This window comes from Onychostoma macrolepis, chromosome 01 (genome assembly GCF_012432095.1).
Source record: "Onychostoma macrolepis isolate SWU-2019 chromosome 01, ASM1243209v1, whole genome shotgun sequence".
Taxonomy (NCBI): domain Eukaryota; kingdom Metazoa; phylum Chordata; class Actinopteri; order Cypriniformes; family Cyprinidae; genus Onychostoma; species Onychostoma macrolepis.
In genome coordinates this window covers 24,633,708-24,777,886 of record NC_081155.1, presented here as the reverse complement: position 1 = coordinate 24,777,886, position 144,179 = coordinate 24,633,708, and the positions used below count along the sequence as shown (strand labels likewise).

Here is a 144,179-nt window from a genome sequence, read left to right as displayed (position 1 = left end):
GTCGCTCCTTTTTGTCCCAATGCTCTCTGATTTTCTCGCTGCAGCCGTCCTGTTTTCCTACGGAGCTGTCTAAGGTAGCTTTCACCATCACGCTCTTGGTGGGGCAAGCGAGAGAATGGGGAACGGCCATGTGGGATAACGAGCGGAGCTGCTGTTCCTCCTTTAAGAGTTTCTTGGAGGAGCTGCGCAAGGTGTTTGATCGCTCGGTTCAAGGAACGGCAGAGAGAGGGTTCAGTTTCCAGTTACTCGATCGAGTTTCGTACACTCGCGGCGTCCTGTGGCTGGAACGACAAGGCTCTTTGGGATCACTTTCTCCACGGTCTGGCCGAGCAGATCAAGGATGAGATCTATTCCCTTGAATTACCCTCAAGCCTGGATGGGCTCATCGACCTCGCCATCCGAGTGGAGAACCGGATTTCCCTCTGTTCTCGTCATCGGAGGAGCGTGTTTTCCCCTGAGTTCGTCACTAGAGCCGCATCAGGAGCGGCGAGTGACGCACCTCCCCAGCATCTCGCTTTTTCCGAGGAGGAGCCAATGCAGGTCGGGAGAGCACGGTTGACCCTAAGAGAGCGGCGTTATCGCCTGGACAACCAACTATGTCTCTACTGCGGGGAGGGAGGTCACGTGGCAGCGTCGTGCCTGGCAGTGAGGCGGCGCTCACCGGTCAAGGGAGCACGAACGGTGAATGTCACTAGTACTCAACTGCCCTCTGGTGGTCGTTGTGAGTTCCAAGCCTCATTACTGTTCAATGGGGTTGTTCATCAGGTTTTGACTTTGATTGACTCTGGAGCGGAGGGCGATTTCATGGATTCTGGGCTGGCCACACACTTGGGACTTCCATCTGTTGCCCTGGCCGAGCCTATATCAGCTAGAAAACTGTGTGGCACCCTTCTCACCAGGATTACTCATGCCACTAAGTTTGTCACACTCACACTTTCTGGCAATCATGTTGAGGAGATTCGTTTCCTCCTCACCCATTCACCCACCACTCCTGTGGTTTTGGGACACACCTGGCTGGTTAAGCACAATCCCCACATTGACTGGGCTCTTAACTCCGTGTTGGCTTGGAGCCCTTTTTGTTTAGCTCAATGTTTGGGTGCTGCATTTTCCCCTATAATGTCTTGTTCTGGGTTGCAGGAGGAGCCGGTGAACCTGGCGGATGTACCGGAGGCTCACCATGACTTGAGAGCGGTTTTCAGTAAGTCCCGAGCTTTATCTCTGCCTCCGCACCGCCCGTACGACTGTGCGATAGACCTGTTGCCTGGCGCTTCTCCGCCCAAGGGGCGCCTTTACTCTCTGTCCAGGCCTGAGAGGGAGGCCATGGAGAAATATATTCACGATTCTCAGGTAGCAGGCATTATTCGACCCTCTTCCTCTCCGGCTGGGGCTGGGTTCTTCTTCGTGGGGAAGAAGGATGGTTCGCTGCGCCCCTGCATAGACTATCAGGGGTTGAATGACATCACGGTGAATAATCGTTATCCTTTGCCTTTGATGTCATCCGCCTTCGAGCTCTTGCAGGGGGCAACCATCTTTACGAAGTTGGACCTCCGCAACGCTTATCACTTAGTTCGGTTTAGGGCGGGGGACGAATGGAAGACCGCCTTTAACACCCCTACGGGGCACTTTGAGTATTTGGTCATGCCGTTTGGGCTTTCTAACTCCCCGGCGGTCTTCCAGGCATTCGTCAATGACGTGCTCATACATATGGTCGACCGGTTTGTTTTTGTTTACCTCGACGATATCCTGATCTTCTCCCAGAACGAGCGCGATCATGTCCAGCATGTCAGGTGAGTGCTCCAGCGGCTGCTTGAGAATCGTTTATTTGCAAAGGTGGAGAAGTGCGAGTTTCACGCACAGTCGGTTCCGTTCCTGGGATTTATCCTCTCTCCCGAGGGTATCCGTATGGATCCTGCCAAAGTGAAAGCAGTTGCTGATTGGCCCACCCCAGATAGTTGCAGGGTTTGCCAATTTTTACAGGCGGTTCATTCGGAATTTTAGTCAGGTCGCTCTTCCTCTGACAGATCTCACCTCCAGTAGGACGCATTACAGTTGGTCATCGCAGGCTCAGACTGCATTCGAAGGTCTTAAGAGTCGCTTTATTTCGGCTCCAATTTTAACCACACCAGACCCGTCTCGTCAGTTCATTGTGGAGGTGGATGCTTCAGAGGTGGGGGTTGGGGCTATTTTATCCCAAAGATCGCCCTTGGACGAGAGAATACATCACTGCGCCTTCTTTTCTCATCGTTTAACCCCCCCGGAACGGAATTACGACATCGGGAATAGGGAGTTACTTGCTGTCAAGCTGGCCCTGGAGGAGTGGCGTCACTGGTTAGAGGGCACGGGGGTTCCTTTTATCGTTTGGACTGACCACAAGAACCTCGAATACATCCGCACCGCCAAGAGACTAAATTCTCGGCAGGCTCGCTGGGCATTGTTTTTCGGGCGGTTTAGGTTTACCATCTCTTACCGCCCGGGGTCCAAGAATGGTAAACCCGATGCGTTGTCACGGATCTTTGAGACTGAGGCTACTCCCACCCTCCCTGTGCCCATTCTGCCTCCCAAACGGGTGGTGGCAGCGGTCACCTGGGGGGTGGAGTCCAAGGTCCGCACGGCGTTACGCGGCACTGCTATTCCCGCGGGATGCCCAGAGGGTCTGTTGTTTGTGCCCGAGTCAGTCCGAACTAGCGTCCTAGAGTGGGGCCACTCGTCCGAACTAGCTTGCCACCCAGGAGCGACTCGTACCTGCATGTTGATCATGCAGCGGTTTTGGTGGCCGTCCGTGGCGGGATGCCCAATTGTTCGTGTCGGCCTGTCCAGTTTGCTCTGCGGGGAAGGGCTCCAATCGACCCCCAGCAGGGCTACTCCAGCCACTGTCGGTCCTTTCGCGGCCCTGGTCACACATAGCGATGGACTTCGTCACTGGCCTACCCCCGTCTAGTGGCATGACGGTAGTCCTCACTGTGGTGGACAGGTTCTCTAAGGCGGCTCATTTCATTTCCCTCCCCAAATTACCTTCAGCGAGGGAGACAGCGACTGTTGTCTTGGATCACGTTTTCCGTATTCATGGCCTCTCGGTAAACGTGGTTTCTGACAGGGGTCCCCAGTTTGTGTCTAGGTTTTGGACAGAGTTCTGTCGACAGCTGGGGGCGACTGCGAGCTTATCCTCAGGTTATCACCCGCAGACTAACGGGCAGGCCGAACGTGCTAACCAGGACTTGGAGAGGGTTCTACGCTGTGTGGCGTCTGCCGAACCGTCGTCTTGGAGTTCCAGATTAACCATGGTAGAGTACGCACATAACTCCTTTCCGGTCTCGTCTACGGGTTTGTCTCCCTTCCAGTGCTGTTTAGGCTACCAGCCACCGTTATTCCCCTCCCAAGAGTCCGACGCTGTTGTTCCGTCCGCGCATGCGTTTTTTCAGAGATCCTCCGTACTTGGAGGATTGCCAGAGAAGCCCTCACCCGGACTGGCGAGAGGAACAAGGCGTCAGCGGACCGTCACCGTACTAAGCCCCCACTTTACGTGTGCGGTCAGAAGGTCTGGTTGTCTTCTCAGGACCTCCACTTCAGACTCCCCTCACGTAAACTGGGACCCAAATTCGTTGGACCGTTATATTCACCCGGTTTTTCACATATCTAAGATTAAGCCCGTTATTCGCTCCCCCCTTCAGCCCCAGACCTCTGCCCCCCCCGCCTCCTAGACTCATCGAGGGGTCGCCACCTTATACGGTATGGCGGCTAATCGATGTGAGGCGTAGGGGTAGAGGTCACCAATACCTGAAAGACTGGGAGGGTTATGGTCCGGAGGAGAGATGCTGGGTTCCGGCTCGCGACATTCTGGATCGCGCTCTCATCGACCAGTTCCATCGGCGTCATGGTGAGTCCTCCGGGGACGCCAGGAGGCCTCCCTGAGGGGAGGGGTACTGTCACGGGCCAGGGTCCTGGCTCCCTCTGCTATCTGTGTTGTCATGTCCTTTTCGGCAGCTCGTGACAGGTGCAATCAGCGCTGATCTGGCGGTGGGGCTGCGCATGTCACGAGCTGCTTCTATTCCACCTGTTGCTCATTACCCTTTCCTTTATATTTCTCTTCTGACTAGTTCCTGTTGTGAGTAGATTGTTTTGTGTTCTGTGCTTTGGTATTACACTCACGTCTGTCTGTCTGTACCCCAGGACGCATAGAGAGAAGGACTGCCACTCTCTGCCTCACTCCACTCTTTAGTGGTTAGTCCTGTGCGAGCGCTGGGTCTTGGGCAGTGATCCGCTCGTTGGGTCCGCATCTCACTGCCGGCCGTAGCTGGATTACCCCAGAGACTTGCTCGCTGAGTTTTGTTACAGTTTTATTTGTTTTGTTCACTTTTGGTAAATAAACCTTGTGCTTGAATCTATCCTCTGCCTTTGAGTCCTCTGTTCTCCTCGTGCCGTCACAGATATATTATAGAGTGACAGCTGATATTTCTATCATGTTATGTCAGTCTGCTATACTGTTACAAATATCTCATTAATTTACATTACAAACTTTACATTACAAATTATCTAGATTTTATCTTACATTTTGGTAATATACCGTAAATATCAGCATCTACACTTGCATGTTTTTGCTCAGTTTGGGCCTCTGAATAACTGAGCTGTCTTTCACACTCGAGTATGACCTCCATATTTTCCTCCAGACCTCCAGTATCATATTTTATGAGCTATATTAATAATAATAAAAAAAAAAAGTATGCAATTTTTTTTTTTTTTTTTATTATTATCACATATTTGTCTAAAGGTCTGATAAACTTTTCCATTAAAAAATATTTAATAAGTCAGACTTTACAGGGTGAATATGTTTGAGAACTTGTAGGAATGAAGAGAAAATTGAGAGCGGGCTATACATATGTTTCTGCAAAGCTTTAGCTTGCCTTTTAAAAATAGGCAGTCAAACCTTCTCCACAAAAAAACTACTTGAGTTCAGTGAAAGAACAAATGTACTATCTATTCTATCACAGAACATTCTGTAAAGCAGGAAAACAATTCGTCTAGCACCTTTGAATAAATTGGTTTGAATTAAAAACTGGGTCAGAGACTCATCGCTTGTGCTAAAACTCGAAAACTTTAAACAGGTAACAGGAAGGCTTTGGTAAATAAATGCATGCTGTGCTGCTGTGACAGTCTCCAAAGACCGTCCCTCAAGTTCTTAGTCGTATAGCGATTTGAAGGAACAAAAACACACGAAAAGTTCTTCCACGGTCTCTTAGGAAGCTGAGCACCATTGATGTTGTTCCATTCTTGACCTCACAGCTTCCAGATCCGGCGCAGGAGCACTCGCAGGGACCCAGACAAAACGGAACTATCACAGGGATAAATTAGCAATGTCCCATGCGGCGCGGGACAAAAAGAGTGGCATTTTTACAGAGAACCTTTGTTCTGCAGAAAGTCAAGAGAAGCCATGTGGATCCACTCTCCTTCATTTCCCCCATCAGAATACAAGTGCATGCTGCGAACAAGGGATGCGGAGGAGGGGAGGGAGATTAGAGACTCTCCACGCTGATTCTCTCTTCTCCCAGCAGGAGCAGCTATCGAATCACAGGCCACGGACAGAATGGTTTTTAATGAGCCATCAGACATATTAAGACTGATAAAAAAAAGAGCCATATCCTCTAATTTCCCTTCATTAATTAGACGGAAGGCAGACTCATCAAAGGCAGCCAGGGAGCCTCCTCATGGTGGGAACTGTGAAATGGGGGAAGAGAGGAAATTTGGTTCCAGGGCGCTTTAAAATTCCCCCTGGGACATCTTCTGTTCCCCCCGCATGAGGAGAAAGAAGGAGAGACGGGAGGAGGAAGAGAGAAACAGGACAAAGCTGTGGACGGCAGACAGGTTGCTTGAGAAAGAAGGCCAAAATGCTTGGGGCTGGATGTTGTAGCATTCAGTTATATCTCCAGGAATTATTCTTAAAAATAGTATTTCCTCTGAGGTTATGTAATGCACCAAATAAAGAGGCCAATATTCTTATAAAAACGGTTCTGAATTCTGTGTACAAAGCCTAAAGGTGTTTTTTTTTTTTTTTTTTTTTATTGTATTATTATTATTATTATTTATTTTTGACATTGCTGTATGTTAGAATATAGAATAGTAGCAGATGCACTTTTTTTTTTGAAGCAGGTGACACACTTTCTAACAGGCATGCCAGGTTTTCATGCTCTCATAAGACTGAAGAAATAGGACATTGTTGTTTTGTGTTGTATACTGTGGCAAGTGTGTACTAAATGTGAGTGTCTCTTTTTGTAGAAGCAGGACATCAGGAGACTGAGGCCCTTCTTTGAGTGTGAACAGCTTCTGGCGTGTCTTGAAAGAAAACACGGGTTATGACAAAAGGGTGTCCATGATAGAAGAAAAAAAAATAAATAAATAAAAGGTCCTTTAAATATTTAGCATGTGCCACACTCTGTATTTATGTAGGTTTCATATAGTTTTGAAAAATTTCTATGCTAATTCCAAGAAATGTTTAAATTTAATGACATATTTTACTTATACATTGAATAAGCATGAGTCTGTGCATCTTATTGTTTATTTAAATTATTATTATTTTTTAAAAATGTTTTTCTTTTTTTTTTTCTAGATAAAAAGTGTTAACACTTTAGTATAGGGACCAATTCTCACTATTAGCTATTAGCATGTTTATTAACATAATGGTTGTTTATAAGTAATAATATTAGTAATATTATTAATTAGTAATAGTAATAATATAAAGCACATATTCTGCATGGCCATATTCTACATCCGTAATCTTACCCAATACCTAAACTTAACAACTACTGTACTAACTATTACAAAGCAGCAAATTAGGAGTTTATTGAGGCAAAAATTATAGTTAATGACTGGTTAATAGTGAGAACTGGACCTTAAAATAAAGTGTGACCTAAAAAAGTATATATCATGAATTCATTCATAAATATGTTTTTGAGGTCTCACACCACATGACATTTTGCAACCTGAACTAATTTTACCTTGTCATTAAAAGTTCAAATGATGTGATATTGTAAGAGATTTATTGACCTTGACACATGGTATGTATGTATACACCTACACCTTTTTCGATTATTATGAAAAATGGTTTATTATAGAAAATTGTGTATATGGACCAAAATAAATGTTGTTGATGATTATGTGCTTGGTTATGCCATGTTTTTATTTATTTATTTTTATAATAATAAAAAAAGATTATGCCTACTATATCAGTTTTCTTTTCAATAATTTTATTATTTTAATGAGCCAATTTTTTCATTATAAGGGCATGTGAAGATTTATTTATTTATTTATTAGTTATAAATAAATAGATAGACAGACAGACATACAGACAGACAGACAGACAGACAAACGACGAGAAAAGAAAAGAAAAGAAAAGATGATGGTTGGGATTGAGGAATAGCAAATGACTAACCTCAAATAACCCCTAAGTTACAGCTAATGGAGTTATTTATTGGAGGAGGGATGTTGGGATGTAGATGATGATACACTTATGACACTGGAATAAATGTTTTTGGCACATTTCTGACAAAACTGCGGATATGAAAGTCAGTTAAAACTGAAAATACCACAAGTAGACTGTTAAGGCTATGACTCAAGGCGATCAAAGATTTGACAAGAAAACATTCACTTAGAATGAGGCAAAATAAAAATCTGCTATAGTGCAACTATGCCTCAGGTCAGATGTCTTTACTGTTAGGAGACAATAGAGTCTGTCCTCCTCAATATCTTCCTCTTCGAAAAAAAAAAAAGGAAAAAAGAAGCCATTTCTTGCTCAGTACAGAACCATTTTCCCTTCAAACCCCACTCCAGCTGTGTGAATATATCTGTTCTCCTGAACTTTTGTGGAAATGGAACTGAACCGACACACACCAGCAGGCTTCTATTGCATCTGCATGAATTAGAGCTTTCATTTGTCAGGCAGGAAAAACACACGCAGAAGAGAGCGGGGAGACAGGCCTTGTTGACTTGCTGAAATATGTTGCCAACCTTTCCTCATGAATTCTAAATCAGCATGAATTAATTCATGTCCAAAGCAAACTACAAATAGAAATTCCTAAGCAGGAGTAAGAGCTCTCTCAGCCCCTGTACAGGAGGTATTTTTCAATGTTGATTCACCTCTGCAGGCCATGTAGGAGCATGGCTTTCACATTATGAAGTAAATATTGTTGTACTACTATATTTATGCCAACGGAAAGAGTATGACTGGGTCTGTACATATTTAGCATCAGGGGTCTAATCTAGGTTCACCTTTCCTCTGTCTATTTTAATCACAATCAGTTGGACATAAATGGCATACATTAAAATATATTACAAACCATCTGGGGGCTTGATTGTAACATATGCTAAAGCTGGCCTTTAGGTGCACATGAGGTTTACCTGAACAATTCTGGGACAAAGAGCACTTATAGACTAAAGATGAAAATCACAAAAAAAAAAAAAAAAAAAAAAGCTTTTCACTTCACAACGTTAAGATTATTATTATTTTTTAATTAATGTATTGTTTAGAATTTACTCCTAAACACTCCATATTCCATTAGAAGGATTCTGTGAGAGATAGAGACAATGATTCAGACCTCCATATTCTGATAGAAAATGAATCCATGACTTTCCTATTACCCCTCAAGTATCTGCCTTTTCTTTTAAGCACAATTTGTGAAATATTCTCTGAACTATTCTGAAGTTCAGTGGTATGATTTGTCACCCAGTTTCCCTTATATTTATTACATCACATTAAGTGTTACTGTATAATAAAGCTATCGCATATAATTATGCTCATGTGTGCTCCTCCAGGTATTATTAAGTCTAACATTATCTGCATTAGTCCCACCTATTACAGAAACCCTGCACAGCACTGAGTCATATGCAAATGGATACTGTTTTTATTCCCATTAAAGTTTTAGTTTTGTTTTGATGTGATGCTTGGGTCTCTTTGGGTATAATAATCATGGAGGAAGTGACAAACAACATTCCGCAATTAAAATTCAAAGAGATCTGCAGAAAGACGAAAAGAAACACTGGTACAAGCTGTGGCAAAAAGAGGATAAGAAAAAAGACAGCATTGGGGAAGCTACTTCGGAAATGTATAAGATAATTATAATTTAGTAATAGTCAAGTAGACTAGTTAAATATCAGCCAAGCCACTGTCTTTGTAATGATCGTTTGTAATAATTTTTTATAACAGTCAATCTTGTTAAGCCTATTTACACCACCTCTGCCAACTATTGTTTAATTGAGCCAGAAAAAAATTAAATGAATGTATGTATGTATGAACAGTATCTCACAGAAGTGAGTACACCCCTCACATTTTTGTAAATATTTTATTATATTTTTTCATGTGACGACACTGAAGAAATGACACTTTGCTACAATGTAAAGTAGTGAGTGTACAGCTTGTATAACAGTGTAAATTTGCTGTCCCCTCAAAATAACTTAACACACAGCCATTAATGTCTAAACCACTGGCCACAAAAGTGAGTACACCCCTAAGTGAAAATGGATGGTTTATTTTTAATTGTGTTCCAGATTGTGTCGAAGGATTAGATGTTTGTTCGGAGCATTTGACTCCAGATTGTTTTGCAAATGAGTCACAGTGTAATAAATTGAAAGTTTAAGTAGGCTAGGATCTGATAACATCTGCATCACAAACCATAAATATACTATTTCAATAATGCTTTATTCTGTAAATGATTGAGGATTGTGTGTGTGTGTGTGGTTATGGGGACAATATGTCCCCACAGAGATGGCAATGTACAAAATCCTTGTCCTTGTGGCTCCTATGAGGAAAACAGCTTATAAATCATACAGAATTATCTTTTCTGAAAATCTAAAAAGGCAGAAAGTTTTGTATGAGGGGTAGGTTTAGGGTAAAGGGATAGAAAATACAATGTATACAGTATTTATAAATCATTAAGTCTATGGAATGTCCCCATAAAACATAGAAACGAGTGTATGTGTGTATAAAAGTTTTATTAATATTATAAATGAAACTCAAAGAACATATTAAAATAATAAATCCAAGTCATGACCCCTTTAATTGCATTTGAAAGATAATACAATATATGTGATTAAATGTGTTCCTAAATCCTGACATGCAGTCGTACTGTACATGTTACACTATAAATATATACACTGAGAAGCTGTTATTACAACGTGATCTCACAGAATTCTGTGTAACCTCCGAATCTGTGGTGGCATCACGGAATCGCCGAAAATTCCGTGATGGGCTCACAGAAAAAATTCTGTGATGGGCTCACAGAAGTGATACCAATGTAAGTCAGTGACAGGCATCAGCCGTGCTCCACGCACGGAAACCCTTAGCATCAATATGCCGACGCGATACTGGGACATTTATCGTCATTATTGTTCAGAACTGGGTAGGTTTAGGGTAGGGGTGGGGTCAGGTACTCCAGTGAAAGTATAACTGCATCGGAGTCACTCTTTTTACGTTGAACCAGTGAATCCGTGCATGGACCACGGCTGATGCCTTCTGTGAGCCCATCACGGAATTTTCGGCGATTCCGTGATGCCACCATAGATTCGGAGGTTAATTAAGTCCGTGAACATTACACGGAATTCTGTGAGATCAGGTTGGTTATTATTACTGCATCTTACACTATATACATTTAGTGACATAAAATAGTATAATCATTTGCATAATTTGTACAGCTCAATCAGGGTGACAATATCAGACTTGAACAAGTGCATTTTTACTAAAAACATAAACAGCACAGTTTATTTATTAGCTCAGTATCATTTGGTCATACTACAAAAATGTCTTGTTACTGGAAAAGCTACACTTCTATGAAAATATTGTTGCTGAATACAGTGTAGGAACATAAATCCAGCAAGAAAATTCAGTAATCAAAGCATACAACTATTAAAACAGAACAAGGGACGTGGTTATGGTTGTGAGTGTTTTTAGTGTGAAGAACTCACTGATTAATTTCAGTCTGCAAGTCACATGGACATAAAGTGCCTTTTTTAAAAGTTGTTTGTTCATAATGGATTTTTTGAATTAGTCCTTTTGGTGAAATACTTTTTTTATTGCTTTTAGTAGGGAAATGCTTTAATGACACAGTGAGTGCCTGAACTATTCAGTACCACATCTTTTTTAATTTTTTACTTTTTTTTTTCCCCCTGGTGAGAAATTTAAGTGTAATTGCTTGTGGCACTGAAATCCTGTCAAAATCTTGAAATCATGTTGCTTTGATAGAGCACAGTGAGAGAGCTTTAGAGGACTTTGGGCTAATTGAAGTGACTAATTGTTGCAATGACCTGGCAGCCCTTTCATGTTTTATATGGGTGCATAGCCACAAGACTGTCAAACCAGACTAAGAGACAGTGATGGCTGAGAGAGAGCACAAGAAGTAGACAAAGAGAGTGGCAGGAAGTTAATGATTAGCAGGGAAAAGTGGTTGTTGGTAGGTATTTTATGTTCCTGGGATGTAGAACTCCAACTTTCAAAAACTCAAAGGACTATGTTAGTGTACAGAATGTCAGAGAGAGAGAGAGAGAGAGAGAAATGTTGGGGATACTCTAGTAAAAACTTAATAAGTAAGAAATGAATATTAAGCAACTTACATTTTGGAATAAAATAGATCCAATTGCTTTATCTGTTTTTGCTCTGTTCCAAATAAATCTAAGGGTGTATTCACACCTGTCTTGTTTGGTTCGATTGAATCGAACTCAAGTTTGTTTCCCCTCTTGGTGGGGATCTTTTGGGCAGGTGTGAATACAGCAATCGCACTCAGGTGCGGACCAAACAAAACATACCAAAACTCAGGTACGGTTGAATGGACGAACCAAAGAATAGATGACCTTAGCACACGTGTGGTTTTGTTTACAATTTCTGGTTCGCTTGCAAAAAGGGCAGTGTAAAAGAGAACCACACCAAACAAAAAAACAACAACAACAAAAACAAACAAACAAACAACAACAACAACATTGTATTCGGTCTAGACCAAAGCAAGTGAACTAGCGGACTTTCCTGGTGTAAATGTACCCTCAATCAGAACCGTTGTAATACAGAGCAACAGACATTTTTTGAACAACTTGGTTGAGTGAATCATTCAATGACTCACTCACTTGAGTTTTGAACAAACCTTTTGAATGAATGATTCACCACTTGTTTCATTACTGATTGAATCAATGATTTACTTGAATGCATGATTCAATGACTCCTTCATAAGATGGTCACCTGCTGCCATCTATTGGCATAATTATATAACTGTGGAAGAGTCACAGAAAAAAAGAAAAAAAAAATTGCACCTCTGTAATAAACAGACTGACAGTGTGTCTATAATGTTGTTTTGTGGACAGGCAAACTGCCATGTACAGTACAGCAGTCACATAATTGGTTTGGTTTTTGTCAGTGGAAATATGAATTGGTTTTCAATAGGTTTCTAGACAACCTCGACTGGGAACCAGCACCACTTTGGTGCAAAAGAAGTATGGGAGAGCTAATTTTGGTTTAAATGTATTTAAACTTATAACTGTATAAAACTCTACCCACGTCTTTAAATGCTTATACTGTCCTGCCCCGCACCCGCAGTAGTTAACCGAATACCCGACCCCTTATCCAACAGCAACACTAATTTAATTCCGAACCCGACCCGACCCGACCCGTTTGACGTAAAAACCGCGACCCGAACCGCACCTGCATTAAATCTACATAAGGCAGACAAAACACCTTTATTTTATTTTTAATGTAACAAGCAATTAACAAGTCATTCTGAGTTAATGCGTTAATGCGTTTAAAAATTTATAATAACATTTAACACACACACCCCAACAGGTTAACAGAGAGAGAGAAATCAACATTCAACATGTAAACAATATAAAACTATTGCGTACATGTGAACAATCTTCATCAACTGATGAATGTCATCAACTGTTGATGGTTTCAGCTGACTCCTCCGCTCCTGACTTTGCTGTGACAACTCCCCATTTTTGCTCCTGGTTATATTTAATTGAAACCCTTATTAAATTTTAATTCCTCCATGTGGTACAATGCAAACATGTCTTTTTGTGCGAAGCGACCAGATAAATGATGTCCATAAAACGTTTCAGGTTTAACTTTTCTAATCTTAGATCAGTATTTTTGTTTGACAACCAGATTTATCCTGAAGTGGTGTGTGTTGATGGTAAATGCACAATTATTGTAATACAAGAATGATTTCCTCATCTCGACTGAAACTGCATATACTTCTTATAAAAGCACTGTGATATAGACATTAAATTAAATTATATTTAATGATTACTTTTTCCACTAAATGGAAATTAGTAGGTAAACAAAGAATATACCTTTTTTAATCCATTAACCTACAACAACCTTGTAACAAACTTATAAAATAACACACTGTAATAAATATGGTCTCTCGCTGAGTGCACTGATTTGATTTGATGAAGGTAAAAAAAATGGTTTCCGTATTTATTATCTCTATCCTTTTATCCCTTAAAGCTAGGGTAGGTAAACATTTTTTGTTATACTGGTTGATAGTGTCTTCACAGCCTGATAGCAAGCAATATATAAAGTGATGTAAATATAAATATATAAAAATATATTTATAATTACTGTAAATTATTATTATTTATACAACAATTATTTCTGGTCCTCGAATGTGACTGGCTGAGAGGAGTGCGTAACACTATATTTTATATAACTTTAATTCTGTATGTCAGAGTGCTGCCTTTGTTTTGGCTGAATTGCCTAGCTGTTGTTGTTGTTTATTAAATGTTATTATTCAATAAATAATATGCAATATGGTGCTATAATGTTATATATCAGCATGCTGTGATTACCTGAGGCCCAATCACTACTAGATGGCTAAGTTTCAGCACCATAAAATGTTAATTCAATCACTGCATTTGTTACGAATGTCCTATGTGCCTGTCAGACAATGTATTTGAATATCTCCGCATAGCCAATAGTGTTACAATAGTGTTTTTGCAGTTTTACATTTTCAAGAAGTACTGGATGCTTAAACACATTTGTCAGACATAAATGTTGAATAAATGTTGACAACTTATAAAGATCTTTCCACTGTTGTGAACACTATTCATCAGAGGATTCAAATAAAACCTCCAGTTCATTGTTTAAAGATCTAAGCAAATCAAACTAATATTTAACAAACCCATTTAAATTCCTTTAAAGACATGAATAAATATACACATCAGAAGTTATGTTATCGCCAGCAGCCTATTTGCACAGTTATTTGCAGTCACAGAGTCCGGTGGGGAGTAATCGCTACCCACTGTGTTATAGCAAACATCTCCCCACGTTCCTGTTCACACAGATTTTCATCCATATGTGCAAATCAATGGCTTCCTGTCTGTCTGTAAAGAGCAATCCTTGTGCTACTCTGAAACATGACATGAATACTTGCTGTCATACATGATTTGCTCTCATGGAGTTACAGACATGTACGTGACTTAGTAAGTGCATTTATTTTCTAGTGAGTCTGCTTGCAGCATCGCACCACATGTGGCCTGTTAGGTCAGGCAAGGCGACGTGCTCCACAGAGAGAGGATCAGATCCTGCAGGCTCGGGAAGCATCAAAGTCTCGGCTGGTCGACCCTAGAGTTTCCCTCTGAGCCCCTGAGCCAGAGATAAGACAGACTTCATAACAACAGCAAATCATGAGTCTTGGATAGAGGATAGAGGATGGTGAAAGTACTAAAAATATGCTGGTTTATGAAAATTCAAAGACTTAAGAGCATGAACTGGAGAAGGGGGCAAATGGTTTGATCTATGATGCACTGAGATTCATTTTCTGATTATGGATTATGAGAAGGGATGAAATTCTCATTGATTATGGGGAAATGTAAATTATTGATTATTGATGAAAACTAAAGCCCTAAATTTTAATTATTATTATTATTAATAATAATAATAATAATTATTATTATTATTGTATCAATTTCTAGGTGATAAGAAAGTATGCATTACATTCAGACATATACTGATTTGGGCTGAGAAGTTGCCATTCATGTTTTGTTTTTTTATTGTTTTTTATTTATTTATTTATTTTAGAGGTTTTATAGAGGTTTTCATCAGTCTGCTGGGAAATAAAGTGGTGATGATCATGCTGCTACACCGATTTGCCAAATGTGAATAAAGAACAAGAATAAAATATTTTCCAATAATGAATTCAGTGTTGTCCATACAACCAGTCACTGCAGCATCATTTCTAGCTTCCATTTTGTTGAACATACTAGTTTTTTTCTCTGTTATTGTGCCAGCATCAATTCCAGAATTATTCATATACATACACACACACACACACATTCTTATCACCTAGAAATTGTAATAATAATAATAATAATAATAATAATAATAATAATAAAAGATGTAATGTTAGGGCTTAGGGTAATGTAATATATGTATAGTGTCCTAGCCTGTGTTCGGTATGTTGCGTGATTATGAAAGCTATCATATTAGCCCTCCTCCTCCCCAGAACCACCTGTAGAGATCTGCTAGGGGGGTTCTACATTTCTTGCAGCAGCCTTCCTTTGTTATTTTTAACTAAGCTGAACAAATTGTTGCATTTGCTCAGCAGCAGCAGTAGCGTAGCAGCATAGCAGATTTCATCTGTCAAAATCAAGCTTACGTGATTCATGCCCATGCAAACAAATGCCACTCAGAGAGTTGTCATGGCTGATCATTCATATTTAAAATATATTTAAAAAGTTATATCTATTAAGGCATAACTAGAAACAAAGTGGAGTAGTAGTAGTCAGAGGACCAGCTCTGTAAGACTGTCTTGAACTGACACCACCCTTGGTGTTTAGGTCGAGGCTTGCGACTGATTCTGTGATCTCCTGAAGTTTAATGTCCCCAGTTGCCCTGTTTTCTTTCTTCATCTGCAGAAAAGATGAAAAGCCAGAGGATGGAGGCTTGCTAATTGATACATCCTACCTGGATACATCGATCATCTACCCCTTGTAAAAAGAAAATAAAGATAAAGAAAGATAAAAAGTTGAGAAAAAAAATATTGAGACACTCCCCATTATCACACTGCCCTTACAGAGCCTATCCACAGCACGTTACATAAGAGCTCAGAATGTCAGAATGTGATGCTTTGTGCCAATGGCTAAACAGAAGCAATGCTGATCTGACCACCATGTCATGCCAGGAATAGCCAGAGGTTTGAGTCTATATTATAATTTATGTAATGCCAAGTCAGCCTTACTCAAGAGAAGAGCTGAGTTTTTTTGCAGCAGTTCTATAGAAGAAGCAGTTTGGGTTCATCAAAGAAACTTTCAGTGAGCAGTTCTTTTTTGTTAACAACTCTTTATTACATTTTCTCCTGGGAACAGTAGTATAAAACAAAAAGCAACTGTGCAAATTTAGAACCCATCCCACCCCCTGGTAGACTTAAAAATAAATAAATAAATAATATTAATAGATAAATAAATAATAATAAAATCATTTTTACAACGATTTTAGAAAAGATGACACAACATTAAAAGCTGAATGCCATAAATGTACAGTTTTCACATTAGATCCATGTATACGAGAAGTTGAGAGTTCCATCGAGATGATGTCCAACAGATACACAGTCCAGGTTAATCTGTCCATCGTGTGAGGAGGATTCCAACGGTTGACTAGCAAATTTTTTTGCTGCTGTGAGAGCAGCTAACAGTAAACATCTTTGTTGGACGGACAAGGTGAAGTCCCAAAAGTCATTCATGAAAAAAAAATGGCGCAGAGTTCAGTGAGCAGTTCTTAAAAGAACAGTTTTGTGTGTGTGTGTGTGTGTGTGTGTGTGTGTGTGTGTGTGTGTGTGTGTGAAGAACATATAATCTAAAGAACATGTCCAGTGTAAAGAACCTTTTGTGTAATGAAAAGGTTCCATGAATGTTAAGCGTTCTTGATTGAACAGTTGATGCCCAATAATGAACCTTTGAATAATGAATCCAATCAGTACAAACCAGACTAAAACCTAGGCAGACCAAAGCATTCTCTGATCTTTCTGAAGAACGAACGTCTCACATTTCAGATCAAAATAACCAACTTTAAAAGACACGTAAATTTGAGATGTCTCTTTGAATCCCTTTTGCGACTCCTCAGCTTAAACTCATTCTGCCTACTGTGCAACTCACATTTCTGGTTGCGGAAAAGATTGAAGGCCAAAAATAACTCGAGGACATGTTCTTGCAGTGGCTGGCGCATTTTAACAGCCTCAGCAAAAATATTGCATGTGTTTCTGTGTCCTCATGATTGCTAGTCCACTCAACAACAATATAAAACTGTAAATTCCTCTGTCAACTGTCACTAATCAAATAATGAGCCCTTAAGCAACCCTGTCACTGGATATTACAATGCTAAAGAGCTGCCCGATATCCGTTCTCAAAAATCATCCATACTTCTATACATTCCACTTCTCAAGCTCTTCGGGCCATAGATATGGGTGTTTTGTAACGGCTTTAGAAGTGGAATGATTTGCAGATGAATGCAGTAGAGTCTGAATACTGTATACTTCTCTAAAGGTCAGCAGGATTGTGAGAGAATGGGAGCGGCGTCACTTTGAGAGTCACATCATGCTGTCTGTTCTCTGGGTAGAGCTTGTCCTTCCAAGCTGATTTAGGAACGGCTTCCCCTGAGTAAATCTTACCTTCATGGTGAGAGGAGAACAAGTACAACAGATTTTGGACCAGCGTGAATGGGAAACTTCAACTGACTCTTTTCATGTGTAGTCAGAGCACCAACTTGATTTTTTATGACTCTGAAAATAAATAGCCATCACAATGAGACGACACCTGGGATCAAGAACACTAAAGTCTATACAAGCCACTGAATATGCAGCTTTTCTGTCTGCTTGCATGTTTGCATGCATAAAACTTATTATGAATGAGATGCGTGTGCTGGTTTTATATAATAAAAAAAAAAACAAATTGGCTGACTGGTCTTTTTGCAATGCTGTGTAAGTGTTCATGTAAAAATGGAGCTAGAGCTGTAAAATGTAGACATTAAAATGCAGACATTTGTGGCCCACAAACTCATCCCCATGTGCAGAGATTTGTTAAGATACATTTCCTCTGGGAATTCTCAGAGTGTAAAACAGAAAGCCCATTGGTGTTCATTAAGCCTGACAGAGAATAGCTCTGTTTGACACTCCCTGCTGGATTATTAAATTGTAAGTGTAACACTTGAATAAGGAAGAATAGGGTGACTCCAGTTGAATTTAGCTCACTTTTGGGGGATTATTTATTTATTTTTTAATTAATAATTTGGCAACACTTTAGAACAGGGAACACTTATTAACTATCAACTACGACTTCTCCCTCAATAAATTCCTAATTTGCTGTATATTAACAGTAAGGTAGTTGTTAAGTTTAGGTATTGGGTAGGATTAGGGATGTAGAATAAGGTCAAGTAGAATAAGGCATTAATATGTGCTTAATTACTACTAATAAATGGCTAATATTCTAGTAATATGCATGCTAATAAGCAACTAATTAAGAGACCATAAAATAAAGTGTTACCAATAATTCTTTCGGCACCATTTGCCAAGGATCAGTCTCAGGCCTGGTTGTACAGCATTAGTCCAACATGTTTTTAGCATTAGCATGGTATAATGTGCATTATCCAGCAGAGGGGATCTGAATTCAGATCAAGGAGGTCAAAGTGAACTACAGTGTTATACAAAATACAGTAAAATATTAATATTGTGAAATTTATTATTATTATTACATTTATTATTATTATTATTATTATCAGGGTTGAAATCAGCTGTGCGGCTTCATATTTTTTTTACCATGATACACTACCATTCAATCTTCAGTGTCACGATCCTTCAGAAATTATAAAAAATAAATAAATAATATTAGCCATATTAAATTGACTAAAAGTGAAGGTAAAGACAAAATATTATTACATATTATTTATGTAAAAAATAAAAAATACAAAAATAAAATAAATAAAAAATAACTAAAGGATCATTATTTCCACAAAAACTGTTTTCAACACTGATAATGCATAAAGTCAGAGTGACTATCCTGATATCAATCTATCAATCAATCAAATAAATAAATAAGTAAATGAATAATTGAATAAATTATTAAATAAATACATAAATATGTACAGGGTATTTGACCACTGTTTATGATAAAAAAAAATAAAAAAATGTTTACAGTGACAATAATTTCTTATGTCAGGAGTGTAAAATCAATATGCTAAATCAGTTCGTGGTTGTTGGTATTTGAAACAGAATAAAGAGACATACATATTCAGTCGGGTCTGCTCTGGTTTATATGTGATCACAGAGCTTTGATAAACCACATCCATTAGGGCTGGTAGTCCAAAATTACGTACATTTGGAGAAATTAGATTTTTAGATGTCCTCACTTGAATATGGAGAACTGTGCTTGTTGTCCACTATTCCTCCAGCAGAAACTGCATGTACTGTAATACAAGTGAAAAGTGCTGAAGCAATATGCTGCACTACAGTGTTGCAATAACTCATTTCTTCACTGTCATGCCTTGTTGGCAGCCTCTGCTGTCCCAACAATGTGCATAATTCATCAATACTCAGTCCAAAGAGGCACGGACAGCAATTACACCAAGGCACGTGTATGGTCATGTGTATGGAACTTAATTACATCTGCAAAGCACGGAGATCCCTGTCAGTCTATCGTTGTTGGAGCTGAATGTGGTGTGAGTTGCTGTACCAGTGACATCCACTCTTGTGGAGCCTTAAAAATGTCATTCGCATCCTCAGATATGACTCTGATGCGTCACCATGGCAAAGCCTTTGTTCCAGAACGCAAAATTTCATCAGCACCTTGCAAAGCCAAGGACTTGTCACACTGGCATAACAAAATTGATCAGAGTACTGAAAATGACATGTTGCTTTATGAATGTAATACATGTTTTTAAATAATTTTCTCTCACTCATTTCTTTTTATTATTTTTAAAACTTTTTTAGAGAAAAAAAAGTCCAATCAATTAAAAAAAAAAGTTTTCTACATACATAAATGGGTAAATTAATCCAAATTAATAATATAATAATAATGTTCCACAAAATGTGTATTATTTTTAAAATATTATTTCTCTGCTGTGAAACTGCATCAAATTGCACTTCCTGTCATTCTAACACTGCAAATATTCTAACACGTTCAACTATTTTATTTATTTATTTGTTTGTTTTTGCTCAGCAGTTTTGTTCTATGAATGTTTTGTCTGTTTTACACTAAAACATCTATACATTACTGAATCAAGATACTTCTTAAATCTTTTTTCTCAGAAAATAGATTTAAGAAGTATCTTAAAGAAGTATCTTAAAGATTTAAGAAGTACCTCCCCCACCCCCCGCTAAACAACAATCAGTCAAACTTTAAAACAGATGCTGCTACTGTGGTGGCACTGTATAGTAGTATGCTCAAGGTTGCAGCTGGCCAACATGAAGCTTCTTGTCTGTGAATCACTCTGGTAAACAGACTAAGTTCTTGTTTGAAGATGCTGTTTACACAAGCTGATAAGTCAGATTTATGAGGATAGAAGGTAAAGATGGTGGACCAAAACCGCACAGTAATGTCAAGGGGCACATAAGACAGTTTCACTTCATAAAGCAGATTGTTTTTGTAATTACATTGAAGTGTGAATGCTACACCAAACAAATATGGTTGTTAGTTTATGTAAATCGAGGAGTGCTGGCTGAAGGCTGCATGCAAGCTGCAAGAATTAATTTTCAAACTACAGGGTGGCACATGATCAACAGCAATCAAAATCCAATTAGATTTCACTGCAGTACATACGGTTTAGTTAACCATGGCAGTATTGAAAAATTACAGATTTTTATGTGGGGTAGAATTGGTATAGAATCTAGAATTTAGTTTGTGTCCACAACAGCAGAACCATGGCGCTAATAACACCAGGTAATGGGTTTGATTGGTTTAACCTGGAAGTTACCACCATATTGATGTATATGCATTGGACAACGATTATTTTGTGAACTAATATAATCCCAAATATTGTTTTTCTTCTCACCAATGGAAAGATGTTCGACTGCTGTGGTTTGCTCTCCCTCAGCCACCTGCATATTACATGTTTTAGGAATAGAGTACATTTTGTTGACCACTCATCAAAGAAAAAAACAAAACACGAACATGTCCACTTAACATGACCTTACCTAACGATTGCAATCATACAACGTCATAGTTCTGACATATTTTGTTGAATTAAAATTAGTTGTCTCAATTTAGCAGACTTTAAGTATACCAGTGTAGTATACCAAAAGTACAATTGCAGGGCATTTTTATTAAGTACAATACATATGTAAATGTGTTTGTAGTACACTTAGCATGAAATAAATGCATTTATTTTTTTACTATGGGTCTCATATAAAATCTATTAAAAAATAAAAGCATACCATTTACCATTTCATTTGACCTCCTAACATCAGGATTTTATTAATCAAGGTTTAGCACCACCTTTCCCTGAAAATTGCTTGAAGGTGAAGAAAAATAAAAATCACTAATTTCTTTGTTTTGTATGAGCCTATCATGTACCCTGACCATGAAACTATCACGATCTGTGTGGAGAGGAACAAGGAGACGAGGAGTACACAACACAATCTTTAATGAAGTCCATAAACAGGGTACATCCAACACTGGGAAACACACAAACTGAGCAAGTAGACCCGACAAACATAAACTGAATGGACTGGGGCTTAAGAACACATGACAATCAGGGGAAAACGAGACACACCTGGAATCAAATCAACACAATCAACAGGAGACAGAAACTGGGTCACGGAGCACATGGGGAGCAAAAACACAACACAGACAGGTCCATAATCCTGACATTACACCCCCTCCCGGAAGGTGCGTCCTTGCACCGTAGATACAACACGGGAAGAGACGGGTGGGAACTTGGGAGGCAGCTCAGGAGGAGGACGGACATCCGGGAAGGGGTTGGCAGACAGAGTCCAAGGTGGTCGCCGGCGACCAAGGCGGAGGCGGGGATCCAGAGGGCTGCGGTGGAGCCGGAGTGACAGAGGACTGAGGAGGAGCCAAAGGGATGGAGGAGCCTGACGGGGCCGGAGCCGGAGGGACGGAGAGACGAGGCGCAGGATGGTAAACATCAGATCGAGGCAGAGCTGCAGGGACGAGGGAGCCCAGCAGAGCCAGTGGACCGATGGGCCACGGCGGAGAGGAGGGAGCTGGGAGCCATGGTGGAGCCGACGGGTCGAGGCGGATTCCGGATGGCAGTCCCACAGGCTCGCACTGCATAGATGGTGGGCTGAGGGCGAGCAGAGGAGCTGGCAGACGACAGCGGAGGAGGAGGCAGGAGCGGGTGGGCATTTGTGAGCCTCCATCAGCTGTGGGCTCGGGCATGCGCTCCAGTGTCCACTCCACAAAGGCGGAGAAATTCGCTCGAGGACCATCTTCAGACGACAGCACTCTGCACGAGATGTTTAAACTGGTGTCATAGAACGCACAGAGCGCATCGACCGGGTAGCTGGTTAGAGCAGCGAGGACCAGGAACAGTCTAGTATGGCCCTCGAGCGATCTCTCCCCCTGCTCCTGCAGGAGGAGGAGGTATTCCGGACGGGAGAGGGGATCCATGGAGCACACAACGGAAACAAAAACACTTGGAGAAAACGGGAAACAAAAATGGAGGGTAGACACACGGAGGTAACTGTTTCGGTTGGGTCTTCTGTCACGATCTGTGCGGGGAAGAACGAGGAGACGAGGAGTACATGAAACAATCTTTAATGAAGTCCATAAACAGGGTACATCCAACATTGGGGAACACACAAACTGAGCAAGTAGACCAGACAAACACAAACTGAATGGACTGGGGCTTAAGATCACATGACAATCAGGGGAAAACGAGACACACCTGGAATCAAATCAACACAATCAATGGGAGACAGAAACTGGGTCACAGAGCACATGGGGAGCAAAAACACAACACAGACAGGTCCATAATCCTGACAGAAACGTGTCTGCTAACAATTCTGAGGTTCCCAATTAAAAATGTAATGTCAAGTGTTTGTTCAACAGTACATGTCTAAAAAGCATAGCTCTGGCAAGCATATCTATAGTATCAAAATAAACACAATACCACCAACACTTTGTATTTGTGTGGGTAATTACATTGTAGGGACTGAATATCTCCAAGAAGACAGTAAACCTACATTGTGGAAATCAGCTGATAGAAAGTTAATGGAAAGTGATCAATATAACAGAAAGACAGTTGTTTATATGTGTGCAAACATATATTCTGTTACTGACAATCACACATGACAAAGGAAGTAAACTAGGTCAGAAAGTGATGGAACACAACATAAGCACTATTAAACTAAGACTGAATTCCTATTGGCATGACAATTGGAGCCGTTTCATATTAACCATTCAAAAATTGTGCTATGGATATTCACATTTAAAGGCTTTAAAAAGTTGCTATGACAACATGATTAGTTTAGCCCCTCTAAGGTTCATGCAACAATGAGCAGCATTGCAGCTCATCACACATTTATTTGCTTCTGTGGTATAGAACATGGAATATATTACTAATGTAGTTTACAGCTTTGCACAAATGTGTAAAGAAAAGAAAGAAAGAAAGAAAGAAAGAAAGAACTATAATAGCCAACGTATTTTTCCATATTTCTCATTAAAATAGATGATCCACATTTAATTATTTACAGACTTTTATAATAGATATTATTTGATATGTAGAAACACAGTTTTAAATGTTAATTTTAAATTGTATTAATTTTAGATCTTCAGTCTAATTATGTTTTCTTTTATTTGTGAGTATGTGCTGCTCATGCATTTCTGAATAATATATTTGGTTTTGAGCACAGTTCAAATCACATCAGAAATCTTCTCTACTAGTTAAAGAGACACATGAAACCAGAAGAGGTGACTGTGTTCTACATACAGCTGTGAGCCTGAGCAACACTGTGGAAAGGAAAGACCACTCCAGAAACAGGACCCATTTACAGTGTAGAATAAAGGCCATCATTTAAACAATGATTGTCGGGCAAAGTCTAGTCTACTTTCAACCCCACTGAAACAATATGAGGACACTTCACTCTGACTAAGAGGTAAAATACAGTTTTAAAGTTGAAAAGTGGTACAATGGATACTTTGCGCTAGGGAAATCATTTTTGGACATCTCAGAGCACTTAAAGTTACATTTAGACCATGTCACTGAGACAACAAATAGCATCGCTGTCTTCTCCTATCCTTCAGAAGACGAGGAGCAGAGGAGCTGGTATTTGACCTGAAATAGATTTTAATTTGTGATTTATGCAACTGCTGCAAGTCTCATAGTATGGACTGTCAGGAAATAGATGATATTAGCCTAGGGGCGTTCGATAACTAATTTAACCCTGGGCGCTAATGCTGAGTCTGACAGATCAATCAAGAAGGTGTTAGATTCTCTGATGCTTATGATTCTCTCTAGCACTGTCAACCTGCTCTATTAAATGGAACTGACCATATTAGCAGACTCAATCAAACATCAAAAGTCACAGAATGTAATTTTAGCTGAATATCATGAATTTCCTGCTAAAAAGGGACTGGTCTTAGTTGATCTATCTCTGGGTTGTCTAATCCTGCTCCTTGAGGACCACTCCCCTTGTCCAAATACCCACAATTGCGGTCTTTGCACTTGACCACTTGACTACTTAAATCCCGAATTCCGGAAATGTTGGGACGTTTTTTCTTTTTTTAAATATGAATAAAATGAATTTAAAAGACTAAATTTAAAACTAAAATAATTTAAAATCACATGAGACAATGTTTTATTCACAACATTTATTCAGAACATAGATAACATAACAAATGTTTAAACTGAGAAATTTTACAATATTATGCACAAAATAAGCTAATTTCAAATTTGATCCCTGCTACAGGTCTCAAAATAGTTGGGACGGGGGCATGTTTACCATGGTGTAGCATCTCCTCTTCTTTTCAAAACAGTTTGAAGACGTCTGGGCATCGAGGTTATGAGTTTCTGGAGTTTTGGTGTTGGAATTTGGTCCTATTCTTGCCTGATATAGGTTTCCAGCTGCTGAAGAGTTTGTGGTCGTCTTTGACGTATTGTTCGTTTAATAATGTGCCAAATGTCCTCTATAGGTGAAAGATCTGGACTGCAGGCAGGCCAATTCAGCACCCGGACTCTTCTACTACGAAGCCATGCTGTTGTAATAGCTGCAGTATGTGGTTTTGCATTGTCCTGCTGAAATACACAAGGCCTTTCCTGAAATAGACGTCATCTGGAGGGGAGCATATGTTGCTCTAAAACCTTTATAAACCTTTCAGCATTCATAGTGCCTTCCAAAATATGCAAGCTACCCATACTGTATGCACTTATGCACCCCCATACCATCTGAGATAATGCTGATAACATGCTGGAAGGTCTTCCTCCTCTTTAGCCCAGAGGACACGGTGTTTGTGATTTCCAACAAGAATGTTAAATTTGGACTCGACTGACCACTTTTCCACTTTGAAACTGTCCATGGCGCTTCTGGACCATGTTCATATGGCTTCTTTTTTGCATGATAGAGCTTTAGTTGACATCTACAGATGGCATGGCGGATTGTGTTTACCGACAGTGGTTTCTGGAAGTATTCCTAATGTCAATGACAGAATCATGCTGATCAGTGATGCAGTGTCGTCTGTGGGCCCGAAGAACATGGGCATCCAACGAAGGTCTTCGGCCTTGTCCCTTACGCACAGAGATTTCTCCAGTTTCTCTGAATCTTTTGATGATGTTATGCACCATAGATTATGAGATTTGCAAAGCCTTTGCAGTTTGACGTTGAGGAACTTTGTTTTTAAAGTATTCCACAATCTTTTTATGCACTCTTTCACAGATTGGAGAACCTCTGCCCATCTTTACTTCTGAGAGACTCTGCCTCTCAAAGACATCCCTTTCATAGCTAATCATGTTACTGACCTGATGTCAATTAACTTAATTAGTTGCTAGATGTTCTCTGAGCTGAATCTTTTCAAAATGTCTTGCTTTTCATTCCCCATGCCATTTTTTGAGACCTGTAGCAGGCATCAAATTTGAAATGAGCTCATTTAGTGGATAAAAGTGTAAAATTTATCTGTTTAAACATTTGTTATGTTCTCTATGTTCTATTATGAATAAAATATTGGATCATGTGATTTGAAAGTCTTTTAGTTTTCATTTTATTCAAATTTAAAAAAACGTCCCAACATTTCCGGAATTCGGGATGTATTATATTAATATTTCATTTACATTGGAAAGGTTTCCGTGACCTCTCGCAAGATCTCAGCAAAGGTCTCATGATTTATTCCAAAACATGATGCATGATGGGAAACATTAAGCCTCGAATAGCGCTCCAGAGCGGACACTGCGCTTTGGCATTTTTAAGACCTGGGATGGTCTTGCGCACTTACTTCCTGTCACGCGCACATGCTCTCAAGTGGCCAAGACCGCAAGTGTGGGTATCTGGACAAGGCAACTATTTAGCTCCAGTCATAATCAAAAACACCTGTACCAGCCAATCAAGGTCTTCAAGATTACTATAATCTCTTCCTTCCAGGCAAGTGTGTTTTGTGCAGGTTGAAGTAAAACACTGCAGGACATTTGCCAGCAAACTAGATCAGTCTCTGAGATCAGCTAAACCAGCAAACCAACTTTTTTTCAAGCCAAACTTTTTTCCAAATTCATGTTACACAAGATCGCATATGTAAGATAGTGACTCAAGGCAGTATTATATAAGATACTACTTGGGCAATGTGATTTTACAATAAAAGTAATTTTTAGAATGAAACTGTGGAAGTCATGCATTGGCTCATGCTAACACAGTCTACCGCTGCTTGCTTCCTGGAAATTATGTAATCTGATTAGTTTTATCAGAGACATAAAAGGCTTTAGTTAGAAATACAAGTGTTAGTCAAGCAAGAGTGTAGACTGAGTGATTTAAAGAGAGAGAGAGAGAGAGTAACTTGCTGTAACTTCTGTAAGGAAAGATCACTGGATGTGCACTTTGGGAATCATGGCGGAAGTAAGTCATGCGGAGACTTTTCATGTACTGCTTTATGAATGCTATGAATTCAGAGTTATGGATTATGAATTATACATAATTACATATAATGACATGAATGCTCTTTTGAAATACTGTTTTGCACGGTAGGCATATTTTGATGGAGGACTATTAAGTTGTCCTCGCAGACTGCATGCACATGCAGCATGCCAAGGGGAATTTGTTTCACAAACAAATGACTCTTATGAATTGGTATTTTTAGTAAATTAACATCAGAGGAACAAGTCTGTAGCTATGCTAAACTTTTCAAAAACGCAATGGAAAAACTTTTGTATTGTATGTAATTTAGTACATACCCACATACACCCTCTGTTAATAGCTGAAACTCAAACATTATTTGGAAATCTAGTCATGTCTTAGTGATCTCAGGCATTGATGTTTTGTCATTTATTTCTAATATTTTCAAAATCATGGACATTTGTAATTTGTTGGTGACTTTTTGTTGCTATTTTTTTATTTTTTATTTTTTTGTTAAACTTGATACATTAAAACTTGGGATTTATATATTTTACCCAAGTAAGCAGATATTGATATAAGTTGTTCTCACTGGGTAAAATTAGACATGTTCTCCAAAATTTGTTGATAACTTTAATAGATAATAAATTAATTTACACAGTTAGTTAATGGGACCCAATGTCTTGGTGCCCTGACCCAACATCAGGCACCTAGCAAAATTTGTTGAATTTAGGCTTATACACTGTCCCATTTTATCCAATCTTTGGCTGTGTTCAGACTGTAATCTGATTTTTGCTCATATGTGACTCAGAGCTGTTTTTTTTTTTTTCTTCTTTTCATAAATGTGAACAGCATATTGTGACCTCAGTCTGAACAGTCATATCAGAATTTTATGCAGCCAACATGCACTGTTAAAAGATTTTACATCCACGTTATCATTATTATTATTATTATTATTATTATTATTATTATGTGTCCTGTGGATTTCAGATTCAGTACACAGGCTGCTGCTGCTAGGGCTGCTGCTTGTCACCGCAAGTCACTCCTGCTGTGTGTGCTATAGAAGGCCTAAAGCACTGTAGCTAGATCAACACTCTGTCCGAGAGAAATACCTACTTCTTTTCCAACATGTTTGTTTCTCAGTGAACACGTCTCTTTATATCTTACCATATTGGCAAAAAAATATGTTTCAATATTGGGAGAGTCAGTGTGGAGGAAGCAATGATTGCTGCCCATCAGATGGTCTATATTTCTGTAATTAAATTGTTGTCAATACTTCATATTTCACAAGAGGCACACGGACAACAACTGACCTTGCTCTTGTTCATGCAACAGCTAGCAACTCATTGCTTTTCTTATCTCAAGTGCAACAAGGTGTTTCAGTGTATACAGAAAATAACTCTCTTGTACAGTTGAACAAATCCATTACTTGTTGGAAACAAACAAATTACATAAAATTGCCATAATGAGATACAAGGATGTTTTTTCTGTCTAGAAAAGGGGAGGCTGTTTTCAGTCCTGCTGCGCAGCATGCTGCAATCTGTAAGCGCTGATTCACAAATCGATTGCAGGGCGCGGATAGCTTTTTGATTAAGAACCTCGATATATTTCTGTCTCTCTCTGTCTCACTGTCTCTCTATCTATTTCTCCTTCTTTCTCCCCATGCTTTTCTTTTTCCTTCAATTTTCTCTTTCTTTCCTATGCTCTTTCTCTTTCTTTCCTCAAACCCACTTTCAATCTACCTTGTCTCTAATCTTTCCCTCCCCCTCCTGTAAGAGGAAGTTGTCCTCGGCAGAAAAGGAGTATTGCTCTTGTGAGCACTGCTGTCTGGAGAAACACATGGGTTTGAGACGTAGGGAATGCACTGAACACGGTATTACAGATGGGATGCAGGTGGCGTATTGATCGGGCCCAAAAACTCATCAAGTCATTCCAAGAAACTGTCCTATGGATTCGGCATCCTGGACATCAGTCTACAGCACATCCCTCCCTCCTCTGACGGATGAGTCCATCCCATCCTTTTGGAGGCCGAAGATGCAGTCCAACATTCCCTGATGTGTCCTAATCAGATGCTTATTTTTTTTGCTTCTGACAGACTGACCCTGAATTGACCCTTCGCAAGACCCACTTCAACAACTTTTGCCATCAAACATTTTCTTAAACAAGCTTTAGCTCTTTTCTAATGTAAGTCTGTGAGGGATCTGGGTGTTTCTGTCTGTGTTAAAATTACAATTTCATGGAAAATATACAAAACTCTTAAATGTGGCAAATCTTTAGAAGTGCATGCTGTGAATGAAACAGCCCTCATTTCCAAATAAACATGTAGAACAGCATGCAGGATACTACATTAATAATTTAACACCATTTCATTTACTTATTGATTCAGGACATTGTAACGTCGATAGTGACTAAGTGACTAAAAGTATCACAGTAAATGTGTTGTGAACAGTTCTGTTGTTAATGCTATTACTTGTAATTACTTTAAAATGTGGCATTTGCCTCTTTTCTGAATTGTCACCACAGATGTTCTGTAAAGCAGGTAGCAACAGTAAGCAAGGGAGGTGGAGCTTACCGAAGGGTCAGTTCTCTTTAGATGGAAGACTGATTCATTGGAGAGTGTCCGTGATGAGAAACACAACACGTACTATAGTAATAAGAGTAAATTATGCACAATTACAAACAACAGTAGCACTTTATTTTAAGGTGTCCTTGTTACAAGTTGCATGTACTTACTATTATAATAACAACAAATTATGCATAATTACATGCAAACCTAAGCCAAACACTAATCCTAAGTCTAACCCTATAGTAAGTACATGTAGTCAATTAATATTACTCAGGACTTAAATGTATAATTACACTGTAACAAGTACATCTTAAAATAAAGTGCAACCCAAACAACTAACACAAAACTATCTGAAGAGTTCCGATGCAAAAACCTCTAAGTGCCGTCTGAAATTTTCATCTAAAATGAGCATTTTTATCAGGCTCCTATGTTTAGGTTCAGTAATTTTACTCTAATGGCAGTGCATAGGTCCTTTTCTATGCAATAAAAGTGAAATAACTGAACATAAATATAGGAGCCTGATAAAAATGCTCATTTTAGAAGAAAATTTCAGACGGCACTTAGAGGCTTTTGCATCTGAACTCTGATCTCTTAATCAAAATCTTATAGTAAGTATGTGTTATTAATTAACATTATTCAGTACTTAATTGTATAATTGTAATGTTACAAGGACACCGTAAAATAAAGTGTAACATCAACTCTTTTATTGTAATAGACAAGAAAATATAGATTTTAACTTATTAATACTCTTTTTGTCAGATTTAAACTAATCACAGGTATTTCCCATAAAGTCTATGAAGAGAGACCACTACAAATAACAAAATGTTCTTTTCAAGCTAAAATATATTTTTTAGAGAATTGTGTAACATGCTACAGACTCTATATTTATATTAAAATAACTATTATTTTCCCATTATTCTACTGAGATTTCCTTTGGATAAAAAATTGTTTTCTTTTGAATTTCTATGATTCAATTTTGGGCAAAGGTAATTGTTTAAAAAGACTTACACATAATCATTGTGCATTCACTGCCACAGTGTTCCTAGTCTACAGTTCTGAATCACATATAGTGTGTGTGTAATGTGTACACACACACACACTGCCCCAGCAAGCAAGCTTGTCAGACTTAGTTCTATCCCCTCCACACTGTGAGATGGATGGGAAACACAGAGTGTGAGTCAGAGTGCTGTGTGTTGCACCACATACCTTCCCCCCAACTTTCTGTCCTTCAAAGAGCAGATTAGAAGATCCATACTGTGCACATTTGGAATTATTCCTGAACCCCAGACCTCAGTGTGTAAATCCAAACCCTGGCACTTGTACGGGTCAATCAGACACTCTCTGAGCATGTGTGAACTGACATTGTCACATATTCCTGTCTGTTATGATGTTTAGTCCATGGGGTTTCAGTAGCAGCTGCCCCATTGTGCTGATCCAAGATCAGTTTTCTAAGCCCTTTAATAACCTTGCAGTCTGGAATCCCCAAGAAAGGAGGAGGAGGAGGAGGAGGAGGAGGAGGAGGAGGAGGATGGTCCTGGTTAAGATGAAAGGGCAGCTTGTACCTGGAGCAACAAAAGGCTATGACCAGTCATGTTCATACAAGGATAAACATATCATGTGAGATGGAAGCCTCACAGACATTTTAATTTCCACTGTGGCAGAATTAATTTACTGTATTCTATCTGGTTTGGCTAGCTAACATGGCAGAAGACCGGTGCATTTTAAAGACCATCTGGGTTCTGATGAGTGAGCATTATACTGTATTTGTGGGATTCTGGGTCAACCAAGTGCAACGATGACAACAGAATTGCATTTAAGTCGGCTTTGACTTGCTTTAGTGCTTTGTATGGATTAAAGCATTTTGTCCAGACTTGCATGCATGTAGGTTTGGCATTTACATACTATATATTGTCTCAATGTATGTTTATATTAAGTCTTAATGACACTAAACTTTTATCCTAATTTGATATAAAATGATCTACAGTATAACACAAATTAGAGAGAGAGAGAGAGAGAGAGAGGGGAAGAGAGAGGGAGAGAGAGGGAGAGATTGATTGAGATGCTTTACCTTGAATTATCTGAAACCGTTTTTCCAGCTGGTGTGTCACAGCCTTGAGAAAACCTATCACCTTCCGAACAACTTTATACTTGACCTGCCACATTTTTTTCTAGCTCCTCCTTCACTGCCTGGTACATCTTGCACTCATCTGCCTTGTTGATTTCATCACTTTCTGTGAAGCTTCCCATTTGGACTTGTCTTTAGTCCATGCTCTGCGTACATTAGACGATCCATCTCATCGCCCTGTTTGTTTCTAATCCGTGTATGCTGTTAATGTTGCATTAGAAGCTGGAGGCCTCCCTGCACAGTCTGCACTTTCAATCTTTTTTGATACTATAGAGTACTGTTTATTGATCTGGTACTGATGATGTATCCATGATGTATTCATAGATGCTTTGCATTTCCTCCTTTACTGGCCTTGACACTGTATACATCATCTCATCTTCTTTTCAGCTTGAATGCGGCTTCTAGATATTAAACTTCAGGTGCAATGCTATGCACATTTCTTACTGCAAAGCACAATTTCTTTTTGTTAATATTGACTGCTTTCGGTTACTCTCTTGTTCTACTCACTGGGATGAGTGACAGGGCGTATGAATTGTTCTTTAGCTCAAACAGTAGAGGTCATAGGTTTGACTCCCAGGAAATGTATAAAGTGATAAAATGTATAGGCCAACCTTGGAGGTAATAGATAAAAGCATCTGTCAAGTAATCTTGAGCTTATATCCACTAAAGCTGTCCTATTGTGCTTTTTACACTTTCAACCTCCTTTAGGGCATAATGTTGCTGTTTTTAGCATGAAGGTCTGCAAAGTTACAAAGCACAAAGTCCACTCCAAAAGGGAGTTTTTCTTTATATCAGTAAGCACTGTTTCTGAATTCATTCACTGTAGAGTTGAGTTAATAGTGAGATATTGCCAAGTCCACTGTTTCACAGACCTAATGTAATATGCAATTTCTTCCCAAACTGTTTACATTCATAGACATTACTAACTCAGTCGCTAACTCAGTTAGCTGGATTTGATTGTTGCTGATTTCGCTTGATCTTGGATGTTTTGGTTCTTCGAAGCTCATCCCGGAGTTACTGTCATAGCAACAGGTCCGTAAGCTTAAATCTGCTTGGGAGCAGGTTTATTTCATGTAAACAGGATTAGATCGCATCTTTTTAAGCAGAATTGATACTTAAAATATGTCCCAGCCACCGCTACTTTATTATAAGAGTACCCTACTGGTCCAGGGACAATAATTTCAAATAATAATAATTTCAAAACTAATTTGAAAATAATATAACAATTTTGTGTAGTCTATAATACTATAGACACAGCCAGTTTTACTCATTGAAAGATTTATTAGTGATTAAATAATTACTTTATAATTGTATTGGAGTCTTACACACATCACAATAATCACAGTCGTGCATTAATTTGAGTGGTAACAGATATTATGGGAGTGGCTTGATGGAGCGCAGGAGATGCAGATAACTGGATCTCTAAGAAACTTTAATTAATGCTGTCACATAAGAAATCTGCTTCAAAGATAAAATTAAATGAATTGCTAATTACAACACTGAAATAAAAATGTAAAGCCTGTACAAATACTAGAAATCATGAGTATAAATAACTGGCAATCATGTAAAAAAATTATAACAGTGCACATCTCATTTATCTATTATAACATTTATGTAGTTGTGTTCGCTTGGGTGTTTCCTTATAAAAGTCCTGAAATTTGTCAAGTTTTTTTGTCAGCTGTCTTTTTTAATGATGTGATGCCATTACGTTGCTGTCTAGCCTCCAGCCAATCGCTGCATTGCTGATCGTGGTTTTGAGTATCGATACATCTGCCCTTTTCGGGAACACGAGAACGCACAGTAATCTTAGACAACTTAATCCAGATATTTTAATCTAATACGCAAATTCGTTTGAAGAACCAAATTAGCCAGAGATCAGTTATCAGGATTAGAAGATCTGGAATCTTTCAAATGGTCTCAGATGTAATAAGCGACGTACAAACAACGGGCCCCTGCTCTTTCTACCAATATCTGGTGCTCTTGGCCATATATTATCATTTCCAGTTCTTTTCAAAACCACTGTTCTTGTGCATTCAAAGCAAATTCAACAGCACTATTTTTGTTACCAAATCATCAGCTTTTTTTTTTTTTCTCATCATAAACATTATGTGCCAAAGCTCTTCCAGAGAAGAGCATTTTGAAATTTATTATGACTGAATTATATTTCCCTTATACTTAATAACATATTAATAACATTTAACAACAGCACTTAACATATTCAGTAAAAAAAAAGAAAAAAGAAATATGCTTCTGATTGAAAATCCTGGGTCAGAACCATTACATGTTATAAACTTTGTCAAACTGTATATACTAACTTAAACCAGTGTTTAAGCAGAGGTTGATATAAATGTAAAGCTTTAGTATTTAAAAGTTAATGTATGATTTTGTATTTGCATTGCTTTGGTTGCTGCTGTCTAAAGCTATGAATCGAATTATGTAAATTATATTTATTAAGGCTAGGGAGGGGATACAGTGATGATTTACCTCACCTTTATAAAAAAACATGATAACATATTTTGTATTTATTTTTATTTTTTGGTTAACACTGTGAAATAAAATGACACAATTCTATCACTTTTCACCTCTGCTGACCCGAGACTTTAAGACATCAGCTGTGTTAAACAGCTGCAACATAACTTTGCCATGAAAAACTGGTTGAAAACCTATTTTTATGTTCACATGTATTAATACCTGTGAGCGTATGTGTGACTACCAATTGCAGATAAATGTGTTTTTTTGCCTAGAAGAACGTTTACCTGAATAATCTTGCTTTTAAGATGGTGTGTTTATGCTTTCCCAGTGAGTGCATGTGTGTCTGAGTGTCTTCGTGAGGTATGTGAAGCCAGAATCACCACATCTGTAAGCAGGTCAGTCTTCTGAAGCTCCCCTTGAGGAAACCAGAAAGAGTTCCATACCACCACTAATGATCCAGCACCATTTTCCAAGAAAGTGGAACATACTCTCCTGACCTTAAAAATGAAAAGCAAATACAAAATCTCAGTTATACAAGTGACACACAATACATTTTTCTTAAATATCAATATAATATCAATATTAATGCTACCACATAAAAAAAGTAACTGCAAGATAATAATTTGTTGGTTATGAAAAAGTAGATGAGTTCAATACTCTGTTCATCTCATTTGCCAATGAAATTTAATATTGTTGTTGCATATTTGCCTGAAGGCACAAAATTATGCACCCAGGTCAAATGAGAATTGCAAATATTTATGCTTCACTGTGGAATGTTTTATTTATTTTCATCTAAAATGCCTGATTGAATTGTGTCAACAAATTCACATGAGAGTCAATGAAGTCAAAATTGTTAAACATGCAAACTCTGATACTTAGTCAAATAAGCATGGAGTTACACTTTTTAAGATTTTTTTCTGAATGCATAGCTCATTCATTGACCATCTTGCGAAATCATCTTATTAAACGATTATGGAATGGATAGGATACTTAGAAAAGAAAAGTGTAACACAGGAGTGCAATATTCATTCACCATTAGAAGGAAAGAGGCACTCATGAACACGGACAATATCATCAGCCTATACATTATTAACGGCTTAGGTCAAACCACATCATCCTTATCCATCAACACATTCCGTTTTGACATTGATCTTTTTGCCCCCTTTACCTTCCGTATCTGTTGCTGCTGAAGGACAGTAGCACTCCGGTGCTTATTTTAGCTGCTCTCTGAATATGGAGATCCTTTGGAATTGAACCACTCAATCTGTCCATCAGCCCTTGTGAGACTGGCAGATGTCACAGAGGATTCATATCAAAGATTTTGCATGGACGTGCGATGTGGAGTGCTTCTTTCTGATGTGGGATGATATAGACCCTGTGGTCAGTGTCTGGGCAAGGATGTTCTGTGAAGGAAAGGTTGCATCCTCTGTGTGTCATTTTTCACCTTGCAATGCTCTTTTTAACTCCTTATATCCATGTGAGTGACTGATGCAGAGTAAAGTTAGTATTGCTAACTAAAACTGTTATTAAGGAGAAAACTAGCAGTGGGAAATTTTCTGTATATATTTATTTTATTTTAAATGCAGCTGAGTTGTTATGAATATGGGAAATAAAACGATGAACCCATACTTGTGACTTTATGATGTTATAATAATTATAATACTGTTTCCAATAAAATAACTGGTGCTAAATATATGTATTTCCAACAACCCTCATGTAGAGAGTTGGAATCTTACATGGGGTGAATAGCGAAGAGGACAAAGGCATATGACAATGTGAACCTTAATAAGGTTGTGGCGTTTCATCAAATTACATTCTGCTCAGTCTCATTTTACATGGATGGAATTTTCTTGAAAATTAAACTTGAAAATCATCTTATCAAGACTCATCACTGACTTGTCACATGGTTTCTACAATTTACATCTAGAAAAATTGATAAAGAAAATTGTTGAGGAATTAATTCTCAGAGAAAAAAAAAAACTGATGTAAGGTCAAAGGGACTTAATAAATGATCATTTATTCATGCATACATCAATATTTAACGGCCATATTAATATTTATTGAGACTAAGAATCCATATTTATCATATAAAGTACATGTATTATAGTTATATGAGTAATTTCTTTTATACAGATTATCTCACACATGGTCCCTTTTGAACATTCTGTTGACACTAAGTAATGTTGCAACTACATGTCAACAAACTCTCATAAGAGTATTAGTAGACTGTCTGCTTCATATCTACTAACTCCTTATTGTGTTGGTCTCCCAACAGATATTCTACTGACTATAAGTAACTTTGCAAGAACGTGTCAACTTAATCAAACCCTAACCCTACCAGTCAAGTAATACACTACTAACAATCTAATGAGAGTTAGTGGAAATGTAGGTGCAACATTACTCATAGTCAATAGAATGTGTTAAAGGGACCATCAAAATAAAGTGAAACCAAATCTTCATCTACACAGATGATGTTAGTACAGTATGCGGAAATTATATATCGCCTTATAGGTAACATAAATGGCAATATCACTCTTGATATAGGGGCAATATTATATATTGCAGTTCCAGCCATTCATAAAATAATTTCCATTCAGATTTATTCAAAACTAGACAAGGATATTTTGTATTTAAACTCTCACCCCAAAATTGAACCTTTCACGGTTGGATGCACACTAACAGTGCACTTTTTCACTATGCCACAGCCAAATGTAATATTTAATATCAAATCAATACAAGCAGTGCTATATGTCAAGTACATAACATCAATTATTAAAGAACAGTCGGCTAAGTCTTACTCTTACTCTCATTTCTTTTGACAGGCGCACTTCAGGTGTAAAAGCTGATATGCTATTCCATACCGCCCATAGCACTTGGCCAGCTCTCAGCAGCCATTGATGCGGTTGTCATGTCCGATACATCACAGGCTTTCCGCTAGAGACGTAGCAATTGTTACGTGGCTGCGGGATGCGGCCAGATTAAATGTGTAACTATGTTTGGGGTCAGCAGACAGTAGACAGATCCCTGCTATTAGACTGGGATGAGGGAGACAGTGAGGCAAAATGAACTGCATTGACTCGGGACGTGAGAAAATTTGAGAAATGAGAGATGTGGAAAAGTTTCTGTTGCTGGGTTACTCAAACATAATAGCGATGGAAGAATGGGATGGAAGGTGGAAGAATGAGCAGGAGACTCAGCACTGACTTGGGAACTAGTGAAAAAGTCTTATCATTGCTAAAATAACTTTTAACATCATATTTATCTCATAAATAAATAAATAAATAATACAGTAATATGTATTCCCTGTAAAGTTTGTACTGGTTGTTGTAATGGCACAATCCCTTTGAAAAGTCTTTTTCAGTCTCAGCCAGAGGCTGGAAATATTTATTTCCTCAGGCTTTCGGTGGGGAGACAAAACCATAAAGTAGCTGGTATATGATTATGTTTTAAAAAGTACTGTTCTGTAACAGATATAAAGAATAGGGAGTAAACAGTGCCAGGGATCTACTCACATTACACTCGCGTGGGCCCTCGGCTGCCATATGAATCCATTTGCTGCCCTGAGGCAACAAGCTTCATCTGTGCCGGGAGTTTGAACGCCTGGAGAAATGAGCGCCCATGGTCTTTGATCTAAGTCTCTCGCGCGTGATTGTATCTTTGCAATCCGAAGCACTTAGGCACGCTCGGTAATTTCCACTACAGCCACAGCACCACAGTGCATCAGCCACTGTTAGTAATTGTACCTTCCAAGCTGCAGAAATTACATAACATATGCCCTTTTAATCTAAACATCCAATTACAGCTGCGATCAGTAATAATAATATCATAGATTAAAACAAACTAGTTAATAAATGACAGAAGCTTTCCAATAGAGAGAGCTCTCCAGAAAATGACAGTGTTCCTTGTCATCCTAAAAATTTTATGCTGAACTCATAATATGAAATCTTTTCTCAGTAAATCTAAAGTTCACTGTCTGTATGTTTGCCGGAAAAAGAATTTGCAGCAATATTTCTGTATGTAAAAGTGATTTACAAGTGTGTGTATATATATATATACACATCACCTTTATTTTTTATAGCACTTTATACAATAGAGATTCACAGTATTAAACAGGAAAGTAACAGAATCAATGATGCAAACTTCAAACATGAGGCAAATCCAAAATTTAGTTATAAAGCAACGGTTGCAAGACAAGTCTGTATGTATTCAGCTCCAGTCAGTTCAAGTTTAGTTCTCATCCAATATTGAGCGCGTGCATTTTCTGGGATCGAACCCATGATCGCGTAATTACATATCGTCGTATAACGCAATGCTCTACCAACCGAGCTACGCGAAACCCGAGCTATAACGCAGATAAAAGAGTACAAAACATTAATATGAAAATGTCCTGTTGCCGATAGGGGCGCAATTGTAGTATACGCTCTGATGGGTCGTATTTCAGGGATTTGGACAAATGACCTATACGGGCGTATTGGTTGGAGGACAGGTTGCTTTATTTTAAGGTCTCTTAACTAGTTGCTTATTAGCATGCATATTACTAGAATATTAGCCATTTATTAGTAGTAATTAAGCAAATATTAATGCCTTATTCTACATGACCTTTGTAACTGGGCTGACGAGACGTGAGATGTGCGGATCCATGTGCAAGCTTTTATTTAGAGGCATGGTCATAAATACAGGCAGGGTCGAAACAATGGCAAACAGGTATGGCAGCGACAAGACAAAGAATAATCCTAGGACAAGCGTGGGTCGACGATCGGCGAACAGTATCCAATGGGGAAAGGCAGAGAGATAATCCAGGTACACGAGCTAGAATCCAAGAGAGGTGCAAACAGTGTCCAAACGGCAAGGCAAGGGTTAATCCAAGGAACACGGTCTAGAATCAAACACGGGAAAACAGGCAAGACTAATACAACTAAGTGGGCTTCGTAGAGTAGCTATCGCTAAGAGAGGGATTAAGTGCATACAATACTTGGCAGTGAGGGAGGGAAAGTTCATGGTTTAAGTAGGGTGTGTGATCAGTGCAATCAGCTGTGTGTGCAATCAGTGCAATGGATGATGGGAAATTGAGTCCAGTGTGATGTGCGCTGTGAGAGTCAGTGTGGTGAGCGAGTGTCCTCTGGTGGTGAGTGAACGGAAGTTCATAGACCGGATTCGTGACAAACTTATTCTACATCCCTAAACCTACCCACTACCTAAATTGAACAACTACCTGTCACGGTGTGTCGTCGAGGCCAGGGAAACGCGGAGACGAGGAACTCAGTAATGAAGACTTTATTAGCAACCACATAGACTTACACATGACAATAAACGAGATATGACAATCTAAGACGGAACACTGAGGTCAGGGAACACAGAATTTAAGAATACTTAGGAGACTAGGAAATTAACTACACAGGGCTGGGGACTAATTAACAAAACAAGGACAGGAACACCAAATATGGTCACAAGAGGAGGGGAAACACAAGACGCGGAGACACAGTCTGACACTACCTTACTAACTATTAATAAGCAGCAAATTAGTAATTTATTGAGGGAAAAGTCATAGTTGATAGTTAAGTGTTCCCTATTCTAAAGTGTTACCAGAGCTGTCAGCCAAGACATGGGAAACAAAGTAACTGGCGTTAATTATTTGAAAAAAGAAACTCAGATATTTCCTTCTAAATGAAAAAAGTAATGTGTTACTTTACTAGTTACTTAAAAAAAGTAATCTGATCACATGACTCACGTTACTTGTAAATGCATCACCCCCAACACTGTTACTGACACGTTAAGTCTTTTGACCCTAAATAAGCAAGCCAAAGCCCAATTCCATTGGGTTACAGAAATGTCGAAGAAACAAAACAAAACAAAACAAAACAAAACAAAACAAAAAAACACTGAAAGAAACCAGTCGTTTCAAGAGTACTGCTTTATAGTACTGGGACATTTCACTGTTCGTGAGCATGTGAGTGGTGCAAAGTGGAAACAGACTTTGTCTGAAGCAGGGAGCATGTTTTACGTTGCAGAGTTAAGAAACAGTCATTTGAAATTGCCAGTATGAATGATGGGCAGCTCACACCGAAGTCACTTTCAAATTAAGCAGCTTTCCATTGGTCAACACAGCAAATTTGCATGACAAATATGAACCTGATGTGAAATATTTTTGGAATTCCTGATCACATGCATTCCTATTGAAAGTGTGTTATCACACATTTAGAGTTTTCACTCTGAGAGAATTTGTAGACAATGTTGAAAGCAAGACCATACATTTTCTCACTTATTGAACACTCAGAGCAGAGAAAACCTGGAGAGGAACTTGAGGAAAACCTGGAGTGGTGATGAGAAGGGAAATCATACACTGTTCCACACTGTTTTTTTTCAGTGTTGCTTGCCAATATTCAATTTGAGAAGTTTGGCTTCTTTTGGAACTATCTCTGTTGGTCCAGGAGATAGTCTACAATCTAATTGGACAATTTTTGTTTGAAAAGTAAACTATTTGATATGAAATGATCAAATGGAGAATCAAAACCATGTTGCCGTGTTGATATTCAGTACAACAACACTCATAGTTATGTGATATTGCTTAAATAAATTGCTAAATATCTGTAACCCAAAACAACCACAAACACACAGCTATTATAAACGTACTGAAGCTGGTTAAAGGGTGATAGAGTGAATGCGGCAATCTATTGGTTGTAGGCATTGTAAATTTCATTCAGTGCAGTCCAATGGCAACGAGAGAGAGAGAGAGAGAGAGAGAGAGAGAGAGAGAGGGAGAGTCTCTCTCCCTTTAATCTCTTTTTTTTTTTCAGTCAGTGCTGACTCTTTCTATGGAGACAATCAGATTCTCTACAATTTACTGTTCCTCCGCAGTGATTTCAATGAATTACCTTAATCTATGTGGGTCATTTACATCAGATATGTTGCCGCGTCTCTGCTGAACAGTCCACGGTGTGCCACCTCTCTTTCGGACGGCAGCATCACGTTGGATTTTAACAGGGGCAGAACGGAGTTAGATTTTTTTCCCTTGTGTGGCACATACATTTTGACCGTACCTCAGGAAGTCGCGGCGGCAGGACAGAAGCCGTACAATGCAGATACCGCAAAGGTAAGCCACAAGAGCAGCCCTGGAAGTGAAAGTATCTCTTATATTGTGCTTATACAGAGTTGAACTGTTTGCCAGACGCCGCGTTCACGCTTATTTCCCGCTGGTTCCCAGGATTTTCCCCCTCCTCTCTCTCTCTCTTTCTCGCTCTCTGAAAGCTTCATCCATCCGGACGAAAGCAACGATTTTGCTTTGAGTGTTTAATTCGCGCCGGCTACTCGCGCTGATTTGCATGAAAAAGGCTGACCGTACAAACTGTTTCAGTAGTTTTTGGGCAAAACAGTTTGCGTAGACATTTTTTTCCTCATCGAAATTATTATTATGCTCAATAAAACCCTTATTCTACTCTCCATCATTAGTGTCAGAATCTACATTTAAAGATGATGCGCAAGTACACGGCATGAAAGAGTCTTTCATATGAGTCATAGCCTAGTAAATTTATGTACGCACTTAGACACTAAGGTTTTTTAGCAGGGGGTTCACGTGGCAGAAGTGTTTCGGTATATCTATACTTACCTGTGGCTAACCAAACCTCCGTACACTGAGCTATGTTGATTGATGTATGATTGTTTTCCCCATCGTACGTTTATAGCGGTTCACATCCACATGCGTGTTAATCACTCACTCGGTTTAAGTATGTGTTGGCGATAAATCTTTCGATATTTCGTTTCTCGAGAGCCATAATGTTGGGCCAGGGGATTGAAAGAAATGCGAGGTTATTATTTAAAACGTATTGCATTTGTGATAAAATACAATATCAGTCTGCGATGGGACACTTAGAAGGCGCGCTCAGACTGAAGACTGAAGAAGATATATGGCGTGTTTTGTTACTTAACTTTTGCCTGGCTTTGCTGTGGCTACAGACGAACCACATTCTCCTCAAAAGATGCGGTGAGTCCAGACTTTCATCACAGGGACCACTGTTTCAACCCAAGCTGTCCCGCTTATACAGCGGTGAACCACAAGGTGGTACTGTGGACATCTCCTGCATACGTGCGTGTTTTTGGGATGGAGTGAGGAGGGGAAATTGGGCCGCCTCTCGAACATTCGCACTGCACAGCATTTTAACCTTCACTTTGTGAGAATGCGCGGCAACTGTATGACATTAGTGTCGGTTTAAGTGGCGAAATATGGTTCATAATTGACGTAAATTGAAAAGTGCCGACAAGTTAAGTCTATCTATAATGTAAATCTCTAAAGACAGTCATTAGCTGTACTTTCAAAGTAGGAACTGAATTAGAAAAAAAACTGACTGATAAAGGATGTTTTTTGTTGTTGTTGTTGTTGTTTTTAATTTTTTTTTTAGGTAGGCTAAGTGTGTAATAGGCTACATACAGGCCTACATACTTCATCCACGATGTTGGCATTGTTCTTTGACCAATAGGCTATATTCTTTGACCTGTAACTTTTCAACAATAAAATGCAAGTAATTTAATTGTGTGCTGTAACTTAAGTTGACTACAGTACTGGGGCAACTTACTTGGTATCTGTAGTAGGCCTACACACACACACACACACACACACACACATACATATATATATATATATATATATATATATATATATATATAAAGAATAATAATAAAAAAAAAGAGGCATGATGCTATCACAAGCAAAATTAATTATGGTCTTGATCGTCCAGTTCAGTATTCATTTCACTTCCATTCTCTCACTAGCTCATAGGATCAGTGGTTGGCTGTTAGTGTCACCTTTGAATAAATTTTCACTCTCTCTCTTTGCTTTATGGGGTTCCTGTCCACACTCAGTCAACTGACTGAAAGATAGAAGGAGAGAATACAGCTTGAGAAAACAAATTCCAGCTGACTTGCCAGCCCAGACGCCATGTTGAATAAGTCATAGCAGGTGCTTTTGCCGAGGAATCGCACCACGTTTATCTGAAGTTCACCCAAAGGTCACAGCGATTTCTATGCTTTATTCCATGGTCTTTTGTCTATCGCTTGGACCGAATCGATGCTGTCTCCTTTGCGTCACGAGTCACTCTTTGAACAGTACATTTGTTAAAGCCTCCTTCAAGCAGATCATTTATTATAATTAAAATTCAGAGACAGACCCGGCACCTTCATTGAGATTCGCGTGAGTTATCTTCGGTGATCACACAGGCAGTGCATGCTATTTTCTAACCTTTTATTCTCTTTGGTCTCATTTCTCTCCTTTTTATTTGTCATACTCACTCATGTATCAAGGGTGCGTTTAAGTGAAGTGTGCGGTACATTTAGAATGGAAATTCCACCCAATCACCTTTATCTAAATATAACTGACAGAAACACACATTCTCTCTTCCTAAAATATTTTACGCATTAGTACTAGAAAACAGCATGTTTTATTTATTTATTTTATTTTATAAGAATTATTTACTTACCTCAGACAATCAATGGGAAAGTCAGTGGGGTCCAATGTTGTTTTGTCTCATTGTGTGGACAAAAACAATTTTTTTCTAAAAAGTGTTCATAAAGATTTTGGACAATATGAGGGTGAATAAATTACAAAATTGTCCATTTTGGGTGAAGTATCTTTTTGGGCTGGTAGCCAGTATGGCTACTTTGTTCTTTGTTCTTCTTTGTTGTAATATGGTATTTTGGCAGAAAGTGCCTTCATATACTGAGCCTCTTAAATGTAAGCATTGCTTGAGGATGTAGCAATACTGGCGTAAAGTTATTGAATAAATCCCTCTTGGCTGGTCTAGCTGGACAGCAGACGAGAGTGCAGGCAAACTGGATGCTACATAGCTTTTTGTCTGCGTTGGAAATTAAATTGCCGGCCAGACATGCAGGCCCATCTGCTTCGGAGGACAAATATGTACGTGAAAGATTTTCTGAAATGCCCATCTCGATGTCATGATATATAATGATAAACGGCAAAGAGAGAACTAATGAAAGCTTAGGACTTAAAAATCAGTAGGCCTTCCCTCTTAGATCAACAAAGGCCTCTTGATGGATAATGCTGTCTTAATTGCTAATTGTTTACTAATAGTATACCACAGTTTTTTTATTTTTTTTCAACTGCTTACACACTAAATCTTTACTTGTCACACAATTTCTGAAACCTGACACTCAAACGCCTGAACCACACACCAAATCTGCAAAACCATATACTAATTCTCAGCCTCTGACTCAGTTTTCAATTTCATAAAACACTTTTTGCAAAACACAACACACAATTCTCTATGTAACGCACACAAATCTTACAAGAACTAATATTATGTCAAAGGTGTTTGCAAATGTATGCTTTTGAGATATGTTTGTAATATTTTGAATGCAGTACTTCATTTTGCAAGAGATGCGAGGCATTTTTCATTTTGTGTTTTTGGATTTGTGTGTAAAGTTTTTTTTTTTTAAAGAAGCAAAGTTTTGAAAATGTGTAAGCAGTTAAAAAAAAAAAATGTAAAATGTGGTTTATTTTAAGAGAACAAGTTTTCTCAATTTTTTGTATCTCTTTGTAATGAAGCCATTGCTGTGTGCACACAGCACATGTCTTGATATCTGAGCTAAATGATGGTTTTAATTTAAAAAAAGAGTGGACTTAAAACCCCAGGGTGTTACGGGATGGGTCTTTCTGAGACCACCAATAAAGATCTTTTAAAGCATGTCATGTGCACTGGGACTCTAGACTTATTAAAGTCGTACTCCTTCATTAGATGCTGCCTTGGAGGAATATCACCTTTCAAATGCTCTAAACTCCCACTAAATATTTATCAGAATAATATTTTACAGTCATGTACTGTATCTGGGGATGTTCTCTGCATTGCATTTGCATTGTACTAGAGATAATGCTTCCGAGTTGTTTGTTTTCTTGTGCTTCCTAGTTTTCTCTTGCGACTGGCAGTGCTTAAAACATCCTGCCGTTGTTCTGTTATGAAGTGGGAAAGTGAAGATAACCCTAATCCTTTTGTAATTTAGCATTGCTCAACACCAATTTCAGTTAATGTGACTGTCTCAATGAGTCTATTATATCATCACAGCTTTGTTCACACAATTAACTTTCCTTGGGTTATACTATCTACCATCTGATCTCTGGTGAAATTGCTTTGTGATATGAGGAAATGAAAAAGTTATATCAATCAATCTTAGATTCTTGAAGAATTATTTAGACAGGCTTTGAAAATGACAGCGTAGATAACGCTGGGTGTGACATCTGTTAAACTCACCGTATTTTGAAGATGTTGGCGGAATGATGCCCTTTTATGACTATTTAAATAAGAGGTACTGATTCAAGAACGGTCTCATAGGAAACTTCACTTCACTTTCACTGACAGAGCTATTAATGGAGGGATCAGAGCGAACCAAACAGTTCATCACTTGCATATTTACTCAAGGACTCAAGTCATTAAAGTTTCCCTCCAGAGGTTCCAGCGAGCCTAGTTCAGTAATTTGAGGCAAATGTGCATGAGCAATCCATGTGATGATCTTCAACTGTATATGAAGTTAAACAAATCAGAGCTACGGTTTGCGTTGTATGATGGTGTAGAAGTTCAAGAGTATCAAAAACACCAAGTGATGAGGATCTTCTCGATTTCTTGTTTTCCCACCCACTCTCTTCCTCCTCTTTCTTGTATGTGGATGAAATGCATGGAGCATTCGTTATTCAAATTCACACGCTGGGTAGCATTTCTTGTGCATAATCTGCTCTCAGCTTTGTGCGCTTCTTCTGTTTGTTCATTCAGGTGGAAAGATTATCATTCTTTCAGACAATAAATGTGATGCAGACATACCATTTTACAATTCACATATATTTAAATCAGAGGCAAATTTGTATTCACGTCTACTCTAATGTCTCTAAGGAAATTTCTTTTGAATGCATTTGATTTATTCCAGAGGATCTTCCTGGAAAGATTCCTGGAAACACAGTGACCTTTAGCATTTCCAAATCTCAAGGAGTCTCAAACCAATGTCTTTCATGACATTCATTCTTTCATAATTACACAAAAGGTTTCCTATTGCTATGTTCCCAAATGTGTACTCGAACAACAGACCGGAGTCAAAGAATAATGGATAAATGTTTGGATTTGTGTAGATGACGGACCATGGTGAATTTTACGCTCTGATCGTGCTCATTGATTTCACATCTCATGCTTTTACTGATGATGACTATGAAGAGTAATCATGTAGCTCAAATTGTTAGCAATACAAAACTTATGGAAGGTCATGGGTTTGAATCTCAGGGAATGCATGAACTGATAAAGTGCATACATTGAATGTAATGTAAATTGCTTTGGATAACAGTGTCTGCCAAATACATGACTGTTAGAATTTCACATTGACAACTAAAAGCTTCCATTTTAGGACCAAGTCATCAGAACACTTCAAAGTCATAGATTGGTCATTTCTACACTAAGTGATGAGAAAGAGAATAGATAATGTATATATATCAAACTCAATTGTTGTTCTAAAACATAACTGCTTCAATCAAAGTGCCTGTTTTGGTCATAGATAGACAGTTTCCAATCAAATAGATCAATATGTTCTAAACGGCCTTATTTAGTGCAGCTAACCTCATAAATGGATATACTATACAATATGTTGTGTTTACGCTACAATGCTTCGCACGCAGTTATTTGAGCCTATCAATTTACCATACCGCTTACTGTATAAATTATGGCCCAGTCAATGGAAACATAGAGTCATATTTCAAAATAGCTATTGTTTGAATCTAGAGTATAATGATGTCTAAGTGTTAGCATTTATTTGCTATTTACTTCTATTATTGTAAATATTTCTCTTGCAGTGCAAGTTTACCTTGGTGCCTCCAATGCTTAACACAAAGCATGAAAAATAATGATGGAAATGGAATTCCTCTGTTTTTGTTTATGACAATGAATGGGAATTTATGGGCTGTTCTTTCTTTCCCACAGGCAAACCAATAAAGGAGGTATTGAAAGGAGGGAGTAATTACACCAGAGGACAGCTCAGGGGGAAGAACCACATTTTGTTTCTCATCAAAAGGATAGCAGTTAAAGAACGACAAAAATACAACTGAGATCTAGAATCGCCCTCATGGCATGGGGGAATGACATGATCATTGATCTGATTGGTGGGCGCGCTGTCAATCATCTGTCCATTGCAGCCTGAGGACGGGGTTTGACCTTGGCTGTGGAAGGAGTGGAGGACTGTGAATTCAACCAACTCTGCTAACCTCAGCTGGACCATGTCACGGTTCAGAGGAACCCCATGGATACCACTCACCATGGTTCATCCGCTGGCTACTCTACGCCTTTTTACCTGGATTGTGCTTGCAGCTGCTTGGCTAGCCATTACATGGGCCCAGCAGCACCCTATTGTCACGACAAACTACGGCAAGCTAAGAGGCTTGAAAACGGCTCTGCCCAATGAGATCCTAGGGCCTGTGGAACAGTATCTGGGGATTCCCTATGCCCTCCCGCCCACAGGGGAGAGAAGGTTTCAGCCCCCTGAGCCCCCCATGTCGTGGCCAGGGATTCGAAATGCCACACAGTTTGCTCCTGTTTGTCCTCAATTTCTGGAAGATCGGTTTTTACTCAATGATATGTTACCCGTATGGTTCACCGCCAACTTGGATACCGTTGTAACCTACGTACAAGATCAAAGTGAAGACTGCCTGTACTTAAACATTTATGTTCCCACGGAGGATGGTATGTAATTTCCTTCTTAAAAAAAAAAGAAAAATAATTTGATATATTGATATATTGTTAATGTTTCTTCTTGACAAGTTTCACTATTTGTTTGCTGATTTGGTTCTTCTCAGTTGTTTTTAGCAGCTTAGTTTGTTTAATTGGCATCATCACAACTTGATCTACGAAGATTTTCCAAGTTCAGCTAATTGTTGCTGACATCCCAAAACTAGATTTCCCTTTTTTTATTTATTTTTTTGGTCACACTTTATTTTAAGGTCAAGTTCTCACTATTAACTAATGGCTTTTGCCTCAATGAACTCCTAATTGCTTCTTATTAATAGTTAGTAAGATTATTAAGTTTAGGTATTGTGTAGGATTAAGGATGTATAAAATGGTCATGCCAAATATGTGCTAATATACTAATAAACAGCCAATATGCTAGTAATATGCATGCTAATTATCATCTAGTTATTAGCAGAGGCGGACAAAGTACACAACTCCATTACTTGAGTGAAAGTACAGATACTGCTGGTCAAATATTACTCCATTACAAGTAAAAGTTGTAAAGACAGATTTTTACTTAAGTAAAAGTACAGAAGTGCTTGCTTTTAAAAGTACTTAAGTACCAAAAGTAAATTTCCTTGTTTATGTCAATGCACTGTTTTATTATTGTTGTACATAATACTTGCAATACCTCTGAAGCAACTTACAATACATTACACCTACTGAACCTACTGAAATCCAAGCAACACAACTGTAGCTGTATAACTTTACAACACTGCTTTAACAAAAAAGCAAAACAGCAAGACTTATTTGACATTAAAACAAAAATTTCAAAAATGCTGTCTAATCGCTCTTGTGGTACTTTGATGTCACACACACAGAACGGTCTGTGCAGTGCTGCTTCAAGTCCAACGCCTATTTTGTTTTATTTGGAGACACACAACAGTTCTTCTGTGGCTTTATAGGTAATATTTTCACGTACACAATTTAGCAAAATCAGACAATAGTGTGTCTAATATACACCACATTATTAACTTTTTATTATTGAATTGTTGTAAATAAATATCACATTCGCAACTGGTCAGTGTTCACAAAAATGCTGGGAAATCACTTCATGTAGCCCTACAAGAGTGATTACTGATAAACTGTCTGAAAAAAGAAAGTCACATTTTGGAGAAGAAAAAAAATCACCCACTGACTTTCAAAGCTGCTACATAGTAATGACTTTCTACTTTGAGGACCTTGATAGAAAAAGTAAATATTTGTCTTTCAAATGTAGTGAAGTTACTCAAGCAAAGTACAGATACTCAAAAAGTGTACTTAAGTACAATACTCAAGTAAATGTACTTAGTTACTGTCCGCCTCTGGTTATTAGTGAGATTTGGTCCCTATACTAAAGTGCCAAGATATCCCATTATATTTAGTTTGCTGGTAAAGCTCATGACTATCGAATCAAAGTAGTCATTTTCTGTGTGATTATGATCATCTCAAAAAAGTCCAAAAGCTTAGCTGGGTAGTCTACAATATATGTAACCCTGGACCACAAAACCAGTCTTAAGTTGCTGGGGTATATTTGTAGCAATAGCCAATAATACATTGCATGGGTCAAAATTATCCATTTTTATTTTATGCCAAAAATCATTAGGATATTAAGTAAAGATCATGTTCCATGAAGATATTTTGCAAATTTCTTATCATACACTGTAAAAAGTGATGTTGACTTAACTTAAAAAAAAAATTAGGAAACCTGTTAGCTTAAAGTTTTTAAGTAAATGATAATTAAAAAAAAAAAAAAAAAAAAAAAAAATATATATATATATATATATATATATATATATATATATATTATTTACTTAATAATTTTAAGGCAAGGGGTTTCTTCAGTTTTTTTAAGTTAAGTCAACTTATCACTTTTTACAGTGTAAATATATCAAAACTTATTTTTTTATTAGTAATATTCATTGCTAAGAACTTAATTTGGACAAATTTAAAGGCGATTTTCTCAATAGTTAGATTTTTTTGCACACTCAGATTCCAGATTTTCAAATAGTTGTATCTCGGCCAAATATTGTCCTATCATAACAAACTATGGTCAATTGAAAGCTTAATTATTCAGCTTTCAGATGATGCATATATCTCAATTTCAGAAAATTGACACTTAAGACTGGTTTTATGGTCCAGGGTCCAAATGAAGCTCTTAGCAATGCATATTACTAATCAAAAATTAAGTTTTGATATATTTGCGGTAAGAAATTTACAAAATATCTTCATGGAACATGATCTTTACTTAATATCCTAATATATATATATATATATATATATATATATATTTATAATTTTGACCCTGCATGTCCTGGCTACTGTAAATCTTACAGTATATTATATATCTTACTTTTTTATTTGAAAGTAGCTGTTATTTAATAGTAACAATTCACAGATAGCACTCAGCTGTTTGAGATTATTTGTCCTATAGTCTTGAATTGCATAATAGTGTGCTAAATTTAGCTTGGACACTGGACTGAAAGATTAAGGAAGAGAGATTAACTTGTAAATGAAAATCTCTTCTCTCAAAGAGTGGAGCAGCCATGTCTACATCTTCAAATTATCATTGTCTTATTATTGTGACATCATCATGATGAAACATTTTAAATTATTTAGCCATTTGAGGAGAATTTGTATCTTCACGTTATAATTCTTGCTGCTCAGTATATAGTGCTTTGTTATAATAGTATTTATATTGCGATCTGAAACCTAAAATCAATAATAGTTTTTTTATTTGGAATTTGAAATAATAATTTTTTTTTTTTTTTGGAGTAACTCCATGTTGCTGACCTGAAATCAAAGTTACTGTATTACTCTGAGTCTATGACTGTTGCTGCACCAGTGTGCAGTAAATTTCTAACAGAATGTGTCAGCATATTGTGACAGCCCGCAGTTTTGCTTAAAAAAGTCCCTTTTGTGATGTTGATGTTGAAATTGAATCCTCTTTTGTGCCGTACTGAAGTCAGTCATCCCCTGTTAGCTTTCAAGCGCTAACCGCCCATCATGCTTCGGCTCTCCAAATTGCCCTTTTCAAAATCCTGTGTAATATGGGACCATCCTGGCATTTTTGACTCAAAGAGGGACTTGCTCTGCAGTTGTGGCACTGCTGAAGCAGGATGACAGATATAAAAAAGCCCTTTAGTGCAAAGACCATAGACCATATCAAAAGAAAAAGCATAGCGTTCAAGGCTAGAATTGAAAACCGGGATCACCACTTCCTGATCTGTAGAAAACAGGTTAGAGACACATAAATTCTCTTTGTGTTTTAGTTGCCTGCTTCTTTTGTTAGCTAGACGCACAAAAGAGACTGCAGTCTGTTAGTGACGGAGTCAGCTTTATCTCTCAGTGCAGTTACGAGTGAAGGCTGTGGAGGTGGCATCCTGTTTTGTTGTGAATTAATCACAATGAATGCTTTAGCCTGAAGGGACGGTCTGGGTGAAGAGACAATGCAGGCTCCCTTCCACTCTTTAATTGGGAATGCTAACCAATTTAATTTCTATTGGACTATTCAAAAAACCCATTCAGAGAAACAGAAAGATGTTGAAAAGAGGCAGTCACAACAAATCAGTGCTTGTTACCCTCATTGTCTATCTCAGTGGGTGGACTTCTTTAACCTAACATCTGAAATCCAGTCTTGTTTTAAGATAATTGAGATCTACTCATAGAGTGCAAATGGGGAACTGACACCTATGAGCATGTACTGTAATTAATACTCACTGTTCTTCCTTAGCCTGTAAGCCTATATATGCATATTAGTGGCCAAGACTAGTTGTTACACTTTTATTTTTAGTTAATACTTATTTTATTTTATTTTGTTATTTTATTTTTATTACTGTGTATATGCACAAACCCTTTTGTGACAAAATTCCTCTCTTAGGTGAGGTTTATTTCAACATCTATCTATCTATCTATCTATCTATCTATCTATCTATCTATCTATCTATCTATCTATCTATCTATCTATCTATCTATCTATCTATCTATCTATCTATCTATCTATCTATTTCAAACTGGCCTTTTTGCCTGTTTGGTGGCATAACAATCTGATAAAAAATCTTTTGTCTGTTCTTCTTTGATGACAGCCTTCTCCAGCTGATATCGACTTTATAAGCATGTGCAATACTCGCAATAATTCATTATCTGGCATCATTTGAGAATGTTCCAAATAACTTTAATGGAAGCAACAAAATCTGACCAAGCAGTTCACATATTGTCAAATGTGCTGATTTGATAAGTGACCTAGAAAAGGGAACTGTCATATAAATATTTCTTATTTAAAGTCATAACATTTATTTCTCTTTTGAAATCATAAAACTTTTTCACCTTGAAGTTGTATTTTGAATCCCAGACTTTCAATGTCATCTCAAACTTCTTCACGCCACTAAATATATCTCAGAATACATCTCAGAAGCTGCCGATCTCCTGGGATTGTCAGACACAACAGTCTCTAGAGTTTGGAGGAAAAAAAAAAAAAATCAGATGAGCAGCAGTTGCTGGTGAAATTGCTTTGTTAATGAGAGGGTTTGACAGAGAATGTCTAGAATGGTTCACGCTATCAGGAAGGTGGCAATAACTAAAATAACAATGTATGACAAAAGTGCTATCCACCTTGAACCTTTAAGTGGCTGGCCAGAGGATCAGGCAAACAGCAGATTCCTCCGTCAGCTAAGAACAGGAGGCTGAGGCTATGCTCGCCAAATTGGACATTAGACGATTGGAAAACATCGCTCTGTCTGATGAATCAAGATTTCAGATGCGATACAGATGGTAGGGTAAGAATTAGGTGTTAACCACATTAATTCATGGATCCATCCTGCATTTTTTTTTTTTTTTGGTTCAGGCTGCTGCTGCTGGTAAAATGTCTTGAATATTTTCTTGCCACATATTAGTCTTTTTGAGCATCATTTAAATTCCACATCCAACCTGCTGTGGTCCTGCATCCTTGCTGACCGTGTGCATCTCCTTATGGACCCACACAGTCTACCCATTTTCTAATAGTTCATTCCAGCATGATAACATGCCATGTCACAAAGGCTGGTGATGTCATTGAGTTTAGTAGAATGGTCTCCTGGGAATGGCATGAATGTGCAGCCGATGCTAATGTGTGATATCCTCATGTCAGTATGGACTAGACTCTCCAAGGAATGTTACCGGTTGTTAAATCCATTCCATCAAGAATTCAAGCCAGTTAAATTAGTTGTTAGAATTTAAAGGATTAGTTCACTTCCAGAATAAAAAAAATAAAATAAATAATTCTAATAATTTACTCATGTCATCCAAGATTTTAATGTCTTTCTTTCTTCAGTCGAAAATAATTTAAGGTTTTGAGGAAAACATTCCAGAATTTTTCTCCATATAATGGACTTCAATGGGAGCCAGCAGGTTGAAGGTACAGTTTCAATGCAGCTTCAAAGGGCTCACAATCCCAACCGAGGAATAAGGGTCTTATCTAGCAAAACGATCTGTCATTTTCTAATATATATATACTTTTTAACCACAAATGCTCGTCTTGCACTAGCTCGACTTCACGCATTATGTAGTCGCATTGGAAAGGTCACAAATGACGTATGCGGAAGTACTGACCCAGTGTTTACAAAGCAACAAAGCAAACGTGCAAAGAAAGTCAAATGCCCTTTACAAAAAAAGTTGAAGGAGAAAATGAGATGGAGTTTTTCACTCTACCCTACCTTTTTGAACCGGAGTATACAGATGAAGAACTAACTGCAAGTTCATTCGTTTCTTATATAATGCGGAAAGTCATGTTTCACAGATCTAGTGCAAGCATTTTTGGTTAAAAAGTATATAAAACAATGTTTTTTTAATAAAACACTTTATTTTAGTGTCTTTTTACTAGTTGCTTTTTAGCATGCATATTACTAGAATATTAGCCATTTATTAGTAGTAATTAGGCACACATTAATGCCTTATTCTACATAACTAATCCTACCCAATACCTAAACTGGTCCCACTTTATATTAGGTGGCCTTAACTACTATGTACTTACATAACATTTATGTGTTACCAAAAAAATGACAGATCATTTCACTAAAGACCCTTATTCCTCAGCTGGGATCATGAAGCTGCATTGAAACTGCAATTTGGACCTTCAACCCATTGGCTCCCATTGAAGTCCAGTATATGCAAAAAAAATCATGAAATCCTCAAAAAAAAAAAAAAAAAAAAAACTTGATTTCTTTTTTACTGAAGAAAGAAAGACAAGAACATCTTGAATGACACGGGGGTGAGTAAATTATCAGGACATTTTTATTCTGAAAGTGAACTAATCCTTTAAAACATAAATAAAATAACATATGGTAATATGGTTCTTGTAAGGTGAATCTTTGAGGTACCTCATACAGTCACGTATGACCATCTCTCATTTTGCGTCCCACTGTGGCTTTTAATTTGTTGCTGTCAATCACCTATGAATAATTGGCTATTTCTTGTGGTTAATGTGTTTTGTGTGAAACCTTTATTTGAGCTGTGGGGATAGTATCGACCGCTGGGTAATGAGATGTCCTTTGAAGCTCAGCCCAAAAAAAGTGTTCAAAGCTAGTGTAACTTAGTTCCTCATATTCTTCAGGTTGAATTATTAATGAATATAATGTAATGAGCTTCTGAACTAAGGGATTAATAAATGTGCTTCGTACATGCTAAAAATACTGATTCAACCTGTGCTGAGGAGAAAAAGAAAAAGTGCATTCATTTTTTAATAGTCAAACCTGGGCACACATGAGTGGAGGGTATCCCTGTGAATTTTTTTGTGGTATGCATATCACAACCATATTAGTGTCAAGGTTTCAACACTCATCCTGATTATTTTTCTTTAAAAAATGTTCTAGAATGAAAGTGCAAATCAGGTTTCCAGTTATGAAATAGGACAAGTCTTATTTTGTGTGGAATCTTGCATTTGGTTAATAGCACATCAAAATCATCGAGATGAACATTTAGCTGTTAAAATTGCTTTTGCGACCTCTGAATGAAATTCTCCTCAGTCTTGACATTAATTAAATAATTTTATGTAAGCACATCAAGCTAATCTGTCTAAGCCAATGCAACCATAACATCACTTATGCAGTCATTTGTGTAAGCTAATGCTGAAAGACTCTAGGACAGTGAATAAACATTTTTTAGAATAATTCAGTATTTTAAGCTAAATAAGCTTGCAGCTAGTAACTAGTAGGGTCAACTTCGGGTAATTTTCTGTATACTTATAGTTATTAATTTACGTATAAAAAATAGCAGGTACTGTACAGCGGCAATGAAACTGTAAAACACATTTTTGCATACGTATTTGCCTATCTGTCAAAACTATTATATCAAACACTATTTAGAGTTTTTTTTTTTTTTCAAACCACAGACAGCTATGGTGCATACATAAATAACAATATAGAACATGACACCAATTCAAATATTATTCAGTTAGATATGAATCATTGGCAAATTAAACTGTTTATTCATTTTGTGTGTAGGAATGTTATGTTGTGGGTTTGAGTTTAGTATACCTATAGGTTGACATGCAATGCAGTGTAAAAACTGGAATAACACAGCAGTGTGTAGGGCAGTATATCTCCTTCCTCTGACAGGAAGTCAGATGAGTGGAAAGACAGGGGTAAGTGTCTGTGGAACCGGTCAACCGTAGAAAGCAAATGTCATAGAACTTCACTGCTAGACACATATACCTATGCCCAATTACATAGTGTACACACAAAATGTACATGTGACCACATGGTTTGGTGTACCCCCTTTTTTAATGTTCCAGAGCAGTGGCAGCATGAGTGCATTTGGAATATCTGCTTTGCCCTTTTTAAATGAATGTCCAGTCTAACAGATTGTGTGTGAGCTTTGTGGGCATATTGCTGGTTATGTACTAAGAGTAATTGCACACAAATCCAAATGTGCAAATATATTGGACTTATATTTAAAGAAGACTTTTGCATGCAGTAATACAAAATGTTATCCTTGTTTGCTGATGTAGCTGAATACAAGGAGCACTTTTTTAGAATACATGTCAAAATATTTATTGGAATGCCTGTTGGATATTCATGAATCCATTTCAGAAAGATATGAATTCACAAATAACAAACTGAAATGAAGACAGGTGCAATTTAATACACTTTTCTGGATTTTGGCCTTTCTATGGAGACATGTCTTAGATTACATGCATGGAAAGCACTGTTGTATTACTCATGTAAAACAATTCTGGTTAGACTATATATAAACTTGGATATATTTTGCATGCTATCAAAATTTGACATGTCTTCATACAGACAAACTTTAATAATTCAGGGAGTGTGAGTGGACATTTCTGTGGACCTTTAATAATGCATTATAACTTAATCAGTTTAATTATTAGCAAATCTTTAATTATTTATCTGTTGATTCACATCATTAATAAGCATGGTCCATTGTCAATTTCTTTTCCACCAGGTCAATACTGCCATAGCTCACCTTTAGATTAATTACTGAGTCACCAGGGCAGTACTACAGGTCTAACATCTTTGGGTTTGATTTATTAAAAATCTACCATTCTCATCCTTTTATGACGAGATTCCAAACAAATGAAAGTGATTTGTCTTATCCAAGGCACAATCCTGGGCCGTAACTACTATATATATTGAGGTGGACATGTCTCACCCAATATTTAGATTTAGAGTTTGATAATTGTAAGTTTTCTCACGATTGATTATTGAACTTTAACATCTCCTGGCATTTTGTATATTTTATATCCTTGGCACAATCCCTAATTACTAGAAATTGCCAGCAATTATTAGCTAAAAGAGAAAGCAAACAAAGGAACAGCTTCCCTTATAACAAGTCAATTAAATTGCCTGAGGACCTGAGGTTAACGAAAATGTCCTAGTTAGCAATGTCATGCTTGGTTTGATTTCTCAGTGTGTTAAAATAAGAATCAATTTCAAGATTAATACTTTAGGCCTTGATACCTAGCCAGAAGTCTTTACTTTATAATATTTATCTTGATAACACTTTAGAATAGGGAACACTTATTAACTTATTAACTTATTAACTACGACTTTTCCCTCAACAAATTCCTAATTTGCTGCTTATTAATAGTTAGTAAGGTAGTTGTTAAGTTTATGTATTGGGTAGGATTAGGGATGTAGAATAAGGCATTAATATGTGCTTAATTACTACTAATAAATGGCTAATATTCTATTAATATGCATGCTAATTAGCAACTAGTTAAGAGACCTTAAAATAAAGTGTTACCTTTATCTTTAGTAAATCATTAATTTTTTTTATATGATGCTGACTAAACAGATCAGTACTTTGTTACAAAATGATCTGAAAATGCATTGAAGCATAAATGTAGACTAAATCAACTAATGATCTTAAGTATTATACAAATAATATTTGTTAATGCTAATGACAGTTATGAAGTATTATCAGATTGTTATTTTCAAATGTTCACTTCTTATGTAATTCAGTAAAATGGGAGAAAATAATACGTTAAATGTGAAATTGTGAAGTAGATTTGCAAGGCAAACATCTAAAATGTTCAGCATAACAGATTTAACGCCATCAAATTCACCAACTATTTTTATTTGAAAAACAAGAAGAAAATGACAATATTAATATTAGGTAACTGGATGTTAAACATTTATGAAAAAGTAGTATGAGAAAGAGTGTAAATTAATGTCACATTTTTTGGAATTACATATTCAGTATTTTTCTTCCAATGTTGGCTCAAGTTTAAAGGTTGTTCCTTAAACCTCCCTGAGCAAACAAGAAGAAAAAGTGACAATAAAAGGCCAACATCAGGCCAAATTCACCTCAGAGCAGAAGTGTTTACTCTACTGATCAGTGGTTTACTCACGGACCGATCTTAGTCACACAACAGCAATATTAAACAGCACAATGTATCCAGTAAGAAACGTTTGAATTTGATGTGGAATACTCTAAAATGAACCACAAATGTATGATTTTAACTAGTTTAAAGCAAGATGAAACAGTGCTGACATTCTCAACATTTACAATACTAATACAAGCATGTTGTTACTTTTTAGCATGGTAGTAAAGATATATTTTTGTCAATTATATATATATATATATATATATATATATATATATATATATATATATATATTTGTCACTCATTTTATAAATGTTACTGTTGTTAATGTGAATTTACATTTACTTATGTAAATTATGTATGTCTACTTATATTAACTCATTCCTAACCCCCATCTATAGAACTTGGCACAGGTCCCACTGCTCTCATATGTTAGTCTGGAGCCATGCAACATACACTTTTGTGGCTGGAAATACATACTGTAAAGCTGCACCACTGCAGAGCTTTGTATAATACAAGCCTCTTTAGGAGGGTTGTACAAAAGAAGTCATTACTCAGAAAGAACCATGTAAAAGGATCTGTGCAGTTTGCCAACATTCATAACACTGATGCATTAGTGAAGGGAAAGATTTAGAGTCCAGGACAGAGCTGTTTAGCTAGAAGTCAAACATATCTGTGTGATGCAAACCTAACAATACACCACACAGAGCACAGCATACATAAAATGAAGTATGGTGGTGGAAGTATCACGCCATAGGGCAACTTTTCATCAGCAGGGACAGAACATCTTATTACAAGAAAGAAAAATGGATGACACAATGCAGAGAAATAATGCAAGAAAATATAATTTGACTTGATATAAACGGAATCTTTTAGAAAATCAGTAACTCTAATTCCATGTTAGGCTACATAACCTAAAAATATCTAAATGTCGGAATTGACATATGCTAATATTACATCTCTCTCGTTTTGTCAACAATATTGTATTACCTTCCAGCTTAATACATTTTGAGTGTACCTTAATACATTCTTACCGTATTTGTAAGAAGAATTTGGTAAAGGTACATACACGGTGGAACACTATCTCTGCAGAAAAACAACTCTCTTTTTCTTTTTTTAAGACTCAACATTTACTGTTGGGTCATCATTCATAGAGGAAAGGGGAAAGGAGAGAGAAATGCAGGCTAGCACGGTTGCTAATCATTGGACGTCCAATCATGCCAGTCATTTATTATATTAAAAAGTCTAGCCTTTAGGCTGAGACTACTGCACTGTATTATTAATATCATATATTGTGATAAACCCAAACTAATAAAACAAAAGAAGACAATAGAAGTGTATAAGTATTCAGGATCTATTCGTGATCACCTCTTGGCAAAGTTATTACATGTCTTTTTTCTACAGTCCAACCTCATAATCCCTGTTGTGTGGTGCTTATGACCCAGCAGGGTGGGTGTGTTGTTCACACTCTAGTGATTAACATGCTACTTGCTTTTGTTTATACAGCTTGACATCCCACAATTCTCTGTTAACTGAAGAAATATTGGAACCTGCATGAACTCTCAGTGTGAGCCAATGTTAACACACAGTGCTGCATATGTAATGAGCCAAGGTCATTTACAGAAACACCAGAATCCTGATGCTCATTTTGTATTTGCTTAAAGCAAGTTTGATTTATTTTTTAGGCACTTTATTCTCCCCCTCATTTGCACACCAAAATGCAACACTACTGAAGATTATGATTCATATTATTATGTGTATTTTATAATAGTAAAAGTAATTATCTACAAAATGTATTTATTCATTTAGAAATATATTTCCCAGCTGTAATGACTAATCCCCTTTGTGTTACAAAAGTTGTTTTCAGCAGACATGCTTCAAACTTGAAATAAATCATTTTGGAAATGATTTTCATTTAATATGTACGCTGCTGTTTTAAAATCTGTTCCCCCATTTATCCTCTTTACTTTTCCCCTGTTGTTGACAGTAGGAGCCAACACAGTCAAAGGCGATGATTTCACCAATAATGAGGGTGGCGAAAATAAAGGTATTTTTTCCATCTTTTTTCAATTTTTTAACAACAACAACAACAACAAAAAAATTCCAGCCTGAAACCTGCATGAAAGCGAAATCAATTTTTTTCCTGTAATGAATTCTTTAGATTTATTTAATTTTGTTCTTGCCTTTTTTGGCCATCGAAGTGCACCATCATAAAGCACATCTTTTTGACACCTCTTTCCTCTTTGGAGATCCCTAGCACAGAGCTGAAGGACTGTGTGAAAAGGCTAAAGTTTGCCTCTGCAGAAAATACAAGAACATCCATAAAATAACACTTGTTTCCACATAAACATTACCTTCTCCCAGTGCTGCAAAGTGAAAGATGGTCGACGAAAGTCTGCATGCTTTTTTCCTCTCCTCCTCAAAGAAAAGATTAAACAGTCATGTTTCCCTCTTTTTTCTCAGTTTTGCCATTATTTTTCCTTCATTGCCCGGTGAAGCATGAGCACTAACCTGTGTTGTTTTGACAGTGGAAATCTGTTCATTTGTAACTCCTGTCAGATGCTGTGTTGAAGAAACTCTTCTCGCTGTAATATTAATGGCTTGCTCTTTTGCATTCCATTATACTTGGACAAATAATATTTTGTTAGGCACAACGTATTATAAGGTGCCAAGAAAGGGTAATCTTGGATGTATGTCATATACGCAGTCATCAAATTGTAAAAAATAAATAAATAAATACATAAAAAATACAGGACAATAATGTTATGTAATGGAATGTCTTTAAACTGGAATCAAGAAAACATCATACCTTCTGTTGTCTTCTTTTTAAAGAAAGTCAAATGTTGCACTTGTACCATTTTGCTTGAAAAAAATCACAAACTTGAGCTTGTGTTGTGCAGCTCATATTGTGTTCTAATTGGCCAGTTGCCATTATTTAGTTGATAAATTACCATACGTAGATAACTGTAATATTTAATTTCCATTAAAAGTTGAATATAAAAAACAACAACAACGGTCACACTTTGTTTTAAGGTCCAATTCTCACAATTAACAAACCATTAACTACAACTTTTGCCTCAATGAAGTCCTAATTTTCTGCTTACTGATAGTTAGTAAGGTAGTTGTTTAGTTTATGTATTGGGTAGGATTAGGGTAGAATATAGTCATGCAGAATATGTGCTTTATAAGCTATAATAAATAGGCAATGTGTTAATAATAGCCATGCTGATAAGCAACTAAAGAGTTACCAAAACAACATTATCCATCTAAAGGGGATGTATGGTGATTAGTGATTTTACAGAGGGGATGCTTTTAGTCTTTTTTATTTTTTATTTTTACAATTTTCTTCAACAAGGGGGATTCCATCCCCCCGCATACCCCCTCCATTCGAGCACTGCGTAGGCTATACGTCTCAAAGAAACACAGAGGCAGGTCAGTTAAGCATATGATAATTGAATTGATCTGTATTGGGCACAGGATGTAGTGGTGTCTCTTGACACGTCTGATAAATTGCTGTAGTGGATCTGACTGTGGTTTGTGGCTGCCGAGGAGTCAGCTGTCATGATCTCTGAGTGATGTGTGCGATCATTGATTGCTGCTATCCAGACATGTTGTACTTTCTGATTGCCCTCTGATACCTGTATCTGTATGGAATAGAGCAAACACGTGTTTGTAGCCAGCTGGGAAAATACTACAAGAAACATTTTTTCAGATCTTATTTTTGCTCTTTTACAAGGATCAGCTTGAGCAATAATCTGTATACTATTGCTCACAAAGTTTGTTGAAATAGCTGGCATTCCTCTTGCGAGGAATGGTAAAATTGTCAACATCAACAGTTAATTTAAAAAAAAAAAAAAGTAGTTCCCACACAACAATCAAATTCTGTCATCATTTACTCACCCCTATGCCATTGTAAACATTTCTTTCATCTACAGAATATAAAATAAGATATTTTGAGGAATATTGACTTTGATCGTACGGACAAAAAACAGAGAAAAAAAGTCATACCAATCCCAATAACTGCTTTCTAAATGTAGTTTAGGTCAGACTGCAGTTTGGGGACCAATTCTCTCTTTTAACTGTTAACTATGACTTTTGCCTCAATAAACTGCCAATGTGCTGCCTATTAATAGTTAGTAAGGTAGTTGTTAAGTTTAGGTATTGGGCAGGATTAAGGGATCTAAAATATGGTCATGCAGAATAAGGCGTTAATATGTGCTTTATAAGTACTAATAAACAGACAACATGCTAGTAATATGCATGCTAATAAGCAACTAAATAGTGAGAATTTATTTATAATTTTCTCATGCGCCATATAGCTTAGCGATGTTGTAATGTTCACCATGAGCAATTGACAAAGTCTTTATTTAGCCTGGACGCATGTTTTCTACTTGCCAATTATTTGTGTATGGTGGTTCGTGTATAATTGAAAAGATTGCTTAAGGCACAAGGTATAATCTAAAAAATGCATACATTTCGGGGAATCATGTTTCTCATCAGTGAACTGGTAATTAAAGGAAAATATTTAATAATAAAAATATCAGCTATATAATGAATAGTCTTGGATTTTGGACTGAGTTGTCCAGATGGCATATTGACATGTACAAATGCCTATTTAATCTCTGCATTTTGAAATCAGGCTGCCTTAAAAAGAAACAGTGTTGATACCTATAGTACCTCCACCAAACACTTCTTGTTCTGAAGAGACAAAGATGGTGTTTTCAGAAGGGCAGGATCGATGCTCTCTGTCTGTGCGAACATCTGCAGTGGAGATGAATTACTCTTCCTGGCTCCCTTGAGGTTGTACCTATGCCATAAGACTCCCCTGCAAAATCACCCTACAGCAATGCACCAGCCTCCGCAATTTCCTGCCACCTTTAAAAACTCACCCAGAAAGACTCTTTAAATGCATAGAAATGAAAGAGAAAGCTGTTCTTTCCATCTGAAGTCCCTTTAAAAGGATGACACTCTTTAGACTCAGCCTGTACAGAAAGAAAGAGCTTTAGTTTGGAAATGAACGAGTGAAAGAATATCACTTGTCAACCATGCCTTAATTGGTTAACATGGGCTCTGAATGAAGGGCCCACGGCATTACTTTAACAGCTTTATTAAAGGTTGATGTTGAAAGCTTACATTTGAGACCCAGTAGCAGTACATGAATATCAAATATGGTGCATGTCCAGAAGCCACGGTTGACTTCAGCTTGATGTGAGGCCAATAATCGGCATACAATTGCCTTTAATGATATATTACAGTTATGTTTTCGCTGGCGTGCCTGCCCTGTATTGCTGTGCATTACAATACTGTGTTACAGCTGAACAGACTGACTGAACAGCTCAGCATTGTACAGACTGCATGGTCATTAACAGCCATCCTTCCCTACTAACACTTCTGGGAATAGATTATTCAAAAATGAAAATTCAATCATTATTTTCTTATCTTTCAAAACCTGTATGACTTAGTTTCTTCTGTGGAACACAAAGATATTTTATTTATTTATATTTTAAAAAATGTAAAATGTTATGGCAAAAGTAGAATTTTTTTTTTATATGTGTGTGTGTGTAGCATTGTGTATATATACATGTATATTAATTAATTTATACTTATTTATATGTAAGTTTGGGGTCAGTTTAGTATTCAGTTCAAAGTTTCTTTTGGTAACACTATACTTAAAGCCTTTATGTATAATCATTATAACAGTAGTTTTAATGCATTAATTATGCCTTGTAATATACCTTATAAGGCATTGTACAGTCTCATGAATAATTGAAGTGTTCATTTGCAAAAACAGATTTTCAAAAATCATGTTTTTCATTGTGCATTCCAATTAATCTCAGTCAAACTGCTGTTGGGTTTTTTGATTAGGTTAAAAAATGACTAAAAAGTTAGCTAATTAACACAATAAAAACATGATAACACACAAAAAAAAAAAAATAAAATAAAAAGAAAGAAATTATATGGTTTTGCAAATAAACTCTTCAATTGTAACCACAGTTAGTACATTATAACACTTATCAATTGATTGTTACATTATGCATTTTAAATTTGACTTTGGTTATAATCATTTATGACAAGATATAATTACAACACACATTATGAAGAAAAAAATATATAATGTATTATGCCCTTCAATAACCCTTTATAATGCATTATACATAAAGGCTTTATGTAAAATGTTACATTTTTTTTTCATGTAACACTGCAGAGTGGATTAATGGCTGCTAAAAATTCATCTTCACATCACAGGAGTAAATTACATTTTAAAATATATTCTAATAGACAATTACAATGTATTATTTGGAATTGTAATAATTTTGACAATACTACACATTTTACTGTATTTTTGATCATATAAATGCAGCTTTGGTGAGCATAAGAGACTTCTTAAAAAGCCAGTACATTCTGCTAAATATCTCCTTCTGTGTTCCATAGTAGTCACACAGGTTCAGCATGACACAAGGATGAGAAAATGCTGACAGAATTTAAATTTTTGGGTGAACTATTTCTTTAATAAGAACTGTTGAGTCTAATGAAGAATTCAGCTCTTTCTCTCTCGTTCTTGCTCTGTATAAAGATGAGTAATGTGTGCAGTGCTGTGCAGCACATGAGGGAATATATTATCCTCCTCGGCCTGTCCTGGCAATGATGAATGTCCAGGGTGTGTGCACTGCGGAGTCACCCCCACTCACTCTCTCCTTTCGTTCCTTCCTCCCTTCCCTTTTCTCTCTATCTCTCTGACACTCTTGCTCTCTATATCTTTTCCTTTTATTTTATTTCTGTCTTTCATGTTCTCGCATCCTCTTTACCTGTGTCTTCTTGTCACTGCACAGTTCCACAGATTAAACAAGAAGGGGAACTTGTATAACATCTAAGCGGTGAAACTCTTGGCACTGACAGGATGGGGTCAAAGTGGACGCCTAAAGGGCCGTTCACACTGGAAACATTCTTGCATCTGCCTGGGTTGTTCTTCTATGTAAACATGCTCTAGAAGGATTATGAGTAACTGAATGAGTAACTAACACAACTACTACCAGGAATGGATAAGGAAATAAAGTGGATAAGATGCATAGAATGTAAGTGATTAATTTGGTTGTTGCTATGGCAGAGTTAAGTCATCAAATGGACTAAAGATAAACTGTTGGTTCCATGAACTAATAAGGTGAAGCTCATTTACTCATTTAACAAGCAAATTAAAGATTATTTGTTCTTATTTACTGATAATAATAGCTATGCAACCACTTTGGATTACTTGTATTACTGGACGTCTTTATTAACTTTTTGAAACTTGAAAGTTTTGGTTGCGTGGACTGTCAATGCATGGAGTCTCATGAGAGAATATGAAAAATGTCTTCATTTGGGTTTATAAGGGTTTGGAACACATAAAGGATGAGTAAATGATGGCTGAATTTTCATTTTAGGGTTAAGTAAACCTTTAACCATAAAGTTTGTTTGCAACAAGGAAAAGCGAATAACTCCATAATATCTGTAAATTTTCATATAGTCCTATAACATACAACTTTTTATAAACAAACTCATACAAATGTGCAAGTTTAAAGTAGTGTTGCGCAAACTGTAGAGTATTGCAGTAGTAACTCAAAGTGGTTAAATCCCCATGGAGTGCATAACTGATGAAATGTACCGTGAATTACTTTTCTTTTGACAAAAGCTGAACAATTCCATTCAGCTTTTAAAAATGAGATGTTTGGTTCCATTCCTCTGTGACAGCAGTAGCTGTTTTTGCATGCAAGAACTCATTCTGGGTGAACAGCCCCCAACTCATCAATCCCAAGGGCCAACATGTTTGCCAAGTTCGCAGGTTTCCAATGCCAGTTGAGTTTCAACACACCTGGGATGCAAAATGTGCATATATGTGCTGCCTTCTCTGCTAACAGCCCCTCCAATGTGTCTCCTTGATCTATGGGTTTCACTGTGAAGAGCCTTAAGATGTGTATCGGCATCTACTTTAAACAAGTTCATGGCAGCACTCCATTCTCGTAATGTGTTTCTGGTTAGTTCTCCTTCCAATGGCTGTGGCGATGAAGGATTTAAATTGTTTTCTTGGAAGGAACCCACAAAATTAGTACCTAAACTGCTTCTACTGGGTCAAGTTTGTCAGATAAGATTCTCTATAATAGATCTCTCCAATTACGTGGGTGGAAAGTTTTGCCAGCGTTGGTAGTAATGGGTCAGGATAGGTAATCCTAGACCTGTATAAAAGGGTAAAACATCAACACAATGCTTGTGTAACATCGCCACTAAACAAGAAGCCCTTGCGCAGCTATTAGTCTGCCTGGTTGAGAGGCAGAGTATTAGACAGGAGGTTCTGGCCTTGCTGATGGTCCAGCGCAATAAAGGCGCTGCAACGCTGAAAGTTGTACACCAGCAAAGAGCTGCAAAATAGATGCACTCGCATTAGTGCGCTGCCTGGCGCCCACTCAGAACCCGACCGAGATTAATCACCTGTCACGACGGGTTGTTTTCCAGCTCTCCCTCTCTTTCTCTTTCTCTCTCACTCTGTTTCCCTCTCTCTCCTTCTCTCTGTTTTCCTTTGCGGGGGAGAACGATACACAGACTTGCCTTTAATTCTGCTCGCCTGCCCACAGGCACTGTAGGATTGTGCCAGCGCTGCAGCAGACCACGCTGGGTGTGTGTGTATGTGTCTGCATGTTTGTGCACCACCTCTATGCAGTTAATGAAGCCATATGCAACAGAAACCAATAATCAAAGTACAGTGAGGTGGCTTTGGCTGAATACCAATTACTCTGGGTTTTACGCCGTACCCCTGTTGGACTCCACTCCAGTCTGAGAAGCCAACAAGGGCGTTTCTAATGCAGATGTACCACTCCCACAAAGAGGAGGCTGTTTGCAGTGAGTGTGTTAACGGAGGTGGATGCAAACAGACACACACACACCGAATGTCATAACCCCTTTTTGAAGCCATTAGCTCTCATTCAATCAGCTGTTTTGAGCAGGCTGAGGAAGCTGTTTGATGAAATATTAGTATACACATTACCCTAATAAGAGTAACAGTGCAAACCACAGAGCATTAAAACACACTTAATTAAAGATGCACACTGAAAAAAAACAACAAAAAAACGTGTCATGACTGTAACCAGTTGAGTTGAGTCTTTGAATCAATTTTAAGTATTTGTTACATAGGTGTTTTTGTGAACTTTCAGAAAAGTTAACTGTCTTCAAGGAACAGTTCACCCACAAATGAAAATTCTGATTTCATTTAATCACCCATATGCCATTCCAAATCTGTATGACTTGCTTTCTTCTGTGGAATGTATATATAAACACTCACCAAACTACTTTATTAAGTACACCTTGCCTGTATCGGTTTGCATTCAGAACTGCCTTAATTCTTTGTGGCATAGATTCAACAAGGTGCTGGAAGCATTCCTTAGAGATTTTAGTCCATATTGACATGAAAGCATCACACAGGTGCTGCAGATTTGTTGGCTGCACATCCATGATGCGAATCTCCCATTACACCACATCCCAAAAGTGCTCTGTTGGAGATCTGGTGACTGTGGAGGCTATTCGAGTTTAGTGAACTCATTGTCATGTTCAAGAAACCAGTTTGAGATGATCTGAGCTGCGTTATCCTGCTGGAAGTGGTCAGAAAGAGATGGACATGGTCAGCAACAATACTTAGGTAGGTCGTGGCATTTAAACATTGCTCAACAGGTACTAAGTGGCCCAAAGTGTGCCAAGAAAATATCCCCTACACCATTACACCAGCAGCTGCCTGAACCATTGATACAAGGCAGAATGTATCCATGCTTTCATGTTGTTTACACCAAATTCTGACCCTGCCATCTGTAAATCACAGAAGAAATCGGGACCCATCGGACCAAGCAACCTTTTTCCCATCTTCTATTGTCAATTTTGGCGATGCTGTGCAAATTGTAGCCTCAGTTTCCTGTTCTTAGCTGACAGGAGTGGCACTCGCTGTGGTCTTTTGCTGGTTTGATGTGTTGTGCTTTCAGAGATCTTGCCCTGCATATCTTGGTTGTAACGAGTGGTTATTTGAGTTACTGTTGCCTTTCTATCAGCTCTAACTTGTCTGGCCATTCTCCTTTGACATCTGGCATCAACAAGGCATTTTCGACCACAGAACTGCCGCTCACTGGATATTTTCTCTTTTTCTAACCATTCTCTGTAAACCCTAGAGATGGCTGTGCATGAAAATCCCAGCAGATCAGCAGTTTGTGAAATACTCAGACCAGCCCATCTGTTACCAACAACTATGCCATGTTCAAAGTTTTTTTTAAACCACCTTTCTTCCCCATTCCGATGCTTTGTTTGAACTTCAGCAGATTGTCTTGACAATGTCTACGTATGTACCTAAATGTAGGGTGACCATATGTCCTCTTTTTCCCGGACATGTCCTCTTTTTGGACCTAAAAAAATGCATCTGGCTGTGATTTCTAATTTGCCCAAAATGGCCGGGATTTGGCTTTTTCTTTCTACCAAATGTTGGTTTGCTCCCGCAAATATTCTAATGTTGAATATAATTTTTGAGCTGTTTTTGCATGGAATTGAGCTGATTTTAAACTGTTGCAGAACTGTTTAAACTGGTTAAAGGTGTGAAATATTGCATAAATTAAATCTGACGGAAATGCTTGTATTGAAACATTTTGCATTCTACCTATGACAAAACTGTGGTAGATGTTGCTTTGTGAATGATGGCCAATGGAAGCCTTTTAGCTGTGTTTATGATCAATCTGCACTGAATTGCTGTCATGTGATTGGCTGAACAGATATATGCGTTAACAAGCATAGGTGAACCTAGTAAAGTGGCCGTTAAGTGTAAATATAGGCTAGTGTTTTACAGCTTCCCTGAAGATGCATTCGTTGATATTATTGTTCATCGTCTGCAGTAAAAGCACTCGTCTAGAAAGTTTCAATGTGTGTTTTTATTGTGACTAAACAAAAGGACACATCTGTATCTACATTTGTTGTTATGTTCAAGACCATTAGATATCTGATGTGAAAAATCTATAGTCTGGTAAGCCTGCCTGCAATTTGTGAAATGTTATCAAAGACTTCCTCATCCTAGGGCTTCATGTCTCCTGTTTTATAATCAGCCTCCTACACATGTACTAATCAGGGGCTTTAATCAGAACAAGAGAGACCCACAAATAACCAACTGATCTGCAGCAATTATGGACTTCCCTGTGCATGAGCCACATCTTGAGGTGAATCTCGCTGAGGTAGGATTAGTTTCAATGAAAATGCACCTTAGTAATGGTATAAAAAGCAATTTAATTTGGGATATTTGTCTGATCTTCTCATTTGGGATTTTACTATTGGATTTGCTTGTCAAAGTGTAAAGCCTAATGTGTTCTACTGATGTTCATTTACTGAGAAAAACCGCCAGTGCTTTTGTCAGGCCACTAATAGTTGGTGAGAAAGGGTTGTTTAATCATCCTACAAATATAAAAGTGTTTACAGTATGTTCGAATTATGTTTTTTTTTTTTTTCTTCCTGCAGACATCCATGATGAGAATGGGCTGAGACCTGTTATGGTGTACATCCATGGTGGGTCCTACATGGAAGGTACAGGCAACATGATTGACGGCAGCATTCTGGCCAGCTACGGAAATGTAATCGTGGTGACCCTGAACTATAGACTGGGAGTGCTGGGTAAGTCATTGGTTTTTCATTAAATGGTGAATGGTTTTGATTATGGAATGTCTTGCTGACCTCCTGTTTTATATTCACCCTCCTACACACGTAATAAAGATATACACATGTGTTAAAGTGGCTCATGATCTTGGAATAGCTGAGAAATAAAAGGGTCATTGGCTTAAAAGTCACAGAATTTAAAATGAAGATTTCATTTTGTTTATTCGTTGAATAAAAAGAAGAGATATAATGTTATGTAAATAAGACCTATGCAGTTATGGTCATGAAATGCAAACACGATATTTATTATTTTCTTATGAATCTTTTTCCTGTTTGAAGAAGTCCCAAATGAGTTATGCTTCAGTGGTATTATGCTATTATAGTATTTATTAATATTTAGAAGGATCTTTTTTTTTTCCAGTTGTAGTTTACGTTCTAGTAATTTGATGTGCCTTTTGTCATTTCTATTTTATTTATTTTTTGGTAACACTTTAAGGACCAATTCTCACTATTATCTTTCTTCTAGCTTTTTCTGTATGGCCATATTTTAGATCCCTTAACCCTAGCCATACCCAAACTTAACAACTACTTTACTATTAATAAGCAGTAAATTAGCAGTTTATCAAGGGATTTTTTTTTTTTTAATTAGCTTTAATTTATATTTATTTTTGCTAGTAAATTTTGTACTTAAACTTATTTTAAGACAGTAAGGCAACATTTCATCTGTTTTAATTGGATCTATTTTCAGCTTTATTACAATTAAAACAATTTCAATTTAATAATATATTTAATGACTGATGTTGTTTTAAAAGCCAGTTATAGTTTATTTGTCTTTGCATCATGACCAGGCAAAATTGTCCTAATAAAACATAATGATTATCTTCCACAAACTCGAGTAGGACAAATTCAGTACTTTTAAATATGAGAAAGGAATGTTCCTGCATTGATATTAATCGAATTCAGAATTTGTGCTGTCTAAAAGTCCACTCTGGATTTCATAAACTCTTCTTTCACCTTGCATTTATGAATCTCAGTCTTTCAGCCTGTTACTTCTCCTATTGGATGTGGTGGGTAAATATTAAAAAGGATCATAGTTTTATTCACAGTCCTCCACTTCAGCTGTTCTTACAACTCATTATCAGCCACAGCTCTCTTTGAGGCTGGCTATATTTAGATGTGTTAGAGGAAAGGGTATAGGCCTCTGCAAAAGTGTGCACTGCAGGAAAAAGGCAGTAGTTGGGGGAAAGAGAGGAAAGTGGCAGCAAGACCGAGGACAGGAGTGACAGCGCGAGCGAGGCCTTTGTTAAACGTGTTTCTGCTTCTTTGCCTCACAGTGCTCAGCATGAAGGTGATGGAGATAGTCTAAAGTGTCTGGCTGTCTCCGTCTTTATGGAGAACAGTTTGAAGTGTGGTGGAAGTGAAAAGAGTCCTAGATGGAGGGTAAAGTGAGATTGGAACATGTTCCCAAGCATATCAAATTGCAGGATCGTTTCCCTTTTGTACCCTTCTTCAGAGAGTGAGAGCTCTTCTCCACGACAAAAGTCATATTTTAACACCTCTGAGGTATCTTGGTTGCAGTGTGTGTGTGTGTGTGTGTGCACACTGCACAGACTGCTGTCTAGTTGGCCCATGCCCAGTCCGCCACCAGCGAGACAGATTTTCTTCTCAGCTGTTTTTAGACCTAGTGTTGTAATGGCTTTATCCAGCTTTTAGACACATGCTCACTGATTAGCCAAGGGTGAGAAGAGCATTCCGGTGTGAAAATACTGTTTATAGAAAGTCATGTACTCCTTTTTTTAAATGGCTTGTTATAGAACAAAAATTGTGGCTGAACATATGTAGACACATTTACGATAGATACAGTGACAGTGTGGTATGCATAACAGGGTTGTTAGTGTCACAATCATGTGGGAAGTAATATGACTGCATGGGTGTTTATTTATATTCATTTTGTATAGGTTGCATGGGCATGCATGTGTACGGATGTGTGTTTTTCTGTCGAATGTAACTGTGTGATTGTTTGTGCTTTCATAGTAATTGCTTCATCTGCAGTGGGGCACATGTGGGCTGCCAATGATCCAGTGGAGGCTGTTAGAATGAACTGAGATGTGTCACTGGCACATGACACTCTCTCTCTCTCTCTCTCTCTCTCTCGGCAACGTGAGCAGACTGCTGATGTGCTTCATAATACAGCAGAATGGGTCTGTTTCTGCACTTTACTCTTTATCTCGGTGCATTATGGGAAACTTAGTTCCAATTTGTCAGAATGAAGTAATGAAGTATTTACGTATGTGGCACTAAATGAAGAATCACAATGGCTGTATTCACTCAGCAGCACTGAAGCCTTTTTTTTTTTTTTTTGTATTGTTTAAGAGATGGCTACCAAGAGCCCTGAAACATTTAGAGATAGTTCATCCAAAACTGTAATTTAACATTTACTTGCCCTCCTGTTGTTACAAACCTGTATTGCTTTCTTTCTTCTGCTGAATATGCACACACACACACATACACACAATTATTTTGAAGGATGTTGTTTCGTTTCTCATTAACTTCCAAACTGAAAACACTTTTCAAAATATCTTCTATGTTCCACAGAAGTAAGAAATGCACACACATTTGAACAACATGAGGATGAGTAAATGGTGACACAATTTAAATTACATTTTTTTTTAATTGTTTAATTTGTGTTTTTGAAGAAGTATCTTATCCTTATCAAGGCTGCATTTATTTAATCAAAAAGACAGTAAAAACAGTAATATTGTGAAATATTACAATTTAAAATAGCTGTTTTCTACTTACTTTTCTACTTGTATATATATACTATTAATTTATTCCTGTGATGTTCCATTACAAGTCTTTTTTTTTTTCCAGAAATATTATTTATATCCCATGGGCCAGATTTACTAACAGCTTGCACCAGTGCAAACCATCTTTACTAAAGATTTACTAAAGACATATTAAAACGAATCACGTAACACGATTTACTAACGTTTGCGCTTGTCAAATTACTGGTGTTTGCGTCATTATTTAACGGCCAAAAAAAGCATGTGTTAAATCAGACGGTAATTTGCGCTGCTCTTGGTACACTCTAAAAAATGCTGGGTTAAATACAACCCAGTGCTGGGTAAATATTGGACAGAACACATGCTGGGTTGTTTTCAACCAACAGTTGGGTTAAAGGTTTAACCTAGTCTTCTAGGCAGTAAACCAACCGCTGGGTCTAAACAACCCAATCGTTGGGTTCGTCCATATTTTACCCAGCGCTGGGTTGTTTAGGGTTGTTGCATTTTTTAGAGTGTAGATTGCGCTCGTCGTTATGTAAATGATCTGGCTGCGTCTCTGTTCATTAGTGAATCATGCACAGAATTTTCCCCTCCCTTCACCGCTTTTATTAAATTGCGCTCTAACGATCATTTGCCCTGTTTAGTAAATCTGGCCCTAAATGTTTTGAACAGTAGTCACGTTTTAGAACAAAATGTTTTAGAACAGTAGTATTTACCAAGCATTTTGATTGTTTGTGTGTGTGTGTGTGTGTGTGTGTGTGTGTGAGTGTGTGTGTGTGTGTGTGTGAAATAGCATTTCTTAAGTCTTTCTAATGATCTGTAAGCTAGCATCTTTGACGTAGGTCATTGGTTATAGGCATTATTTGTGAATGTAAGTATGAACATTTCCATTTGATTGCTTCACATCTGTTAGTAAATACTGCTGTAATTCCTAAACAGTGAGAATGTGAATGTAGCCAATCAGATTAAAGTTCCCTGTATAACTGATTTCTTGCTGAACCTCTAGTAGACATGCACATCGGAAATCTGCTTCTTGAAATTTTACAGTCTATAACCGTAAAACTGGACTGCAGAATCTCACTCTGGCTTTTGTCAAGCAAGACACTAAAAAACCTTCCCAAATCACCCTCAGAGTCATTTAACAGACAGTAGCTTACGCTAATAGACCCCTCTGCAGTGGGTCAATCTCTGCGGAGCCTTTATCCTATTCACTTCTATCTCTGTCAGTCTGTCTGGCCTGGAAGGCTCCTACAGTTTCCCTGAGGCCTCTGTGAGTAGAGTCTCCACAGCAGGGCAAGGACAGGCACAGCCCAGGGGAGGAAGGCCAAATGGGCTTCGGTCCTCTGAAATGCTTGCATGTGGGAAGAGAAATAGAGAGATTAGGAGCGACAGAGAATGAGAAATGGAGGGCTTTTTTGGGTCGCATTTTAAGCAATAGCAATATAATGACGCAGTAATAATGGTGAGAATGTGCTTGGGTGTCTGTGGGCATGTCATGCTGTCCTCAAATGCTGAAAGGCAGAGTTGTTTGTTGTGGTCTCGTGGTAGTTTTAATGACTTTGCTTTCTTTTGCACAAAAACAGAGAGAGGAGAGGAGAGGTGATGTAAGGTAATGGCAAGAGAGGTCAGTGGAGGACTGCTGCAGGTAAATGTGTTGAGAGAGAGTGGACAGGAGTGAGGGATCACAAACTATCGAGTAGATTAAAGATAGCATGTCACCAATAGGAGAGGAAGGGCAGAAGAGGCTGCCAGAGAATGGGAGAGACGACATGGGAAACAGGGAATAGAAGAAAGAACATGAATTGTTATGGACGTTAACACGTGTTTTAGGCATATTCTTCAAGAAAAGATTTGAGTTCAGCCTGAATTGATTCATGTGAAGATGGGCAGATCCAACTTAAAATATTCATATCTCTGTTACCGCTTTTATATAGAGATGATCGATTCTCCCGTGTAAATACTGCTCCAAGTGTTTTTAAACTCCTGATTTCACTATTCATTTAGTAAGGAATCGGGATGAGAATCTCTAGGCACCTCACAATTCGACTGAGTTATGATTCAGAAGGCAGCACTGTGATCATAAAACGATTATCGATGCATCTCGATGCTTTTTATTCTGTATAGTATTTATTTTTCTCACTTGGTACTTGTATTTTTAATGATTTATAGTGAATTTGCTTCCAGTATCTGTTATTAATTAAACAAATGGAAGAGTTACAATTCTTGATCTACATTTACTTCATCTCATTAATTAGTTTTTTGTGCATTTTCATTAGATTGCTTACATAAGTAGGCTACTTTTTAAAAATAATTGCAAATTAATAATAAATTAAACCAATTGTATGTTAAGAATTAGAACAAACTAAATACGGATTCACATACAAGCAAATATAAAGTAATAAGTGGAACAAAGAAACATATTACAAGCCATAAACAAAAATTACTTTCAATATCTGAGAGTGCTTTGAGTATCTGAAAGTTTCCAGACAGACACAGTTATGGATTTTTCTCTTTTTCTCAGCATTATTGCTGTTTAATTATTACTGATGACTTCAGCGGCAGGTTTAATAGGCTGCATTCACACTAATGCACAGATCTGTTTCAGCATATCAAATGTTTTGTTCTGTCCTTAAAACATAACTGACTGCCATTACATTAATCTTGCATTGTAAAAGCATTTGGAGATTCAAGTTAATAGAACTGCATACACAGAGTAATGCACAGCTGCAAATGAACATAAAGTGCACATGAGCTTGCACTGCATTCCAAAAGGCATAATGTAAGAGGAAACACTGAAATATTGGCAGGTGAAAGGACAAGTTTCTCACGTGCATTCTGACATTTTCAGAATCGATTCAGAATAATTAAAGACAGACTTGCAATGCATTAGATTTGTTTTTCTCCCACCCCTATAATTTAACATTAAAATTACCATAATATAACCATAAAGGTAAATACTATTACTAACAACAACAATTGTATTACAATTACCAAATAGTTCTTATAGTTCTTATTTATTCCTAATATAATAACTACCTTTGTGAACCTATAAACTATAAACAATTTAAAATCTTTTAAAATGTCAGATAACTTTACTGTTTCATGATAAAATTTGAATCATTACCTTATGATGCTTATGTAAAACATTACCTGGGGAAAAAAAATTAACAACTGTTAGGTTTAAAAAATCTAAAATGTAATATCAACCTAAATGCATCAGTTTATACCAACAAAACTATATTTTATATTTGTAATGGGTTAAATCAGGTAAGAGTTGTGGGTCATCAAATTTACAGTGTACTCAATCCCTGATATTTAAAAGAACTGATTTTCTTGTTGCTTCCCCCCCCCCTCATAATTCCCTTTTATTTCTGTACTTTATTGATCCAAAAAATAAATAAATAATAAAAATTGAAAAATTGAGGTAACTGCCTGAGGGGAGTCTTCAAAGCGTGACACATGCAGCGTATACAGCGCTGGTTAACGTCTTCCCATTACAATCAGCTCAGAACACAAACAATAAGCAAACAAGCTTCTTTCGAATGGCACTGATGCCCAAGGCGGGAGAGAAAGCTGATTTGCCTGTACCAAAAGAATAAAAACAAAACCTAATTAAAGACAGATCAAGCCCCAACTGACGTTTCCCTTTTGACACATAAACACACACCTCTAATGGCTTTTAGAAACGCAAACCTCTAGGATTTATATAAATGAGCACAATCCTCTCCGGATGATGCAAGCCCTCTTGTAGTGATTATTCAGACATTTTGAATCATCGTGGCCCTGTGAGACGGTCTGGCAGCTCTGATAAGGAAGGCTACCTTGAGAGCCACTTGTTGAAATTCCTCCATTTTGTAATTTTACCTTGTAGCATGAATCTTTCAGACATTAAATACGGTTGCTGTTTTTTTTTGTTTTTTTTAATGATTGTTGAAAAAAAAAAAAAAAATGAAATTAACAAGTCATTGTTGGTAAAGATTTAGCTTTTACAATAGCTTTTGTCTTAAGAACCTTTAAATAATGCAGACTGAAATCAGCCCCAGTTCTGCCCTTATAAAGTTTGGATATCTATGCTTGGCTTCCATTGTAAAGGTCATTGTTGTCATATTCCTCTGTAAAGCCAGTATTATAATGGGCTCTGAAGAATTTTTTTAATCCACATCCCATCTATTTGTGAGAAGGAAAACACGTTATTGTGTACTCAGCTCTACTGTCCTCAGCTCTAATTGTGGTGGGGTTTTTTTATTGTACACTACTGTTCAGAAGTTTGGTATGTTTTTTAAAGAAATATATGCTGACCAGGGTTGCATTTATTTACTGCATATATAAAAATGTTGCTACAGAAATCATTCTAATATGCTGGTTTGCAGCACAAACATTTCTTATTATCAATAACTTAATATTAGTGCAGGGCAACGATTAATCGCGATTAAGTTCTCCGCTAGTAGACGTTTACAATATAGAACGCCACGAAGTAGCAGTTGAAGTCGCGAACGCGCAATATTACGTTGGAATGCCGTTGCTGTTTCAGCAGTGGAGGCTGCTTAAAGTGTTGCCAGGGCAGCGGCACAAGTGGGCTATTTTGAAAATACAGTCGCAGGAAAAAATTACAGAGCCGTGGGTTGCGGTTTTTTGGGCTACTTTTATAATGTACCATGGCTGCCCAAGGTGTATATAGACAAATACAAATTAAAATAGATCCTTTTACTAATGTGTATTATACTTGAAATGTATCCCTGGCAACTTAAGAACGGAGAGGCGGTTGTAACATCGCAAACAACGTGAGTTTCAGCAGAGCATACATGTTAAGGCTTTTACACAGCAGAAATAAACATGACAACAGCCACTATGGATTATATAAGATAATAAACACACGATTACGATAGGATATGGTCTGGATGTGATTTTCTTGAGATGAATGTGTACATCTGAAATGCTAATTTGTGCAGCGATATAAAAGGCTATAAATAGCATATTTTCACAACAGTAAACGACCAAATTCCACATGTGATCGCAAAAGGAAGTTATTACAAACACTCAATGGTGGTTTGAAGTGAGTTCTGAGTAAAAGTGTACTATTAATCTCATAAATTGTCTTATGCAGCATGATGCTAATATTAGCTCTAATGCACCTGCAGAACAGGTCCAATTCTTCTTCATAATGCATTTGGTCATAATACTTCACGTAAGGTCGCAAGAAAATGTTTTGTTATATTTATTTAGAAATACTTTTGATAATAGTTGGGTAAATGTATAATGGGATTGAAGTGATGTGGCTTGGTAAACGTTTTATTGCCAGTATAAAGGCTGATAATTGCTGAATAAAAACAAAATAATAATGATAAAAGAATAATTTGGCGGAAGTGTGAAAGGTTCTGTTTCCTTAAACTAGTTTGTCATGCATTTCTTTATTTCAACACATTTACAGGTAAATCCTAGTATTTTAAATTGTGATTAATCATGATTAATCACAGTCCATGACTGTGATTAACGCGATTACATTTTTTAATCGATTGACAGCACTAATATATATATATATATATATATATATATTTTTTTTTTTTGTAACAAAGTTAAAGACTTTACTGTCCATTTTGACCAATTGAATGTGTTATTGCTTAATACATATATTAATTCATAAAAAAATATATATCCCAAAGATAAACCACTTTATGAAAATTTAAGCCAATTTTAAGACAATAAAATTAGAATGAATTGATTAAAGACAAGCTTTGAATGATGGTTTGTGAATGTGGTAAACTGCAGCTTTCCTTAAAAAGCATTTTCTACATGACCCACAGTTGGTATAAATTAATGTATTTAGGTTAATTTTGACTTAAAAACATAAAAAAAAATTTCTTGTAGGCCTTGCAGATGGATAAATAAAGAATAAATAAACAGAATGCCATTTCCTGAATTCCAAATGAAACTTCTGGTAGCGCACAGCTAATTCAATGTCATCTCCACGATTCAGCCTGTTCTTACATTCTGAATTTTGCCTAGCCCTGCAATAACTAGATCAGAAACTAGATCAAACAAATGTGCATGGTTGTTTACAGACCTGCAGACATCAGTCAACATTCCTCGTCCTGTCATCTGACTCCCATCTCAGATATGCACAGTCTGGTATCATCATATCTCCACACTGAAACAGGCAGCTCAATTTGCCCTCAAAGTGGACCTTCTTCATGAACCAGATGTACTGGAGAGATCTGGCCTTGTTTTCACCATAACTCCAGATGGCCTGGTCCCTGTGAGAGGAGGAGACCTCACTGTGTTGATTGGTTAATCCTATAAATTCTGTCTGAAGATCTGTGGATGGCAGCTTGTCGCTCAGGGATGCAGTGTGCTGGGGCACAAGAGGGCAAAGGGTTAATGTGAATCTGGCCGCTGCCTCTCTGGCTGGTTCAAGCCTCGTGTTCAGTCACGCTTACCCTGTTTTGGGCTGCTGTGCTGTGTGTGAGATGCGGAACTCTTTGCCGTGCACACATTCGGATGCTAATGTGCTGTTTGCTTGTTTTTGTTTTGAGCTGCGGCATAGCAGTGCCACGGGATGGAGAATGTAATTGTGTAGGGCATTAAATCTTGAAATTACAATCACATTGAGAGCATTGACAAAAGTAGCGAGAAACATTATGAGGCATAAAGGAAAAGCCATGTAAACATGCAATGACATGACCTTGACTTGACATGAGTCATTTAGAGACACTAAATTGCTTTATTTGTGTCCGTTCATTTACTGTTCTACTGGTAAATGGGGTTAAAGAGGGCTCTCAACTGCAATCTACATGCAGCCAGTTACAAAAATGATTTTCTTTCTACAGTTCTCCAATCATGGATCACTTTGTTTGTTTGAGGGGTCAAATATCCTGCTGTGCGGTTGAAAAAGTAATGCCTACATTAAAGGGATAGTTTAACCAAAAATGAAAATTTACATGTGCATCTCAATGAATTAGAATGTTGTGAAAAAGTTTTTTCTTGTAACTTATTTCAAAAAGTGAAACTTTCATATATTTTAGATTCATTACATGTAAAGTAAAACATTTCAAAAGTTTTTTTGTTTTAATTTTGATGATTAGAGCTTACAACTCATGAAAGTCAAAAATCAGTATATCAAAATATTAGAATATTTACATTTGAGTTTCAATTAATGACCATCCATACAGTATACATTCCGGGTATCTCTTGTTCTTTGAAACCACAATAATGGGGAAGACTGCTGACTTGGCAATGATCCAGAAGACGAACATTGACACCTTCCACAAAGAGGGTAAGTCACAGAGGGTCATTACTGAAAGGTGTGGCTGTTTACAGAGTGCTGTATCAAAGCATATTAAATGCAAAGTTGACTGGAAGGAAGAATTTGGGTAGGAAAAGGTGTACAAGCAACAGGGATGACCGCAAGCTTGAGAATACAGTCAAGCAAAGCTGATTCAAACACTTGGGAGAGCTTCACAAGGAATGGACTGAAGCTGGAGTCAGTGCATCAAGAGTCACCACGCTCAGACATCTTCAGGAAAAGGGCTACCAAGCCACTTCTGAACCAGAGACAATGTCAGAAGCGTCTTACCTGGGCTGTGGAGAAAAAGAACTGGACTGTTGCTCAGTGCTCCAAAGTCCTCTTTTCAGATGAAAGTACATTTTGCATTTAATTTGGAAATCAAGGTCCCAGAGTCTGGAGGAAGAGTGGAGAGGCACAGAATCCATATTGCTTGAAGTCCAGTGTGAAGTTTCCACAGTCGGTGATGATTTGGGCTGCCATGTCATCTGCTGGTGTTGGTCCACTGTGTTTTCTGAAGTCCACAGTCAACGAAGCCATCTACCAGGAAATTTTAGTGCAATTCATGCTTACTTCTGTTGACAAGCTTTATGGAGATGCTGATTTCATTTTCCAGCAGGACTTGGCACCTGCCCACACTGCCAAAGGTACCAAAAGCTGGTTCAATGACCATGGTGTTACTGTGCTTGATTGGCCAGCAAACTCGCCTGACCCAAACCCCATAGAGAATCTATGGGGTATTGTCAAGAGGAAGATGAGAGACACCAGACCCAACAATGCAGATGAGCTGAAGGCCACTGTCAAAGACACCTGGGCTTCCATACCACCTCAGCAGTGCCACAAACTGATCACCTCCATGCCACGCCGAATTGAGGCAGTAATTAAAACAAAAGGAGCCCCTACCAAGTATTGAGTACATATACAGTAAATTAACATACTTTCTAGAGGGCCAACAATTCAGTAAAAATGTTTTTTGTATTGGTCTTATGAAGTATTCTAATTTGTTGAGATAGTGAATTGGTGGGTTTTTGTTAAATGTGAGCCTAAATCATCACAATTAAAAGAACCAAAGACTTAAGCTACTTCAGTCTATGTGCACTGAATTTATTTAATACACGAGTTTCACAATTTGAGTTGAATTACTGAAATAAATGAACTTTTCCATAACATTCTAATTTATTGAGATACACCTGTATATTAGGTGGCCTAGTAACTACTACGTACTTGCATCAAAAAGTAAGTGCAATGTACTTATTGTGGTCATAGTGTATTGCAAATCACTTCTACTGTTATTGAGGCGGGATACGGGTAAGGTTAGGGGCAGGTTTGGTGGTATTGGTCGGTTTAAGGCTGGGATAAGGTGTAAGGGATGGGTCAACAGTGTAATTATAAATGTAATTACAGAAATTAATTACAGATGTAATTACATAAAGGTATTTTTAAACATATAAGTACAATGTAAAAACATGTATGTACACAATAAGTGCATTGTACCAAATTATTCATTTAAATGTAAGTACACAGTAGTTAAAGGTGCTGTATGTAGGATTGACACCTAGCGGTTGAACCAGGTATTGCAGTCCAAATTCAAAATATTGGAGACAGGTTTTTTTTCACCCGGCCCCTCCTCCTCAGATTTGACTCACACGCAGGTTGCCAGATTAACGACACCAACAGGCAGAGTCCTGCACGCGGGCGGACGGGTGAACCGCAAAAATTGACGTAACGGGTGGAATAATATTGACGTGTCGGGTGCAGTGCGGGTGCGGGTCGGACTGGTGACAGGCACGGGCGGGTTGCGGGTACAATTATAACCAAGACTATTTCGACTTAATCCAGTACACGCTGATAAGCAGCTCCTTTCTTTCAAATTGTCCCGTGCTTGTGTTCGCGCGCTCTGTCTGAAGACCGGGCTTCTACAGCGGGATTTGCAAACACTGAGCACTGTAGCCAATCGACAGCTGTATTGACATTGATTGACAGCTAGCCTTTTAGACCTGTTTAAAATAGATTGGTCACATACGCAATAGTTTTATATTGTTTTTACACGTTGGATGTTGTGCGCGCTCTCTCTCTCAGTCTCTCTCTCGACACTGCTGCCAGTCCTACATATTTTTATGCAGCCTATAATGTTGCTTTCTCTCTCTCTGTTAACTTGTTGGGCTGCGTGTGTTAAATGTTATTATTAATTTTTAAACACATTAACGCATTAACTCAGAATGACTTGTTAATTGCTTGTTACATTAAAAATAAAATAAAGGCGTTTTTTCCGCCTTATGTAGATTTAATGCGGGTGCGGTTCGGGTCGCGGTTTTTATGTCAAACGGGTCGGGTCGGGTCCGGAACTAAATTAGTGTTGCTGTCGGATAACGGGTCGGGTATTCGGTTAACTACTGCGGGTGCGGGGCGGGTGCGGGTTTATCAAAAAGGACCCGTGCAGGACTCTGCCAACAGGAACGACCGAGCGCACATGACCATGAATGAAATTAAATGTGCTGTGTTTTCACCAACCGGCAACCCGCAGTGCAGAAATATAATTGGGTAAACTGGCAGTGGGCGGGTTTCACAAACCATAACAAACACAGACATTTTGGGCCGGAATGCACATTTTCAAAGGAGAATAACTGACTGTAGAATTGTTTTTCAGATAAACAAGTAACATGTTTCTTAAATATCTGCAAACATATTATGGTATTTTTATGCTTTAGTAGAGTCAAAATCCTACATACAGCACCTTTAAGGCCACCTAATATAAAGAAGGGACCGAAAATTATTTTATAAAATCTATTTTATCGATATCCTTACTACCTTTCTGGGCATTGAATGTGTCAGTTGCATTGCTGTCTATGCAGGGTCAGAAAGCTCTCGGATTTAATTAAAAAAATATTTTAATTTGTGTTCCAAAGATGAATAAAGGTCTTACTGGTTTGGAACGACATGAGTGATATTTAATAACAGAATTTTCATTTTTGGGTGAACTATCCCATTATCATTCAAAAGTTTGGGGTTGGTAAGATTTGATTGATTGATTGATTGATTGACTCAATCAATCAATCAATCAATCAATCAATCAATCAATTATCAATCAAATGAATGCTCTTTTGTAACTGTCGTCACAATTTCTAACATTGATAATAATAAGAAATGTTTCTTGAGCAGCAAATTAGAATATTAAAATGATTTCTGAAGAATCATGTGACTCTGGAGTAATAGCTGCTGAACAAAATAATAATTTAATATATTACAATAGAAAACAATCATTTGAAATTGTAATAATATCTGACCCTGTCTGTGAAAACCCAGCTAAAGTCATATTTTGGTGATTTACTGTTTTCTATATAAAATCATCCTTCATAAGGTAAAGAACACTCTGTGAAAATGTAAAATTGATATCTTTATTACTGATTGAGTAAGACCGTGTCAAAGATTTCACAGACAGGGTCACATATTTCACAATATCACTGTTTTTACTTTATTTTTAATTACATAAATTCAGCCTTTGTGAGCATAAAAGACTTTCAAAACCATAAAAATATTGCAGACCTTAAACTTTTGAACAGTGGTGTATATAGTGTAACATTGACTGAATCACAGAAAATAAATAAATAAATACATACTGTACATAGATACATACATACATACATAAAAATCCTTAGACTGATTACTTTAAATGAACATACCTAAACTTATAACACAATGGTTAATCCAGTGTGAAGCCAATATGACTGCTGATTTGAGTATGAACATCATAGCTAACATCACAAGTATAATCACAAAAGATTCTTGAAAGGAGTTCCAAAATAAAATATTTGTTTGCATCACATGATAGCAGCTGACATAGCATACTCTGTGAATCGTTACATAAATGCCAACCCAATCCCCCCGGAGGGCTGCCGGGTGTCCTCTATGCAGTGCACTCAAAGATACTCATCATGACTCCACTAACCTCTAGCAGTAGAGGTAGGCTAGCAGATTCAGTGGAAGCACAGCATTTTATTTATGCTCTGCATACTGAGTGAACTCTATGTAAAGCATCTTACTATAAAGCATTGATTTAGGTGTCATAAAACTGACAGATATAGAGAACATGAAAGAAACTCAGGAAACAGGGTGACAAGATGCCAGCTTACTGCCAAAGGACCAGCAACAGGAATCAAAATGCAGCACCCATTTAAACGCATCAGATCATTATGTCATGTTTCTTGTCATGTTTACATGATGCATGATACTGTCATTACCCACAACCCTAATATCCACACATACTAGGTTTGATGGCTTTAACATGCAAAATATCCAAACATCTGCATCAATATGCAGGAAATGTAGCGCAACAACAGCAACAGCAAAAAATAAAAAATAAATAAAATAAAAATACCGGACCAGTGACAGTTTGACTGAAGGAAAGGCTTGATTTGGGACTGTGGCATGGAAATGATGAAATTGTAACTACCTTGGCAATGTCGTTGCTTTCCTCAGCAGGGCTGCAGCGCAAATACTTAAACATTTCTAGCCTTGCTCTGGCCAAAAGTAGATCTGATCTTCATTCTCAAGGGTTTTTTGTAGATAGTATTGACATTAGGATTGGTGGGGGGAGTGGTATTGGTGTCTACCTTATATAATAATTTACTTGAATATACTTATTATATGACTTTTTTATGACAAGGCGAGGTTAATTCAGGATGCAAAAAAAAAAAAAAATTATTAATTAAAAACTATTTTTTAAATAATTAAAATAATAATAGTATTAATTAAGATAGACTCATGGTATTCAGTATGGTTACACCACTTGACATTGGTAATATCTTGTTGTCAGAATTGGTTATTCTCTCTTTCTTTTGAATACCTGTAAATAATGTTAATGTTGCAAGCACACAACTTGCCAAACAAGCAGTTCTAATAGCTGCGCCAAGTGTGCCAAGTGTTAAATTAGTGCCAAGTGTTAAATAACCTGCATTTGGCTAGTTATGTGAAAAAAAGATTCTCTTTGTTTTCCAAGAGAAGGGAGGGGGGCAATAGCAACACAGTGATGTGTTGCCAAATGTGCTGTTGCACAATATTGCACATTGTACCTTCCTATGAAAGCAAAAAAATGCTTAGTTTGATAACCATGATGTTTAAAATGCACCACTTTTTTTTCTTCTCTTTCCCTCCAACACCGCAAGTTCTCGCTTCATTTACTTTTGAATGAGGACCAGGCTGTGTTAAGAGCCTTATCTCTCCACATGATATCTTGTGTAGCTTCAGATGGCTACCACTTTTACATCAAAGGTTATTCTCTTTATCCAGTACAGACACTTAAGCCTCTGTCAGAGGACATTACTTAAATGCTCTTATCAAGACATTCGCACATTTGTACATAGGTGCTATGGAAATGAAGGTGGAGGGAAAATGTGATGGGCTCAGCTGGACTTGGCTGCTGAATGGTCATGTGATCACACCATGAACTGAAAACATGAAATGTCGTGAGCGATGGGATTTACGAATGCACTGGTACAATGCACCTTGTTGAAATATGAGTTTTCATTTAGAATTAGGCAATATTGCAATATGAATTGTTCTAGCTGTACATATCAACACATTAGGAGTAGAACACTCCAAGGAGACACTAATTAATACTGCATAATGAGATGTATAGCTATTTTGGAACATTATGGATGTAATGTGAAGCAGTTATTTAAATATAGTTAAACAAATAGTTCATCCAAAAGTGACAGTTGGTTGGAAATGTACTAATCCTCAGTCCGTCCAAGATGTATATGAGTTGTTTCTTCATAGTAACAGATTTGGAGAGATTTAGTATTACATCACTTGCTCACCAATTGATTCTCTGCAGTGAATGGGTGCCATCAGAATGAGAGTCCAAACAGCTGATAAAAACATCACAATAATCCACATGACTTTAGTCCATCACTTAATGTCATGTGAAGCAAAAAGCTGCCGTAATGAAGAAACAACTTTAATTGATGGACTCTTATTCTGACGGCACCCATTGATCCAATGGTGAGCAAGTGATGTAATGCTGAATCTCTCCAGAGTTCAATGGGTGAACTATTCCTTTAAGAATTGGGAAATTACAGTGGCATACTTCCATTTTGTCTTCATTTAAATTCTTCATTAGCCTATTGGCCTGATATATGTAAAGCAGATTCAAATGGATTATGCTATTAGATGTATTGAGATATAAAAGGAGTGTGAATGTGTAAAAATGCTGCTTATGAAGTAAAACAATTAGAAACTATAATGTAGAAAATGTCACAAAGCTGCTGAATGGAGTGTGCTCTTTCATGTTTTAAATTAGTTCTTGAGGTTAAAGGTCCCAAAGATACTGCTGTTTTGTCCTAATTAGTATGATTGTCATGACCGTCCTCTTTGACATCACTTGCCTTATCAACATAATCATCATTCAGACCCCCATTTCTTCTCTATTCATTTCCTGTCTTGCACTTTTGGCTAATTTTAAATTATGCATACTGTTTTGATGTGGTGGTCTGATTAGAATTCATGAGAAATGTTTTAAATATGCTGTTAACAGACATATAAAGGAACTTTAATGGCTTGACACTAATTACTGGATGATCCCTGCTGAGAATGATTTTAATTACATGAGCTTGGATCCGATTAAGGCCTTCTCTATAAGTCGATATTCAGAATGCCAACATGAGCAGCACATATTATAAGCTCCTCCAAATATACCAAATTTACCGCAGCTATATGTGCAAGGCAATCTGTTTAAATTTCAGAAAAACCCTAATATATATATATATATATATATATATATATATATATTTAGCGCTGCTTTGTGTGGATTTCCCTGATCTTCTGTGTAAATGCACAGCTGTTTCTCAATGTTGCTTATTTTGCAGGTGACAGATCAAAGGCTTTAGAAATTTTAAATATGCGTATTCACCGTATTGGTAGACATCTTATGTTTGTCTGATGACTAAGTGTGAACTTGAGAGTCATTTTAGGACTTGGATTTCTATTGATTGAGTATATTATATCAGACTTTGACCAAAGACCATACTGTTAGATGAGCACTTATTACTGTCTGTAATTGTATGTATGAGCAGATTTGTGCCACAGCTGTTCTCCGGATGATGTTTAGAAAAGACTAAGGAAATCCTGTAACAGCATGTCTTTCCCTATTTTCTGCTTCATCCAAATGATACACACGAACACATTTTCTCCCACCATGCTGCGATGAAAGACAAGAGATCTAATTTAGAAACCACAAGATTTCTTTCACAACAACAATGCTTAGGGTTACACTATCGCTCAGTTTGGCGTAGTGTTTAGTTAATCCATCTGCTGGTTGTTTTTTAGGCCAAGGGCACTCTTTGGATCCTTCAGAATGGATGCTTGAATTACATTCGATACCAAGCTGTTCACTGAAGCAGGTATCTGCCCGAGGAGCTGAAACTGAGACCTGTCAGAGCAGATGTCGTCCATCCATAGCAAATCTTAGATAAAGAAGGAAGGAAAACAGAATGTAGCGGAACATGGAGCTTTCTAGCAACTCAAGTTGAAAGAGAGCAGTCTAAGCCCTCAATGTCATAAATCCTTTGCTCTCTACTTAGATTTTAGAACATATGATATCTGAAGACTTAGGCATCAATTCCTCGTCTATCAAAGAGTTTAATTCACGTGACATGCTGACACATCTGTGCGTGTATCTTTATTTAAAAATCATGCGTTTAGTTGTGATGTGCATAACATTTCAGGCGGTAGTAAGTGATGCTTTGGCATTTAGCAGGCTTCCATCTTAAACTGATGGCATTTCTGTAGTTGTTTTGTTATCTTCAGAAAATCGCCACAGCATTTGAAAAAAAAAAAAGTTAAAGTTAATTTGCATTTGTTATCTAAGGAATTAATTCTTCTCCAAGATTAAAGCTGATTAAAGTTGAATGCATCTCATTCAAGTGTGTGCAAATTTGTGCATGGAATCTACGTTTGAACGTTTTCACAAACTATGATTCACTATAATATTTTGTCTTTATTTTCCAAAAATGCACTTGAAAAAAAGGGGGGAAATGCTACTTTAGTTGTTCTACTTAAAAAAAAAATCATGTTTGATTTATTTTATTTTATTTTTTTGTTTTAATTTCAAAAACACTTTTTGTTTTTAGTGTGTACACAATCATCACATACTCAGGTTAATATTAAATATTGCACACATATATTTCTTCTTAAATATATTTCATAACATATAGGGAATTACTTCAAATGAAAAATTCAGTGAGACAATTTACTGAAGAAGGCCTAGTGCTGAAACGTTTGATGATCCTGTAAGACATTAAGTTTATAAGTGACATTACGTTTATAAGTGAGTGCGGATCCTGCTGTGTTCATTTGAAGTAATTAAGATTTTTACTGATCTATGAACTGGTAAGTATTGGTTGAGCACAGTGATTTCACTTTTTTTTCTGGATAATATACAGGGAAAGAATAGCTGAATTATAACTGAAGCTGTGAGGTTTCTGTGTATAATAACACAGATGTGTGTACAGCTGGCTAATTAAACATCTGTACTATAGGTCTATATTAAATGGTGCTTGATCTGGTTTTGTTGATGGCACACTTGTCATTGCTCAGGGATCTTGCTACTTTTGTTTTTAGATGAGAACATATCTTTAGAGAGAACCATAAGTTTGATGGGAGTGACAAAAAAAAAAAAAAAAAAAAAAGGAAAGGAAAGGAAAGGTAGTGTGGAAAACTTCTATGGATATGGTTTGGGTGTGTTTTATGCAAATCACTAACCTCAGTCGCTCATTTAGAATACTCAAAATTCATTAACATTATCAAGGTTAAGAACAAGTTTCTGTACAAAAAAAAAAAAGTACAACATTTTTAATGAGAAGTTACGTACACACATGAAATAATAAAATAATCCACTCATTATTAGTGAATGAGACCCAATGTTTACAGTGTGAGAAATCATCCAACCATAATAACTGCACTGCTTACTCATCACCCTTTCATCACAAAATTGCAACACCTTATTTCCCCTCTATTTATTTAATCTGTCTGTATCCAGGCAATTGAACTTTTTTTTCCTTTTTTTATGCTGTGTGAGTCTGCTGTTGCAGTTACGCTGCTGCTTCGCTTGCAAGCTGCATGTGTGTGCTATGTGAAACAGATATTACATAACCTCACATCAGAGAAGCTGTTTATACTCTAATTAACAAGAGAACATGTAAATTAATGTGCATATAGCTGTAGATTCCCCTAGAGCTTTAATAGAAATGAGGATTTGCATATTTGCAAATGTAAGTCACAGTAAACAACTGTAAAGGCTTTAATATGCAATCACGGTCGTCATTTGCTGGATTAAAAAACAGTTTTTTATCATGTCATCTATTCTGTGATCGCTCACTTCTTTTTTGAATTTTAATTAATGATGATCTCAGATAAAATTGAAGGGAAGGCCAAATGAAAATGATGTTCTTTGTAATACGATCACAAAGACATAAATGACATTGTGTCATATGGAGACAATTTATAAACTGAGTGCTCATGTGAAACATTTTATTTGCTTTTAAATTTCTAACAGTATAGTCTTTATCACTATTGTGTTCATAGAAATGATAACTGTCTAAACTGTAATTAGCCAGTTTCATTTTACTGTGCAAAAGTACATTACTAAAATGCACATCAGAAGATAACAGCTATATTTGTTGCCATGACAACCTTTTTTTTTTTTTATTCATCTGTTCTGGGTAAAAGAATAGAGCACTTCATGATTGTCTGGTTGCATTAAAGTAAGAAAACTATTTGTTTGGTAATTACAAACAGGTAATTATTACGAAGATTAGAGTCTCGAGCCCTGTGGTGCTCAAGCCAGCTCTGAGCTTAGCTACCGATTTTTTTCATTTAAAATTTCATTTGGATGTTTGGATTCATGGCGTTTCTCCTTTTTTCATATGAATACTTAATTTAGACTACTTAGTCTGAGATTAATTTTAATTGTTTGTTCAGCATCCACAGTCATAGTAGCCACAACGCGGTCATTAAAGTGCAGCATGATGCTGCTGCGATACGGATTGAGTCCTGAGGGTCTAACTAGATGTTGCAGCTGAGGGAAAACTCTACACATGTAGAACACTGAGAGAGGAATTCAATATATTGTACAAAGGAGACCCATTTGAGCTGCTGTCATGGCTCATTGGTAACATGTTTGCATCATTTGTAGAGTGCTGGTGTTTCATGTGGATCCTGGCCTTTGTAAAGAACTCCAGCTCTTGTTGATGAAGAGGATTTGTTGGTGTTTTGACATGGTTATATATTTACTTAGTATCGATCTATCCCTAATGTGTCCTCTCCACTCCTCTCTCAGGGCTGCATAAAATGTTTCAATGACACAACAAAGAGTCTTAGTGGCCAAGTACTGTCTACTAAAAGAACAAACTTTATCAAGGAGCTTCTGCCAGACGAATGAATTAGAGACAAAATGAGGCTAAATGCCATCACTAATTGGTGCCATCTTTCATATTACTGGATCCATATTGGACCATTAAAGTTGCTCTTTAGCTTAGGTTTTGGTTGAACAATAAAACTGCTTCTTTGTATGTCAACGTGAAGCCAGCTGTTGATTATCACACAGTTAACCCTATAATATCAGAGGATCAGCTGTCATTGTATGAAAGAGTCATTTAATATTTCCTATTAAAATCTCCTTGGTAACCACCAAAGTAGTTATGATTAACTAGCTAAGGTTATTGTAAGTAAAATGGTTCATTTTTAAATGCAGGAAATTAAAATGATTATTATTTGGCTTCCACTTGAATGGTTTAATTATTTTTTTGCTGTCGAACAGCATGTCTAATTGTTTCAATTCATAAAATATTCGCAGTTTAACAACTTATTAAAATTGTGACAGGGCCAATCTGTTTATTTATTTATTTATTTTGTTCCCACACAAATTATTATATTTTTTTCTCTATTCATTGTTTATAATTTAATCCAAATTTATCATCAAAACTGTGGTAGTGCAGCAGTTTTACTGTATATAAATTAATACATAGGTACAAATTTAATTTGATTGTGTGATTTTCCGTAAAGCATGTTTTCATAAACTGTCTTATTATTAGTTGTAGTATTATTACTACTATTACTACTACTACTACTACTGCTGCTGCTGCTGCTGCTACTACTACTCTGTTTGTTGTTTTCCCCAGAAAACAGAAATGGTGTCTCAAAATAAGACATAACCAATTGTGTTTATATGAACTTTGTGTGTTTTTGACATAACCTTGTGTATATTTGACCGTTTAAGCTCAATAAGAAAAATAACTTAGTTTAGTTTTCACGTGATGCACTGTCACAGTTTTCTGTGAGAGTCTGTCAGATGTGTGCGCTCAGAAAATTAAATATCAGTTATACATTTATATATCAAGTTATATATTATATAACTTGAAGTTGAAGAATTGCAATATCATGTGAGTGTGACCGCAATAGACATGATAACCAAAACCAAACAGATCCTTTGTTTTGTCAGAATATCCAAAGCGCAAGCTGTAAAGGCATCTCATCTGGAAAGGGGGTGGGGAATCACATCTCATTTGCATTTAAAAATACATGTTAAAAAAAATGTCATTTTTAGCATGGTATAATAAATGATGTGTGGGGTATTTTGAGCTGAAACTTCACAGACACATTCTAGGGACACCTGAGACTTATATTACATCTTGTAAAAAGCAGCATAATATGTCCCCTTTAAATAAACTGTAAAGTCCTACACTTGTTTTAAAATTCTGCGACAGTAATTTCCTTTTTTAATGACTGGTTTTCACAATTTCGTCTGCATTTTCAGCACTGCTAAAATCATAGAGCCCTACAGTACTTTAACATCCTCTAACACTAGAGTAATAATGCTCATGGCATGTTAATGTTATGCAACTTAAATGTCACTGTGCTCCATCTTCACACTGGCTTTGTCACTGACTGACTAATGCTCCATGTCAAAGGTGAAGGAGAAATGCATCATATACTGTCTGTAGGTTCTTCTGAGCCTTGAGGTGAAGACCACCTGTCTTAATGAGTACAACTGAGTCTGACATCCATCATTGGCACTGACAGGAAAGCATTTCCCAGGCGTGATGTTCATCTTGTGAGTGAAGGATAGTGGCCTGTAAGGGACAGCAGACTTCATCATGGACCTGTGTGGTTACCACTAAAGTGCTGAGGGATGTGTACTCTCACCCCTGGAAGCATCTTAATGTTTGATGGAGCGAACTGAGGATGCCCGAAGTTTAAAACTGAAAGTTATTTTGACAGTCTTTGCAGGTTTTAGGGATTGGCTAGATGTTAAAGGACTGGATAGATCCACTTACTACTGTGTGTCAAAACAGGGCCTCACATTGGAGCTAAAGTGGTTAGTGCATGTGTTCTTGACTCATGGAGCTGTGGTACCCAAATGGGCAATGCAGGTTTGAGTCTGGCTTGCAATGTATATTGATCTGTGTCTCTGCCCACAATAATATCTTGTATAGGGATGTGCATCTCCATAACTGAGGCCGATGCGATACGCAATCTCGACCATCATTCACTGCCATAATAAAGACTGGGAGAGCCAGGACATTTAAAAAAAAAATATAACTCCAATTGTATTTGTCTGAAAGAAGAAAGTCATATATACCTAGGATGGCTTGAGGGTGAGTAAATCATGGGGTAATTTTTATTCTTGTGTGAACTATCCCTTTAAGGTAAGAAAATACCTTACCAGTGGGAGGCCTTCAAGTCAAACAGGCTCGAAACTGATTTTTAAGCTGATTTTGACTGATTGTCAACACCTCTCCTTGTATGAAGATTGTCATTAACCAAATGCTTTCATTTATGCAAACATACATAGCAGATGTGCTGAAATAAATGGTGGAAGCTACCTGGAAATTGTAGCTATGACCTACTCAAAATTTAAACAATTCTTTCTTTCTTTCTTTCTTTCTTTCTTTCTTTCTTTCTTTCTTTCATTCATTTAGTTATTTTTATTGAATTGATTCAGTAAGTTGAATCCTGTGCTAGAATGTTGCTTATGACAGAAAACAGTTTAGGAGAGCGTGTTTGAGAGTCAATAGAATCCGTACTATGTCACTATAGCACTTCGTCTTGCTATAGTACTCGTTGAAAAAAAAAAATATAATAAATTTAAAAATAAATAAATTATATATATATATATATATATATATATATATATACAGTGGGGCAAAAAAGTATTTAGTCAGCCACCAATTGTGCAAGTTCTCCCACTTAAAAAGATGAGAGAGGCCTGTAATTTTCATCATAGGTACACCTCAACTATGAGAGACAAAATGAGAAAAAACCCCCCCAGAAAATCACATTGTAGGATTTTTAAAGAATTAATTGATAAATTCCTCAGTAAAATAAGTATTTGGTCACCTACAAACAAGCAAGATTTCTGGCTCTCACAGACCTGTAACTTCTTCTTTAAGAGGCTCCTCTGTCCTCCACTAGTTACCTGTATTAATGGCATCTGTTTGAACTCGTTATCAGTATAAAAGACACCTGTCCACAACCTCAAACAGTCCAACTCCAAACTCCACCATGGCCAAGACCAAAGAGCTGTCAAAGGACACCAGAAACAAAATTGTAGACCTGCACCAGGCTGGGAAGACTGAATCTGCAATAGGTAAGCAGCTTGGTGTGAAGAAATCAACTGTGGGAGCAATTATTAGAAAATGGAAGACATACAAGACCACTGATAATCTCCTCGATCTGGGGCTCCACGAAGATCTCACCCGTGGGGTCAAAATGATCACAAGAACTGTGAGCAAAATCCCAGAACCACACGGGGACCTAGTGAATGACCTGCAGAGAGCTGGGACCAAAGTAACAAAGGCTACCATCAGTAACACTGCGCCGCCAGGGACTCAAATCCTGCAGTGCCAGACGTGTCCCCTGCTTAAGCCAGTACATGTCCGGCCCGTCTGAAGTTTGCTAGAGAGCATTTGGATGATCATATGGTCAGATGAAACCAAAATAGAACTTTTGGTAAAAACTCAACTTGTCGTGTTTGGAGGAGAAAGAATGCTGAGTTGCATCCAAAGAACACCATACCTACTGTGAAGCATGGGGTGGAAACATCATGCTTTGGGGCTGTTTTTCTGCAAAGGGACCAGGACGACTGATCCGTAAACGAAAGAATGAATGGGGCCATGTATCGTGAGATTTTGAGTGAAAACCTCCTTCCATCAGCAAGGGCATTGAAGATGAAACGTGGCTGGGTCTTTCAGCATGACAATGATCCCAAACACACCGCCCGGCAACGGAGGAGTGGCTTCAGAAGAAGCATTTCAAGGTCCTGGAGTGGCCTAGCCAGTCTCCAGATCTCAACCCCATCGAAAATCTTTGGAGTCCGTGTTGCCCAGCGACAGCCCCAAAACATTACTGCTCTAGAGGAGATCTGCATGGAGGAATGGGCCAAAATACCAGCAACAGTGTGTGAAGACTTACAGAAAGCGTTTGACCTCTGTCATTGCCAACAAAGGGTATATAACAAAGTATTGAGATGAAATTTTGTTATTGACCAAATACTTATTTTCCACCATAATTTGCAAATAAATTCTTTAAAAATCCTACAATGTGATTTTCTGGATTTTCTTTTTCTCATTTTGTCTTTCATAGTTGAGGTATACCTATGATGAAAATTACAGGCCTCTCTCATCTTTTTAAGTTGGAGAACTTGCACAATTGGTGGCTGACTAAATACTTTTTTGCCCCACTATATAGTACTGAGTTACAGTCACATTACTGAAAATATATATTTTGGTGAGATGTATATATTAGATTTACTACCAATGCTAGTTCTAATTTAGAAGCTTTTTTTTCTCTAGCCTCAGTCCTTATAGATCAGCATAGATCTGGCCGCGAGCAACAACCACAGTTAATACAATAATGTTGTACTCTATATGCAGACATAGAAGAATCTGGCCTGTTGTTTGCCAGCTCTTGCAGAGAGTTGAGAGAGAGCTCAGTGTATTTGTCAGATGGCATGGGCACGTGGGTTCTGCTGCCCTGCAGATAGCGACCTGGGAGACCCTGATGGATCTGATTGCCATGCTTTTGGAGGACAGATGGCTTGTGTTGAGGTGATGTGTGTGTGTGTATGGACTCACAACAGGGGGATTTAATTCTCTCTGACCCTGATCTCGGTTAAGCAGTCTCCACATTTTCCTCTGTCCGAGGTTGTTGGAATCCTGGGGATGACAATGTGTTCTTTGCTACTGTGATATATGTGTTTTTTCTCCTCTGTTCAATCCCAGAGTATTTATGGAGGCCTGTTTTGCCTCTGTTCTTCCCTGCAGCTTCTGGTCAAGGGCAAATTCATGTTTTATCAGACATGAAAATGAAAAAAAAAAAAAAAAAATCCCTCACATGTGTTTTGGGAAATCAGCCTTCACTGCAGAGTTTCATCTGTGGCTCTCTTGACTCATAGATACAAATGAAACCCTATCAAAATGGGTTGATCAGAATCCACATTCTTGCTTTGGGACAACATGAAGTTCGGGCCGTGTTTTATTTATGTGCAGAATGATAAATCAGACTTGTGTCTGGGTTTCTGACCCATCCTGTGACAAGCGATGAGAGGAGGTATTCTGAACTGCCTAATTGAGAAATGTTCTAGAGAGAAATATATAGCTCAAACATACACTACATCCTCCTTTCCTTTCTGTCAGTGTCACATGTCTGTCTTCAGCTGAGCTGTCATTGTCCACCCATAAAACACTGGTGCCCTTCACCTGAGTGACCTGTCATTCTGAATACCCACCAGACACAACTTTGATTCCTGTGACAGTTTAACCATACATCAGAGCAGGAGAGACCTTCATGAGCAGAGAGTGTCTGGACTCCATCACCCAAAGGGCCCCTCATCAGTCTCCCACTCACTGCTGATCCTTGTCCAGTCAAACTGAGTAGACTGGACACCTGTCTTAATATGAAGTATGAGACAGACAGAAAGAAGGCTAAAGATGATGGGTAGAGGCCTACGGGTATGGATATGCTGTCCAACAGAAGAAGAAGTAAAAAAGGCATAGAAAACTAGCGACAGTTCACCTTAAAATTCAACTTTACCCTCATGGTGTTCCAAACCCTTATGACTTTGTTTCCTCTTAATTGTTTTTGGCCATACAAATTAAGTCAGTGGGGCTTAAAGCAACATCGGACACCACTGACTATTATTGCATGTATAAATGACCCTAGCTATGAAGAGCTGCTAGCTAGGTTGATGTCTGAATCCGGAGTGGTAAGAGTAGGACCAGTTATACTGGTGCCATGACCCGAATGGTTTAGAGCAGGGGTGTCAAACATACGGCCCGCGGGCCAAATGCGGCCCACAAAGGTGATGCGGGATGATTTGAACAATAATATAAAAGAATAAATAAAACATTATTTTGAAAATTAACTAAAGTTTAGTCACTACAATATTTTATTTTTAAGTTAAAGCGGAACAAATTGCTTATTTATTTGTGTTGAATGTGACGCCTCGGGAGTCGGGAGACCCACACATGCAGGTTTTAAGGCGTCGCCAGAATCTCGAGCAGCACGAGAATAGAGAGAATAAGAGAATAGCTGCGTTGTAACTGAATAAGAGAATAGCTGCGTTGTAACTGATGCTTGTTTGGCAAGTTACTTGTGATTTTAAACATGTCCAAAAGAAAAATATTGATCTGGAAATGCAGAAAGGCTAATTGAGGAGAAATGGAAACAAAGGTTCTGTGATCTCAATGCAGACAGGTAATGCAGATTATGTTTAATCACAACCCGTTGCTGTGGTAAAAGTGTGCAATATTAAACGACAATGCGGTGCACTGAACTGCTTAGCATGTAAAAAATAAATGAGCTAGGGCTGTGCGATATTTATCGTGCACTAATACTGAACTGTTGTTTTAATGGTGTGCGAGCTGACATTTTGTAACTTTGCAAGTGTACTGGACTTTGCAACTTTTTCAGTGCCGAATGAAGGCAATCAGAATATAGTTATAATATATATAATTCAAGATATGGAGGCAAAAATGCCCTGTAAGAGTTTTTGTTTTTAATATTTATGTCATGATGGTTAAGTAACGTTAACTATAACAAGTGTTGCTTTCCCGAATGTCAGCGCAATCTCAAATGAATAGATTTTATACAACAGCTCAACAAACAAGCATGCTAGATTTTAGTCACAATGCTGTCTGTTTATCGCTGTCTCGGCAATGAAAAGTTTTTAACAAAGCCAGAGTAAGACCAGTTTTCGTCTCCTAGCAGCAATGTATATTTTGTTACAGAACAAATCTGTCTTTCTGATCAAATCATTTGAGTCAATGATTCAGTGGCCATTTCATAAAGACAATCTTCGTTTCTAAATGAATCAAACGTTTTGAATGAATAAGTCAATGGATCACTCATTAAGTCGGGGGACTTGCTGCCACCTACTAGCGGCTTTAGTTTCATATTTATTTATCCATGACAGCCTTAAACCAACCATCTCAAAAACACACTAGGCAAAATAATGTAATTATTAATATTTAAAAAAACAAAAATAAAAATAAATGACATTTTGTGTCAATACTACGGTGGCCGGGAAGTGCAAAACAAAATTACAAAGTGTGAAACACTTTTACGAAGCTCGAGACAAATTTACATTTTGGAAAACATTTTTACATATCATAAAACAATTACATGGGAAAAACACTTTTACCAAGGACGAAACAAATTTACATTTTAGAAAACAAATTAACAAGACGCAAAACACTTTTACCAGTCCCAAAACAAATTTACAATGACAGATTCTTCACGGAAAGGTAATGTACCACACACCGGAAGTGACGCGGTGAAAGGTGGTGTTGTTGGTGAGCGCGGTAAATTCGTGTTGTGGTTGTTGAGTAAATGCCGTAAATAAAGTTTATGGTGACCGAACATGGACTGCGGCCGAGGGATGTTTTGCCCGTTTTGTGGCAAACACATGAGCAGCTTAAGGCGGTTTTGCTGTACGTGTGGTCGGTGTTTGGAGTTTCTAAAGGACGCGAACCAGACGGAAACACAGGGGACGTCTCGACAGCCGGACAGTGTTAAGCTGCTCATGTGTTTGCCACAAAACGGTAGTGATGTGACGTTCGACACCGAGGCTTCGAAGCCTGTATCAAAAAAACGAAGCATCTGGCAGTGAAGCACTGTACTTGATTCATTTTGCCAAAACCACGTGATCTGTGACGTCCGAAGCTTTGTTTTCGCACACAACCACGTGACTGCTTCGTATTCTGTTTCAAATAACGCGAACCACTTGCGCAGTTTGAAGTGTCACTCACTTCTTTGATAAGAATTAATCGATATACGAATAAATATATGCATGTGTAGTTCTGTGCATGTTCATTTTGTATTAATTCCCGCTTCACAATCACTTCAGCTGACCATTCTGATAATCTTCTTTTATTTTGATCATTTATGCATATCATATATTCTTGCCTATTTTTTCCACAAATTTATTCACTCATTTATTCATATATTGTGTAAAACAATGACTGACATGTAAAAGATTAATTTATATAGCGTTAATACTTTCTTTGTTTTATTTTCATAGCACAAACTGATTTATTATCTGAAACAATCCAAAAATGGCTGGGTCGTCTGGGAAGCAAAGGCAGCTATTTCCACCTTTTGACCACAAGATGTCGTTAGTGTGCATCGTTTTGAAAAGCTTTGAGTAATGAACCTTTTTACGATACAGTTGAGGGGAAGCCTTGGTGCTTCGCAAAGCTTCATTTTTACATCACTACAAAACGGGCAAAACATCCCTCGGCCACAGTCCATGTTTGGTCACCATAAACTTTATTTACGGCATTTACTCCACAACCACAACACGAATTTACCGCGCTCACCAACAACACCACTTTTCACCGCGTCACTTCCGGTGTGTGGTACATTCCCTTTCCGTGAAGAATCTGTCATTGTAAATTTGTTTCGGGACTGGTAAAAGTGTTTTGCGTCTTGTTAATTTGTTTTCTTCCTTGGTAAAAGTGTTTTTCCCATGTAATTGTGTTTTATGATATGTAAAAATGTTTTCCAAAATGTAAATTTGTCTCGAGCTTCGTAAAAGTTTTTCACACTTTGTAATGTTGTTTTGCACTTCCCGGCCACCGTACAATACTGCACACCCCTAAAATAACATAGCATCATCTTTGAAAAAAGTTTTCCTAGATTTTTTGTAAATTATATTGTAGTATGTATGGTTAATATTATTTGTAATTGTGAGCAAACTAGGGTTTAACAAAAGGTAATTTGGCCTGCACAAGAGGACATTTTCTTCGATCCGGCCTTCAGCCTGAAATAAGTTTGACATCCCTGGTTTAGAGAGTCAATCAAGATCAACTAGGAAGAACTGTGCTAGTAAACCCCATTCACTTGGCCTCCATTTTAGCTCTGCTCTCTGCTGCCATGCTGGTCAATGGAGGATCGAATACCACTTGGAGTGGTGTGCGTAGGACCGATTACATTGGTGCTGTGACCCAAATGGACGTGAAGTTTAGGGAAGTAAGTGTGATGGAGGCAAGCTAGGAAGCAACACTTTTAGCGTCCTGTCAGCACATCTGCCTTCCATGACCGAAGATGCGAGTTAAAATCCCTCTTGAAACAGTTTGAGTAGGACCAGTTACCATGACCTGGATGAGAGTGCGGTTTATGGAGGTGAGTGTAACAGAGGCAGGCTAGGAAGAGCTGTGCAGGGTAAACTTCACTTCTCTGGCCTGAAAAGGTGCACTATAAAGCCTGAGGCTGAAACATGCTTGTTAGTTATCCCGCCTCCCATGCCGGTTTATGCTTGTTTGAATCCCCTTTGCAAGTAGGACTAGTTATATGGACAAAAAAAAAAAAACAAACAAAAACATCTAAATATCTAGCTTTTATGTTCCACAGAAGAAAGAAAGTTATGAAAGTTTTGAAGGCCATTGAGGATGAATAAATGATGACAGAATTTTCTTTGTGAGTGAACTCTTTCTTGAATTATTTCAGTCACATGCAAACCCTGCTTTCTTTGTCTGCATGTTGCCAATAAAATCATAATCATCTTTGTGTTTTTGTTAACAGTTTGTAGTCAGAAAGAGTCTTAAATGTCTCTCTAAGATGCTCTTAGCTCTCCATTTTGTTCAACGGAGTGTATGTGAGTGTGTTAGCAGAATATGATGTTCTGTGTGAAGTTCTGAGCAGCTCTGTTCCAACACCAGCAAATCTGCCTGCCTAGGTGGCATCATCAGAATTATGCAGCCTTTTAAAATTGTCATTTTGGCCAAACTCTCAAGCAGCATAGCATGCATCCTTCACAGATAAGGCATTGCCAGAATGCATTTCAATAAGCTCAACTTCAATTTCATCCAAGATGAAAAGGACAAAAACAGTACTGAGGAAAATGATAAGGGTATTTATTCTGTACTAAAGAATGTTCACAGAAAATACTAAGTGCAATGAAACCGCAATCGACCTATAACTATCATATCTGTAACACTGTATCAGCAGGTACTTTTCTCCACATGTTTTGGGAATGTCCAATTGTTGTCAGTCTATGGACTCATGTGAATTCTGTTTTGTCCTTTTTACTACAAATTGATTATGTGTCTAATCCAGGTTTATGTCTTCTCGATGATTCTAACTTCTGTATAAGTTCATTAAAAGAAGAGAATGTTGTTTGCTGGTTTTACAGCTGCAAAGAAGGCAATAATACAAAACTGGTTTACTCTGCACATGTGTGCAAAAACATTTTGGATTCATAGCCTCCTTAAAATAGTGACTTGTGAATGTACAACAGCACAAATTAACAAAGCTAAACCTAGTACCATTGATGCATGGCAATGTTTTTTTTTTCTTCCCTTTTTTGTTTCAGATTGTGAAATCTGCTCCCCCCTCCCTGTTGTTTGTGTGAATGGATGTTGTTTTGTTGATTTGAAGAAAATAAAAAGTTGATCACAAAAAACAAACAAACAAAAAAAAATAGTAAGTGCACAATATTTCACCTGATATGTTCTATATGCTACTGTTGGTGTTTGGGGAAGCAGCAGGAGTACTTTACTAGGACTAGACAACAGTGTTCCACCTCTGTGATTAAGGCACCCTGAATTGACTCTTAAAATGACAAAATTTTAAATTTAAATAGGACATTTATTGATTGATTGATTGATATACTAAATACTTAATTGCTTACTAGCTTGCTTGCTTGCTTATGTACTTTGTCTTTATTCAGAGACTACATATTTCAGTTTAACTTCACTACGATTGTTTCTCTTTCTTTCTTTCTTTCTAAATATATTAATGCTTTTAATCATCAAGGATGCATTAAATTAATAAAATGACACTGAAGACATTTAAAATGTTACAAAAGGTTTCAAATGAAAGCTGTTCTTCAAACTTTCTGATCATCATAGAATCCTGAAAATGTTTTAAAAAGTATCGCATTTTCCATACCTCAAGCTCAACCAACAACCGTTCAAATCCCGTGTAACTACGGTTCGACGGAAACAGTTCAAATCTGCATGTAAGGAAGTTCAAATAGCATGGTTGCATCAACAAATGTGTTTTTATATCAGTTTTGCATTTGCCAACACTTTCGGGTTGGCTTTGGTGTAGGGCATATTTCCAAAACGTTAGACCAGTGGTTCTCAACCCGCAGCCCGTCACAAATCCAAATGCGGCCCACCATGCTGAATCAGGGCCGGTGTACCGACAAAACATGCTACCTATCAGATTGTGCTACCAATAATATATTTGCATTGTTTTAAAGAAAAGTTTAGGGTAAGGGTAGGTGTGAACGGATAGGTTCAGGGTAGGGGTAGGTATGGACATAAAAAAAAAATACTCAAACCACATGAATAAGATGCTGGTAGCACAATCTGATAGGTAGCATTTTTCGCAATCGATTTGTGCTACCTATCTTTTTAATGGGAAGAAGCACAATCCGAGCGGGTAGCACAAATCGTCAGAACACCGGCGCCAAGGTGGGGCATTCGCGGCCGTGCAGAACGTGATCGATTTCGAAAGAGAAAGTGAAACCGATGAAACAGCGCACATAAGAAAGCGATTGCACGCATTAGCAACTGCACGCGATCACGGATTGCAAAAAGAAACACCCATACGCTACTACGCAGCAATCATCCTTATTTACAGAAATGTGGCAATTAACATCTCTCGAGAGAACCTCAGATTATTAAATTCGAAAGTGCTTTCCATATTTGGATCAATGCTACATTTCTGCAATGTCGGATGCCATGAGACCAGGTTGGATATATAACACATTTTCTTTCTCTTAAAAGCCAACTCTTACTGATCTCAGACTTTAGGAAAATGATGTGCATCTTGTTTTTTATTTATTTTTTATTAAAAAAAGCAAAGCAAAAAAGTGAATAAAAAAAATACATACAGACATCCTTGAGACGTCTTCAGTATGAGAGTAGCCAGTGTGTGAGAAAATGGAGCAAAAGAAAAAGGCAAAAAAAAAAAGAAAGAAAGAAAGAAAAAGAGTATGTTAAGAATATATCATGGTCCAGAAAAAGACATCATCCATCAAAATATGTCTATCTGACAATGGCAGAATGGCAGGAAGTGGAGCAGAAAGAGGACTCCATCAATTACCGCTGAGGTTTTTGCTGATAGATGGGGAATATTTTGTCCTTTACAACATCATGCCCCTGAAGCTTATCCTGCTTTTACACAATGCTGCCAAGACTTAGTCTAATAGAGTCATATATTAAAGACTTACTTATTTGTGCCTCGGGGCCCAAAGATAAAACACCTACCCGCGAGGGGTAAAGATTCAATATCTTGCAGTGGCTAATTTTATAACCGTCTATGGAAATTAATTCATAAATTTATGAATCCAATTACATTCGCACCACAAATTGGTCGAACTGAGTGCAGTCTGAGGTCTTACCACCTCTTAACTCAAACATTCACACACACACACACAAAAACACAAACTTCCTTCTGAACTTGCACGAGAACTTATTAAGAGTTATGTACTGTACTTTCCCTCAGCTTTAGGGCTATTTTTTACCATAAGAACCTGCAAGCATTGCAGTCCTTCTCTTAGGGGTGTCAAATAGATTCTAATTACCTCGGCAGAATTAAATGAACATACGCTAATGGATCATGGGAGGCATAGCCTGGCTCCAAGGATGTGTAACCAATTGCACTCTTCACGGTTCAGAGGGACTAGAGCTGGAGGACTCACTTCACACCAGACCTTCTGTATGTATTACCTCACTATATCCTTTTAAACCAAATGACACTTGACTGAGTCTGTGAGGATTTTACTCAAAAAGAGAAAGAAAGAGAGAAATTGAGAGGCATATGTCATGCCCCACGTGGGGAAAGGCATAGCAGTTCCTAGCTGTCTGGAGTTTTTCTGTCCTCTAAAATGACTGGGATCTGACTGTGCGTAGGACTGTCTAATTAACCCTTTAAGGTAGGTATGGTAGCCATATGGTATGGGAGAATATCATGTTCCTTCACTTTCTAGGAATTAAAAATAAAAATAATTTGAATTTCTAGAGGGGCAGACTATGAAAAAAAGGCCACATGACATTCGATTTTTCCCTCCGAGAGAACGTTTTCCTACAGTTAAATTTTTTTTAACAGAAGACACATGCTGTCTAAAATGATCCTTACATTATGCTTTGCAACATGTACAGTGCATAAGGAATTAATTCATTCATTCATTCACAGATCAATTTTGACACTTTTTTTTTACAGAAAACTGAGAAAATAATGAACATTGTCATAATGGATCTGCACGAGTATGTTTTCATGGGCACTCATTTATGTATGTATGTATTTATTTATTTGTTTGTTTGTTTATGCATGCATGCATGTATGCATATTCAGTGTTAAAGGGATCCCTGGGTATTAAAACTTGTATGGCTTAATATAACGTCAATGTCTCTTACTGAAATATGTAGTAGAAAACCCATTAAAGATTTATGTTATTTTTAAAAATCACATCGTTTTAAACATATTTTGGATTATGCGGGACGCCATTATTCTGATGACGTAAAATAGTTGCACTGTGAGCTACTGCTGCTAGCTGTTGCTATTTTAACTCGGAATAGACAACTCGGAAAATAAAATACTGATATGATGACCACAGCTACTGAAAGAGCTTACAGGTGGCGATGGATATAAGTATAGGTTTAAACCAAATGCTCTACCATGGATTTTTCCCCACAAGGAGTGTAAACTCCCCAGATATCGAGGGAAATCCGTGCTGAGAAACTCCTCTAGCGGCCGCGTGTCATGATTAGCTTCGGCATGTTTACATCCTAACAGATGGCATCTAGCGTTTCTTGTCTCAGCCGTTTGTAAGCTCTTTCAATAGCTGTGATCTACTAAAAGACTCAAAGGCATCAGGGCTAAAGTGGAGAGGAAAAAATCGGGTCTTTAGGAAGTTTTATTCGTCCACAGGCATCCCATTCTTTTCTCCTCATCTTATCGCTAGGAAAGCAGTGAAGTCTTACATCGCTTCTCTTGTTGCCCTTCGACTGGAAATTACTACCAAAAGCCACACAATGTGGTATCGTATCAGTATTTTATTTTCTGAGTTGTGTATTCTGAGTTGTCTTGCGGTAAAAATCCAAAGACTATAGAAATAAACGGCAGTAGTTCACTGAGTGCAACCATTTGACGTCATCGACGCAGAATGTACTGTGCACATACAATAATGGCGCCCCCCATAGTCCAAAAACGATGTCGATTTTTTTAAATAACATACATTTTAATGGGTTTATTACTACATATTTAAATAAGAGACACCATTTACGTTATATTAAGCTATACATGTCTTAATACCCAGGGGGCCCTTTAATGGTAATGATAATGATTCGCTCAGTTTGGATTGTAGACATTCCAGTGTGTATAAATGTATCTGTTATGGGGCTGACGAGACATGAGACGTGCGGATCCATATGCAGACTTTTATTGACAAGAGACGTGGTCTTGACAGGCAGGGTCGAACAATGGCAGACAGCTATATCATAGGCAATGCAAAGAGTAATCCAAAACGGGCGTGGGTCAGATGACAGCGAACAGTATCCAAAGTGGCTTGACAAGAGAGGTAATCCAGAACGTAAGCAATAGTCCAGGCAGGGGAAAACACAATCCGAAACAGGCAAGGTAAGGCAAGACAAGACTAGGGAAACTAACAGGGGCTCTGTAGGGCAGCGATAAATGCATACAATATTCGGCAGTGAGGGAAAGAAGGTCCAGGGTTTAAATAAGGCATGTAATCAGTGTGTGCCTAGGATCAGGTGTGCGTGTGATTAGTGCAATCAGCCATGTGTGCAATCAGTGCAATGAATGATGGGAAATGGAGTCCAGTGTGATGGGTGTTGTGATAGTCAATGTAGTGAGCGAGTGACCTCTGGTGGTGAGTGAATGGAAGTGCATGGACAGGATTCGTGACAGTATAATTATAAAGGATAATTTTGGTAACACTTTATAATAGGGAAAACATATTTACTATTAATTATGACTTTTCACTCAATTATTAATAGTCAGTAAGGTAGTTGTAGGTATTGGGCAGGATTAAGGATGTAGAATAAGGCATCAATATGTGCTTAATTATTACTAATAAATGGCTAATATTCTAGTAATATGCATGCTAATAAGCAACTAAGAGACCCTAAAATAAAGTGTTACCATAATTGTTATTTAATCAGAATAGAATTTTGAAATTGGCAAGACTATATAATTTTTTCTTTTGATACGGGAGATTTTATAGCAGAAAAAAAGCATAATCCCTCATTCAACGTTTCCTGGAATTCTGAGACTTCAGCACACAGTGGTGCCCACTATTTAGAGAAACAAGAAAATATTGCAGGACATTAGAGGCGGGAGTCCTTGCTTATATGGACCTTGAATGACTTCAGGAGAGCAGTCACCCAAGTGCACTCATCTAAAATGCATGCAGTTCACTATAATTCCAGGCTTTACGATGAATAATGTAATTTGATCAGTGAACCGGGCTTTCGTTTCATGGTGCTTTGAGGTAGTACTTACTGATATATCCCTTTCTCTATACATATTTTAAGGAATATATAAAGTGTAGTCCGAAAGTCTGAGACAATGCTGAAAACCAGGGATTCCAGGTCTTATTTAAACAGAATGTTTTAGTATTAAGAAATACACCGAAAAGTCATGCAAAATAAATAAGAAATAATTAAAATTCTACACTTTGTTTTCTTAATGACTAATAAAATAAGCACATTTGTGAAATTGCACATGAACGAAAGGTTAGATGTTTTTGCTTTCATTGAAACACAATAAAATCAAGAAAAAGCTAATCATTTTGGATATTATTATCATCGTCAGGTTTTACACAAACTTGTGGGGTCTATGCCAGCTCAAGTGCTAAAGCAAAGCATACATAAATTCATGTTCAGTTTTTACTCAAATGACTATGCTCATAATTTGTAATGAAATTATATTTAATGAATGTAGAAACAAGCAAAATAGAAGCATTTTCAATGAATGTCTCAGACTTTTCGGCCCCTTGTATGTATCTTTATTTTCCCTCTCTCTTTTTCTTTTCTACAGAATAGCTGAAGATGTTAAGTTACAGAATTGGAGCATTTTCCCTGCAAAATCATAACCTTTTATACAGCAGACAGACAGCAGCGCTGATGATAGAAAAGACACTTTCCCAGCATCACAATTCTCACTAAATAAAGAACAGATGGCGTTTTCACCACACATCAGACAGACTCCCTGATAATTACACATGCTCATTTTAATCACTGTGCTTCTGTGTTTTATGCAATAGGTGTGCTGGAGCACTATTTTCTGTTGCTCCATCGACTGACACTTACATCTTCATAAAACCAATCATTTTTGCTTGCATTTGTTTTAATGCAGGGAAAGTACAGTGCAACTCTTATATTTTCCCAGTCACATTTTAATTTAATGTTTAATTTAGACTTTTTGTAATACTTGTGAGATATAAAGTCATAATAGTGAAATATAAACTCGCATAGAGAGATATAAACTCGTAACTACAGGAACAAAGACAAAATTGTGAAATAAAAAGTCACAGTTGCTTTTATTTATTTATTTTTATATATATGATGGTGGAAATAAGTTTCCATACATCTCTTCCATAGTCACGATTGACTCACAAAGATGTTGGTCCAGATTTTCCTAGTTGTGAAGGAGCGTTGTGAAAGAGTGACTCGATTGCAACTTGACAGATTGACTCAGTTGCAACTGAGTCAGGGAAGATGGTGTGCTGTAACTCTGAAATGTAAATAACAAACAGGAAGGCTCAGAAACACTTACGGCTAGACAATTACCATAAGCAGCGTAATTCTTTATGAAACAAGCCACAGGAACAGTATAACTAGTGCTTTTATTCCTTCTAAAAAAAAAATTATCTGAAGTTCTCATTTGAGACTGAGAGTCATAAATTATCTAAATCATGCAGTCTGACATCCTGCAAGCGTATCATCAAAATAGGACCTCAGGCTGACGGCACAGTTCTACATTAAGTCCAAAGTGACAGACTGAATCCAGTTGTTTACTCAGAGCCAGTGGCTTAAACCATTTGAATAAAAAATTTATATAAACATTCACCAAATATTGTGCCAGATTGCAGTTTACGTAATCTCAATGAGACGGAAGTAAGGAAAAAAAAAAAAAATAGCAGAATTGAGTATTGGTCAGAGTTTTATTTTAACTATGGCATTTGGAGTGTGAACAGTAACACAGCTGTTATTGTATAACCAATGTGTTAATACATGCAGCTTTCACTAGATGTGCAATTTGAATGCAATCCCAAGCTGTAAATAGCGGTTTGCTTTGGTAAATAAACCCACTGAGGTTTCTCCTGATATTGGTGATGAAATTAGGTGTATTATTTATGGAAATAGTAAGTGATTTTAAGGGTAACCCACTCAGTCATATTTGTGGTTGGTGCGCTACAAAGGTCTGTTTAATGATTTTCTTGGCAGATTTGACAGTTTTTCATGCATTGTGATCATGGTTAAGGTTTGAGAAGAACACAAATATCTTCATATGAGATGTAAGAAACAGATACAGATATTTTCTTTTAAATGTATTAATTCAGTATATATATTATTATTATTATTATTTTTTTATCGTGAGCATCTTTCTCCCAGTATCTGTGTGCGAAACAATCAACTGCTGCTGCAGACAGACTTAAAAAGAAGGGCTTTGTTTACTTGTTAAGGCTTGAAATACACAGATAAAGAAACTAAGCTGCAATGTCAAACAAACCCTTTAAGGCGTTTCTTTATCAAACAGACAGAAAAAGGATGTCTTTTAAGGCCAAGTGTTTATAGCTTTGTTTGCTTGATACTCCACATGAATAAAAATAATCTACAAGACATGATTTATTCATGTGCATCTGTGCTGAAACATAACTGCACATAAAATGAAAATATTTATAGTTTTAGACGGATTTCATAGTAACTCGTCAGTGATTTTGTAACAATCATCTATCATAATCAAAGTGTGTGTGTGTGTGTGTGTGTGTGTGTGTGTGTGTCATGATCATAGGCTTTTTCCAAAAAAAAAAAAAAAAAAGTGGTGGGCTTGCTTTCTTTCTAAAACAAAATGATAAATTGTGCTGGACGTTGTTTTTCTGTGGAGTTACACTAAATTGGGACTGGAACTTTCAAGCATCAAAAAGGATGCAAAAGCACCATACACATTTAACATTTATTAAACATTTTCTGAAGCCATACATTAGTTTGCATGACATTTAAATGAATAGTTCACCAAATAAATAAATACATACATACAATAAAAATTACTCACCCTCATGTTGTTTCAAGCCTGAATGACTTTCTTCCTTTTGCGGAACACATAGACATTAACATTTATTTTCCACCGAATAAAGAAAATCATACAGGTTTTGAAAAACATGAGTAAATGATGACATAAATTGATGTCAAGTCTTCATTCAGTCTATAATCTGGGCTGTTAATCACTGTGACCATATCACTGAGTCAGAATTAAACTGGACTGCTGAACTAATCAGTCAGACTGTTTTTGTGAACTGGATCAACCGATTTATCGCTTCACCTGAGATTTTCAGTGAATAATCCTATGACCTCAATTCACTTTTATTACACTAAAAATGTAGCCAGGATATTCTAAAAATCACCTTTTGTCTTCCACAGAAGAAAGTCGACCAAATCTATAGCAGAATGATAGAAACTGCATAGACGATGATTTTATTTTGTTGTGAACTGCTCGTATATTTTGTAAGTAATGTATCCATGTATAACATATGTTGTAGTAGAATTCCCTTTACAAACATGTCTATGAGCATCTGCTTATGTAAGTAAGCAGACGCTTTTATCTAGGGTGACTAAGAGTTCACTTATTTTAGAGTCTGTCCCTGCTGGGCTCAGCCATGATGGTTCCGGTTTCTTCTGGTTTCCAGTCTCAGCTTTGGCCACTATTACTTCCCCCAGAAACAATAATTTTCCCAGAATAAATTTGTATGGATGCTGTATCATGTCAGCTGGAGATTGAGGTCTAGTGTGAATGCAGTGATCGGAGTTGATGGACTGAGCTTAATTTCCCATCAGCCCTAATGGTGGTCATTATAACCGGCACCTGCACCTTAGAGATGCCGTACCAGACTTCATTACCGCTCTTTTGACGTCATTCTCGAAACAAAAGAAATTGACCAATAAAGTCTCAAATAAAAATCCTGGTATGGTGCATGACCTGACCTCAATTGAGCTAATGCAGAATGTTTCTCTCACGTCTCCTTCTTTGAAAATTAAAATTTCATCTGAGAGCCAAAAGGATTATCTTCCTGACAGTGAACACAATTAGACACTATTACCATCGGCCTGTCAGAATATGGCTTTCTTTTCCTTCATTCTTTGTTTCTCTTGCTGCCTTTGCATATTTTGATTTAAAAAAAAAAAAAAAAATTAGTTAATGATTGCTGAATGCACGTATTAAAGACAAAAGGAGGATTTGGCATTAAAGACAGGTTTTGACAAATGTGGCTGTTATTATGCTGTTATAAAATTAGAGGCTGTCATCTAAAGAAATTAAATCAATATGTACTTCTTTTTTTTCCCTCACAACTATTCACTTGAATATGACATAGTGACGTCTACCAATACCAAGGACTGAAAGCATTCCAATCAATTTCTAGTGGGTTTAAGTGTGTCCTGACTGAAGCTGTTTTTACGAAACTAATCGATAGATCTTCTAGAAGTACCAGGTCACTCGCAAGTCATGAAGTACAGAGAGTGATTGCATATTTCAGAAACTTTTCAATACATTTTTGAAACACATTTACTCTCTCTCATGTTCCGAACTTGTATGTCTTTCTTCTGTGGGACATAAAAAAAAAAAATAATAATAATAATATTTTGAAGAATCTTGGTAACCAAATAATTTCAGTTCCCATTGATTTTCATTGGAAGGACAAAATACAATGAAGTCAATGGAAAGAAAGAAAGAAAGAAAGAAAGAAACAAAGAAAGAAAGAAATTAGATACATTTGGATACATAGATAAATTTGGCTGTTTTGTTCAAAACTATATGGCAGTCGAATCCTATAACTGAAAAACAAATATGATATAATACATTCACACAGAATATTGTGAAACTTTTCATTGAGCCTAGATATTACTTTATACTCTTATCCTTTATGCTGCTGTCCTTCTCTGCTGAGATTTATCTGTATGGTTTATGTTTGCCTACATGATCTATCCTCTTACATGCCAGTATAAAAGGTACATAAAAGATTACAGGACTGTGTTACATTAAATTCCTGAGGTTTAGTTTTGGCTGATTGCTTAAGCCAAATCTGTGGTTGTCTATTTTTCACACAATAGTTTAATCCATTGTTAACTTTGGTGTATTAAAGGAATCGTTCACCCCAAAAAATCTATATATATTTTTTTTTTTACAAACCCTCATTCATTCGTGAACAAGGAGGTATTTCTTAGAATGTTCATGCCGATCTTTTCTGTGGAATGAAAGTGAGTCGTAACTAAGGGCTGTTGAATTAATGTTGCTTTTTTTGGTGCTGCTTACAACTTTTGGAGTAAATTTGTATGACTGACTTTCTTATTTATCACATAAAAGCTACCTGGTCTCATGACGAAACATACTTCTGGGAAATTACCAATAAGTACATATCACTGTAGTTTCCAACAGAAAGAGCTGAAAGATCGAAAAACAAGGTAAAATGACATGCTTGCGATTGCGTTTTTACGTCACATTCGCTTTTGTTCATACTATCGGGTAGGTTTAGGTGTGTTGCAGATACTACGTTATTTTAATATCATGGAGCATTAGACTTATGGACATTTCAAGTCAGAACTGCAGTGACACCTCCAAAAGCAAGGTCATGTAAAAAGTACCATATGTGCGTTCATCTTTTCCAGGGAAAAAAAGGAAAGAAAGAAAACTCTGTTTTAGCGGCACCCAGTAGACATTTTACATCAAATACGTCACAAAGTGTACATGGTGGTACGTATGTTGCGTCTTGCAAAAAAATTCCCAGAGGTACGTTTTCGTCATGAGACCAGGTTGATTCAAAGATGCTTTTTTTTTTATTTTTTAAGAATTTTGTTAGCCAAACAGTTCCCATTGACTTTCTTTGAACGGACAAAATACAATGTGAGTCAATGGGAACAGCAACTGTTTGGTTACCAACAATTATTCAAATTAAAATGGATCTTTATTGAATCTTTTTTTGGGTTACACAGAAGAAAGTAATTCATACAGGTTAGGACACTGTTGCCAGTAAGTTACTGTAATCAAGATTTATAGTAGCAAACTGTATTTGATTTGACTGTACTGTCTAACATTAACTAACACCTGAACAAAATTTCACATTAGTTAAGTTAATGTTAATATAAGATAAGCGTTGCTCGTTAAAAATCATTTTAATTCGGTAATTTAATAAGCTGACAAAAGTCATTTGAAATGATATAGAGCAGTTTACCATAGTAAAGTTTGTTACCGCCGTGTAGACAGGTAAATGTTACTAGGTTAAACTGGTGTGCAAAAATCTGGCAAAAACACACAGACAAATGTATACATATTTTTACCTTGCTTGGAACGTAAAGTGCATCGATACACAGCACTGATGTTCTCCGGAACTCTTCCACTCTCGCGGGTTCATCCCCGGGAAAATCCCGCGGCACTGCCGCGAACAGTGTGGCGCGAAGCGACAAAAGACAATATAGAACACATTATAATCTGTGATAATATTCAGTGAGTGGATGCGGACAGTAAACTGATGCCTCTGTATATTTTTGATGTACGTAGTACTCCAAGCGCTCGTGCTGTTTCTGACACGAGGGACAAATGTATTTGCCAATCATTACAAGCGATGTAACACATTCAGTGTAGACAGTCTTAAGCTTGCGGCATTGTAGACACAGTGTAGGGCAAATCCTGTAAGTCCAAATGTAACGGAATTTAAACGGAATGGCGCCAAAGAGGCCGTTACGGCAAATATGGCAAAAAAAATGCAGTAAGTCTCTGTATGTGGGTTTTGACATCACAGAAAATTCCCATGATGCAAAGGGTATTACAGTTACTTACTGTAAAGGGAATTTGAAGTATTATACTGGATGATATACAGTAAATAACTGTAGAAATGACTAGAAATGTCTAACAGTGCAAATAATGGCATTTTTCATTTTTGGATGAACTATCACTTTAACTTCTCCTTGTGCATTCTACAGAGTAAATCCATCACAGTCTTCCATCCTGAGAGATATGTTAGCCATTATTTGTTATTTTGTTTTAAACTACCCTGTCATGCTTTTTAGGATCCCTGTTTACTTTACTGCTCCCCTAGAAGTGATAACTGTCATCATAGACTGTTTTGGGGATTGTGGCTAGTGTATAATTGTGCGGCTGACACCGCTGCGATGACATCAGTGTGAGCACCCTTTCCTTCCATACATCCTGCTGAGGTGTGTTAGGGATACATTTGAAAGTGTTTTAGCGACAGCAGCTTGCTGTGAGCCTGGCAAGATCTTTTCGTCACTGTCGCTCAGCCTTCTGATCTCTCCATAGTATTTGGAGGGGTGACCTACATTTCAGCACGCGGTTCTCGCTGGCTTCACCATTTAATACAGCAAAGGATTAGTGAGGGTCTTACTTTGAACAACATACCGGGAACCGCATCAATCCTTGTTGAATGTTCCGGAGTGTCTATCCCAACACTAATACAAAACTGTCCACATCATGTGGCCAAGTATTAATATAATACTTTGGTCCGTAAAGAGAAAATAACATGTCACATTAAGCTTTATAAGAACCAGAAGCAGGTGTTAATAGTGTGTGTATATACTGTACACACATAGAAAAGAACTAACGCGTACGATCACACCGGTGTGATTAGAACGTTCAGTGCGTCACGTCATCAACTGCTGAATTCAAATCTGCTTTCTGGCGCGGAGCCAGATCAGACGCGCGAGCGCTTGTCATATTATCACTTATTCAGTGTTTTCAACCATATAATGCTTATTTTAGATTTCAGACACTAGCAAGTACTAGCAAAACCACACATTTATAGTTTGTAAAATATGCGCTGATGTCTATGGAAGCAGCAATAATGATCCTTACAAATATAATCTGACGACATCTTTTATTGATATCATATACACATAGTGTAGGTAACAATAAAGTTTACTCTGCTCTTCTGCCAGTTTACTGGAGACTTACTTTAACGTGTTTCGGGAGGAGAGGATGAATTTACGTGGTGTAAATCCCGCAGGTCGGATTCAGCGCGAACAAACATGGCAGCGCCCATCACCCGGTATAGATCAACTAACACGGTCATTATAAACGTGTTTAAACAACCAAATACATTTACTTGCACATATTTCAGAATCGGAATATCAGATATTTCGTAATATAGCGAGTATGTTTGTGAATATTAATAATAAAAAAGGAAAAACGAAATAAAAGCAATCCATGTGTCATACAGCGCTATCCTGGCTGCGGTGTGTCACATGACAAGCATGACGCGTCGCCATGGAAACAATAAGGCTATAAGTTCTAAAATAACGGTCGCCTAAAAAAACTCACGCCGGGGGCTCAGATAGAATATTTTAAACTCACGTGCGAAAGGGTTAAGAACTATTAAGCAGTTTTTTAAGCTCCTGACTCTGTTATACCTGTGATGTCTGCAGTAAAACACATTGCTGAAGATGCACAATCAATAAAAAAAAAAAAAAGGAGTTCAACAAAAAAAGTGCAGAATTTACATGATGATTGACTGTTCCACTGTTATTGTCAGCATTTTATTGCAGCTTTCACACTGAATGCCTTGGATCCAGGCTCTTATTATGGTGTGCCATGCTGTGAAATACAATTACTTTGTTCAGTTTGCCACAAATGTTATTTTCAAATGTTTCCTGCTACTTGAGGAATATAAATAAATAAATAAATATTTCCACTTTTTTTTCTAAATTAGTCTACTGCGTTTTAAATTATGGGCGGCACTTCTGGTTTGGAAAAGTTCCCTTCAAAAAGACTGAAACAAATTATTTCAAATCATAAGGTTACATTAAAAACAATCCTAATACATCAGTTTGACTGAATGAGCTGTACATTTCCCTTGTTCTATTTTCAAAAGTCAGGAGAATAACATAAGAATGATGTGATATAACAATGATATCCACGGAATAATTATTTTCAGTCCATTGCATTCTTTTCCTCCTGATTATTTTCTTTTTTTTCCCCCTTTGTACTCTGCTGTATGAGAAAAGACAACATATACTTCACATTTTTGGTCTGCTCTCCCGATTCAATTTACGATATATCCCATGAATAATTCTCTGGAGTGCACTAAAGAATCTCTGATTTTTGAATCTCTGAATCTCATGTCTCTTTCCAGGTTTGTTTTCACACAGACACACTTTAAAATGTAATTGTTATGTAATGTAGACAAATATTACTACAATGATTACTACAGCCGAAATATTGCTATGGATAGACTCAAGCTTTAGGGGTTATTCATGGTATGTTAAAAGCAATTTGTTATTGCTTTTACACTTTTAAATGTCCTTTTGTTGAGAATAATGTCACCCGATTGTACCCAGTTTTTGACATTGCTTATTATTGTGTTCATAGAGCAAACCTTTTGCCAAATTGTTTACTGTTTAACAAAAGCTACTCCCATAATTCAAGCAAAGCATAATGGGACATAGGAAAAAGGTGGATAGTATACAATAGTAATATGTTTAAGATTAATCAAAGGAATTTTAATGTACCGTATTAATAGGCCTAATATTTGTATGAATTTTCTTGTTTGAGCAGATAAATTTTTTTAAATAATTTTAAATTAAAGCACCAGTTTTCAGTTTAAAATAACAAACTGACATGTTTAAATAATTATATCAAATTCACTTTTCCCTAAACCCCTATTAATTTCTGTCAAAGATACTTTTTCCAGCCCTTTCCTTTTCCATTTTTGCAGGTTAGATTTAATAAATGATCCTTTTAGACTGTTTTGAATAGTGAAAGTTACAGTATCAACATTTGTTTCAAAAGTTGAAAGGAAGTTCAAATAATTATGATGTAAGTAATTTACGGTCCTTTTCTATATTGATTCAGTCTAGAGATAGAGTGCCCTCACGTATACAGTCATTATAAATCCATGCAAAGAGTCAGGCTTAGAAGTGGTTTTGAGGAATACCTTGTGAATGGACCGGTTCACAGATAGCAGACACACAATAGTGGACAAGGTGCAATGTGCACCAGGTGTGCCTCATCACACTGTCAGGAATATTCCATTTAATACTGGATGAGGCCTGGCTGTAGGGAATTGATGAATGTTTCAAGAAAGGATTCTTTATCTGCATGCGTATCTTCTAGTACTTTCTACAAGGACATTTCTGTACAGGTTGCAGTGAGATGTACTCACAGAATTGCTCTGACTTCTTTTCCTTCAATGTAATGATGATATTCTGTATGTGACCATGGCCTTGGGTTATTCAGTTGAGCTACAGTAGCGATGCTGTCCTGGGCTTTGTAATCCCTCTCCCACAGCAAGCCCCTTCTGTGTAGGCATGACCAACTGGATCTGTCCCTCTATCAAAAAGCCACAGTGGTTAGCCCTGCTTCCCTTGCTTCTCATCCTATTTGTCCAGCGCTGTCTGGGACCAGCCCCTAAGCGGGTGTATGAGGAAAGTGCCTTTGCCATAGGCCAGAATCAGAAATCCAAGACCGGGCAAAGGAACAGAATTGACACCCCTGAGGCTTTTCCAGGTCTTGCTAATGGGTTTAAGACAGTCGGCTAATTTGTCAACCTGTTTGTGATTTTGTGCACATTGACAAGCCTGTTAAAGGTTGGCAAGCTTACCGTAAGCCGGTTGGAGCAATGGGGATTATTTAAAAAGTCTTTTAGGAAATATCTGTTGCTGTATGTTGTCACTTTGATGTAGTGTCTCCTCAAATAAGAAGTGATTTTGTCAAACAATGCTTAAAGACAAATAACCATTTAATGAGAAGGGACTGTCCTCCTTTATCAATCTAAATGTTAATTTTGATTAGAATCTAGCTTTTATCCACATGGAGACCTCTGCAAAAAGATGCCGTCAAGCCATCATTTCAATGTCATTTTTCATGCCTTACCCTTAACCCGATCGAAATTACAGGAACCTCTACATTCAACTTTGAATGAATATCTAAATTGCATCAATTAACATGGAAGTAACCTCAGCCTTTTTCCATAAAGACGGTCGAATGACCCTATTAGTGTCTAAAATGCAACCTTGAACTATCCTCTGTGCCTTAACAGCATGTCTCTTACACCCAAAGTAGTGCCTTTTTGATTCTTTCTTCACAATGATGACTTTAGTGAAAGGGTAGTGGGACAGATTGGGTCCCAAGGTAAATAATGAGAGGGTTTCGAGGGCATCCATTAGTGCCCTTAACATGAAGTAACCAAGGCATGCCATTAAGGGTCTCTTTTTAGAATTCTGTGCTCCCCCTATTCAGATGTCAAGTGCAGCGATTCTTTTGTATAAATGTGTTTGTGAGTGGGAGGGAAGGTGTGTCAAGCAAAAGACAGTTAGTATGAAAACAAGTTTTAATCAAATGGCCCAAAGATTTCTATGAGAAATAAAAGGGTTATGTGAAAAAAAACAAAAAAAACAAAAACAAAATTAAAATATTGAAATAATGAATTTTAACGAGCAATGGTTTATTAGAAAGTAATGCCTTTAAAAGCTTTATGAGATTTCTTCTAAATGCATTTTTTGTTTGTTTGTGTGTCACTAGGGTTCCTGAGTACAGGTGACCAGGCAGCCAAAGGGAATTATGGGCTGTTGGACCAGATCCAAGCACTCCGGTGGATCAAAGAGAATATCCAGGCTTTCAAAGGCGACCCGAAAAGGGTGACTATATTTGGATCAGGAGCTGGGGCGTCCTGTGTTAGCTTGCTGACCCTGTCACACTATTCAGAAGGTAAAAAGCATCTTGTAATAGACAATTAGATATAGTACAGTGTTATCAGACCATTCTTTGGGAACCAGTTTCTGACCAAAATGGGTAAATTGTGAGATTAAACAGGAAATTAAGTCACATTGTGATTCATGTAAAGTTGCAGTTGTGAAATATAAAGTCGCAATTGTGACATATATTACGATAAGTTGCAATTATGAGATAAAATGTCAATGACGAAAAAGGAAGTAACAATTGTGAGGTGTAAGATACAATCACAATATAATCGAGATATCTCTCAATATCTTAAAGAATTAAAGTCCCGATTGTTGGTAATAAAGTCAGAATTATGAGACATTAAAGGAATAGTTCACCCAAAAATTAATATTTTGTCATCATTTAAGAAGATATTTTGAAGATTTTTGAAGAACCAAACAGTTATTGGTCCTCATCGACTTTCATAGAAGGGAAAGGTTTACTGTGGAAGTCAATGGGGACCATCAACTGTTTGATTACCAGCATTCTTTGTGTTCAACATGAGAAAGAAACTCTTACAGTTTTGGAACGACATGAGGATGAGTAAATGATGACAAAATTTTAATTTTGGGTGAACTATCCCTTTAAGACCGTTTTCAACCTGGCTTGTTTGGAGCCTAGTGAATTTTTCCCTTAATTTAATTTAGGCATATATGAAAATTACATTTGAATTCAGATCTGCACCAAAACAATCATCAAGTTATCTGGGCTTGATTGAAGACAAACTCTAGAAAGATATGCATCTGGAAACATAGAAATCTGACCCAGCAGATGAAAGAACCAGTATCTTTATGCATGAATTCTGCTGCATGAAGGACAACACTGTTTGTTTGGCTAGCAGAATGAATCAGTTAACCTGGAGCAAAGATGAGGCAGAATCGGTGGACTAGCACATCACTGCAATTCATAATCAATATGCCCCCTTTTTATCTGAAAATACCATCTAATTGCTCTTTGCAAAACAGTTGCAGTGAAGCACTGCTGTCCTGATGTAGTCTTAATTTATGTCCAGACTCATAAATAAATATAAGTAATGATTATAAAGAAAGCTGCAAGCCTGCTAAACTGTGCTGCTGCTACGAGACCAGTTGCATGTGAATAATGTGACTTGCATTAACAAATGTTGGCTCATTTAGAAATGTTACCTTGTGAAAGCAAACTAAAAATAAATAGAGAATAAAACATTTAAAAAAAAAAAAAAAAAAGGTTAGTTCACCCAAAAATGAAAATTAGTCATAATTGCAATTTAGGGCATGCTCAGACATGTATGTATGTATGTATGTGCGTATGTATGTATTTATTTATTCATTTTTTATTTTTTTTTTATTTTATTTTTTTGCTTTTTGTTCCAGAACAGGGATTAAAGGGTTAGCTCACCCAAAAATGAGAATTAGCCCATGTTTTACTCACCCTGAAGGCATCCTAGGTGTATATTATTATTATATAGGTTTATAAGTATATCATTACTATGGTTTGCAACTGCAACCGCATGTCCTATACGTGGCAAATGTCTACTGTCCATCTATGTATGTACTGATTAATTATATTGTTTTGTCATTGTGAAGTGTCCTTGAGCTTGGGAAAGGCGTTATACAAATTAAACTTATTATTATTATTATTATTATATGACTTTCTTCTTTCAGACAAATCCAATCGGAATTGTATTAAAAATTGTCCTGGCTCTTTCAAGCTTTATGACATGGGTGGGTGTTTTTGTTTAACAGCCCAAAAGTAGTCAAATAAAGCGTGCGCATTCATATTAAAAAGTGCATCACACAGCTCTGGGGGGTGAATAAAGGATTCCTGTAGTGAATCGATGCGTTTTTGTAAGAAAAAAAAAAAAAAGATTTAAAACGATATAAACACTTTTGTGTAACTTCCGCTAACTGTCGTATGCGCGTTCACGAGAGACTTTCTTCTGGCGGATGACATGGGTGCAGCACATGCGTGTGTGAGTCTCGCGAAAACCAATGTTTGTTTACAGGCAAACTTTCCTTACTTTACCAAAGGAAAATCAGTCTCCTCTTGGCTTATATCGAAATCCTCTGTCATTTTTCTTTACAAATCCTCGTCTTGTGCTTCTAATTCGTAATTCGTGAACAGCTTCTGCCTACGACAAACAGCAGAAGTGAGAAAATGCTGTTCATATCGTTTTAAATATGTATATTTTTCTTACAAAAATGCATCGATTCACTACAGGAGGCATTTATTCACCCCTGGAGCCATGTGATGCACATGCTTTATTTGACTACTTTTGACCTGCTGAACAAAAACACCCACCCATGTCATTATAAAGTTTGTAAGGGCCAGGACATAATATAACTCCGATTGGATTTGTCTGAAAGAAGAAAGTCATATACACCTAGGATGCCCTCAGGGTAAGTAAAACATGGGCAAATTCTCATTTTTGGGTGAGCTAACCCTTTAATCCCTGTTCTGGAACAAAAAGCAAAAAAATAAAAATACATAAATACATACATACACACATACATACATACATGTCTGAGCATGCCCTAAATTGCAATTATGAGAAATTAAACTGTGATTATGTTCCATTTTGTTTCTCTCTCTCTCTCTCTCTCTCTGATACAAAATCCAGTTTCCAAACCATTATTTATTTACATTTACAACAAACACAATCTCCTCTTTTCTCTGTACTGATATATTGAAAGATCTTCTGAACCAAAAGCCCTTGGTTCCAGTGTGCCTGGCTGCATGTAATTTTCATTGCAACAACAACCCCTACAAGGCATTCATCTGGAACTCAATTGTTCCACTATAAAAATAGATTTTACATTCAATGTCCAGCCTGGCTAGATAGCAGACGAAATCTAGTAATGGATCAAATGACCTCTGGCTACAGTTACTCTAACACTAACACAACCCCAAATAAGGAAGTGCCATATTTGATCAAAATAACAGGACAAGATGTACAGTTCCCTCCTGGTGTTCTGTCTGAAAGGTCGGCTATGATTTATGAATGAATTACATAATGTAAATTGTAAAATAAGCAGAGGGGCATTTAATTTCACTTGTTACCCCTGCTGTTCTCCTCAGCCCTTTGTCTTCAGATGCATGACAGGCGCTCCACAGTGTTTTTGTAATTAATGTATGGTTAATTAAATACATTATTTAGGATGTTAAATAATTTTCTAATCTATAGAAGCTACTTTATTTTTTTATTTTTTTTTTTTAGAAGGAAAATGCTGTTATTTCCTGTTTTTATTCTTGTAATATTGTTCAGATCCCACTTGCAATGTGTTCAATGTGGGTTTGATTTGGACTTCCTTTAATCTAGTTCAAAACATATTATGAGTAATCAGTCTTTGTTTTATGGGAAGGGTCTGCTAAGGTCCATTGTCTGGGCATTGATATTGATATTTTTAATGGCAAATATATTAGAAAGCTCTTGACAGTAGTGCCGTCTCCACATTTTTGATATTTTGATATTTTAAACTTGAGTGAAGGCTATTTTTCACTCCATGTCAGTGCGTCAGAAGCCTTGGTTCAGCCTAGTGAGATCCGTGCCCTGAGGTATTACTATTTTCTAGGACACAATCTGTGTCAACGTGTTATGGCCACGGCTGGCTGAGCTGACAAAGGTACAGCATCGATGCATTTGCATATTAGTTGGCGTCTATGTCAAGCACTGTCTGATATTACTTACCCATATAACATTATGCAGGGACAAAGACCCCAGGCTTCATTATAAAGTATTCTGATTCTACCTGCGCTTTCATTTTCAAGCCCTTTTTCTGGTCAGGTCCAAATGAAGTCTTTGATAACACATTGTAATATACAATATGAAGTAAACAAGCACTTTGCTTTTAGTTTCCTCAGTTTCATTATTATTATGCTCATTTTCCCTCAGTTCTCACTTTGATTTGTGTTAAATTGATAGACACTAAAATAATAATAATAAAAATAAATTATGTCATCATTTACTTACTCGCATGTTGTTCCAAACCCATAAAACTTCATCTTGAATAAAGATATTTTGGTCACACTTAATTTTTAGGTCCAATTCTAGCCATTAACTAACCGTCAACTACAACTTTTACCTCCATAAACTCCTAATTTGCTGCTTATTAATAGTTAGTAAGGTAGCTGTTAAATTTAGGTATTGGGTAAGATTAGGGATATAGAATATGGTCATGCAGAATATGTGTTTTATAAGTACTAATAAACTCATTGGTTCTTGTGGAAGCTTAAATGTGCTTGCTCAACACATGACACGCGTTAAGCAATTTTAAATTTTGGGTAAAATAATCCTTTAATATCACTTAATGTTTTATTTTTTATTTTCAGATTTATTTCAGAAAGCCATCATCCAAAGTGGGACTGCTTTGTCAAGCTGGGCCGTCAACTACCAGCCAGCCAAATACACCCGCATACTAGCTGAGAAGGTGGGCTGCAATATGCTAGATACTATAGATTTGGTGGAATGTCTTCAGAACAAAAACTACAAGGAGCTGATCGAACAGTACATCACACAGGCCAAGTATCACATTGCTTTTGGTCCAGTTATCGATGGCGACGTCATCCCCGATGACCCCCAAATTCTGATGGAACAGGGAGAGTTTCTCAACTATGATATCATGTTGGGCGTCAACCAGGGTGAGGGTTTTAAATTTGTGGATGGCATCGTGGACAGTGAGGATGGTGTCTCTGCAAACGACTTTGACTTTGCTGTGTCTGATTTTGTGGACCACCTCTATGGTTATCCAGAGGGCAAGGACACGCTTCGAGAAACCATCAAGTTCATGTATACTGACTGGGCTGACAAGGAAAACCCGGAGACCAGGCGAAAGACTCTAGTTGCACTCTTTACTGATCACCAATGGGTTGCGCCAGCGGTAGCTACGGCGGACCTTCATGCTCAATATGGATCTCCTACGTACTTTTATGCTTTCTACCACCACTGTCAGAGCGAAATGAAACCTAGCTGGTCGGATTCAGCACATGGAGACGAGGTGCCTTATGTGTTTGGAATTCCCATGATTGGCCCCACAGATCTCTTTAACTGTAATTTCTCCAAGAACGATGTCATGCTTTCTGCGGTGGTAATGACATACTGGACGAATTTTGCAAAAACTGGGTAAGTTAAAGCATTTTATTTCTTCTGTTAATTAATCATGCACAATGGCTTCGGTATCAGATATGTGTGAATAGTTATTTAAACACTTTTTAACTTGTTATCATGGTCAACAACATTTTATTTATCAGTTTCTTTGACAACAACAACAACAACAAAAAAATCCTTAAATATGTAATTTAGAGTTACAATTATTTGAATACACCTCTTCTGTGATGAGAATGCATTTTCATTTTGATATTTTTAGGGGTCATAAAGACAAAATATGTATTATGGGTGCGACAGCTGTTCTTAAATAGGGGTATGGATGAACAAATGCTAGAAAGATTAAATATTCGAAAAGAAAATCTCATAATATCATGTTCTTTGAAAAGTTAAAATGAGCCCTATTCGGACGGGACTAGTTTTACAGGGGGTCGTTAGAGAAATTTGTGTTTCACAGATGTACTTTGTGATTTGAATCCCATCAGAATCTGCCACCTATGTGTTTTTCCAACATGATCTCATGATAATTTGTATGTATTTTACGTAAAATGTGGTTCTATAAAACGTACATTTACTTACGTTTTTACAGGCACTAAAACGCTGACGTATTTTCAGCATTTAAACATATAAAACTGACGTATGAAGACATCTAAAAATGAATCCTTATGAATATTGAAATCGCGACATTAATTTTATTAGTTGTTTTTAGTTGTCATATCAATTACCTTGTTTTCAATTGCGTTATTCAATTGTTTTCTCGTTTACTTAATATGAAATTGTTGTGTGATTTCTGCTGCCAGCTCGTTTCCAAGAATAGGCCTACATAATGTTAAACAAGACTTCACTTTAAACCTTAAAATAAATAATATTTGCAATCGTTTAACCTTTACTTGTCATGTAATGTTTACTTTGTTTGCCATGGGCCACAAAAGGCGTTTTCTCCAACATGCTGACTGACAATAAAACTATAAAAAAAACAACCGCAACATAATTACAAAATTAAACAATTTTATTTGTGCGCTGTAATCTAGATCTTCAGAATCCATATGACTGCGAGGAACAGACTCAAATCCAAGCCTTTATTCGGCTATCTTCATCTCCATCCCGAGCAGCAAGTCCAGCGACCATAAACAGCAAAGCCTATGCTGACTAACGCGTTCATTACGAATTCAAATGTTGCCGCTTCACACAACAGGTTTTACAGCAGGATAATCGAACGCTCATTGGCTCTTGCCTGCATTCGTCACAGATTGCGACATGCCGTGTTTCTGGTGAGGTGTGTGTTTGAATCGGTTTGAATGATTATGATTAAATTATTTCTTTATTTTTTCTCTCTTTTTTGATTTTTCTTGGACATTTGTCATTGACCTATTAAGAGTCTTACTCTATAAAGAATGGTTGTTTTTAACTGTCTCAGTCCATACAATGTGGAACATCACATTCTATTTAGGGAACTTGTCCTAAATAAGTCATGGTTTTGATTAAAGAACCTTCAGTGGCCTTTGCTGTCTCCTCACATTTCACAATTTGAAGACTCAACAATGTCAGTCTGAATATTATTTAATGGCATCGGACAAGTTCTAAACTAGCCTGTTGAATTATGGGATTCTCTCCATCCTTTTCCCCATACAGCATCACTGTACTCAGGGCAAGCCCAATTCATCCCGAACCTACTTCAAATATGTGACTGGGGCCCCCTCATACTTTCAGGGCTCCATTCGCCGTTTATAGGCAGAACAGGCACTGCTGTTTGGCACCTCTCCAGGTGATACCTGTGTGTCAGAAGATAGATTGGCAGGCTCATCAGTATCTCACGTCAGGCTGCTCTCCCTCCGCTAGCTAAGTGTTTCTCTCAGCGCTAGTACTTTAAAACAGAGGAGGAAAAACGAAAGCAATTTCAGCAGCACTTGGAGAATGCTCGCTTTGAAAGAGAGTCACTCCAGCCTCTGGTAAACACTCCACTGGTGATATCAGCCTCTCTGAGTGTTTCCACAAAAAACAGGGCGAATAAATAATGTGGAGGGAAATGTGCAGAATGTAATGTCTCATTTGTAGCCTTCATTTGTTGCCATGGCTGTCAAGCTTGGGTGCTCAGTCTGGAGAGAGCAAGACATGGGTCATTAATGCTATCACTGATGAAAATTAGCATACACTGGTGTTCTGGATGTCAAGTGTCAACATTGGCTTTGTGGATTTTATGGGTCAGGTATATTGAACGCACACATTGTATTACACATCAACAGCAGACTCGAAATAAAAACCTGAAATGATAGATGAAAATCTTTGGGACTCACTATCACATTGTTCCAATCCAGTATTACTTTACTTCTTCTGTGAAAAGTCAATGGAGTCCAAAACAACATTGAACCCTATTGACTTTTGTATATACACAGAGAGAGAGAAAAAGAGAGAGAGAGAGAGAGAGAGAGAGATGTTCTACAGCAGTGATTCTTAATCCTGGTCCTTGTGACCCCTCACTCTGCACATTTTGTATATTTCTCTTATCGCTTCAGAGGTCTGGTCCATTCGACCGTAAGTGCGCTGCAAAGTAGACATCACAGGATATTCTGCCATGATTCCAGTTCGAAAGGAGTGTATAATTATGTTCCATTAAAGGGGCATTAATGTGTGCAAGATGTGACAACTAGGCAAATCTCATGATTATGGTTAAATAACCATTCACACTTCTGTAGTAAGTTTTGTATGTGTGTAATGACGATGCAGGAGATGGTATAGGGTAAATCTATGTTCTTAAGTGAATTTCCTGTGTGCAGGGAGTAGAGAGTGTTAAAGGGATAGTTCACCCATTAATGAAAATTACCCCATGATTTACTCACCATCCTAGGTGTACAGTATCTCACAGAAGTGAGTACAGCACTCACCTTTTTGTAAATATTTTATTATATATTTTCATGGGACAACACTGAAGAAATTACACTTTGCTACAGTGTAAAGTAGTAAGTGTACAGCTTGTATAACAGTGTAAATTTGCTGTTCCCTCAGAATAACTCAACACACAGCCATTAATGTCTAAACCGCTGAACACCAGTGAGTACACCCCTAAGTGAGAATGTCCAAATTGGGCCCAAAGTGTCAATATTTTGTGTGGCTACCATTATTTTCCAGCACTGCCTTAACCCTCTTGGGCATGGAGTTCACCAGAGCTTCACAGGTTGCCACTGGAGTCCTCCTCCACTCCTCCATGATGACATCACAGAGCTGGTGGATGTTAGAGACCTTGCGCTCCTCCACCTTCCGTTTGAGGATGCCCCACAGATGCTCAATAGGGTTTAGGTCTGGAGACATGCTTGGCCAGTCCATCACCTTTTCCCTCAGCTTCTTTAGCAAGTGTTTGGGGTCATTATCATGTTGGAATACTGCCCTGCGGTACAGTCTCTGAAGGGAGGGGATCATGCTCTGCTTCAGTATGTCATAGTACATGTTGGCATTCACGGTTCCCTCACTATTAAGTCTCACCATCATTATCTTTGTCTCATCAGACCACAGGACATGGTTCCAGTAATCCATGTCCTTAGTCTGCTTGTCTTCAGCAAACTGTTTGCCGGCTTTGTTGTGCATCATCTTTAGAAGAGGCTCCCTTCTGGGACGACAGCCATGCAGACCAGTTTGATGCAGTGTGCGGCGTATGGTCTGAGCACTGACAGGCTGACCCCCCCACCCCTTCAACCTCTGCAGCAATGCTGGCAGCACTCATACGTCTATTTCCCAAACACAACCTCTGGATATGACGCTGAGCACGTGCACTCAACTTCTTTGGTCGACCATGGTGAGGCCTGTTCTCAGTGGAACCTGTCCTGTTAAACTGCTGTATGGTCTTGGTCAGCATGTTGCAGCTCAGTTTCAGGGTCTTGGCAATCTTCTTATAGCCTACGCCATGTTTATGTAGAGGAACAATTCTTTTTTTTTCAGATCCTCAGAGAGTTCTTTGCCATGAGGTGCCATGTTGAACTTCCAGTGAGAGAGTGAGATAATTCAATTTGATAACACCAAATTGAATACACCCGCTCCCCATTCACACCTGAGACCTTGTAACACTAACGAATCACATGACACCAGGGAGAGAAAATGGCTAATTGGGCCCAATTTGGACATTTTCACTTAGGGGTGTACTCACTTTTGTGGCCAGCGGTTTAGACATTAATGGCTATGTGTTGAGTTATTTTGAGGGGGCAGCAAATGTAAACTGTTATATAAGCTGTACGCTCACTACTTGTAGCAAAGTGTAATTTCTTCAGTGTTGTCACATGAAAAGATATAATAAAAATATTTACAAAAATGTGAGGGGTGTACTCACTTCTGTGAGATACTGTATATGACTTTCTTCTTTCAGACGAATACAATCTGAGTTATATAACAACAGCTCTCCCAAGCTTTATAATGACAGTGAATGGCTGTTGATGTTCAAAAGTCCAGTAAAATGCATCCTTCCATCATAAAAAGTGCTCCACACTGCTTCGGGGGGTTAATAAAGGCATCCTGAAGTGAATCAATGCATTTGTGTAAGAAAAATATCCATATTTAAAACTTTCTAAACCGTAAACTCCAGCTTCCCTTAACTGTTGTATGCACGTTCACAAGGGAGTGGCGTTTCCAGCAGATGACGTAGGACGTAGACGTAGCATAATCTTCAGTGAGATTATGCTAGTCTCGCTAGAACCAAATTTGGTTTACAGCAAAGGAAAACCAGTCTCCTCTTGGCTTACAGCAAAATCCTCATTTTTAAAGGATTTGTAAAGACATTTCTCTTTACAAATCCTTGTTTTATACTTCTAATTCATGGCTGGTGTTTTGTTTTCCTCTCTTCTCCATGCATCTGCATTCATCACTGCTTTCACTTATGCCCTACATCATCCACTGGAATGCCACACTCATGAATGTGCATATGATAGTTAGTAAAAGCTAGAGATTATGGTTTATAATGTTTTAAATATGGATATTTTTCTTACACAAACGCATCAGTTTGCTTCAGAAGGCCTTTATTCACCCACCGAAACCATGTGGAGCAATTTTTATGATGGATGGATGCACTTTTTTAGCCTTCAAAATCTCAGCAGCCATTCACTGGTGTTATAAAGCTTGGAAGAGCAAGGACATTTTTAATATAACTCCGATTGTATTTGTCTGAATGCAGAAAGTCATATACACCTAGGATGGCTTGAGGGTGAATAAATCATGGGGTAATTTTCAATTTTGGATTTAAATTTAAATTGACTAAAATTCTGAAAAGAAATAAATAAAAATCACTACTAACCACTGTGTTTACATAATATGACCTTTATTTTGGATCAATACAGTTCTAATCAGCATTTGTTTAATTTAATATTACACACATTTAAACTTGTTTACCAAACAAAACAAACAAACCAAAAACAAAACAAAAAAAACATTAAAAAGTAAGAACTTGTTAGCGTGCGGTGTGTACAAGGAATAGGACTGGAGAATCAGAGTGCGATTCAAACACGGAACACTTTAATAAACAACTGAGGAACCAGGAGACAGTGATAACACGCCTAATCAAACGGAGAAAGGACCAAGACTAAGGGGCTGTTTACACCTGATAGCTATCCGATCGTGAAAAGACCAGGTGTAAATGCCCTCCAAAACACATTCGAGACGGATATAAATCCGATCGCTCAAACCACTTCAGGAGGTGGTCTGGGCAGCATTCCAGACGAAACTGGACAAGTGTAAATGCATCTGGTTCTAAATTTTACTTCTCCCAAAATGTTAAAATAATAAACGTGTGAGAGCGTGTTATAGGCTATATGACATTATAGCCGGATATGACTGCGCTAATGCAACACGCATTGCTGCGGACGAGCAGCTGAGCATCTGTTCAGCAAGCTGACGCACAAACTGCCGCAAATTAAACCGAAAGTAAGATGCAGACGGTCGACACACAATCATCTTCATTAAAGATAGTAAGACAAACTTATCTTTCCAGTGCTGATGCCGCGCACTCTCCTATTGTGGTCTTTGATCTTGAAATGAGCTGATAATTAATAAAATGCAGCACTTATGTTTTGATTTTGTTGACATGAATTAAATATATAATATGTATTGGGATCCCTCAAAATTAAACTAACCACTTACCTAGTGATTGGGTAATACTGGGAAAAAAAAAAGATCCAACAGGCTGAACCTGAAGGAAGAAGAAAAAACAAAACTGCATGTTTTAGAGTGAAGATCTATCACTCTCTGGAGGCAGAATACTTTCACTGTGTATTTTAGAGGAATAATAAGATTAGTAACCTGCTTTAGTAATATCACCTTGTCAAGCTACGAATTGAATGAGGTGATGTAAATGACTCTTTATATGACACTTCCTGCTTCAATGCTTGCAAAATTTAGTTGTTTATTGTTACTGCGTAACACACCAGTTAGCTTTACAAGCCCTGAAATATTGTCAATATTGTGCATTACATTACAAATGACGATAATGGCTCTACACAGATATTAGTTCCAGAAAGCACAAGAAAATGTGAAGAAATGACTATTCCCAGTTATATTTTGCACACACTATTAAGTGGATCTTTAAGTAAATGCATTTCTGCATCATGGAATCACACCGTTTGCCAAATTCTGGCTGGGAGAGTCAAATCCGTTAATGAAAGTGAAAATCAATATGGATTTCAGCCATTACAGAAGTATACTCACTGACTGAAATGAAGCATAACATTCCCTGATGCTGTCTAAGGATACAGTGGATTTAACCATGGAAAAGGCTTTTGTAATTCAAAAGAAAGTACCATTGCCTACAGTGTGAACAATCTGAATATAAACCTGTGATGACAGTATACGTCAGGCAATAATTAAATAATATGAGCACTGAATATCAGCTTGGCTGTGATTCGACTGTAGACACGAGGCTGTACAGTTTGTAAACTGTTCGGTGTTACTGAGCAACGCACAGACTGGCAGCTTGTCTGGAATGTTGCAAACACAGACAAATGGAGTAATACAAACAGTGAAGCTTCACAGTAGTGCACTAAACTGTTCAGAACTGTTGGTGGACCGGATGTCCAACTGTTGTATAACTGTGACCTGTTCCAACATTTTAAATAGCCCGAATGAAAGAAGATTATACATACAATTACATAAATACATACGGTTATGTTCCAAAATGTTAAATTGTTAAAGTCTTGGAATGAAAGTAACCCAATTTGAGATGTATTGAAACCCATGGGTCAATTATGGACAAACCGTGGGTTATTTTAACATAGCGTTTTGAGTTTAATATAACTCAGCATAATGGGTTGACTGATTTTAGTTTATTTTTACAGGAATGCTATGCTATTTTTACCTCATACATCAGTTAATATTTCCAGATTTATTTAAATTAAAATCTGGTAATCTTGTACACGACCACTGTATGCATCTTTTTTGGATGAATACAACTGTAAATGCAACATATATAAATATTTTTTTTATATGCAGAATTAAACATTTTTTATTCATGTATACCCTTGCATAAACTCATTTAACAAACATTGAAAAACCCTTTTATATTGAAATAGTGCTGGCTCTCGTGCTGGTGTGTTGCTGAAATCTGAGCCAGTGTTGGAATGATGTTTGGCGGAGGAACTGCAAACCTCAAGCTGAAAGATGTCATTCTGAGAACATGCAACCCAAATTCCAGAAATGAATTTAAATTTGAATAAAATGAAAACTAAAAGACTTTCAAATTCACAATAGAACATAGAGAACATAACAAATGTTTAAACGGAGAAATTTTACACTTTTAACTACTAAATGAGCTCATTTCAAATTTGAGGCCTGCTACAGGTCTCAAAAAAGTTAGCACAGGGGCAACAAAAGGCTGAAAAAGCAAGACATTTTAAAAAGATTCAGCTGGGAGAACATATAGAAACTACTTAAGTGACATCAGGTCTGTAACATGATTAGCTATAAAAGGGATGTCTTAGAGAAGCAGAGTCTCGCAGAAACAAAGATGGGCAGAGGCTCTCCAATCTGTGAAAGAGTGCGTAAAAAGATTGTGGAATACTTTAAAAGCAACGTTCCTCAACGTCAAATTGCAAAGGCTTTGCAAATCTCATCATCTACAGTGCATAACATCATCAAAAGGTTCAGAGAAACTGGAGAAATCTCTATGCATAAGTGACAAGGCCAAAGACCTTTGTTGGATGCCCGTGGTCTTCGGGCCCTCAGACGACACTGCATCACTCATCGACATGATTCTGTCACTGACCAATATTTCCTGAATTTGGGTTGTATTTTAACATCCAAACCAATTAAATTCAGTATTATAACAAATAAAATCAGTTTGTTCAGGACAACAGGCTTTTCTGCTATGTGAAACAGCCAATGCTGACTGACATCTCGGTCCTGTATGTTGCATAAAATAAATAAAATAAAATGTTTTATCACAGTAAATACTTTGTAGAAATAAATGATTTCCCATTTTGTTCCATGCTCACTGGTGGTAGAAACCCGTTCTGAGCAATTAGGAGTGTTTAAAAAAATAGGAACACCACTTTTCTGCTCTGCTTCCATTTTTCACAGCTCACCAACTGGTCTGGAAAACAGACAACTGATACAAACAGTGAAAATTATACCGTCTTTGTACTAAATATCAGCACTCTTGGTATCCATTCAAACTAAAGGAACTAGCGAGTTAGAGGCATTTTTTATGATTTAGGCAAATTGTAATATTTAAGTGTTATTTATTTATTTATTTATTTTTTAAATAGAATATTTCAGTGTTTATTATAAAATATGTGCACATCATTCCAACAATTCCTGATGGCCAAAATCAAGTCCTAATCTACATTTGTTTTTCTTGTTTGTGCATTTGACTCACATATACATATACATCACAATAGCAATTTACATTTCGTATTGTCTTTAAAAGCTAAGTTATTTTTGTCTATTAATTTTGTGTGCACAGTTTCAGCTCCCTAGAATGAATCTAACTGTGTGATTATATAAATGATAAAAGCAAAGTGGATGTAATGGCACATATGCTGTACACTGTGCCACTTTAGTGAAGTGCTGCTCTTATCTGAAACACAGAAATTAAGGAGCAGTAAGTAGATTGGCTCGGTGGGTAAATAGCTTCCCAGGTGAAAAATAAATATATTTAAATTGACACACTTAATATATTTATATTATATAATACTAAGTGCATATTAAATGTATTATTTTGAAACAACTTTAAGTATATTAAGTGTATTTCAAGATATGTTTAAGTTCAATTTTAATATATTTGTAATATATTTAATATATTGAAATTGTGTTAAATTGGAACCACTTTAAGTATATTTTGTGCAATTTAGTGTATTTCTTAAATGTACTTTTAATACTTCATGAACTACAGGTAGAATATATTTGAAGCATTGTTTTAATGTGCTTCAAGTACAGTCCAACTGTATTTCAGCTCATTAGAAATGCATTAGCATTACACTACTAGTATATTATATTATATTTATTAGTATTATATTTTTCAGTATATACACACACGTACACTTTGATATCTAGAAAACTTTAATGTATTATATATTGTGTACATTATACCTGTATTACTGAAAAGTAAAGAATGTTACATCAATGAATAAATAAAAATTTCAATGCAATTTTCTGAAGAAAAAAAAACATAGAAATGCACTAAAAAAAGTTCAGAAGTGAATAGATGTGTGTGCAAAGACTGAAGGTGATAAAGTTCAAGCAACAGAATAGGGAGGAATGGAGGGGGTTTTGGAGGTAGACGAGGAGATGGCGTAGGGATGGTGAGAGGCAAAGGTGCGGGATGATGGCAGGATGTGGCAAAGGGATGGTGATGGGAGGATGACGATGATGCCCTGGTGGCTTAGATGGTGTTTGGCACATGGCACAGACCCAGAGCATCCCAATGCTGATAACACACAGATGAATCGAGGGAGGGAGGAGCCAAGATGTAGATGGTGTGGCTGCCGACAACTGGGGGCCGACCAATGGAGATGGAGCTGGTGGATCTGAAGGCGCAGATGGAGATGCCGATGGACTTGAGCGTCGTCGCAGGTTCCAGAGACCTGGGCACAGCCTAGTCGTCCTGGCATACAATATTTTGCACAAGTGCCTTGCAGCTTTAGAAAAAATCAAAGCAGAAACAAAATTAGATAACAGATTTGTACATGAATGACTGAAAGGAAGCACTAATTATCCACCTGGAATGGACACATTGCTAACGTTTTTCTTCCAAGATTGACGAAATCACCCTCCATTAGGCCTGATTAAAAAATCTCTATAACAGAGGTGATACAATGTTAAAATATACTTACTATTCCTTTGCTTGTCTCTGCACTCAGATTTAAGTTTGTCTTCTATAGCAGCTGATCTGAGAAACAACAAATGTTAATATTTCTCACACGCACAAAAAAAGGCAAATGATGATTGATGATTTGTTTTCTATTTAAGTATGACAGAACAATGTACCTGGTCGGAAATGTAGTCAAAAACCTTACCAGCCTTAGCAGTTTCAGATGTACTGTATGCTCTCTTATAAGCAACCCTTTGTTCTTATCTGTTATGAGAAATATATATTAGAAAATAAAGGCGATAAGGTTGTCAAGCTTGAACAAATATAAACACCAATCAACCAACACTACCACAGTTTGCTGATCAGCTCAAGACAAAGTAACCGTATGTTCATGATCATGGTTTTTCAAAGATCATTAAACTCATTACAATGAAGCCAAATTGTTCAGGATATCAGAAAAAAATACACTTCATGTTGCAAATAAAAGAATGTTAATGTTGTACATGTTGTAATGACTAATTTTATTTTATTTATTTTTTTCTGCCAATGCATGTGTCAAAAACACGACTGGTACCACACGGAATTCTGTGAGATCATGTTGCTGGTACAGACAAACAACGTTAATTAAATACAAATCTTACATGAAGTCACAGTGACATTCCAAAAGCCAGACGCCATACACGCTTGCAGAAGCTGGTAAACATAAGAACATACCACTATATTTTGTAATTAATTTCATAGTTCCCCCAAAACAATTTGAATTCTGTCATCACTCACCCTTAAAATGCTCCAAACCATCTAAGATTTTCATTCATCTTCGAAAGAAAAGCTGAGATATTTTAATGAAATCTGAGAGATTTATGTCCCTCCAATGAAAAGTATCATCAAAGATGTTCACGTTTCAAAAAGTCCATTGCAAAAAGACATCACCAAAGTAATCCATATGAATTGCGTGGTTTCCTCCAAGCGCCCTAAAGAGACACGATCGCTCTATATAATACTGTTTAAATTTAGACTTATATTCACATTCAAGAGACATTTGCACGCACATCATTTTATTTACGAAGCTCTCGGCTCTCGAGCTCATTATCATACGAACCAATTAGAGCTCTGGAACCAATCAGATTTTTCAGTGTTGTTTGAATTTAAACACAAATAAACATGTTTTTTTTTTTTTTTTCAGATATGATGTTGAAATCCTTGTGGGAATTTCAGAAATATATGTTAGAAAATAAAGGCGTCAAGCTTGAACAAATTTATAAACACCTAGCTTATTACAATTAATATATCATGTAGTGAACAACAGCGTAATCAACCAAAGTAGCATAACCCATATTAAACAACATATTTTAAATATTGCAATGGTTAATAATATTTGACAAAGGTTTGTACATTGTAAATGTTAAAAATGTTTTTCAAAATATCGTACTTTTCCAAATATTAAAATTATAAATACATAAATATTTAAAATATAACCATGTGTAGGCCTACTGCAATATAAAGTACATTAAAACCTACTAAAAGTGTAATCATTTTTTGTTACGTTCTTACACAAAGTACACATAAAATATACATTAAGTAAGGGTGACAAGTATGTTTTCTGTAAATACACTAAAATGTCACTAAAAGTATGCTTGTGTTTAGTATATTCCTTAAAAGTGTAACTAAGAATATATTTATTAACACAGTATTTCTACTATACTTTTTAGAAATACATTAAAAGTATTCTTCTGTTTAGCATATTCCTTAGAAGTATAACTAAGCATATATTTAATAAAAAAGTACTTCTAGTATACTTTTTAGAAATATATTAAAATGCAATTCAATATATTTTAATGCACTTCAAATAAGCATGTTGGGAATACAAATGTATTATAAACATACTACTTGAATTTCAAGTATATTTTTAATACATTTAATACTACGTCTTTTTCACCTTGGTTAGATCATCGCTTGCTTTTCTCAGGTCTGAATTCTCTGAAATAGTCATTAGTATTGTTATTGTTTACATACCAGAAGTCAAAGCAAACAACTGAAATAGCATTGATTCTCTATCATGTTTGCTTGTAGCTAGATTAGATTGTTGATTCCCTGCCATATATGATGCCCGTTGAGAAGATCATTTTGTGGGAAAAAAAAAAATATATATTATGTTTTCCACAATAATTTACCTTGCAAGCCATAATAAATAATATAGTCAAACCATGAATAAATTTAACATTTGCCATCAGCTGCCTTCCATTTGATATCAGTAACACATCTCAAATATCACATGACATCATTGCCACTGCTTAGAGGAATATTTCACCCAAAAATGAATGTCATTTCAATTTGTGTCATTGTTTATTCACCCTCACATAATTCCATGACTATATGATTTTCTTTCTTCCATAGATCACAAAATTATGACTAAGTACTTGATTTGCTCTATGCAATTGCAATGAACAGGAACTGACATTTTCAAGCTTTAAAAAGACCAAAAGCATCAAAAAGCAGTCGATACGACAGTCCTTGTTCACTTTAAAAAAAAAAAAAAAAAAAAAGAAAGAAAATCACATAAATATCACCTTTTGTGTTCTATAAATAAAAAGAGTCATGCAGGTTTGTAATGATGTGAGGGAAATGATAACACAATTTTTTTCAGCTGTTCCTTTAAGCCTCTACATACTGACAGACAAACTTATAAATTTATTTATTTATTTATTCCCCCCCCCCCCCCCCCACCTGATGGAGTCATGGTCCCACCATTAAAATCTCAAACCAACTTATTCATTTCATCAACTTATTATTTATTCATCCATGCACCTTTGAAAGCATCAATTCATTCACTTATTTAGTAGTGCTTATTTAATCATTTTTATTCATGTATTGTTTTGCTCTTAGTACTGTGAAAAGGGCTCTTGTTCAATTTCACTCATGCACAATTTTCAACACACCTTGAAATTTAATGATAAAACGGCACAACATATCACAACAATGCATATGTCCGTATCATGGGATGTCTAGAATTCAGATTCTATATGGGACTCTTCCATTTTCTGCTGTTATTAAATATGATAATAATCTAAAATGAGGCCAAGTAGAGCAGCAGAACATTGAACCTGTCATCCTTGAAAGTTTCACACAATTACATACCACTCAAGAGCCATAATAACGAATGAATATAGCAGCTGAACAAAGCTTGGAAATAGTTTGAAAGATTGTTTGATTGAAATCATCATACATACATTTACATGCTATGCACGTGAGTATTTTGCATGAGCCATTTGAAACTAGTCTATTTTCAGAATACTTAGTGGTAAGCATGATACTAAGTTGTTATAGATACAACTACATAGCTGCTATCTATATCATAAATCCCTACATATGCCATTGTGTGGCTCAGAAAACCAAATTCCCATTTAGCCTGATTGACATTGATATTTACTCACTAGAGACTGTGCATAACGACATGTTTAAATCTATAGCAGCAATTCATCCCTGACACAAAACCATTTATTAATAATTAAAGTGATAAAGTAAATGAATAAAGATTCTGTGGCTTTACAACACATTGAATTCCAGTCCAGTTTTGGTTAATTGCATTTAAACATTATGCTTTAGTGATGGACCCCGGTAGAGTCACCATATTCACCCAGATTGGCACTGTTCTCTAGATCTGCTCTGTCAGACATGCATTCAGCCTCACTGTCAGGGTCGGATTAACCATATGGACACTGGGCATGTGTTCAGGGGCACCATGTCCAGGATGGGTACATCTACATCCACGGGGACATAAATGGCTGCAAAAATGCTTTCAAATATGCTTAATGGCTGCTTGTCTTTTTTGAATGATTTTAGGGTTCCTTCAGTTTCAAAACACCATTGTAACATATGCTTATGCTACACATTTTGGTCACACTTTAATTTATAGGGACCAATTCTCACTATTACCTAACTATTAACTAACTATGACCTCTGCCTCAATAAACTCCTGCTTGCTGCTTATTAATATCGCATTTTATTTTAATGTCCAGTTATTGCTACAAACCATTAACTACGACTTTTGCCTCAATAAACTCCTAATTTGCTGCTTGTTAATAGTTATTAAGTTAGTTGTTAAGTTTAGGTATTGGGTAGACTTGTAGAATATTGTCATGCAGAACATGTGCTTTATAAGTACTAATAATATGTTAATAAAAGGCATGCTAATAAGCAACTAATTAATAGTGAGAATTGGTCTCTATACTAAAGTGTTAACATTATTAATAGTTGGTAAAGTATTTGGTTTTTAATTGGTAGGATTAAGGGATTTAAAATATGATCATGCAGAATAAGGCATTAATATGTGCTTTATAGGTTCTAATAAACACTGATATGCATGCTAACAAGTTGATGGTGAGAAGCGGTCCTTAAAATAAAGTCCTACATTTCTTGTTAATTTTGTATCTATAGTCATTTATTTCTATTTTCCCCAAATGCATATTGAAGCAAATAACAATAAAAAAGGTACATTTGTGCTCACAAGCCTTCAAGGTTTAAGTTCGTGCATTCCAAACCGTGTTTCTCATTATCTTTAAACCACTGCAAATCCTACTTATTTTCTCTTGCTATCATGCCAAATTATTGTCAAAATATTTGTGCTCTGCAATGCTATGTAAAAAGCTCGATGACAAAAGATGACTACTGAGGCCAATGTTTAAACAAACAAATTTGAGCAAAATCTGTGGAGAAGTGAATCTATTGCTTCAGAAACAAACCTTGACAACACTAATGCACTCAGAGAGAAATGCCGGCCTGGTTTTTACCACCTCATCTCCATATTTAGAAACCTTTTATGCCCGGCTAGGTTGTCTGCTGCTCCCAGACTGAATAATGTGTAGGAGTGGTAAATTGGCTTTCCGGTTAAAACCTTTATCACTAGGTATGTTCTTTTTTGTGGCTAGGAAAGCTATACCAGTAATGACTGTTCAAATACAGATCAGTTCTGTATTTTTTAGTTCAAGCGTGTAAGTAATGAAATTGTACTGAGTAGATTTTTTGTGTGTTATGAAACTAAGCAAAAAGACTGATGAAGAGGCATCATATCAGAACACTCTGAGGTCATGAATCTTTGTAAACGATCACATGTAGTAGGCATCTCTATGTTAAAATACCCTTAGGTTCAACAACCTAAGGTTAAGCTATTATTATAGCATATGTGTGTTCATAAACACATACAGTGCACAGAGGTTAAAGCTAATGATGTATGTGGGTTTATGAGCATCTGTGTAGACTTGCTGTTTAATACTGCAATTTTAAATCACTCACTGCATTGCATTATAAAGCTATTTGCTTCTGAACTGTTTTTTTTTTTTTAAATTCTCCTTTTAGGGATCCGAATCAGCCAGTTCCACAGGACACCAAATTCATCCACACAAAGCCTAACCGCTTCGAGGAAGTGGCTTGGTCTAAATACAACCCCAAAGACCAGCTCTACTTACACATTGGGCTGAAGCCAAGGGTGAGAGATCACTACCGTGCGACTAAGGTTGCCTTCTGGTTAGAGCTGGTACCTCATCTTCATAACATCAATGAACTCTTTCAATACGTCTCGACCACGACTAAGATACCTCCTCAGGATACTACGCCGTTCCCGTACACTAAGAGACTAGGTAAAACATGGCCGTCCACCACACGCCATCCTGGTGTTCCTCCCGCCAACACCAAACAAACTACAGACCAGCGTAAAGGCAATGATCTGGGCGACGACTCGGCGGTGGTTATCGAAACAAAGCGAGATTACTCCACTGAGCTCAGCGTGACCATCGCGGTGGGTGCTTCTCTCCTGTTCCTCAACATTCTGGCCTTCGCAGCACTCTACTACAAGAAGGATAAGCGTCGACATGAATCCAACCGACGTGGGCCCAGCCCGCAGCGGAACTCTGCGCCGGTTAATGCAGCGGCTAACGCTAATGACATTGCGCATTTGCAGAGCGAGGAGCTGATGTCGCTCCAGATGAAACAGCAGCAGATGGAACACGAGCACCATCATGAGTGCGATTCTCTGCCATCTCACGATACGCTTCGTCTTACCTGCCCAGCCGATTACACACTTACTCTACGACGTTCGCCTGACGACATCCCGCTCATGACGCCAAGTACCATAACTATGATTCCTAACTCTCTGGCCGGAATGCAGCCCCTGCACAATTTTAACACGTTTGGAGGTAGTCAGAACAGTACCAACCTGCCCCATGGGCACTCTACCACCAGGGTATAGCTTTGTGCTCTGCACTGAAAGATCAGAACTATAGGACATGGTCTGCTAAGGCATTGGGGGTTAAGGACCTGTGTTTGTCATGGCAAACTGTGCTGACTTTGTTCCACTCTTAGACTTATCTTGGTGGATGAGATGTTATTTTCCTATGAAGCCTTCTTGCAGAATATATCAAAGTCAAATATGACCTACTTGCGAAAAAATGAATGTTACTAAAGTAATACTTTATTTGGAGCCAAGCTTGTTTAGGGCAGGGGACTTTACACCAAAAGACGAGAACTCTTTCTGAAGGACTATTTTGCTTGCGTAGACAACATATACTACATAAACGACAGAGAGGTTGAAGGATCTGACGAAGCTTTGTATGTGCCATACCATATGTCATATACCAAGAGCAACAATGAGAGCAATGTTATTATACAAGAACTATATTTCAGACGAACACATTAATATTATTTTCTGAGAGTGTTGTCACATACCGAACCTGTGGACTGAACTGAAAAATCCCAGCCTGAAATGTAATTATAACAAAAATTTGTAAAGGTGACAAAATGTAAATACTTGTGAGTCAAATACAAATATTAAAATAATTACAAAAGCTTTTACTGTTGGTTAGCTCAAAATATGACTATTATGATCTTACGCTTTCGTTAAGTTGCGTGTAAATATATCAAACATTATCTTTTCTTTTTCTTTTTGAAATTATGTCTGTGCTAAACAGCCTTTACACATGGAAAAGAAATAAAGGAGAAGACAGTATTTTTATTCCAAAGCCTCTAAATATCCATTTCAGTCATCTGAGTGTTCCTTTGTCCCAATGTTTGATGAATATTGCATGTTTGATTGCTGCTTTACATTTGATAACCCCATACCGTGACCCCATACAGATGTTAAAAAATGAAATATTGCTTCTAATTACATTACAGTGCTGGGTGAAGTTGCCTATTCAAGCTGTTCAGAGTGTACTTGTAACGTTTTTCTTATTTGTTGGTTTGATGGAGGAAGGTGGGATGGATGTAAATCAGAGCAACTTCTACCCACGTCCAATTTGTTTTACCTGCATAAATCTCTCTATTTTTTACTACTTTTTTTTATTTTATTTTTTTTTTATCTGCATCACTGCCTGAGCTTCAGATGTGACCAGCATTGTATAATTAAAACTATCTATAAATAAATAACACAGGCAGTGGATTTGGGTATCTATATTAGTTGGATATGTTTGTAAAGAAGTATATGTTAGATATTTCTATTCGTAACATGCTAGCAATATGTAAAGTATTGTGCCAGGCTTGTGATATTTTGGGTTAAAACGTAAGTGAATGAGTGTAAATACAAATAATTATGATTACTATAAATAAATACAAACAAAGAAAAAAAAAATAACCATGATATTTTTCAGTTCTGCATCCTATAACAAAGATGTTGAAAGTGCAAGAAAGAATTTAAAAATAAATGAACAAATGAGTTTATAAAGTTACATTTGTATATTAAATCAGTTCATTATTCATGATAGCCCTTGGTTTGTTACCTGTCAGTACAACAAGGGTCAAGTGTAGGGTTCTAAATAATAGTTTGTCTTATATTGTTTGCAGTTTTTGCCTTAAGTGATAGATGATATTTCTGGCTGGACACCTGTATAAAATTTTTCTGCCGCATTTTTAATAAAATATCACAGTATTTTCTAAAACTTCGTCTTCAGATTTGTTGACTTTTTGTTGAACTTAAATGGAAGAACTGATATGCACCAAGTATGTGATATCAATACGAAGCTGTTTATTTTCTCAGTAATAGCACTTTTTAGCATTGGTAAAAATTTTAATGCATTTTAAATGAAAAATAAATTTGACTTGCCTTATTATATTTGATAAGCCCATTAAAATAGGTCCCACTCAATTTCGTGTTTTGAATTATAACTTAACTTATTTACAAACCTTAAGGCTACAGCACTTTTTTTTTTTTTTCAATGTCAGTGCCCTGTGCACATCTTGTTAATTGTAGATGATCTATATTTGAAAATTAATAATTGTTATGGTTGTTACAAGATAAACTGGTGGCCTCTGTTCTTTGAAAAGTTCATGATAATGTCAAGCAAAGCCAAATCAATTAGATAGCATTAGGGGCAGAAAACTCACTCAAGCTCATGCTTGCTTTCTTTGCCTTCCCTCCTAATACTTTCTTAAGAAGTACAACCTCTGACTACAGTACACTTTCAAGGAGACATAGGGCCTGCATACCAAAAAAATCCTACACAAAACAAAGTCTTGTTCTTTAGTCACTGGCTCCTATATCAACCTATGACAGCTGAGAAGAAATAAACAAACAGGAATGCCTGTTATTCAATTTCTCGTGACAAGTGATGTGAACAATATTTCTCATGAACATTCTATGAAGACAAACAGCTCGAGGAGCATCTCACTGCAGAACACAAGATCCAGGGGGTGTGGTTGGATCCAGATCCAACTCCTCCCACCTTACATATACTTAAACCTACCCGACTCCACCCCAGATCCCTAAACCCACCCATCTCCACCCCTAAACCTACCAATCTCCACCCCCTAGATGTGGATCCATCCACGCCCCCTGGATCTTGTGTTGCGCAGCGAGCCTCACTTGACACCTCTGTCCTTCAGGTTCAATCAAATCTTTTCAGGTGTTTTTTTTTTTTTTTTTTTGAATACCATGGCTATATGCTTACAATAATTTATTTATTTATTTATTGTCAAGATTAAGATTGAAATTGATCAGCTGTTCTGCAGGTGGTCCTCAAATATTCCCCCTAATGCCGGTTCATCTGTTCATCTTTGCCAGAGCAATGTCTCTTTTTCCAACCTGCAGTTCCTTTTTTTTTTTAACTGCCAACTCAGATTTTGAGATAAGCTAAGAGGGGATGTAGAAAGTTGTGAATTTGTAAAGCCTTTTTAGGTAGAATTTATAATCGTATGTATTGTGGCTGCAAGTTAATTAAATATGATATCGAAGCTTTATGTTAGCATAGTAGCATAGTACAAGCGCATACTACAGCATAGTACAAGAAAACGAGATAGTACTGCATCAGTGATGATTTCTTTGCATTGCTTGTCAATGTATGGACGATCATCCCTCTGCATGTCTTTGGAGAGAAGTTCAAGAAGTGAACAGTTCAAATGTTTTTGACGGTTGTTGCATTAATTTAAAATGTGGAATTCAAAAAGTAAACCATCAACAAAAAGGCAAAGAATTGCCCCAAAGCTCACTAGTTTCTCAACAGGGACTTTTATTTTGCAGCATGTTTAATTTCCTTACTCAATGGTTGTATACGCCATATACAAACACTCAAATGAGAGGAGAGCAGGGCTTAGGGAGAGGAAATCACTTTCACAGTTTTTACTTCATTGAGCTCTCAAATCAGAGTTTATCAACTCCGGCAATCTAGCCACTGGAACTTCAGAACACTAAATTGAATTCTAAATTGTTTAGTCAAAGGAACTGACTTTGTGATTGGTTACGATAGCTGGTATAGAGAGAGAGAGAGAGAGACTATACATATGGAACTTAAAGGCACAATACATCAAGTTGAGCCTTGCATGTTCCCCAGTAGGTATCAGCATGGAGTTCATCTAGAGGTGCAATAAATTGCTTTGAAATTCTGCCACTCACTTTCATTGCTGTTATTGATCTTTCCTAAAATTATGTTAGTAAATTAGCTTTTGAGTTCAAACTGAAGTGACAGGAGAAAAACCAAAAGCTTAAATAGTTATTTGCAGTTACTCAAGCGTGATAGATGTCCCTATACATTCCATGGGTATGTTGAGTCTTTCAGGGATCGAAAGCCAGACATGGAATTTAATGGATTCTTTGAACCTAGCAAAGTTTAAGGGCACAATCTCTCAGCAAAGAGAGGGCTATGGCACCTTGTGCTTTTGTAATGCATAATACTTTTAAAAACTTAATTGTAAGCTAATATTGGTCTTTTCTGTGCCTGTTACAGATGTTACATTTAAATATACTTAATTACATGGGAAATAATATAATTTCAAATAATAATTGCATATCATACAGTTTTTTATTTTATTTTATTTTTATCATTACACTAAACTGATGTAATTACAAAGTAATTTCATTATCATAACATTGCAATTACATTGTAATCACACTGAAATGAAAAGAACAGCAACTGAAATTAAAACGGTCCATAGATAACAGTGTTACTAGTATTCACATCCTATCCAACATAAACTATTTCTACACTCTCATATCTAAGGGGTTCAGTCTGTGAAGCTAAAATCTCAAACCACGCTGATTGTTTATAAGAGGCAAAACCAGCAGGACAAGGGAAAAGTGAGTGGGCCTGAATATTCTTGACTCAACTGGAAGTTAATTAAGCCTGCTCCAGCATTCCATCAGTCTCCCTGCCCCCTGTCTGTCATTCACGCGTGGGCCCTTCTAAGCAGTCATTACCGTGGCATATCGATCCAAGCTGTGACAAGGTAGCCATCCAAAGTGGAGGAGTGTGAAGGGAAGAGGACTGGGGTATGGAAAGGGAATGTAAGAATAGTCAAGGGTGTTCATAGAGCAAATGTATGGAAATTAAGAAAGTTACCAACTACTAAGAATTTAGATTTTTTCTTTTTCCTTTGAAGAATAAAAATTCTACACCTATTCTTTCTCACTCCAACAAACTCGCACTCTTTCCTCATTCTTCTCTCCATCTTTCTGCACTTCTCCTTCTCTAAACACGAATTAAGATTCAGGTAAATACCTCTGCATCCAATTCAGCTGATTGCCTTTGCTCCCTCAGTGGCAAGACCTTAATAGATGAATATGAAATCTTCTGAGCCAATATATATGCTGAACAGTTAAGTGGAGAGGAACACTCATCTGTGCCGCCCTGCCTAGGTAATGAATATAGCCCAGATAAACTTCTTTCTTCTTGTTCCCCCTCTGTGTTCCTTCTCCCGTTTTCCTCCTATCAATACTAAGTCGACAACTTTCACAGAGTTAAAAAAGTTCATTTTTCTTTCTGGTGCTCGGTCTTTACATAAATGGATGACTAATTCCTCCAGTGTAGTGTTAGAAAGAACAATGAACAATGCGACAGTTTGTCTTCTGAACATGGCAGTCTCCGTCTTAATAGACAAGGGCCACAACGCAACGCTGATCATTAGCGAACATGAGCGTGTTGGAAAAATCCAGACTGCATCATTCATCTGAAGAGAGTAGAAAGGAAGCAGGGAACTGCAATGCAGGCATCAGTAGAAAAACAGTAAAACTCTTAGCTAAGGCCTGATTAAAGCATCTCGAGTTACTGTTAGGGTGAATAGTTTCAATTTATTTCTCATCTGTGATCTTTTATTGATTACTTCATATTTTATGTTTTTCATGATGTAAAAAAGTGTGGAGTCAAAGTCATGGGCTATATTTTAAATGTCATTAAGTCATAAACTGAGTTGAAATTCTGAGATAAAAAGTCTTAAATTTGACATTATCTCATAATTTCAAGGTTTTATGTCATAATGATTCTGTTTGCTTGTTTGTTTGTTTAGTTACTTTAGTTTAGTTTTTGACAGGCTTTGACAGGTTATTTCAGGGTTGACATCAGTGATATGCCTGTCCTCCAAAAAAAAAAAAGACCCTATAGGTTGTTTGTGCAAGTGCCTTATTACGACCTAAATTTCCGTTTTAAAGTTAAGTGCACTCTAGCACACGTAAAGATAATGACAGT

The 144,179-nt window shown here is 37.2% G+C and overlaps 1 protein-coding gene across 2 annotated transcripts; it reads left to right on the top strand.

Annotated features, from left to right (window-relative positions):
• The first annotated feature begins 40,971 nt into the window (after window positions 1–40,971).
• Window positions 40,972–140,145, top strand: nlgn4xa (neuroligin 4 X-linked a). 2 transcript variants are annotated; one of them, XM_058772279.1, is made up of 7 exons: window positions 40,972–41,252; window positions 47,119–47,874; window positions 59,703–59,762; window positions 69,218–69,370; window positions 116,687–116,872; window positions 121,193–121,982; window positions 137,593–140,145. In XM_058772279.1, the coding sequence occupies exons 2-7, from the start codon at window positions 47,412–47,414 to the stop codon at window positions 138,479–138,481; spliced, it is 2,541 nt and encodes an 846-aa protein (XP_058628262.1). In that variant the 5' UTR covers window positions 40,972–41,252; window positions 47,119–47,411; the 3' UTR covers window positions 138,482–140,145. The 2 variants fall into 2 exon arrangements, with proteins under 2 accessions (XP_058628262.1, XP_058628266.1); XM_058772283.1 differs by lacking the exon at window positions 59,703–59,762.
• Window positions 140,146–144,179: the final 4,034 nt, after the last annotated feature.

What these genes read in the sequence shown, in the direction of transcription:
- nlgn4xa (XM_058772279.1), top strand. Translation starts at nt 47,412, where the DNA reads ATGTCACGGTTCAGAGGAACCCCATGGATACCACTCACCATGGTTCAT. An exon ending in TTATGTTCCCACGGAGGATG is followed by an intron (nt 47,875 to 59,702) that starts GTATGTAATTTC and finishes TGTTGTTGACAG; the next exon opens with TAGGAGCCAACACAGTCAAA. An exon ending in TGAGGGTGGCGAAAATAAAG is followed by an intron (nt 59,763 to 69,217) that starts GTATTTTTTCCA and finishes TTCTTCCTGCAG; the next exon opens with ACATCCATGATGAGAATGGG.